Source organism: Zootoca vivipara, chromosome 16 (genome assembly GCF_965207765.1).
Source record: "Zootoca vivipara chromosome 16, rZooViv2.hap1.1, whole genome shotgun sequence".
Taxonomy (NCBI): domain Eukaryota; kingdom Metazoa; phylum Chordata; class Lepidosauria; order Squamata; family Lacertidae; genus Zootoca; species Zootoca vivipara.
Window position 1 is genome coordinate 29,012,742 of NC_142599.1, and position 140,763 is coordinate 29,153,504.

At 48.4% G+C, this 140,763-nt stretch overlaps 5 protein-coding genes across 9 annotated transcripts; all 5 read right to left on the minus strand.

Annotated features, from left to right (window-relative positions):
* Window positions 1-9,626: 9,626 nt before the first annotated feature.
* GAL3ST3 (galactose-3-O-sulfotransferase 3) lies at window positions 9,627-36,738 on the minus strand. Of its 3 annotated transcripts, none has more exons than XM_088659591.1 (3): window positions 14,966-15,142; window positions 12,715-12,946; window positions 9,627-11,661 (listed from the first exon to the last, which is right to left on the minus strand). In XM_088659591.1, exons 2-3 carry the CDS (start codon window positions 12,798-12,800, stop codon window positions 10,506-10,508), a joined length of 1,242 nt encoding a protein of 413 aa, XP_088515717.1. In that variant the 5' UTR covers window positions 12,801-12,946; window positions 14,966-15,142; the 3' UTR covers window positions 9,627-10,505. The 3 variants fall into 3 exon arrangements, with proteins under 3 accessions (XP_088515717.1, XP_088515716.1, XP_034955009.1); XM_088659590.1 differs by lacking the exon at window positions 14,966-15,142 and adding an exon at window positions 36,246-36,738 and having other exon boundaries at window positions 9,633-11,661; XM_035099118.3 differs by lacking the exon at window positions 14,966-15,142 and adding an exon at window positions 35,467-35,588 and having other exon boundaries at window positions 9,633-11,661.
* Window positions 36,739-47,204: 10,466 nt separating this feature from the next.
* Window positions 47,205-70,044, minus strand: SF3B2 (splicing factor 3b subunit 2). The gene is made up of 21 exons (XM_035098731.3): window positions 69,807-70,044; window positions 67,672-67,718; window positions 67,268-67,345; window positions 65,702-65,947; window positions 64,803-64,911; window positions 63,097-63,182; window positions 61,785-61,890; window positions 60,885-60,973; window positions 59,485-59,694; window positions 58,730-58,864; window positions 58,332-58,412; window positions 56,894-57,121; window positions 55,737-55,886; window positions 55,243-55,332; window positions 53,875-53,982; window positions 52,198-52,305; window positions 51,922-52,064; window positions 51,291-51,392; window positions 50,895-50,994; window positions 48,499-48,684; window positions 47,205-47,460 (listed from the first exon to the last, which is right to left on the minus strand). Exons 1-21 carry the CDS (start codon window positions 69,925-69,927, stop codon window positions 47,389-47,391), a joined length of 2,595 nt encoding a protein of 864 aa, XP_034954622.1. The 5' UTR covers window positions 69,928-70,044; the 3' UTR covers window positions 47,205-47,388.
* A 1,321-nt stretch (window positions 70,045-71,365) lies between these two features.
* Window positions 71,366-89,929, minus strand: LOC118076228 (cation channel sperm-associated protein 1). The gene is made up of 12 exons (XM_088659918.1): window positions 89,644-89,929; window positions 82,736-82,960; window positions 81,472-81,585; window positions 80,820-80,979; window positions 78,901-78,992; window positions 78,346-78,489; window positions 77,914-77,977; window positions 75,196-75,268; window positions 74,180-74,237; window positions 73,488-73,575; window positions 72,639-72,753; window positions 71,366-71,532 (listed from the first exon to the last, which is right to left on the minus strand). The coding sequence occupies exons 1-12, from the start codon at window positions 89,927-89,929 to the stop codon at window positions 71,503-71,505; spliced, it is 1,449 nt and encodes a 482-aa protein (XP_088516044.1). The 3' UTR covers window positions 71,366-71,502.
* A 6,819-nt stretch (window positions 89,930-96,748) lies between these two features.
* LOC132591334 (cation channel sperm-associated protein 1) lies at window positions 96,749-116,015 on the minus strand. Its single transcript, XM_060269587.2, has 12 exons — window positions 115,677-116,015; window positions 105,536-105,760; window positions 104,257-104,370; window positions 103,605-103,764; window positions 103,204-103,295; window positions 102,639-102,782; window positions 102,230-102,293; window positions 100,036-100,108; window positions 99,159-99,216; window positions 98,468-98,555; window positions 97,628-97,742; window positions 96,749-96,918 (listed from the first exon to the last, which is right to left on the minus strand). Exons 1-12 carry the CDS (start codon window positions 115,960-115,962, stop codon window positions 96,889-96,891), a joined length of 1,449 nt encoding a protein of 482 aa, XP_060125570.2. The 5' UTR covers window positions 115,963-116,015; the 3' UTR covers window positions 96,749-96,888.
* A 1,794-nt stretch (window positions 116,016-117,809) lies between these two features.
* On the minus strand, window positions 117,810-140,199 carry LOC132591379 (cation channel sperm-associated protein 1). 3 transcript variants are annotated; one of them, XM_088659335.1, is made up of 12 exons: window positions 140,066-140,199; window positions 131,235-131,459; window positions 130,590-130,703; window positions 129,938-130,097; window positions 129,538-129,629; window positions 128,949-129,092; window positions 128,515-128,578; window positions 126,856-126,928; window positions 120,141-120,198; window positions 119,432-119,519; window positions 118,592-118,706; window positions 117,810-117,979 (listed from the first exon to the last, which is right to left on the minus strand). In XM_088659335.1, the coding sequence occupies exons 2-12, from the start codon at window positions 131,416-131,418 to the stop codon at window positions 117,950-117,952; spliced, it is 1,122 nt and encodes a 373-aa protein (XP_088515461.1). In that variant the 5' UTR covers window positions 131,419-131,459; window positions 140,066-140,199; the 3' UTR covers window positions 117,810-117,949. The 3 variants fall into 3 exon arrangements, with proteins under 3 accessions (XP_088515461.1, XP_088515460.1, XP_088515459.1); XM_088659334.1 differs by lacking the exon at window positions 140,066-140,199 and adding an exon at window positions 138,502-138,601; XM_088659333.1 differs by lacking the exon at window positions 140,066-140,199 and adding an exon at window positions 134,547-134,963.
* Between the last annotated feature and the right edge of the window lie 564 nt (window positions 140,200-140,763).

Below are 140,763 nucleotides of genomic sequence, written 5' to 3' on the forward strand. Positions count from 1 at the left end.
CTCGGAGCGTGTCCCCACGACTCCCAAGCCGAGCGGTGGTGCTCCAGCACCATGCGGGGATGATGCCGAGGTCCTGTGCTTGCAGCTGCCGCCGCCGCAACCAGACGGTCCCGGCGCCACTTGGCCGCGGGGGGGGGGGGGCGTTGTGCCAAGTGTCTCAGCGCCGGCACGGTTTGCCTGTGGCAAGCTGCTCCAGCACCATGCGGGATGGTGCCGAGGTCCTGTGTTCGCGGCTGCTGCCGCAACCGGAAGGTCCTGGTGCTGTCCCCGCGCAGTGCTGGAGCGGTTTACCGGCGGCGCTGCTGGGCAGCGCACATGTGCATAGCACACATGTGTCCATGGTGATGTCACGTCACACATGCATGCTGCATGGCGACGCCCCGCTCCCAGGTGCCGCTCCGGGTGCCAGAGCGGCTTCCTCCGCCCATTCTGAGCAAGTGCAAATTGGTACCTTCCCTGAGGGGCAGAAGGTTCTGTTCCCCAGAATTTCCTGGGAGTTGTCAAGAGATAGAAGAAACCTGATGTCAGCATCCTTACCTGTTGTGTCTCTAAAAAGCATCACAGCCTGTGACCTTCCTTGTGGGCTGTAGGCCAGCCTGCGACCATTCCACCTCACCAACATGTCGTTCAGCTCCTCTCTGGCACATCCACTGCTGCTGCTTTCTTCCCTCGGGACCTCCCTTGTGATGGTGATGCTGGCAGCAGAACTTTCAGTAGGATGGCCCTCTGGCCCCTGGGCTACGCTACTCCTCTGCCATTCCTGGGAAATGGCCTCTCTAGGGATTGTCCGAGGTTGGGAGGACAGAGAAAAGGATCCACCTTGGTCAGGAGACATCAAGACTTCCTCATCCTTCTGGGGTCGCCATGGAGACCGAGAGGAAGACCAGGCCTGATTGCGATGTTCTCTGGAAGTTTGGGACCTGAGTGTTATGGAGGGGAAAGGGTGGGCCATGGAATGGCCCCAGCTCTTCCTGTGATCCCCGAATCCTGACCAGGGTCTCCCATAAGTTTCCGGGGCCCAGGATGGCACCGTTTCAAAGGGGTGAAATGGCAACTGTTCTCTCTGGCGTCCGATTTCAAAAGGGAGCTGCCCATTCCAGTTAGCAGAGTGGGGTCTTGCCAGCAGTTCCTGGGATGCAAAGAGCGAAAGAAAGGCACATGGGAGGCAGAATGGGAAATATTTCAAATATTTACTCTTCAAATGGTTATTTCCTTATGTTTGCTGGTGGTTTGAAAGTGTTATGTATTGGGTTTAACACATCTTTGATTGCCAGGCGTGCCTTCCAACCAATCGTATAAGTGTTGGCAGACGAACGTTCTAATGGCAAGTAAACGCAGGCACTGTCAACTGTTAGCTTCTTGTTTAATCAGATTTCCCCAGGGGCAGAATTCAAATTGATCTGCCAGGAGTTTCCATCAGTCTTTGATGGAACCCTGGGCCTGTACAATGGACCCCCGATTTCCCTACGGCTCAACCCCATGGTGCAACCCATCCAGGTCAAGGCCCATAGAGTCCCGTTTGCGCTTAAACCCAGGATCAATGAGGAGCTTAGTCGCCCAAGGGGTCTTAGAGCAGGTAGCTTCGGGGACCTGGGAAACCCCAATCGTCACACCAGTTAAGCTGGATGGCTCAGTCCGCATCTGCGGCGATTACAAATGCACCCAGAACCAGGCCTTACAGGACCACACATACCCGGTTCCTGTAGTGAGCCACGTGTTAGCGACCCTGGCTGGAGCCAAGAACTTTGGGAAGCTAGATTTAGCGCAAGCTTATCAGCAGCTAACCATTGATGAGGCCACCGCAGACGCACAGACAATCGTGACTCATAGGGGTGCTTTCAGGGTCAAACGCCTACAGTTTGGAGTTAGCGTGGCCCCAGGGTTATTTCAGAGCCTAATGGACTGTCTCCTTAAAGGCATTCCTGGAGTCATGCCGTTTTTCAACGATGTGCTGATCGCCGCATTGTGGAGAGAGGACTTTGCCGCCAGATTAGGGACAGTGCTACAAGCTTGCAGGCAGCAGGGCTTAAGAAAAAACAGGAAAAGTGCCTGTTGGGAGTGAGCAGTGTGGATTTCCTGGGGTTCCGGGTTGACGCAGATGTATTGCGCTGGTCCGTTTTCCTGGCCAGTTACCAATACTTGTTACAGCACCGACCTGGGAAAGCCATGGGTTACGCAGATGCACTCAGCCACTTACCGCTGGTTAGTGGAGTTCTTATTGGCCCAACACATCACCCCAAGCTGGAGCCCAGCAGAGTTGCTTATGGGAAGGAGGCTCACTACCCTCCTTGATCGTATGCACCCTGTCCGGGCTCTTGAAGGTTATCCCCGGGGACACTGTGTACGTCCAAAACTATGGGCCTGGACAGGGTTGGGTCCCAGGTACCATTGCCCGCTGTACAGCTCCGTTTCCTATGAGGTAGGGTTGCAGGGGGGACTGGTTTGGAAGAGACACCTCAACCAGATCAGAACCAGGCCACCTCCAAGCATGGAACTTCAAGCAGAACCAGGGGACAGAGAAATGGGTACTTCGGAATATTCTGTGCCCAGGCCAGGGTGGGAACCAGATGGGGTGCCAGTGACTGGGTTACTCCAGCAGGGCGACTTTAGGACGGAGTCCTCAGTGGCTCCATCGGCAGTGACCCCTTTGGACCCGGCCTCGCTGACCACCCCACTCAGACCGCAGGTACCAGAGGAACCTCCTGGGTCACCCACTCGGGTGCGGAAAAGGCCGGCACACTTTGGTGACTATGTTTGTTCCTTTTGTTAGGAAGTTGGGGGAGGAGTGTTATGTGTTGGGTTTAACACATCATTGGTTGCCAGGCATGCGTTCCAACAAATTGTTCCACTACATCCTGCAACACCTGGATTCCTTGCGGACCTATGTGCGAGTTCTGTTTGTGGACTTTAGCTCAGCTTTTAATATTATTGCCCCATGTTTTCTAAATTACTTCATCTTAATGTACCTGCCCCTGTTTGCCGATGGATATACAGCTTTTTAACGGACAGGAGACAGCAGGTGAGGTTGGGGGAAATTATATCGAGCAACAATACCATCAATACAGGTGCTCCCCAGGGGTGTGTCCTTTCCCCACTGCTTTTCTCTCTATACACAAATGACTGTACCTCAACTGATCCATCAGTTAAGATCTTGAAATTTGCTGATGACACAACACTTTTTGGGCTTATCCAGGAGGAGGATGAATCTGCGTATAGGCGAGAAGTAGACCATCTTGTTTAGTGGTGCACAAGAAATAATTTGATACTAAATGCCCAAAAGAACAGTTGAAATGGTAATTGATTTCAGAAGGCACTCTTCTGTCCTGCCGCCAATTTCCATCCTTGGTAACATGGTTGTTGTAGTAGTAGAGTCCTTTAAGTTTCTGGGCTCTATAATTTCTCAAAAGTTAAATTGGTCAAGCAACATCAATAGTATTATTTAAAAGGTCCACCAGAGGTTGTATTTCCTGCGTCAACTAAGGAAATTTAAATTGCTCCAGGAAGTGTTGATCCAATTTTACAGAAGCATCATTGAAACTGTTCTCTGTAATTCTATTACTGCTTGGTATGGTACAGCCTCCAAGACAGACAAGAAACGGCTCCAACGAGCTGTAAGAATTGCAGAAAGGGTAATTTGTGCTAGCTTGCCTACAATAGAGACAATCTATGCCACCAGAGTTAAGAAGAGAGCAGAGAGAATTGCAGCAGATCCTTTACATCCCGGTCATCATCTGCTAGATTTACTCCCATCTGGACGTCGCTATAGGTCTTCATATACAAAATCGGCCAGGCACAGGAACAGTTTTTCCCCATGTGCCATTAAATTGTTAAATTTGTAGATGTGTAGCTGAAGGGGAGGTCAATTATGGGTGGGTTTCTTTGCTTATTTGTATTGCGAGTGGAACAGTGTGTTTGCAATGTAGCCGAAACAAATTCCAAGTATGTTGGAAAATGTACTTGTCCAATAATAAATTATTCTTATTCTTAAGCGTTGGCAGACGAACGTTCTAATGGCAAGTAAACGTAGGCACTGTCAACTTCTTGCTGGGGTTTGTAGTGTGTGCGTCCTGTGAGCTCTGTTCTTGTTTGTCTATGAGTGAACTGTTGTCACTGACAAATATTTAATAAGCGTAGTTGATGAACTTATACTGCCTTGGGCCTCTGACTTTTCTGAACATTTAACAGAAATAAAACAAGGTTTAATTGTTTCTAAATGTATTTTAAAGAGCCCACAGTGAAAGCATCAGAAGGTGGATACTATACCTCAAACTTCAGAACTAGAATCTGGATGACAAATATTTATTCCTGAATTTATAAACTGCTCTACATTTAGAGAATTCCCCAGTGGTGAACAAAAATGAAACATAAATAAACATTCTTTTTCGGCTTTTAATGCAGAAATTATTTCAGAAATTTAAAAAGTCGGCAAAATTTCAGATTTGAATGGGACCCCCTTCAGATGCAAGGAAATAGGCCTGAAACTTATTTGGGGGGGGCAGTGCTGGGGCACAATTTGCCCGTTCCTAAGTGTATATGAAATTTCACTTCAAAAGAATATTATTCATTGGGTTTTGGCACAGCGGATGATATAGTTCACAACAGCCACCTGAGTTAGTATACCTGTCTCGCATCAGACCCATGTGGCTTCCGAAGGCCTCTGCTCAGATGCGGAAGGGATTCTTCATAGTTGCTCTGAAATAAAAAGTAGCTTTGGATCATCTGGGGGTGCTGATTTCTCCACCCCCAATTTCATCCATCAGCACTCCTGAGTTTAACTCTTGGCAGGTGAGGAGAGATTAGAACTTCAGACCAGCCAGTTGTTTTCTCCATCGTGGGAGCATGAATCTAGCTTGGAAGGTTAATAGTGACCCAGGTGGGTCCTTCAAAAGGATGTTTCTGGCCACCTGTTTCACTCAGGTCCTGCTTGCGGGTTTCCTGTGATGGGCACCTGACTGGCCACTGTAAGAACAAGATGCCGGATTAGATGGGCCTTTGGCCTGATCCAGCAGGCAGGCTCTTCTCATGTTCTTATGATGGCAAAAGTCCTCTTTGTCTAGGATCAAACAGCGACAGCTTACTATCCCCTCGCAGAGAGGATGAGGTGCATCAGCCCAAGCCGATGGCAAATAGTCAGCAACATCTGCAGGGCAACAGGTTACTCTTCCCTGCGCTGCATGGAGGTTTCATTTTGGCTGTTGACATACTGCACCTTGATCCAATTTCTTTTTAAAAGCTACCTTAGATTACCAGCCATCCCTACCGTCTTATGAATATCACCTGTTAGTTATATGTGGCACCCTATAATTCCAAAACCTAAGAATTCAACAGGCAGATCTCTACCCGCCACTGCATCTGTAGGGTTGCCAGACTCAAAAGAGGACAGGACTTCTGTGCCTTTAATTGCCCTGCTCTCTTTTGAGTCTGGAAACCTTAAAGAGAAACCAGCAGACCCTTTGTTTAATTTCCAAGCAAAGGGTCTGCTGGTTTCTCTTTAAGGTTTCCAGACTCAAAAGAGAGCAGGGCAATTAAAGGCACAGAAGTCCTGTCCTCTTTTGAGTCTGGCAACCCTATGCATCTGCATGCTGCGGGGAAATTGGGCCTACGAAACACCTCTGCCTCTCAAGATGTTGAATGCATGAGAATTGCTAATCCTGCCCTTGCAAAATAGCAACACAACACAGAGGAAACCCATCACTAGCCATTGATGGAATTCCTCTCCTGTGAACCTGATTTTAAACAATCCCCTTGCCCATTTTTCTTGGCTACCTTGGCTAAATCACTTCTCTTCCTCCTCTTCCTCAATGCATCTATCTTGGCCGACAGATCCGCCAACTGGGCCTCCACTTCAGCAAAGTCCTGCAACAGCTGTTTGTTCCGGATCCGTGCTTGGTTCTCATGCATACATAGCTCGGTCCATAACCTGCATAGTGCAGCCACCTGCGTCTTTGGGCTAGGGAAGAAAAAGGAAATGACTCTGGTACTGCATAAAGTGGAGCAGGGTAGCAAAAATAACTTGTGGGGGGGGGGGTATTATAAGAGGTTGGACAGGGTGGGGGAAGGTAAGCAACTTGCCATCTGATGATAAAGAGTGGCATGTATGGAGGGGCTTAAGGCTTCATGGGAAGCCCTCAAAAGCACCATGCTGATGACCAGGCTTTGCATTACTTGTGAGCTACATTGAGGCAAGTGTTGTTCTGCATAAGCTGGGCAGTCATGTTTTTTTATTACGATGCAGCTGCAATTGCTCGTCATCTTCCTTATCTCATTGCTGTGCTGCTCAGCACGTAGTGCTGTCTATGAATGAGGGAGAAAAGAAGAGAAAGATGTGGAGACGCAGCAGGAGAGACTGAGTAAAAGAACTGAAGAACTGTAACGTTGCAGGAATGGGTTACTTCAAGGGAAGAGGTTCGTAAAGAAAATAAGTAATAATGTAGCTTTAACCCACAGTCTGGCAAGCAGAGAGAACTGAAAATTGAAAGAACAAAAATAGGAACAAAGGAAGCTACCTTTCACGATCAGACAAGAAGTCCTACCTGGAGACCCTGGGGATTAAACCTGCGACCTTCTGCATGCAAAACAGAGGCTCTGCCAACTGAGCTACCGCCCTGCTGGATCACAGGTGTTTCTTAACACAAATAAAAAAGCTGAAAGATGCTTTAAGTGCTCCATCCCCATCTCTGCAAGCTGTAGCAAGAAGCTTCTTTAGATTGTAGCAAAAAAGGTCACTTCAGCCTAGTCCCTGTTTAGAAGGGCTTTCTGCATCAAATTTCCGATTTTGTGTAGACTGCTAACTATGCTCTTTGCAAATTACCTTACAGCGCTTTGCAAATTAAGAAAAGGCACAATGGAAGTGGTATGCAGTTGGGTGCTGGTTAAAAAAAGTTACTAGCTTGCACTAGTAGCTCATCCTGGGCCAGACAAAGCCATGTGCCATCAGCCAATTATTGGGGATGGGAAGCAAATTGATCATGGTTTGCTTGAAACAGGGCAGAGAGAAGGGGAGGGGACTCAACTGACCTCTGCAGGCTATTTGGAGGGCAGATCCCTACCTTTTTCTCTCGCTCTCGGTTTGTGGGGTATGATCCAGTTTGGCATTGAGAGCCCCAGGCCCACAAATTTCTTGTGACCAGTTTCTCATCCTGATGGGGGAATCTTTTGCAGATTGTTCAACTGATAATAATGTGCTCTCCTCCCCTGAGCTTCTTCACCCATCTCACTTCCCCACACGATGTTTCTAACTGGGCCAATCTGCAAGGATGATCTCTGGAGGATTAGCAAGTAAATCGTCTTGTTAAGAAGCTGTAGCCTCTCGCCAGCCAAGTCACCCTGAGTTTCTCTCTTTCTCTTTCTCCTGGCAAGGACCAGCTAAAAGCCAGAAAGAGAGAGACCTGTTTATTATTCGCCCAAATTTTCTTGCACAAAGCCTATGTGGAGATTAAAATATGGAAGCTTCCAGGCTACCTGTCTATTGAACACTCATCCTGATTTGTTTGCAGATATATTAGACAACATTTCCTATTTAAGGAGCATTCGTTCTGATGTGCTAGTGGAATGTTGCATCAAAACAAGTATTCTCCCACACTCTCCGGTCTCTTTCCTTGTTGCAAGAAGTCTGACCTTTCCGGGAAGCAGGTTTGTTGCAGAAGACCTCCCAATCAACTATAATTGTACAGCCTGAATTTACAGGTACGCAGTTGGATCCCACCCCAAAAAGAACGCCTTATGTCTGATCTTTATTGAGCATTTATTCTGGTTTGTTTGCAAGGTGGTTATCTTGATTTGCTAGTGAAGAGTTTATACGCCTTCCTGTTAAATCATTTGCTCCTCCCACACTTCTCAGTCCATTTCCTCAGTCCATTTCCTAAACGCAAAAAGTCCTGTTTTTAAAAAGTGGGTTTATTGTGCCAGAGCAACAGAGCCCTTTAGTAACGCTTTAATTGCAGAAAATACTGACAGTCTAGGGGGGGAAACAGAAGCTACCAAATCATCTTGGTGAGATGGCCCTCGAATGTGGTCTCAAGTTATCCCAGGGAAATCGAGGTCACTTCAAGATGACCTGTTCGTTGAGCATTCATTCTGATTTGATTCATGCGGAGGTTATACAACATGGTGCCAAGCAAGTGTTAAGTTAGCCCACTCTTTCCAGAGCACCCCCCTCCATTTTCTTTCTTATTACAGAGAGCCCCAAATCAACTTTTAACTGCACCACCTCAATGTGCTGCAATGTGACCGAATCTGACCTGACAATAGTGATGATTTAGAAGTGCTCATGGTCTCAAGTTGCTGTAGGGAAATGGGAGAGTGGAAGCTGGAAGGACTTTGTGACCAAACCAACAGACACTTTCTTTAAAAAGTAGCGCACAAGAACAGCCATCCAGGAGAGAAATTGTTCAACCAACTCTATCTGGGCTAGTGAAGACCCAACTTTGCTCTTCCTGCAAGCAGTATGGAGGTTATCTTGTACTTTTTTATCTTGTGAACTACCCTGAGAACTTCAGATGAAGAGTGGTATATAAATTTGTGTGTGTGTGTGTGTGTGTGTGTGTGTGTGTGTGTGTGTGTGTGTGTGTAATATAAACCTCCTTCCAGCAGCTCTCTGCAGAGAAAGAGCCTCCTGCAGATACCATCTCATCAAGAGCTCCATTGCACATGGTATTGGAGTCGGGCCTTTAAGGTGGTGGCACCTCCCCTCTAGCGCTCCCTCCCATGAGTAAACAGGTAGGCACCATCTCTACTGACATTTTGGTGCCTGTTAAAGAATTTCCTATTTCAACAAGCCTTCTAATGTGGATATTTTTTTATATCCTAGACAACATCCATGTTGGCTGTGAAATCATTCCATGCGGAGTTTACTGTGCATGTTTTTAACCGCAAAATTGCTCAGAGGTGCTTCATAGGAAGTGAGTCATGAATGAGATAAATAAATCTATGGGGACGCCTGCTGACAGTCGCCAACACCCCCCACAATGAAATTCACGCAGCGGGAGGTAGAATCGTGGAGGCCCATCAGGTACAACCCCCTGCAATGCAGGAATCTTTTGCCCAACATGGGGCTTGAACCCATGACCCTGAGTTGAAGAGTCTCGTGCTCTACCAACTGAGCTATCCAGCATCCTAAGGAGGCATTGATTTCCATTTCGATATATGCTCATCACATGCAGCTTGTTTCCCTTCTACTGTTCACCTCCTGACGAAAGTCATGTTATTTGTTGTACTTGCTGTGTGAAAATTAATGAAACACGTTTGTTTGTTTTTTTAAAAAAAAACCTCAGTTATTTACCTCGCAGTCCTCTGTGGCAGAATTTTACATAATTATGTTGTCATGACGTTATTTCACCCCATTCATTTCAATGCAAAGGAAATGCAATGCAATTTTGGGGCAGGGGGAAGGAATCCGTTACGTATCATTTGTAAACTGAAAGCAACAACAACGAATACCAATCATATTCATTGGACTGATTTCCATTCCAGACTTGGGGACGATGAAGCAGGCATTAGCAATTTCAACTCCTCTTTCCCTGGGAATTCTCTGATATCCCCGACATGAGGAACCCACCCACTCTATTTTTTTAAAAAATACAATATCTCTAAACACACACACTCTTAATTCTAACAGCAAAAACAGGTTTTGTTTGTTTGTTTGTTTTATTGGCCTCCAGCTCCTCCTTCAAGAAAAACACAGCGAGATCTTCTGTATGACAATGTCACAAGGTCTAGGACATTAAAAATAAAATGAGATAAAAAAACAAGTTACTGGAGATGAATCCTGGCAAGCCCCAGGAAAAGGGTGGGGGTGGGGTGTAGAGAGAGACTGATAAAGGTATAAAATTAATTTTGGGCAGGGGAGGGAGAAGATGTCAGGTTGGAGCTCCCCGTGGATGGATGTGAAAGTGGGGTGCAGGCATGCACTATGGATTTGGGGGAGCAGAATCGGAAGTGGTCGAATTCAGCACTCGGATGTACAAAGTGGGGAGGACGAAGAAAATGGTTGTCAGAAGCGTGGAGGGAGACCACCCTCACTGCTTTCTAATAGCAAGGGATGGGGCCCGGATGTGCTCAGCTTCCCCTGGGGTCCAGTTGTAGCATTTCCTCTGGAGCGAGGGAGAAACAGAGCACCCAGTTGGGTTTAAGAAACAAAAATCGGGCTGGTTGCCGAGCGATGGGAATCCACTTGGCTCACGCACACATGGCCTCAGGGCGCCTGGAGGAAAGTCCCGCTCACCCAGATCCCAAGGCCCTGACTTTTAATAGGACTAAGCACAGCCCTAAGTCCTGGAAAAGAGAAACTGAGGGGGAGTCATCGCCAAATCGGACTATGCGATCACCAGGCCCCTTCCACCCTGGCTCTGAAGAAGGCTGAGGCCTAGGCCTAATCTAGTATTGCAAGGGCCCATCACAGGATGCTGAGGTGTTGCCAGGGCGACAGTGGGAAGCTTCTCTCCGAGGCTCTTGCCAACAGGGCCTCCACCTCCTGGGCCTTTCCAGCTGCCGTGGTGGTGGGGAGCTCATGCCACCTTGGGGACAGGGTGCCGGGGTGGCCGCAGGAGCCCCCGAGGCGGCAGCGGCCGGTGGAGGGCCGCCCTCCTCCGGTTCCTCAGGCTCTGCTTCCGCAGCAGGTAGCGGGAGTACTGCACCTCGGGCATAGCCAGCTTGAGGCACTGTTCGTCCAAGGGGGCGCCCGAGCCCGGCAGGTCGTAGCCCACGATGCCCACTTTGGCGCTGGGCTGCCAGGGCCGCAGCTCCTTGTTCTTGATCTGCATGGCCGGGCGAAGCTGGGGCTGGCCCCCGAAGCAGCGGCGCGCCAGGTGTTCGCAGGCCCGGCGGAGGGCGCGCACCTCCTTCTGGACGCAGTCCTGGCCCACGCGCCTCAGCTTCCGCCAGAAGGTGGCGTTGAAGTGGTCGTAGAGGCGGGCGTCTAGGGCGTTCCAGGCGTGGACCTGGGCTGCCACGCGGGCCGAGGTGATGTTGAGCTTGGACTCAGGGCTGCGCATGTTCAGCTTGACGTAGAGGATGTCCTCCAGGTCCCAGGCCAGGAGGCGCCGCAAGAGGACCAGGGACTCATCAAAGTACTCGGCCAGCATCACCAGCGAGAAGATGCCCTCCACTTGGCGGATGAACTCCGGCAAGTAGGTGGGATCGTCGGGGCTGTGCTCGGGGTCCCCGCCCAGGTCGTACACCAGCGTGTTGTGCGCGTACATGGCGTATTTCTCGTGGGGGCGGTAGTAACGTCGAGGGTCGTCGAGGAAGGCCTCCATGGAGCCGTTAGGCACCCTCTTGTAGGCCGGGCAGTACTGGTTGTAGTAGCTGAAGAGAGACTCGAACATGGCCACCGGCTCGCGCAGGATGGTGACGTAGATGGTGTCGTTGGGCATGAGGCGGTGCAGCTCCTCGCGGTTGAAGCGCAGGTGGCTGGCAATGAGCCGGGGCGGCAGCGTGTAAGGGTGCACGAAGCGGGCCGAGAAGTTGCGCGGGTAGCAGAACTGGTGGTCGCAGGTGTGGTGAGGCAGCGCCACCGTCAGGTTGTGGCGCTCGGCGAAGCGGAAGAGTAGGTTCTGCACGGTGGTGCTGGCCGTCTTGTGGGTCTTCAGGAAGGCCACGGCGGTGTGTTTGGGGCGGGGCGACGACGGGGGCGCGCAGCTGAAGGGCATCGACTTTGGGAACCTGGGCGGCGGGGGGGCAGAAGGGGTCTGGTTAGCGGCAGGGGGGTCGAGAGAAACGACAACAAGCCCGGAGATGCTTCCTAGTCTCACCCCCCCCAAGCCCTCACGGACCCTCCGCCCTCTTTCCCCACTTATTTTCAGCCCTCCCTTCATTTTAATTCTGCTCCACCACTTTTTAAAAGCTCTGCTCCTTTCCCCTTTTCATTACCCAACCCAAATCTCATCCGCAGGGCCGGCCCAATTATGAGGCGTGGTGAAGCAGGTGCCTCAGGTGGCAGGCTGGGGACAGCTGGGTGGAGCGGCCGATTCGCATCCTGAGGAGCATGCCATTTGCCACCTCCTGTGCTTGTTTGCCCATCTCCTAGACTGCCACCCCAACCTCCCTGAGCTGCCTCCGGTCACCTCAGGCAGGGGAGGTGGTGCCAACATTTTCTCATTTGCCTCAACCAGTAAGACATCATAGGCCATCTCAAAAGTGCCCACTGCCCATTCCCATACCCACCCACCCACCCCTCCCTTCTTTTCTTTCTCGTTACTCTTAGTCTGGAATGGTGCCAGGGGTCAGCGTCACTGGGCACCTGCAAATGCCCATGCTCTAATAGGGGCCCCACTCCCAATCTCTTGGGCCTCTTCCTCCTTGCTGCTGGTGCGAGTGAGAAGTAAGAGCAGAGTAGAAGAAGCCTCTCCATACTTTGCTCTCGTTCTCTGGGAGGAGGTCTGGATTGGACCCAGAGGGCAGTGGCGGCGGCGGCAGCAGCAGCAGCAAAGAGGTGGTGCACTCAACCCCAGATGTTTTTGGACTACAACTCCCATCATCCATAGCTAGCAAGGGATGATGGGAATTGTAGTCCAAAAACAGCTAGAGATCCAAGTTTGGGAAGTATGGGCTTAGCAAATGGACAGGGATGATGGGAGTTGTAGCCCAGCAATGTCTGAAGAACAGTGGGCTAGGGCATACCCAAGGAGGACAGGGGGAAGAGCGTGTTGCCCAAAGGCTGCCCCCCAACCTAGAACTGGCACCAACCCCCGCCGTTTCAAGGTCTCCCACGCCTACCAGCCGAGGTGGGCACTTTGGTGCAGGAGCAAAGTGCCTGTGCTGAATGCCAGGAGGAGGAGGATGGCCTTCTTGCGCGACATCATCTCAATGTTGGAGTGCAGCGGTACAAAGGGCACAGGCTATGTTGGGGACCCTTATCCAGGCACAGCGCAGGGGCAAGTCCACCCCGGCATGGAGGCTCAGGGCAGGCAGCAGGCAGCGGCCTCCGGCCTTGTGCAAAAAGGGATACCTGCAAGGTGAAGCAAGCAGTCAGCAACAAGTCCTGTCTCTCTCTCTGTGTGTGTATATATATATATATATATATATATATATATATAAAGGAGTCGTAGCAGATCCAACTCAAACAGAGGCACTATGGTTTCACAGGTGAACTGCTATAAAATGCAAGGACAAGAGGTTGTAGCCAATGCTAATCCTCCTTAGAGCAGATACATTGATGAGAAGGAGGAGGAGGAGAAGGAGGAGGAGGAGATGGCTAGACTAACTGTGAGAATAAAAGAACAGAATGAAGAAAAGTTTCTTGAAGAATGGAAATATTTCGTGTAATATTTGAATATTTGAAAAAGTATCACGGTTATGTCAAAGTGTATGCAGGATTTGAAGTATAGCATCAGATGAGAACTGCAGTTCAATCATTTATAATTAACGTATATAATGGGTAAAGTATAAGTAATATAAGGTAAGAAAAAAACACCATGGAAGGGTGGGTGGGAAGTCAACAGTCATGAGAGATTTGTTCTGGTGGTTGTTTAAAATAATTTGTAAAAATGGAAAAGTTCATTAAAAACTTATTACTAATACTAATATTAGTATATTACTAATACTAACAACAACAACAACAACAACTATAACAACATAGCTGCCAAGTTATCCCTTTTTTAAGGGAAATTCCATTATGCTGAATAGGCTTCCTTGCGAGAAAAGGGAAAACTTGGCAGCTATTAATAACAACAAGAAAATTGTTGTTGTTGTTGTTGTTACTACTACTATTATTATGCTGCACATATGACTGCTGGGAGACTTCCAGCAAAATTTAAAAACACCAGAAAACATCAAACATTCAAAACTTCCCTCTACAGGGCTGCCTTCAGATCTCTTTGAAGTTCAGAAGGATGACTAATGTAGGTTTATTCATTTCAATGGGTCTCCTCTGAGTAGAATTTCATGGGAAACACTGGGAGTCATGTGTCTACAGAGTGGGGGAGGGGCAGGCTGGCATTTGCCAGAGGCAAGGGGAGAAAACACATTCTGCATATACTGCATAGACTCACCCACTGAGAACAAACATAAAACAAATGCTTCACCCACCCGTAAATATCAGGCGCTCCAAGTGTCCCTATTTTCCAGGGACAGTCCCGGATTTACAGATGATGTCAAAGTTTTTGATTTGATCCTGGAATGTCCCGCTTTTCCTTAGGACGTCCCTATTTTCATCAGAGAAATGTTGGAGGGTATGGAATTATCCGACCCCCCAAGCCAAGGAGATAAGTAACTATGCAGCCTTTAGAAGACATCTGAAGGCAGCCCTGCATAGGGAAGATTTTTTTTTAATGTTTAATGTATCATTATGTTTTTATATATGTTGGAAGCCACCCAGAGTGGCTGGGGCAACCCAGTCAGATGGATGAGGCATAAAATAATAAACAAACAAACAAACAAACAAACAGGACACCCCTGTTTTCATTGGAGAAATGTTGGAGGGTATGAAATATGTACTCCGGCATCAAATACAACATTTGGTTCTGAACATTATGTGGTAGCTGAATATCTACAAATGAAGTTAAAAAAAAAAAAAGAATGCCACGAAACTCTCTTCCCGCTCCAAGTCCTGCCTTCTCTTCTCAAAAGCCTAATTTTGCCTCTCGTCCTCATTCCCCCCCCCAATCCAAACTGTGCTCCCCCTTACACAGTTATTCCTCTTCCCTAGCCGGTATATTCCTCCCCATTTTCACCTGTCCCCTCTGCACTAAAGGCAGCGGCGGGGGGGGGGGGGAATTAAGCTCCTGAACAAACCCTTAAAAACAAACAAAGCAACAATCTCAGAGGTGGTCATTTGAGCATGCCCTGAGTGCCCCCCCCCCAATATATCATAAATAGAGGACAAGGGTTTCAAGGTCAGAGAACATGGCACACAGGCAGAGCTGAGCCCCCAAACATCTTTATTGAGAAATATCCTGCTAGCTAGCACAATCCTAGGAGGAGAGTGGGCAGAGAGAGGAAATTGCCACCAGCTGATCCTTTGACTTACCCGGGTTCAGCGGCTCCAAAAGAGATGTCCATACAAAGCAACCCCCATTCCCTTCCCACCCAAAGCAAAGCACCTGTCCTCTCAATTTCACTTTATTTCCTGCTCCCGGCCAATCTCACCCCCACCAGCACCGAGGAAACCAGAGAAAGCCACCAAGTTCACCTTTCTTTGCGGAACAGGAGATTAAGTGTCCCAGGACTGGGATCGTTCCCCTCCCCTCCCCACCCGCCTCGCTGCTCTTTTCTGGACGGACTCCAACAGCTCCTGGCCATGTCCTGTGGAAAGAGGGCAACACAACTGCTCCTGGGACGTGGGCCTGGAATTGCCAAGCACATGAACAGAAACTGCCGGTGCCCCCACCCCACGCCACCCTCTGGCTTTCGGGCCTTGGCAGAGAAGCCACCTCACAGCTGAATAAAGGCTTGAGGGTCTCTGTAAGCAGCCTTGAGACCTCCAGGTATTTCAGACCACAATGGGTGATGTAGTTGTAGGGCTCCAGGTTAGCAAAGGCTGGCCTGTAGCATGAATGAATGGTTTATTTACTTATACTTAAACGGCCTCGGTCCTGTATACCTGAAGGAGCGTCTCCATCCCCATCGTTCAGCCTGGACACTGAGATCCAGCGCCGAGGGCCTTCTGGCAGTTCCCTCACTGCGAGAAGCAAAGCTACAGGGAACCAGGCAGAGGGCCTTCTCGGTAGTGGCACCCACCCTGTGGAACACCCTCCCATCAGAGGTCAGAGAGATAAACAACTACCTGACATTTAAAAAATACCTAAAGGCAGCCCTGTTTAGGGAAGTTTTTAGTCTGTGATATTTTAATATATTTTGATGTGTGTTGTAAGCTGCCCAGAGTGGCAGGGGAGTCCCGGCCAGATGGGCAGGGTATAAATAATAAATTATTATTATTATTATTACCGGTATTATTATTATTATTATTATTATTATTATTATTTAAACATATCTGTATTCCCGCACTGCAGGTTTGTTGGGCTAAATGACTCTTGGAGCCCTTCCAACCCTGTGAATCTATGATTTGTTAATCGCTTTTTACCCAAAGGTCTTCAAGCTCCTTACAACACGTTTAAAAATGTATGCCTTAAGTACATTATGCCGCTGAAATAATTCATACCAACACTTAGAAAGGCTCAGTATGAAGGCAGATCCTGAGGGCTTCCAGTGCTCCTGAGCATGTGCAGAGTGCAGTCCCTTCAGCGCAGAACAGCCACAAACAGCCTCCCCTCTCCAGCACACATTTGGAAGGAGAGCCACTACAGCAGGTGGCAAGTCGTTCTACAGAGGCTCAGGCCTCTGCGCTGCTCATTTTCAAAATGCACACAGCTCTCAGAGTCCCCCCTTGCTGGCTCAACATGGAATTGAATTTTGTAGTCTGTTCTGTTGACATATGCAAAATCTTAGACTTCTTTTTAAAAGGAAGGAAGGAAGGAAGGAAGGAAGGAAGGAAGGAAGGAAGGAAGGAAGGAAGGAAGGAAGGGGGCATAGTTCTAGCCCTCATGAAAGTTTGCAATGTTCTCTCTGCCATCATTTAGAAGGCAGAGAATTTAGAAATAAAATATGTATTAGACTTATACTTATTTCCTAGAAGAAATGGGAGGCGTTTTGCTGAGACTCTTCATTAGTAACCTTAAAGGTAAAGGTAAAGGGACCCCTGACCATTAGGTCCAGTTGTGACTGACCTGGCAAACTTATCTGCAGGGGCTAGAAATAATTTTTGCAGTAGGGTTTGCCCAGGAGAAATAATATGGACATTTCCCCAGAAATGCTGGACCTGGTGAAGAACACCTGCCCTGCATGCAGAAGGCCCCAAGGTCACTTGGATAGCTCAGCTGGTAGAGCATGAGACTCTTAATCTCGGGGTTGTGGGTTCAAGCCCCACATTGGGCAAAAGATTCCTGCGTAGCAGGGGGTTGGACTAGATGACCCCCGTGGTACCTTCTAACTACAATTCTATGATTCTATTCCAGTGGCATCTCCAGGCGTGGGCTTGGAAAGACCCCTGTCTGAAACATGGAGAGCTGCTGCCAGTCAGTGTAGGCACTACTGAACTAGATAGGGGGAAAATAGGTCTGGTTCAGTATAAGGCAGCTTCTACTGTAAATGCTGTGTGGTTGTGTCCATCCTTATTGACTTTCAGGAGGAACTTAAAAAAGCATTCCTGTTCACTCAGGCATTCGATGATTGAAAGATACTGTTCCTGGCAACTCTGAAGTCATTGGCTGAGATAATGGGGGTTTGAAACTGTTTTTAGAATGTTTTTTTTTAATGATGCTCTTTTAATTATGTGTTTGCTGCCCTGGACTCCTTTGGAAGGGAGTTTTAAATAGAAATGAGAAGACGACGACGACGACAAGCGCTGTGGCTTGTTTAAAATCACGATGAACTCGCTGACCTCCAATGAGGCTGAATGACAATTCAGGACAGACAAAAGGAAGTCCTTCACACAGCACATACCGTAGTTAAACTACAGAACTGGCTCTCATAAGATGGAGAGATAGTTGACTTTGAAAGAGAATTAGGCTCATTCATGGAGAATAAGGCTATCTGTGGCTACTCGTCATGATGGCTACATACAATTTTCCCAGGATCAAGGGCAATGGAAGCTATTCATTACCAAATGGCATAATGGCTAAAAAAATTACCAGGGTCAAAAGCTACCAAAAAGAACTGCTTTGTGTAATCACTCCAAATGATAATGGCCACCCCATTTTTAGAATTGTGACTCATGAACTCCAATAATAATAATAATAATAATAATAATAATAATAATAATAATACCCCAGCCTCTCTAGCTAAAGGTGTTGGTTTCATGACACAATGAAACTGAAATCCAGTTCAAAGGAGGAATTACGGCAGGAGGAAGACCTGATTCTAGGAAAGAGCACATGAGACACCCCAAGTTCAAATGAAAATTGTGCAGAGAAGTGCATGAGGGTGGCAGGCGTGGAGCAACTCACAGACAGGCAGGTTGCTATTAACAAGACAGCTATGCCCAGTCCTGGATAGCTTAACCAGAGTTGTCCATGCATTGGTAACCTCAAGGCTGGACTACTGCTCTGTGTGGGGTGGCCCTTGAGGAGACTGCAGAATGAGACAGCTGGGCTAATTGTTGGGGAAACTACTGCCAGGATATAGTACCTCATCTGCATCGGCTGCTGGGCTACGTTCAAAGTTCTGGTACTAACCTGTAAGGCCCTCGACAGCTCAGGACCAGGTCACTTAAGAGACTGCCTTAATCTTTATATGCCTAGTAGGTCACTGCAGTCTGCAGAAGCTCTTTGAAGCTCTAAAATACCAGAAGCCTCTCCCAGTAGCCTGGAGCAGGGCTTTCACCGTGGCTGCCCCTGTTCTGTGGAACAACATTTCCGTCAAGGTATGACAGGTGTCTGCCTCTTGTCCTTTCCGGAAGCGACTGAAGACATTTTAGTTTCAACAAGCATTTCCAGCTGGATGGAAGGGTGTTCTCAAACCTATTTTCAGTTTCATTTTTGTACTGTTGTTTAAAAAACCATTGTAGCTGGTTTCTGTGGTGTGTTTGCAAATCATCTTCATAAATTAATGACGAAACCAATAAACTTAAGCAATAATAGTTAACAATGAAAAGTTTATAATGGGCCTTGCTGGAAAACTATTCCTGGCAAAGAGAGCGCGAGGAGGAGGATTTGAAAGGTATTGGTGGGCAGAACGCCCAGCAGAAGGAAAGGTTTGCCACAACTGTTTAAAAAAGAGAATCCATTTTGTACAAGCAGGCACTGTGAAGAATTAAAAGTCTGGAAAATAAATAAATGAGATACTGGGAGAAGCAGTCTGTCCTGGCATCCATTGCAAGGGCAGACCAGGGACAAAAAAAGAAAAGAAGTCAATGCGGATATAAAAATAGGCATAAGAAAATTATTCCATTGAAGTTAGACGTAGGAGCTGAAGTCAACGGCAAACCAGCACAAATGAACCATAAAATGTTGGCGGGGGATGTTTTCAGTGTTTTATAGTGTTCCTTACACTCTGCTCCTCAGGGCTAAAGACATTTTGCTGCCTGAGGCGAAGGACAAGATGGATCCCTCCCCCAGGGCACACACAGGAGCCAACTGGAGTGGCAGTGGAAACTTACTCCATTATCTTTCCCTGCACTTGAGGGCAGCAGGCTGGCATAGAGGATACAGGGCAGGCCATGTGGCACCGACAGCTCTGGCTACTCCCCATACACAGCATCTGCTGCCTGAAGCAGCTGCATCACTGTAGGACCAGCCCTGGTGTTCCTGCCACCCCAAATGGGACATCCTGATGACACCATCGTCCTTTCACAGCCATTGTTCTGTGCCTTGCCTTTTCCTGCTAATGCGGAAGGCCCAAAGATCCGGAACAGCAGTGCAAAAAAGACCATCTTAGGTGTGGGCGTTCCTTTCGGCTTTTACTCCCCAGGTTTAAGTGTGTGTGGTTTTGACAACACCGGAGGAGGCTCTCCTCCAACCACACCTCTTTCCCTTCTGGTTGCTCCTCACCCGAGGCCGTTTCGTTCTGGTTCCGCCACCATTGCTGCTGGACCTGCTTTTACCTGCATTTCTTCTCCTGCTGCGTTTATTTCTGAAGAAGAGCTCGTTGCTCAGAACCTCCATGCAGGGGAAGTGGGCAAGTTCCCACTTGTCTTCTCCTCCCCCCCCCAAAAAAAACACAGCATCAAAAATCAGCAGGGTTCACACATTCCCCTAAGCCCAACTATGATGGGTTCAATGATTTGGCTTAGCAGGTTTCCCTAACCCAGGCTCATGGGGGCAGGGTGGTTTTGTTTTCTGCAAGCCGTGAGCTGCAACCAAGGTTTGCTCTACGGCTGGAAAAGAGGCGACTGAGAGGAGATCTTCAAATATCTCAAGGGTTGTCACATGGAAGATGGAGCAAGCTTGTTTTCTCTTGTTCTGGAGGGTAGGACTTGAACCAATGGATTTAAGTTACAAGAAAGGAGATTCTGACTAATCAGGAAGAACTTTCTGACAGTAAGAACTGTTTGGCAGTGGAAATGGACTCTCCTTCCTTGGAGGGTGGATGGCCACCTGTCATGGATGCTTTAGCTGAGATTCCTGTATTGCAGGGGGTTGGACTGGATGACCCTTGGGGGTCCCTTCCAACTCTAGAATTCTATGATTCTACAATCTTTTCATTTCAAGCAGCTTTCAGTTCATGTGCACTGCATTCTGGACTGCTTCTAGGTGCTGCTTTTTCAAAGCATTTTCTAGTTAAGAGCTCCAGAAGGGTTGTGATTTACTAGGGAAGGGTACCCCCCCCCCAAAAAAAGCTGGCTGTAATAAATAAAAAGGGATGGTTAGAAGGCTTTCTCCATGGGTCTCGGAGATTGCAACAGGCTATACGTGAAGCAATAGAGAGTCCAGAGGCTGGCAGGGCCAGACCCATGGCTGCAAAGAGAAAATTTAGATCACACCCATCACCTTGAACTCGGAGCCCAGAAGGCATTGCAGCTAACAAGGGCAGACGCCTCTGCAAGGTCCTCCTCGTGCAGGGCAGACGGCCTATTTCATCAGCCACCGATGCCTCCATGAGAGAGTCTGATCGAAAGGTGGGTGAACCGAATTGACTTCCTTTCTCAATCAAAGTTGTCAGCGGGGTGGGGGGTGGGAGGCTCCTCCTGTTGTTTTCCACCCTAACCAACTTCCATTTCAACAGCCTGAAAATCCAGAACTAAGGAGTGAATGAAAAACTTGACAATTAAAAATGTGGAACCTGCCCCCATCTCCTCGAACCCACTACCCACTCGCCCTTTCAGAGCCAAGAGATTCAGCACCTGCTTCCCAGTGCACCAGCCACTAAACCTCTCTGCCCTTCACTGGAATCTAGGCCACAGACTTCATCCAATCGATGAGCACAAGCCTCAGGGGTGAGGTGGAAACTTGACAGCTCCCTGTCCCTCGATAAATCCATGTACAGCTAGAGAGAGCGCCAGGGAGGGGGAGTTGGGCAATCAGAGCAGGGGCACGGGAAAGCTAGTTTGCAAAATGCACCCACAGCCCTTTCCTCTCTGAGCCAACCTTTCCTCCTCTCTGAGCCCCAATTCTAAGGGCCCTCCCAGACTGGTGGGTTTCTTGCAGGCATTTTCCCACAATGTGCTGCTGGTGGAATAATAGCACGTTAGTGGCGGATTTAGACCGGACCGTCCACACAGCGTTCAGCTTTGTAAAAGGTACAGGTAGGTAGCCATGTTGGTCTGACGTAGTCGAAACAAAATTTTTATAAAATTCCTTCCAGTAGCACCTTAGAGACCAACTAAGTTTGTCATTGGTATGAGCTTTCGTGTGCATGCACGACACTTAGTTGGTCTCTAAGGTGCTACTGGAAGGATTTTTTTTTTGTTTTGTTTCAGCTTTGTAAAATTATGCACCAATCGCAAACGAAACCACCCTGAACCTTTTGCACAGAGGCAAACAGTATCGAAAGGGGGGATTGCTTATAACTACCATCCTAATACCACCCTGAGCACAAACAGTTGTGAATGCACAATTTTTTTAAAAAAAAAAAGGTGTCTGGAGGGGGCTTAGGGTTCTGCCAATTTACTATCCTGAATTTCCAGTAGAGAAACCTAAAAATTCAAACGCAATCCTCGAGGAAAAAAGGCAGGATGGCAGGGAGGCAGCAGCAAAGATGAAAGCTGATTAATTCACACATCAGAATTAAGGGGCAGGAAAGGCGTTGTGGGGAGGGGGAGAGAAGAGAGACTGGACTGGGGAAAGAAATCTTTCAAATTCCTGAATGCCGGTTGCCACATTTCAGAGCACCCAGGCAGAAGGAGCTTAGAATTTTTTGTTTTTCAGATCTTTGGATGCAGGGTCCAGGCACAGCTGCTTGGGAGTACACTCTCCGTCAACCTCAGCCAGGCTCGTTTCTTTGAGACAACGGAGTGCGTTATGGTTCTTGCTTCACAGACCACTCATTATCTACAGTGGGTCCGAAAGACCTGCGGGGCCCGGGTTCAAACCCTGCCTCTGCCAGGGCCTTTGTGCAAGTCACCCACCCTCTCTCAGCCTCAACTCCTGGAAAATGGGGAAACAGTGTCCTTGCGAGTCCCAAATAAATCACGAGCTTTTAAAAAGCAGCTAGCGAGTTTGAAAAAAAATCATTATTGCTAGCATTATTAATAGCCACTGCTGCAACCATCCAGCTAGTCTGCCTTTTAGGCGGCAGTGGACTTGCCCATTCAGGTGGAAACAAGGAGGACTGGCTACCTGCCTAGTCCCAAGAAGTATCCATTACCTGCCGTCCACCGGCTCCTCGGTGCCAGGTTACCTGGGCTCAGATTACTGCCAATGATTAAACAGGACAAGGTTCCAGCAAAGGTGACCTGGTTTTAGAATGCGCTGCAAGAGCCTGTTCACAGTCGCCGCCCCGGGCCTCTCAGAGAGGCTGGAGGAAGGTGACGGGAAATCAGGAGGGGGCCAATGCCCACAGATCACCTCTAACCACTGCATACCACTCCCCTTCTACACTGGAACATAAAGGCTACAGTAAGAGTGGGGGACCCTGATTATCGGCTGTGCTGACTGGGGCTGATGGGAGACTGAGTCCAGCCAAGTTTGTAGAGCTACAGGTTCCCCCGCCCCTGAACTACAGGAATGCTTCTGAACCTCAGTTAATAGCTATTACTCCACTCCCCCCTTCCAGATAGTGGAGTCCGTCACCACCTGCCGGAGATGGATTGCAAAACGAGACACGTATCCCACCCCACTGCTTTAAGAAACTTCTCAGAACTCATTTTTCTCCTACGGCCTCAAAGAGACCCAGGCGTCCTGGCCCTCAAGCCCATAGCCTTGCCAAAAACGTACCGGACCCTCATTCTCCTCCCAAGGCCTTGTGGAACCCAGATATCTGACTTGGTAGAGCTACATGAAAAGTCCCACCATCTCCCCCTGTAGGGATCAGACATTTGCTTATATGGAAATCTCTAACCGGTTTGCATACATCCTAACAAAAAAGGAATCGATATGAGAACTGCGATGCACATTACTCATTCAAAACCGAAGAATACTACTGAAAATTTAATTATAATAACTCCGCATTTTAAGTGAGATGACCAAGCAACGGTAAATATCTTTCAACAATGTACGTATGTAGAAATAGGAACTACAAAAGCAAATGATATGCAACACTTCAAAATATATCCTTAAAAAAAACAGGCTTTTAATTGTGCATTTATGGTTATTTGTGCTCATGGTGGGATCAGGGCACTTTCAGTGCAGTTTTGCACTTGCCAAAGTTTGGGGTAAACATACTTGCTTGATTTCCACTTGGTTCATGCATGTCCAATTGCCTCCTGCTGAAATCCTGTAACATTTTATATTACAGACGTTCCTGTTTATTTTTTTGTCCCCCTCTATTTGCGCTATAGGGCAAGGGGGGCCCCTCCAGGAGGCAATGGTGTAATAGCCTTGAGTAAGCACCACAGAGGGACGCGGTTGGCGCTGTGGTCTAAACCACAGAGCCTAGGGCTTGCTGATTGGAAGGTCGGCGGTTCAAATCCCCGCGACGGGGTGAGCTCCCGTTGCTCGGTCCCAGCTCCTGCCAACCTAGCAGTTCGAAAGCACATCAAGTGCAAGTAGATAAATAGGTACCGCTCTGGTGGGAAGGTAAACGGCGTTTCCGTGTGCTGCTCTGGTTCGCCAGAAGTGGCTTTGTCATGCTAGCCACATGACCTGGAAAAACTGCCTGCAGATAAACGTTGGCTCCCTCGGCCAGTAAAGCGAGATGAGCGCCGCAACCCCAGAGTTGTTCGCGACTGGACTTAACGGTCAGGAGTCCTTTACCTTTTTTAAGCATCACAGAACCACTAACGCGATGGAATTGCGTGTGGGTGGTCCGGTTAGAAATCCACCAATTATGTGCTATTCCAGGGGTCAGCAAACTTTTTCAGCAGGGGGCCAGTCCACTGTCCCTCAGACCTTGTGGGGGGGCCGGACTATATTTTGGGGGGCGGATGAACAAATTCCTATGTCCCACAAATAACCCAGAGATGCATTTTAAATAAAAGGACACATTTTACTCATGTAAAAACACGCTGATTCCCGGACTCTCCATGGGCCTGACTTAGAAGGCGATTGGGCCAGATCCATCCCCCGGGCCTTAGTTTGCCTACCCATTCACTATTACTTCATCAGTGACATGTTGCAGAAGACACCCCTCCAAAAATGACAAACCCCAGTCTGGAGGGCCCTCAAAACAAAGCATCAAATTACAGCAGGGTTTGCCCCTTAAGCCAAAACTATGACAGGTTCGATGATTTGGCTAAGCAGGTTTCCCTAACCCAGGCTTTGTTTTCTGCTCCAGACAAACCATGAGCTGCAACCAAGGTTTGCTGTACGTCTGGAAAAGAGGAGACTGAGAGGAGATATGATAGCCTTCTTCAAATATCTCAAGGGCTGTCACATGGAAGCTGGAGCAAGCTTGTTTTCTCTTGTTCTGGAGGGTAGGACTTGAACCAATGGCTTCAAGTTACAAGAAAGGAGATTCTGAGTAAGAGCTGTTCAATAGTCAATACTTCTACCACTTGGCTGTGAGTCCGGACTTGCTCCCTGCCGTGACTGAGCTACAGAAACAGAGGTTGCTGAAGAGGTCAGAGACCCAGGTCATTGAGTCTGGGCCTCCACAGGCACCAGCTACCATGAACTTCCATTGGCAGGACTGGCATCAACAGCAGCAGATATGTTCTATGCCAGGCATCCCCAAACTGCAGCCCTCCAGATGTTTTGGCCTACAACTCCCATGATCCCTAGCTAACAGGACCAATGGTCAGGGATGATGGGAATTGTAGTCCAAAACATCTGGAGGGCCGAAGTTTGGGGATGCCTGTTCTATGCTTATGATAATGTTTGATTATCTTGCTAATTATGCTGTTTTAAATGTGCATGTTATATTTGTTTTCTCTTCAAAGGTTTAAGGGCTCCCCCCCCCCGTTAATTTTGCTGCGATACATGTGCGTTCTGTAGTTGACCTCCATTACAACGCTGTTTTTAGCTTCCTGTTAATTATGTTGCTTTGAATGTTGACTTCATATTTGACTTTCTTCAGTTTTGTTTCATTCTGGATTGTTTCATTTGATGTTTTAATGTCGGCTGTAAATTGCTTTGAGCTCTCCCTCCCCCTTAAAAATTATAAAATGTAGGGCAGGCAGAAATCCCACAGGTATAGCTTTGCCTGTCAGATCTTCTTCCTGCCAGCAAAATGCTGCAGCCCTTCCAGTTGCTGTGTGTTCTGCAACTGTTAAAACAATACTGACCCCTGCCAAAGAAACAGGACCTATCCTACGTGATTTTGAGTCTGTAGCATTGCAATTTCCCAAAATGAAGACAATCCCCCTCTCTAACTCCCTGGGAACAGAGAGGATTTGGGATGTCGACAGAGTACTGAGATTTTGCTTTACCCTTTCCTTCTTCTGCATGCTCCCAGCTCTTGGGAACAAGAATGAATTATCTATCTTTAGAACCCGCTTTGCCCCCTTGAACCGCTTCCCACAGGAAATGTGTGTGTGTGTGTGTGTGTGTGTGTGTGTGTGTGTGTGTATATATATATATATATATATATATATATATATATATATATATGAGATGCAACATTCTTATTGTTTCCAGCATGGGTAAGACATCTTCCCCAATGGCTGGCCACGGGGAGGCATAATTGCCATCATTCTATAGTGACTGTTTTTTTTGCTTACTTCATTCAAACAACATGCATGGATCCCCACAAGTCACAGTTAAGAGCGCGGCAATGAAGACCTGACCTTCTCGTAGTGGGGAAAGGAAAGGTTTCAGAGCTCAGGGTGACTTGGGAGGCCTTTCTCCAGCAAGAAGGCAAAAAAGCACTCTTGGCATGGTCAGGGGCACTCCTTTAACCAGAACTTAGACGGAAGCACTGGGCCGAGGGGAGGGGGACAGATTCCAGAGCCACTCTCTGGGGCACATAATAATTCTATCTCTTTAGGCTCATCCAGGCTTTGCATGGCTGTTGCGTTTGCTTCAGGAACACCATAAAAAGTGGGATCCCAGAGGGCTGCAGTCAGGTACAGCTCTCTCTCCCTCTCCCCCCCAACACATGTGCCATCCTGCCCCCCTGCACGTTGGTCCTTCGTTCTCACTCCACCCCTCTCAATCCGTTCTCCCATAGCAAATGCCAGGTTAAAGGTAAAGGTAAAGGTACCCCTGACCGTTAGGTCCAGTTGCGGATGACTCTGGGGTTGTGGCGCTCATCTCACTCTATAGGCTGAGGGAGCCGGCGTTTGCAGACAGCTTCCAGGTCATGACTAAGCCGCTTCTGGCGAACCAGAACAGCGCACTGAAACATTGTTTACCTTCCCGCCGGAGCAGTACCTATTTATCTACTTATACTTTGAGGTGCTTTCAAACTGCTAGGTTGGCAGGAGCAGGGACTGAACAACGGGAGCTCACCCCGTCGCGGGGATTTGAACCGCCGACCTTCTGACCCACGTCCCTTTTTGTCAGGTTAGCTGGGGCTAAACCCAGCGGAAGATGTGAAATCTTGCTATGTTTTCCATCGGTGGCAAGGAAACCTCTGGCCCAGCTGAGTTGGGCTCCCCTCCACCTTAAATGCCACCTTACGGCTCACTGAGGACCAATCTTGTCCTGAGGGGAGGAGAGAACTACGGTAGCTTTCAGAAAGCTGGACTTAGGAAAGCTGACTTAGGAAGGGCGAGAGGGAGAGAGCGGTCCAAAGAAGGCCATGGGGAGAACCTAAGAAGATTAAGGAGAGCGCAGCTGCTGGATGGCCCATCACAGTCTTCTCGCAGTGGCCATCAGGATGCCCCATGGCAGGCCCTGAATGCAAGAGACCTTTCCTCCCCACTTGCGATTCCCAGCAACCAATATAAAGAAACCAGAGAGCATATAAAGAAGGAACAGGTGTCCCTGTTCACTTCAGGATCTGGCCATTCCCACCACCAGCATGCGACCCCCCCCAAGACATTATTACACTCAAGGCAATGCCAACTTGGTGCCCTCCAGCTGCTTTGGACTAAAACTCTGGAGGGGCAACAGGTTGGTGATGGCTGCTCAATGGGACACAGAAACAGACCCCTGATCAGTGTTCCAAACTCAGGTATCTAAGATAGGCACCATATGACTCCTTAAACCAAGGTTGCAGTCACCAAAACGGAATGTCTAGTTGCCATTTTGGGGCAAGGGGGCTCTAAAGTCTTATTTTTCAAATGATGGACTGACTGTGATTGATTTTCAGTTAAACATCTGGCTAGTTCAAATCATAGCTGCCAAGTTTTCCCTTTTCTCGTGAGGAAGCCTATTCAGCATAAGGGAATTTCCCTTTAAAAAAGGGAGAACTTGGCAGCTATGGTTCAAATGACAAGCTTCAGCTAGGTCAGGCAAAGGCAACCTTGGCTCTCCAGATGTTTCGGAACTACAACTCCCATGATCCCTAGCTAACAGGGCCAGTGGTCAGGGATCATGGGAGTTGTAGTTCCAAAACATCGGGAGAGCCAAGGTTGCCTACGCCTGAGCTAGGTTAAGGGTTTTGAGAACTTAAAGCAGAAAAGTCCCTTGAAACAAGGATAATCCACATATCTATTGGCCTCTTCCGACCTCTTTTTCTTAATGGCGACTGCTCCTGCTCTGGCTGCACAGAAAAAGCATTTGAGTTCCCAAAATTCATTCTGATTGTGCAGATAAAATATAACTGATAGAATACTACAGGATGGGTGTATGATAACAGTCTAGATCCAATAATCCCCAGATGGTGGAGACGTCGGGTGCCATCCTGGCGCCCAGGCATCATCACTTGCTTGCGAGTGGCCGAAAGCCAGGTGCAAAATGTGCCTGGCTTATTTTGAAGACTGCCCCTGATCCATCCCGTTCCTCGGCTAATGGTAGGTGATCCAAAGCTAAAGCGGCTTGAAGACCTCCACGGAAGAGGAGCCCACCTGCCCTCCTAGCTCTCTAGGCCATCGGTTCCACTGGCAAACTATCAGCCAGGACATTTCTCCTGGAACACAAGACGCAGACCTACCCTCTGGACCGACATCGAGGAACATGCCTTTGTCGTCATTGATGGGGCAGCCCTTTGGGTATCTGAGGAGGGCTATCCTCCTGTCCCCCTCTCTGCTTTCTGTTCAGCATGCTGAACACACCCAGCTCCTTCACACCTCCCTCAAGGGACGGACTTTCCATGCCCATCTCCACATTCCCTGCCCTCCGCTGAACCTGGTCCAATTTGTCTACGTTCTTTGGAAAGTGCAGCACCACAACCTGACACAGTTTGGTCCTTTGTTCCCTTTCTGTTTTCCTTCCTTTGGTTCCGCTGCGGCTTCCTTTGTTTTGCCCTTCTCCAAAAAAGACAATAATTATTATTTCTAAAAGAAAAAAATAAGACTTGATCCCCCCCCCTCCCCACAGTCAGAGACGCAAAAGAGAGAAGGGTTGAACAACTGAGGAGGTGGATACCCAGGGAGAGCTCTGCCAAAATTCGCAGGCTGGGAAGAAGGGAGGGAGGGGGCCAAAGAGGTATTTTGCATGCAAAGGAGTCAGCAGCAGTGCTCTTGGCTCCAGCTCAACCCAAAATCTGAAGATGACTTCCTGACTAGGCCTTTAAATATACCTGTCATTGTGTTTCTGGCATTTTGAAGTGCTAATTAAAGGTGCTGGACTCCTGCAGAACATCCATTAAGCTGAAGGAATCGGTTGTCTTTAAAAAAAAAAAAAGGAAAGAAAAAAGTTTGATAGCAGGGATGAAAATAAACTGCAAAAAATAAAAAGTGGTCGCCTCTTAAAAGACACCCCCAGGAAAGTTGTTGTTGTTGTTGTTGTTGTTGTTGTTGTTGTTGTTGTTATCATCATTATTTATTTATACCCCACCCATCTGGCTGGGTTTCCCCAGCCACTCTGGGCGGCTTACAACAGAATATTAAAATACAATAATCAATTAAACATTAAAAGCTTCCCTAAACAGGGCTGCCTTCAGATGTCTTCTAAAAGTCTGGTAGTGGTTTTTCTCTTTGACATCTGGTGAGAGGGCGTTCCACAGGGCGGGTGCCACTGCCGAGAAGGCCCTCTGCCCATAGCTGTCAACTTTCGGATTTGAAAATAAGGGATCAGCAGCCTCACCTGTCACGGTCTACGGTATGTCTAACAATCCAGGATAGCAGCGGGAAACGGCGCTGGAATAAGGGAATTTCCAGGAAAAAAAGGGGGAAGTTGACAGCTATGCCTCTGCCTGGTTCCCTGTAACTTGGCTTCTTGCAATGAAGGAAGTGCGAAAAGGCCCTCGGCGCAAGACCTCAATGTCCGGGCAGAATGATGGGGGTGGAGATGCTCCTTCAGGTATACTGGACCGAGGCCATTTAGGGCTTTAAAGGTCAGCACCAACACTTTGAATTGTGCTCGGAAACGTATGAGGAGCCAATGTTGGGTCACAGCGCGGGGTCATCTTGAGGTTGGGGCCTTAATCATTTAACTAACAATGCCATGTACACCCACCTCAAGCACACTAAAGCCTGACTCCACTGCCAAGGTGTTATTTATATCTCAGCCATGGAATGGAAGGAAAGGAAGGAAAAATCACAAAGGAAGAGTATACACAAGTAGCCAACCGTTGCAGGAAGGTCAGGCGGGCCAAAACTCAGAATAAGCTCCGGCTTGCCAGAGAGGTTAAAAATGATAATAAAGGTTTCTTCGGCTATGTTCGAATCAAGAAGAACAAGCAAGTCCCTTGCATGGAGAAATGCTATTGGGTGACAGAGAGAATGCGGAACTGCTCAACACCTACTATGCCTCTGTCTTTACTCAAAAGGAAAGCAATCCCCAACCTGGAGATAACAGAATAAATAATGCAAAGCAGGAACTGCAACACAAGATGGGAAAATAAGTGGCAAGGGAACTTTAAATGAATTCAAATCTCCAGGGCCTGATGAGCTGTACCCCAGGGTACTAAAGGAGCTTGTGGGTGTAATCTCACAGCCTCTGTCTCTAATCTTTGAGAATTCTTGGAGAACAGGTGAGGTCCCTGCAGACTGAAGGCGGGCAAATGTTGTTCCCATCTTCAAAAAGGGGGGAGTTGATCCAGGTAATTAGCAACAGGTGAGCTTGACATTGATACCAGAGAGGTCCTAGAACAGATCATTCAACAGTCGATCTGTGAGCACTTAAAAAGGGATGCTGTGATTACTGAGACCCAGCATGGGTTTCTCAAAAACAACACTGCCCTACCTTTGTAACCCACAAAAATCCTTAATAAAAATAATTATAAAAAAAACACAAGTCATGCCAGACAAATCTCATTTCTTTTTTTGATAGAGTTACAAGCTTGGTGGATCGGGGGAATGCTGCTGTAGACATAGTGCATCGTGATTTCAGTAAGGCTTTTGACAAAGTCCCCCGTTTTATTATTTCAGAGAAGCTAGTAAAATGTGGGCTGCATGAGGTGACTGTTAGGTGGATTTGTAGCTGGCTGACTGACCAAGCCCAAAAATTGCTCACTAACAGTTCCTCGCTGTCCTGGAAAAAAGGGACAACTAGAGTGCCAAAGGATTCTGTCCTGAGCCTGTTATTGTTCCACATCTTTGTAAATGACCTTAGAGGAAGGTATTGAAGGAATGCTAATCAAATTTGCAAATGACAACAAACGGAGAGGGGTAGCCAATGCCACTGAAGACAGAATTGGGATTCAAGATGACCTGAACAGATTGGAGAACTGGGCCAAAACATTTCAATAGGGACAAATGTAAGGTTCTGCACTTAGGCAGGAATAACCAGATGCACAAATATAAGATGGGGACACCTGGCTTGCCAGTAGTACATGTGGAAAGGATCTGGGAATCTTAGTAGGTCACATGATTAACATGAGTCAACAGTGTGATACAGCAGCAAAAACAGCTAATGCTATCCTAGGCTGCATCAAAAGAAATATAATGTCCCAGTCAAGGGAAGTAATAGTCTTGCTCTGTTCTGCCTTGGTCAAACCACACCTGGAATACTGTGTCCACTTTTGGGCACCACAATTTAAGAAGGATGTTGACAAGCTGGAATGTGTGCAGAGGACGACGATCAAGATGATCAAGGGTCTGGAAACTAAGCCTTATGAGGAACAGTTGAAGGAATTGGGTATGCTTAGCCAGGTAAAGAGGAGACTGAGAGGAGATATGATAGACTATTGCCATTTTCAGATTCAACCACATACCAGCAAATTCAGGTTGCATAATTATAGCTACCTGGGTGGTCCTGCACAACAAACCCACTTCCCCCGAAGACCAGGCTTTTCGTGATAAGGAAAGCAACAGAACACACACGCCAAAAAGTGTGGGTTAATATTTGCTTTGATGCAATGTCACCTAACCTCTTTGCAAACAAATCAGGACGAATGCTCAACAAATACATCACTTGGAAGTGCCCAATGTTAAACCTTTTTAGAGCATTTGCACTGATTTCTTTGCAGAGGTTAAATGGCAATAAACATCCATCCTGAATGAATTCTAAATGGCTTGTGGAGTGTTTATATGTCTTCCTATTAAGCTATTGTTCATCCTGCGCTTTTCCTATCTGCAAAAAGTCTGCTCATGACTTTGAAGTGGATTTGTTGATCTAGGGCAAGCCTAAATTTCTACTACACACCTGATCCCTCCTGCAAAATACAGAGTCTGGAGGCGCCCTGAGAGTCTTGTGTGGGGAAAAAACTGCAGGTTGTATCCAATGTTAATCCTGCTCAGAGTAGACACATTGAAATCTATGAGCGTTATTAAGTTAGGTCCATTATTTTCAATAGGTCTGCTCTGAGTAGAATTAAGCTGATTTCAGCGCAAGAGCTCTTTCACACTAGAGGATGTGTGTTGTACCGAGAAGGCACTAGGTTCAATCTGCAGCATCTCCAGTTAAGGGGATCAGGTAGCAGATGATGGGAAGGACTTTTCTCTGTCTGAGATCCCAAAGAGCCGCTGGGAGCAGACAACTTCTCTCCTATGTGCCTACGAATCCAAAGCTGAGTTTGGCAGCTGAAGTAAACCCACAAGAACGCAGGGTTGCCAATCATTTTTTCCTGTCAAGACCCCCATGAATTTCACATCTGTATGACAGGCAGAAACTCGTAGGTATAGCTTTCACCTGTCTTATGCCCATGCCAGCGAGATGTGGCAGCACCCATTGAATTATTGCCTGCTCTGCGGTTGTTAAAGGATACAGGGCCACAGCAAAGAAAGAGGCACCTGTCCTGTATGATTTCAAGTCTGTACGGCTGCCTGTCCTAAAGAAAAGTATAATCACTGGTCAGAGAAGACAAAGCTTGGCAGATCATGGACGCACACAGAGCGTAGAAGATGCTTTGTGCTTTCCTAGGTTGAAACACAAATCAAAAACTAAGAATGCTGTGAAGGCCACTGGGGAAATCAAAGCATCCTTTTTTAACAGCAAACAGGGTGATCTGAAGGCTAGTGCTGTTAATTGGATTACTAGCCAGATAAGCCTAGTTGAAGGCATTAAATTCTGCCTCCCCCAAAGGACATAAATCCTATCATTCGTCTGGCCATTCCAGAAGCTACCACAGGCTGCATCTGGGCTTGACACAACAGGACAGTCTTTGCCAGCCCTTGTTTTGGACCACAACTCCCATCAGCCCCAACCATTGCACTGAATGGCCACAACTGACCGCACTCCACTGATTTCAAGGAGTCTGCTCTCTGAGTAGGGCTTAAGTTGACCACAACCCAATCTCTTTCAAGGGTCCCTTCCTCCAGATAAGCCTCGGGCAGGCTGCTCACCTGCAGTGTCAATTTATACTCCCCAAGGCAGATGGAGGAGGCGGGAAGGGTGTTAAAAACCCTAAAATTTCAGTAAAGAACGGGCTAAGTGCAGATGTGGCCTGCAGGGGATAGTTTGCAGCTCGATGAAAGAGCCCTGGCTCTGCATGCAAAAGGTCCCAAATTCAATAGTATATGCCCTGCTGCTTGAAACATTGGAGAGCTGCTGCCAGTCACTGTAGACAAGACTGAGATAGGTGGTTGGTCTGACTCAGCAGAAGGCAGCTTCCTATGTCCCAGTATAAGGCAAGTCCAAGCCACATCAGACAAACCTGCCCACAACATAGTAAAGTTAGAATCCAACCATCCAAGGGGAATCAGTAGCTACGCAAGCCAGGTGGGAAAACTTTTATGGAAAAGTGGTTGGGCGGACACTCCCCTGGCTTCTCCCTTGTATCTCTGGGGCTCCTCGGTGGCAGGGGGGCTTTGGGATGGGGGAGAGGGGGGGAGGACAAACCCAATCCTAAAATGAACCATCATCGGCTGTTCACCTTCATGGGATCCGCTCGTGGCAGGAGGGGGCTTGTGGAGGGGGGGGCGGAAGTTGGTGGAATCAAATTATGTTATGTATATTTTTTTCTTGTTGTTGCTTTTTTCTTGTTTTTTCTAAAATTTAATAAAAATATTTTTTTAAAAAAGAATCAGTAGCTACGCAAGCCAGGTGGGGAAACTTGGAAGAATTCAGGTCACAGGGGCACCACCTGAGCGTCATCACAGCCTGAAATAATAATCCAGCCACTAGAAATATTAATCCGGCTGCAGGGAAATATTAATCTGCCTCTGGCAAAGAGGAGCAACTGACCCAAATGAAGGCCCTTTTGCCTGTGAGATTATGTGGTGCAATTGGGGTGGGGAGGGGGGGGGATAAAGGATAAAGCTTGTGAATGTGAAGACACAGGAAGCTCCTGCCTTATACTGATGCGTATAATGATAGGGGCACAGGAAGCTACCCTAGATAGAGTCAGATGCTTGGTCCATCTAGGTCAGGACTGTCTCTAGTCTACACCAACTGGCAGTAGGTCTCCAGGTTTTCAGGCAGGGGTCTCTCCCAGCCCAACTCAAAGATGCTAGGGATTGAATTGGGCGCTCCAACAAGCAAATCATGCACACTCCTTTTCCTAAAAGCAAATTGAAGATTCCAGTCCTCATTGTTCTTCATAAAGGGCTAATTTAGGTAACTAGGAACATAGGAGGCTGCCATATACTGAGCCAGATATAAATACTGTAGTAGTAAGGCAAGAACTCAGGCCGCCGTGGTAATTTATCCCTGATAATGGTTCAAATGATACAATAGTTTCAAATACTGTAGTCTCTTCTGTGGTTGGATTTATTTATAAAAGTTTATACGTCAGATGAAGGGTATATAGGTACCAGGACAGGGCCCTGTTTCAGAGATTCTTCATCAGCAAGTCTTATAGTCAACGTGTACATGTAGATCAAAATTAGATAACCAAAGTGTGTTTGATATATTACAAACACACTTTGGTTATCTAATTTTGATCTACATGTACACGTTGACTATAAGACTTGCTGATGAAGAACCTCCGAAACAGGGCCCTGCCCTGGTACATACACTTCATCTGACATATAAACTTTTATAAGTAAATCCAACCACAAAAGAGACTATTTGAAACTATTGTATCATTTGAACCACTATCAGCGACACATTACCACGGCGGCCTGAGTTCTTGCCTTACTACTATTTATATGTGACCTTCAGTCAAGAACTCCAACTTCTTTACATATACTGAGCCAGGCCACTGCATTTCCCCATCACCTTCCTTACTGCAAAAAGTCCTATGGGAGGTGGACTAACAGCACCAAATCCACTTCAATTGCAGAACCTGAACTGAGCAGAATCTCCAAAAGAGCGACTGTATGAACACAGCCTGGGATTCAGTGACATAGTGCCCCTGGGCATGCGCGCACACACATGGCACTTTAGAAAGCATTTCTCATATATATATACATATGACCATCAGCAATTAACAAATGGAACAATTGTAGTGTTATAGACAAGTATACGAAAGGAAAGAAGTAAGTTAGAGCTAGCACAGCAAGAGGAAATCTCTCATCCATCAGGAAATGCAGCTGAGACCAGAGAGCCACTCCAAAACTGGGCAGCAGGTGGACCTTGTGTTTATCCCTTGTGTTAACAAGAGTAACACACTAAAACCAAAGGCCTGGGAATCTCTAAGGCTGAGTTTCTCCCCTAGGTTCCCCTCCCCTCCCCATTGCTGGGTTGGATTTCTCTCGAGAAGCCCCTGCATACTCAAGATTCGACACAGAGGTTTCTCAGATTTATCCAGTGTGGTCCAGCCACTTCCATTCTGGCAGCTACAACAAGCAATTTATGTCTCAGATCGTTCTGTGCCCAAAGAGTTATTAACTCCAACTCTGAAACGCCCACCCTTTTAAATAAAAAAGTAAATGCAATGGCATTCAGTGTCCTGACTCCTACAGCAAATTTAAGACGAGGACGTTTGTGAGGATGTATGGAATGGGGGTATTGGCTAACACTCCCTCCCTCCCCCACCCCGCCTCGACCAGCCTCACTGCAGCTCCCGTCCAGTTCAATGAGGCACATGCGGGAAGCTCGTTCCCCGGTGGATCGGGCCCTACAGAGCAGGCTCTCCACCCCCCCTCTCCGCCATCCTTCATGGTCCACCCCAAATCCACCAACTCACCTCTGCCTCTCGGGGCGACAGGGAAGCCTCTGCGCAGGTTTGTGCGTTGAGAAACAGAATCCTAAAAATTTGTCCCCTCCCCCGAACCGCCTCTCAATCCCAGGGAATCCGATTCACAAATCTCTCGCTCCTAACTTATTTTGCAACCGTTGTTGCCCTTTCAAACAGCTTTACAGCTAGGAAGCAATCAGGCTAAAATAGTTTTGTTTTGTTTTTTAAAATTTAAAAACCAAATCAAGCAAATGAAATCCACAGCGCCCATCTCAAGCATGCTTACTCGAGAGCAAGTCGCCTTCCTCGCCAAAGGACCAGATGGCATTTGAAGTGTTTGGCTATTTTTTCTAGAGAGAGGAAGGAGAGGTCCTCCTTTCTGTCCCCTTCTCCCACCCCCCAACTCCCTGGAGCTTTCCTCCTCCTCCGCGGTCTCTTTCCTCTCGGAGGGAAAGATTCTCACACCACCTTGGCTTTCTGCCCGGGTCACCCTGTTCTCACGTTGAGCCACGCCAATGGAAACGCATTGGGATGCGTGCAGAAAGAAAGAAGGGGAGCGCCATGCCCCCGACCCCCCCACCCCCACATAGGAACAATGCCAAAAAGGGAGGGGGGGAGGAAAAAAAGGAAAATCCTTGCACCAAGAAAAGACCCTATGCAATGGCTGGCTGGAGGAGAAAAAGGGTTCCGGGAAGGCGGGGGCCGGATATAGTGCCCCCTCCCTCCCCACTGAAAAGCCAGCTTCTCCACCCACCCCCGACTGGAGGACACCCCCGTTCCCGACGCACCTGTCCCCCTCCCGGCGCCCGCGTCGCCGCGGCTCCCGCTCCGGCGCTCCGCCTTGGGGAATGCCTCGGGGGGGCTCGTCCCCCAGCGCCGCATCGCCCGGCCCAGAGCAGCGGCCAAGCCAGCAGCAGCAGCAGCAGCGGCAACAGCCCTTCCTGGGAACCGAGCAGAGGGCGCGTTGAGCGCAGCCTACGAGCCGGCGGCGTCCCGGCGCAGCGCCATGATGCGTCTTGGGGAGGCGGAGGACGGGCGCTCACTTCCCCCGACGGCGGCGGCGGCGGAGGCGCGGGGAGAGGAGGACGTGGCGGCGACCGCAGATCAGCCAGAGGGCGCGTGCGGGCGATGCGGCTCTATACACACGCACACGGAGAGAGAGAGAGAGAGAGAGAGACCCAGGCACGTGTCGCCGGGTGGAGTGTGTGGAGGGGGGGGGTCGGTTTCCCTAGGCGAAGATCCTGCACGTGCGCGCGCTCCGCGAAGGCGCGTGTTGCGCTTGGCACGCGTGGACGTGCCTGCTGCTGCGCCGCAGGTTGTATCCAACCGAGTTGTGCTCGCAGCAGAGCCGTTAGGATGGCTGGACCGAGGTGAGTCCGATGGGTGTCTAGTCGGGAGTTTGGCTAACGTGGGCTACAACCCAGGGTTACGTCTTACGAGTGAATGCCCCCCCTCCCCCGCAGTCGCTTGGCCTTTGCTGGGCGTTATGTTCAGCGCGCGCGCGCTTCTGCGCCTTTTCCTCTTTGTGTGGACACGTGAGGGCGCGCATGATTCCCCATCTTCAGAGGACGAGCTCGGCTCACCGTTGCCCAGGTGGGTCTCCTCCTTTCCATTTCGTCCGGTGCCGAAATGGGAGAAGGCAAGGGCCAAGGCAAGAGGGCTTCACTGAGAACACGCTGCCCAGAGGCTGTTTCCAATGTTGGGGGAAAGCGCAGCACCGCAAGGCGTCGTGTGCTAAGCAAAGAGGGGCAACCTCGGAGCATGTGCAGACCGAGGGGCTTCCTTGGAGGCAGACAGCCTTTTTCAAATTCTCAGTGTGTGTGCAGAGCACTCTAGCGCCTGTTTTGGAAATAAATCTTTATAACCCGAGCAAGTATGTAGCCACATTAAAGAAATATTGACTGTTAAATTGTATGCTTTCTACCGTAGCTGGTTGGTGTGGGGTAGTGTTTAGAGCAGGCATCCCCAAACTTCGGCCCTCCAGATGTTTTGAACTACAGTTCCCATCTTCCCCGACCACTGGTCCTGTTAACTAGGGATCATGGGAGTTGTAGGCCAAAACATCTGGAGGGCCGCAGTTTGGGGATGCCTGGTTTAGAGTGTGTCCCAACTCCTTTGACCTTTCCTCATAAGGCTTGGTTTTCAGACCCTTGATCATCTTGGTCACCCTCCTCTGCACACGTTCCAGCTTGTCAATACACTATCCTGCTTAAATATTGGCACCCAGAACTTGGCACAGTATTCCAGCTGTGGTCTAACAGAGGCAGAACAGGGCAAGACTATTACTTCCCTTGAACCGGACACTCTACTTCTGTTGATGCATCCTAAAATAGCATTAGCTTTTTTTGCTGCTGCATCACACTGTTGACTCATGTCAAGCTTGTGGGCTACAACATCCCTGGCGTCCCCACTTAAAAGGATCCAGAAGGCAGGCAATGGGGAAAGGCCTTTCTCTGCCTGGGACATGCTGGGTATAGGGCTGGGGCAGAGGCCACCAGTCCCACCTTGGTTTGATGTAGCAGGACTCTTCGTGACCCCATGGACCATAGCATGCCAGGCACTCCTGTCTTCCACTGCCTCCTGCAGTTTGGTCAAACTCATGTTGGTGGCTTCGAGAACACTGTCCAACCATCTCGTCCTCTGTCGCCCCCTTCTCCTAGTGCCCTCCATCTTTCCCAACATCAGGGTCCTTTCCAGGGAGTCTTCTCTTCTCATGAGGTGGCCAAAGTATTGGAGCCTCAGCTTCAGGATCTGTCCTTCCAGTGAGCACTCAGGGCTGATTTCCTTCAGAATTGATAGGTTTGATCTTCTTGCAGTCCATGGGACTCTCAAGAGTCTCCTCCAGCACCATAATTCAAAAGCATCAATTCTTCGGCGATCAGCCTTCTTTATGGTCCAGTTCCATACATAGGTACCTTCCCACTGTAGCAGTACCTATTTACCCTGTTTCTCATATTTTAAGACATACCCATAAAATAAGCCATAGCAGGATTTTTAAGCATTCAAGGAATATAAGCCATACCCCGAAAATAAGACATAGTGATAGGCGCAGCAGCAATGCCGGCCGCGGCAGGAGGAGGAGGAAAAAAATAAGACATCCCTTGAAAATAAGCCATAGTGGGTTTTTTTGAGGAAAAAATAAATATAAGACATGTCTTATAATATGAGAAACACGGTATCTACTTGCACTCTGACGTGCTTTCGAACTGCTAGGTTGGCAGGAGCTGGAACCGAGCAACGGGAGCTCACCCCGTCGCGGGGATTCGAACTGCCGACCTTCCGATCGGCTAGCCCTAGGCTCTGTGGTTTAAGTTCAGCTTACAAGCCTATACAGTACATACAACTTGAGAGCTAAACAGCAGCATTTACCAGAGCTCTGGTGCCCTTTCAACATGGCATGAGCATCTTCAGGAGAGACACTCTTGGCCAGATGCTCCCAAGGTTCATCTTACAACCCATTAAACCAGGGCCTTTGGAATGCACCCCCAACACACATCCGGGGGGCACCTACAACCATTGGGGCAACCCTGCTAGTCCCAGCCGATGGGCACCATCCACTCCTGGTCTTGGCGTTTAACAGCCTGTGGAAAACTCACCTGATCTCACAGCAGGCTTTCCCAGAAGAATGATCTAACTGTGTTGATGTATTTGTTTCAAGTATGTGACTGAACGCACAGGTGTGCTCAGCACTCATGTGTAAACTCATATTCCTAACGGACAAACCTCATCACTCTTAGCAAAATATACTTGCAGTGTATGAATATACACACACTTAACATTCTGCCCACAAAAAGTTCTTACACCAGAGGAATAAAGAAAACTTGGTTTATTACATGTAATGAAGGTGAGAGAATATACAGGCAACTCCACATTTTGTGCAAGCATTATGTTCCAGTTAAGGCTGGGTGATATATCAACATATCGTCCAAAACCAGTTTAAAGTCCATATTGCGATGTCGGTTTCATAGTTTCTTATCTGGCAATATGTGGCGAATGATGATGTGTGCAGAAATCACAATGTGGGGGGAAACCGTGAAGCCGGCCAATGCCTCTACATAGCTCCATCCTTGTTTCAGACATGGTGATATATTGCGCTGTTTAGCTGGTGATATATCATGATTGAAAAGTAGTTCCAGTTCCAGGCACAGTTCCAGGTTATCGCTCACATTGGCAGAGTGTGCATAAGCCTGCACTGTTTTGCCCCTGTCTCATGTCCTGTTCTGGATCCGTGCATGGTCACACATTCATGAGTTGCCCATATAAATGCTGCTTCATGCAGCAAAATTACAATTTGAGCAAGCAACGGATCCTTCAATACAGGCACACTTTGATCCCTGATTATTCTCAAAATCCTACAGAGAATGAAAATTTTGCCACAGAACTCAAGTTAAGAAATGGAGGTGAGGCGGGGGGAGGAAGTGCATACCGTACCTGTCATGAAGGAGAAGCAGGTATAGATTCCTTGATGGCACCAAGTAGAATTCTCGGAGTTTTGAGAGCCAACTAACCTTTGAAAATCTAGGACTTTTGTATCATTTTTGCCAATGCATTCAAATAGAGAAGAGAGGGGGGCTTTGAGATGACCAATTCCTATAATTCCAATAGTCCCGTGGTTCTGGTTTTTTAAAAAAAAAATATTGAGGATTTTTAAAATAAAAAAATAGTCCCATGGTTCTGTTGAATTTATCCCAGTTTCCTGCCCATTCTCCACTTTCCCCATAATTCACAGTGAGTGATGACTAAACTAGCCGCCTTGTCTGCCTCCTGCCTCAAAAGGTATCCCACCATTATCTTGATGGCCTGCATTCAAGTGTTAAGTCAATTTTAATGGTAGCTAGGTTAGCATGTGCTGATCCTTATACAAGCAAGGATGTCTCCTGAATGCCTTTCAGGAAGTGTTCTTGAGATTAGACTCCTACCAGCGTCAAGACAGTTAATAATGGAGTGTCTCCTGTCATATGAAGTTATGTCAAACTTTTTTCTCATGCGGTGATCTACAGTAATAAACCAAAGTTCAGACTGACACACTGCCTATTCACATATTTGATTTGTATATCTTTTTTATGGGTCTTGTACAGTGGTACCTCGGGTTACAGGCGCTTCAGGTTACAGACGCTTCAGGTTACAGACTCCGCTAACCCAGAAATAGTACCTCGGGTTAAGAACTTTGCTTCAGGATGAGAACAGAAATCGCACGGCGGCAGCAGGAGGCCCCCTTAGCTAAAGTGGTGTTTCAGGTTAAGAACGGACCTCCGGAATGAATTAAGTTCTTAACCCAAGGTACCACTGTATTTCATTTATGAATGTAATTGGACAGCTGGTTTTCTACTGTCCACTGCCATTATTATTACCGTATTTTTCTTAACGTTGCGGGTATAGAAATTATTGGATGTGAAGCAAGCAGATAAGTTTCCTACGGTGCTGCAGCTCTTGCCACCGCAAGATTCTGCGCCTACACGATAGGGAGGAGGGTGGGCTTTCCTGCCCCCAGCTGCCCTTCCTGTCATCTTCTTTCAGCTTAAACCTGTCTGCAGCTGCTCCGCTCCTCAAATCTCACATTTCCCTCCTCACCCCCTTCCCTTTCCCTTCCCAGAGTGGCTAAGTGGAAATGCTTCTTAAAATGTTTGGAATTTGATATTTTTTTTAGGAATTCGTTACCGAAAGCCCAAGCCGTAAATGCACCGTGAAGAACACAGTGGCCAAAAGGCAGAGTAAAATAATACAAACCACCAAGCTCTTCCTATGTCCCCGAGCAGAGGCTGGGGACAGCTTCTCCTCTGAGCCACGGCCAATGGAACAAGGGATATAAATTTCATCTATCTACTGTAGGCTGGTTTCTTCATCTACTCAGGGTCCCCTCTCCACCCTCCAACCAGACAAGCAACAGGCATGATCAGAGAAACACTTGGAGTGCAAATCAGGACTGGTGAGGGTCTGGGAAGAGTTCTGAGGGCCAGGTGGAAAGACTTGGAGGGCCACATTTAGCCTCCAGCAGTGGATTAACATGGGGTGGGACACAGGGGTGGTTGACCCAGGTGCAAAATGTTTCCCCTCACATCCCGCCCCACTCTCTCCTGCCTCTGAAACTTTGCTAAGAGTTCCGTGCTGGCTCCTCCCACCCAGGTGCCAAATGGATGGCCCTGCCTTTAAGGCTGGCGCACCCAAGCAGATTTGCCTAGGACTGATCTGGCTCACTGGCGGCCAGAGCCAAGAAAGACCCAGCGGGATGCCCCCTCCCCAAGCCAGGCTGGGCAAGGCCAGGCAGGGGGATGGGCGGGTTGGACACTCCTAGGCCTGGATCCAGTGGGCAGCAGGGCGGGGAAGAAGAGAGGAGCTTCGGTGCTCAAGGCTAGATAAGGATGCTGTGCCCGTTCCTACCTTTCCACTCTGTCCCTTCAAGGGGTGGAGGCAATTGTGCGCGAAGTGGCCAAAGGCAAGGGGGCAGGAAGGAGAGGAGATCCAGTGGGGGTGGGCTGCGCTTGCCTGTTCTGCTCAGGGGGCGGGGTGACCTTCTCAGGAGCTCTCGGCTAAGGGGCCTTGGCAGGTCCCTAGAAGGAGGTGCATGGCAAACCCAGGAGACGCCTTCGGGGCTGACGGGTGACCGAAGCAGCCACTACCACCACTTTTTAGGGGGTGCAGTACTTGACTTGTCCTAGGCACTTGCAACCCATGCTATGCCACTGGCCTTCAAACCTAAGGTTTCCCACCGCTGATCTAGATGGTAGACAGTTTGGCAGCTGGTTCTGTTTTCTTTCTCCTCCTCCCTTCAGGTTGAATACCCCTATGCTGGCATTTGTGCATTCACATAAAATAGTTACATCTGGCAACATAAGATGGGAGGGGATCCAATGCCCCAGGACAGTTTGATTTGTCCCTACCTCTTCTGCTTGCAATGTTTAAACAGAATTCGTTACAGCAGGTGTCCCGTTTGCAGACAACCTTGTTGTTCCTTCCTTCTTCCTCTTTCGCTGAATACTTTTTCGTTGTTAAAGGTAAAGGGACCCCTGGCCATTAGGTCCAGTCGTGGAAGACTCTGGGGTTGTGGCGCTCATCTCGTGTTATTGGCCAAGGGAGCCAGCGTACAGCTTCCAGGTCATGTGGCCAGCATGACAAAGCCGCTTCTGGAGAACCAGAGCAACACATGGAAACGCTGTTTACCTTCCCGCTGTAGCGGTACCTATTTATCTACTTGCACTTTGATGTGGTTTTGAACTGCTAGGTTGGCAGAAGCAGGGACCGAGCAACGGGAGCTCACCCCGTTGTGGGGATTCGAATTGCCGACCTTCTGATCGGCAAGCCCTAGGCTCAGTGGTTTAACCCACAGTACCACCCACATCGTTGTTTAAAGCTTTTCGTTGTTAAAAGGTGTTTATTATTTGACAGAGGAGGTGGAGGGAACACAAAGGTTTATATTGAGATAAGCGTGGGTGGCGCTGTGGGTTAAACCACAGAGCCAAGGGCTTGCCGATCAGAAGGTCGGCGGTTCAAATCCCCATGACGGGGTGAGCTCCCATTGCTTGGTCCCTGCTCCTGCCAATCTAGCAGTTCAAAACCACGTCAAAGTGCAAGTAGATAAATAGGTACCGCTACAGTGGGAAGGTAAACAGTGTTGTTTAAAGCTTTTTGTTGTTAAAAGGTGTTTATTCTTTGACAGAGAGGAGGTAGAGGGGACACAAAGGTTTATATTGACATAAGCCAAGCGCAGGTGGCGCTGTGGGTTAAACCACCGGCTCCCTTGGCCAATAATGCGAGATGAGTGCCACAACCCCAGAGTCGGTCACGACTGGACCTAATGGCCGGGTCCCATTACCTTTACCTTTAAGCTCTGCTCAGAGTGCACCCAGTGAAACCAATTGCCACAGATCAACCCTGCCAGTTATGGGGTGAGTCTGTGAGCTTGTTGGGATCCTGGGTAAGAGATGGACACATTGGACAGAGTCCCGGATGAGATGCAGGAAGGGTCAGAAAATGAAGAGGTTACCAATTATGGCATTGATATATGTGTTTTTATTAGTCGTTAGTACCATGCTTTATCACACTTTTTTTCCTGTATTAAGCGGTATAGATCCAGCTAGATAGCTGTGTTGGTCTGACGCAGTCGAAATACATGGAAAAATTGTCCAGTAGCACCTTAGAGACCAAATAAGTTTGTTCTAAGCTTTCGTGTGCATGCAGAACAAATTTAGTTGGTCTCTAAGGTGCTACTGGACAAATTTTTTTTAATTAAGCGGTATAGAAATGGTCCTTTAAGAATAAACCCTTCATTTCAATGGGTCTACTTTGAGTTGGACTTAGCTGGCTGCATCCCAAAGTGTATAGGGTTGCCCTAATCCAGATGTACAGCCTGCAATTTCTCTCCCTCCCTCCTGGGAATCAGACACCCCTTCTCTCAATAAGGACTTTCTCCCCCCTCCCCCCACCAAGATGGGGAAAGTCTTGGAGAATTGGAGCAGAAAATGCCACTTCCCTTCCCCTCCCCATCTCTGCCAGCCTCTCCTTTGTCCCAGCAGCCGGACACCCATTGTGCGCAGGGGGGTGAGGGGCAGGGGGCTGACCTGTCTACAAGGGGACAATAGCATGCATGCTGGAACTTGAGAGGCCCCCTTTGTTCCTCCCAACCTCCCATCCCCAAGCCCTAGCCCTTCCTCCCATCTCCCCTTCCCCTCCCAGGGCGAAGGGCAGAAGCTTGAGCCACAAAGCAGCTATTGTGGCTGCGTCCCATGAGAGCGAGAGCAGAGGAGACAGGCGGATGCTGGCCTTAAAAGCAGCCTGGGACAAGTCCGCCGCTGGCGGAAAACACCCACACAGCAGCTGGCATGCAGTGTCATAAAATCAGACAGAAAGAGGTGCAACCACAGCTGGGGCGCTGGCCCCGTCTTAGCCCAGCCAGCGCACACATTTTTTTGCTTCCAGCTTTGTGCGTTGATTTTGTTTTTGAAAAGCAGGTTCCAGCCAGCGTGCCCAATGGTCAGGGATGACGGGCATTGAGATCCATCGACAGCTGGAGGGCATTGCATGGGGCTGGACTACCTGCCTCTCGGAGTCTCTTCTACGATTACGATTCTAGTCACCCCCTTTCTATACATTATTTCTCTTCTACACAGCTGCTGGAAGTATGGCAGCTGTCCTCTTTCTTTACCTGTTTTGAGAGTGTTCAAAAGCACTGGTAATTTCCATAGGACCGGTCTTACAACAATATCAGAAGCTACATCAGTCCCCTTCCATGCCGATGGCTGAGAGAATAAAAGCATTTTTGGACTCAAGACCGCTCAATGCAGGGCTGCTGAGCCCCCCCCCCCCCAGCCAGAAGTTGCTTTAGTTGCGATTCCTGCATTGCAAGGGGTTGGACTAGATGGCTCTCAGGGTCCCTTCCAACTCTACGATTCTGTGAGCCAGGAAATGGGGTGCAGGTACTGAGGGCCACAGCAGTAGCAGAGCACTTGTTTTGCAGCCAAAGCTGCCAGGTTCCAGACACAGCCTGGAGAGTCTTGTCTGAAACCCAGGAGATATTTTACAATTTGGTGCAGCCAATGCTGGATCAATACGGACCATTTGTCTTGAGTTGGCATGTATTTGCAAACCCCCAGGTTTCCTAAGTATTTGCAAACCCATAGACCTCTTTAGCTCCATTAAAGGGTGAAGCTGCCTGATCCAGCTTCAAACACACACACACACACACACCCGCGCGCCCCACCAAGAGATTTCCTGTGGCAAAAGCTTATGGCAGGTTTTTACCTGAGCAATGTGAATTTGCTGCCCCCCAGTGGTCACAGTCCAAACTCCCTTCACTGAGAGATCCAGGACTTCTTGACAACTGCAGGTACCAGCATCTGCTAGCAGGTGCCCGACAATTCATGGTTTCTATCGCACACTTTAAATTTCAAAACACTTTAGCAGCATGTTTGCATTCACAACAAACCTGAAGGTGTTTGTCATGAGGAGTGGCAGCTGCCTGGAGCTATGGCAAAGGTGGAACTTGAAGCAGAGATCAGAGCGCCTATTTGCTGCACAACACTGAGAGCATTGCAAAGCTTGGACAACAGACCAGTAGAGAAAGGGCAATATCGTTGTCACGACCTACCTCACAGGGTTGTTGTGTGGATAAATGGAGCAAGGAAGAATCACGCAGGCCACCTTGAACTCCTTGGAGGAAAGGTGGGGTGTAAAGGTAAAGGTAAAGGGACCCCTGACCATTAGGTCCAGTTGCAGACGACTCTGGGGTTGCGGCGCTCATCCCGCGTTATTGGCCGAGGGAGCCAGCGTACAGCTTCTGGGTCACGTGGCCAGCATGACAAAGCCGCTTCTGGCGAACCAGAGCAGCACACGGAGCTGCCGTTTACCTTCCCGCTGTAGCTGTACCTATTTATCTACTTGCACTTTGACGTGCTTTCGAACTGCTAGGTTGGCAGGAGCTGGGACCGAGCAACGGGAGCTCACCCCGTCGCGGGGATTCAAACCGCCAACCTTCTGATCGGGAAGCTCTAGGCTCTGTGGTTTAACCCACAGCGCCACCTGCGTCCCGGGGTATAAATGTACGATTGATAAAAGAAATAAAATTCTGCTTTGTTTTCAAACAGCTCTGAGTTAAGCTCACCTTCCCTCTCCTACAATCACAAAAAAGAAAGGAGTGTTCCTGGCACTGAGCATTATCTCACATCCCCTAACATGCACCCGAACACTTAAGAGACTCACCTTATATGGGATGGGAATGTGTCTGGGATGGGAAAATAGGGAAATGACAGCAAAGGGTCTTGATAAAAGGTATTAAACCAGGGCCCCCCAATGTGGTGCCTGTGAGCACCCCAGCAACTGACACCCCCAGCCCTTGGCACATGCCAAGGGCCCCCACCCCCTTTATTTTATTTCATAAAATAAATACACAGCTTGGTTTTTTTTAAAAAAAACCCTCAAAAGTGGTTTACAAAAAAGCCTGTTTAAAATTCTTGTTTCTCATTTCTACTTTTGGGGGCTAAGCAGCTGCCTGTTTTTTGTGGCGGTGGGGAGGCTGCCAGATTTTTCAGTCCATTTTCTTTGTTGTTGGGGTTTTTTAGGGTGGGGGTGCATTTGCCTGCTCTTGGAGAGGTCTCTGAGTATCAGCAGTGAGGTGGGTATTTTGTGTCCAAGGCAGTTTTAAGATTACCAAATGAGATCCCCTGAAATCAAGCAGCTCACAAGCAGCCAGGCAGATAATTGGGCTGTGTACACACACACACACACACACACACACACACACACACACACACACACTTCAGAGCAGGAGAAGGGACTACTGTGAGCAGGAATGCACAAATCCAGTTATGGAAGCAGGTCGACACAGCATTAGCCTAAGAGAAGCAGTACAAGAGCTCACCCATACCCGTGCATTTTACCTTCCATGCTTTAACTGAGTGGAGGGGCAGGGGGAGGTTGGTGACAACCCTGGAAAGAGACAGCTTAAAGCTGGCAGGGTAACTGAGTGCAAGGAATAAAGTGGCAGAGAGATAATGACTCAGTGTGCCTCACCTGAATGCTGAGTCCGGAACAGGAGACTGGGGGCAAGGGATTACCTTTTGCAAACAACTGGCCTCCTGTTTCAAAGCACTGAGGGGCGGGGGACCACAGACATGAAGCATACACATAACACGCCCTGCAAATTTCATGCTGAAGTTTACTTTCCTACCCACGGGACCTGCAAAGGAAGACCCCCCAAATCGCCATGGAGAGTAGAAATCATTTCACCCTCCTCCACCTAAGTAAACAAAGACCTCCAGAGAGCAACTCTGACTTTATTTACAAAATATTCCACATCTTTATCCAGACCGAAGACACGAGAACAACATGAGAGCCACTGGGTGCAAAGGAGAAATGGAAGTGGGAGGGAGGGAGGGAGGGAGGGAGGGAGGGAGGGGATTAAAAATGAACGAGGAACAGGAACAGGAGTTCAGAGCTGGGCTAGAACTTGAATTCTTTGTACTTCTTGGCTCCTGCCCTGGTGTCCTGGGGCTGTGCTTTCCGCTTCTTTTGCTGGAGGAGCAAAGAGGGCGGTCACAACATGCTGATAATGCCGGAGAATTTGATTCCACCCCACCCCCCACAAAAAAACCCCAATGTGAAAAGGCACATATGCATGCCTGCACACACCCCTCCCCAGCCGCTATGCAACTGCATCACCTCTCCCAAACTGCTGTGTGAACTCCACCCCACCCCTTCCCTTAGGGCCCTGTACTCTTTCCCCCTCTGCCTTTCCTCGGCTACAGGTTTCGGACGGGGCCTGCTGCTTTTGCTGTCCCCCTTCCACGTGGACAGGCTCTCTTGGCCTCCACCTCCCTGCCAGCAACCCAGCCTTTGTCCCATCCCTGAACCCCATTTGAATTCCTCTCCCCAAAGCAACCCACAGCCCTTGCACTTCCCTCACAGCAGCTGCGTTTTGTCATTCTGGGACAGGGTTCCTCAAACTTGGGTTTTCTGCTGTTTCAGGAATGAGAGCCAGCGTGGTGTGGTGGTTAAGAGTGGTGGACTTGTAATCTGGTGAACCTGGTTCGATTCCCCACTCCTCCACATGCAGCTGCTGGGTGACCTTGGGCTAGTCACACTTCTCTGAAGTCTCTCAGCTCACAGAGTGTTTGTTGTGGGGGAGGAAGGGAAAGGAGATTGTTAGCCGCTTTGAGACTCCTTAGGGTAATGATAAAGCGGGATATCAAATCCAAACTCTTCTTCTTGTTCTTCTACAACTCCCATCATCTCCAGTGGTCATGGATGATGGGAACCGTAGTCCAAAACCAGCTGGAGACCCAAGTTTGGGAAACCCTGTTCTAGGACATCCCATGAGAGGGATAATAGAGAACCTGCTTGGCATGCAGAAGGGCCTGGGGTCAATCCCCAGCATCTCCAGCTTAAGATCAGATAGCGGGTGCTGGAAAAGGCCCTTCTCTCCCATAGGGCCACTTCCCGAGTACACAGTGCTGGAGAGAGGCAGACAAAGAGCCTGTCCTGGCGGAGCTCTCCATGGCTTGGCCAACTGGCCAGACTGGCGAGTCCCCTCCATTCCACAGGTCCGCTCACCTTCTGCTTGGCAGCATGCTCCGCCACCATGTCGCTGAAGTCCTCCTTTTCCACCTGGGCTTGCTGCTCCCGCACGTGCTCCTCATACTTCTGCGTCATGGCCATGGGGTCCAGCTCCAGCTCCTCGGGGGCCAAGGCCACCTCCACGCCCTGGATCTCTGGCCCGGGTCCTTTGCGGCTCATCACCTGCAAGCAAACGCAGGGGGAGGGAGGAGGCAGCCAGCCAACAGCGGATACTGGTGTAAGGTATTTGCAGGGTGGGTGGGTCACTATCCCTCGCCTCCCAAACCACACACAAACACAGAGGGGTGTTGCAGGCAGCCTACCTCTCAGTCGTGGAAGCAGAGCATTGCCTGCAAAAGCCTTGCTTTGGAATAAGTCCATCCGCAGAGCTACATCTGCAGGAAGGCAGGCAAGCCCACACAGGGGACTCCCCAACTGAGGGTATCACTCAGGAACAACTGCCCAACTCCTGTTCACACGTGCTTTATGGACAAGCACTCGCTTGTCTCTCTTCACACGCACGCCATGTTGCGTGTGTGCATCCATACGTCTCTCTCCCTGAAGTCCCACTTTTCCACCTGCAGCTCTGGTATCCGAGTAATTTCTGCTTCACAGGAGACCCGCTGAAATGAATGGACCTAAGTTGCCATTCATGTCGATGGTTCTACTCTGAAAGTAAGTGTGTGTGTCTTATGTGCAGATAACGAGGCTCCACCAATGCAAAGTTGTCCCTATGAACAAGTCTTGAGGAGGTGGTCTGATCTCCCACTTCCTTTGATTTAACTCTCTTTTCAAGCAACAGGGAACAGGAACTAAAACATTTGAAGCAAAGGGTTCTTTAAGCTTAAAGTGGCACATGTCTGTAAGGACCTACAGGGCAGTAATTTTAATTTATTATTATTATTGTTCTCTTGCCCCTGCAAAGTGACACAGTGCTCAAACTTTGCTCCAGGACAGTTGTTAACTTTCCTCCTCTCCGTCCCCAGTCTAGTATATCTGAAGCAGAAGCCAGGTGGCTGCCCTTCCAAGCCTGCTCTGCTCACCTATGCCTAAAGCTGAATTTGCTTGCTTTAAGAACACATACCTTGTTCCAAAAATAGGTTTCAGGGCAGCGTACGTACAAAATGAAAACCCACAAGGCAGCATTTGAAAGCATAAATCAGTGGAACAAAAAATAAAAAATTAAGGGGGGGGATGCAGCAGCCCAAGATGCCTGGGCAAATTTTTAAAAAAGTTTTTAACCTGGTGCCACGACAGTCTACAGCAGGGGTCCCCAAACTACGGCCCCCGGGCCGGATGCGGCCCAATCGGCCTTCCAATCCGGCCCGCGACGACCCCCGCCGCCCGCTGCCGCCGCCCGCTCTCACGGCGCGCGGCACAGCGACGATCTAAAAAATCGGCAAAAAATCGCCGAAAATCCTTTGTGCGCATGCGTATGGGCCTCTCCCGACCCGGAAGAGGTCATTTCTGGTGCACTTCCGGGTCGGGGGAGGCCCATACGCATGCGCACAAGTGATTTTCGGCGATTTTTTTCCCGCCCGTGTGCGTGTGCGCATGCACACGGGCGCGCACTCCCCCGCCCTCCGGCCCGCCGCGCGGTAAGTCTGGGGACCCCTGGTCTACAGTGCTAGCTCCAGGTGTCCCTCAACTAAGAGAGCACTGCAGGGTTGAGGGGCCACCACAGAGTAGGCACTCTCTTTTGAACATTCAAAGGGTTCCTCTCCTAAAGGGAGAATGCACAGAAGGGTCTTGATCAGGCATCGGCAACCTCCGGCCCATGGAGGCCGTTTATCTGGCCCATGGGCTGCCCTTAAACCGAGCCGCCCGCTTGGCAAGTCCCCGTGCGCTGCGGTAAACCGGCGCAGCGCGGCACAGGAAATCGCATCTACGCAGCCACAGAAGCCATTTCTGGCGCTGCGGACATTTTGGAAATGGGCGGCTAGCACCGGAAATCGCTTCTGTGCAGCCGCAGACATGTGCAGAAGCCATTTCTGGTGTTCCGGACATGGGCAGCGCGGCACCAGAAATCGCTTCTGCGTCTGTGCGGCCCATGTTCGTGGGAATCCTCCGGCCCACGGGCAGAAAACATTACGGACGCCTGGTCTTGATGATCAACCTCTGATGTTTGAGGTAGTGTGCCTCCAGATACTGGGAATCACAATGGAGGGAGACTGTTGCTGCATTCAGGTCCTGTTTTTAGGCTTGCAGGAAGCATCTTGCTGGCTACTGCAAGCACAGGACGGAGGACTAGATGAGCCTTTGGCCAGGTCCTGCTGCCAAGCCCTTCCTACATTCTTAAAACACATGAGGTTGATATGGGAGGTGCTCCTTCAGCTATTTGGGCCCTAAACATCCTTCAGCAGAAGGCAGAACTAAAGCCAGCCTCTTCTTACCGTCGCCATGTCATAGATGTGAGTGGAGCCCATCATGGCCCCGCCAACTGTCGCCGTCCTCTTCTCTGGCAGAACAGTGAAGAGCTGGGGCGTCTCGCTGCTATTGAGGAGAACATGAGGGAGAGAAGAAACGCTCAGCATCATGGGAAAGGGCAGAGAGAGGTTGGATGGGCGCAGATTAGCCAGGAAGAATCTTGCCCCACGTGGCTGAGACAGAGCTCTGGGCCAGTGCTAACAGGTTCTTCCACAAGGGAGGGGAACCTTTGGCCTGTGGGCCAATTGTGGCCTTCCAGGATCCCCTGTTTGACCGATGATTTGAGCAAACACGCCCACCTGCCCCCAAAGCATGCAACAACTCATGGGCAGCGGCTGAGGAGAGAAGAAGCCAACACTTACCCATCCATGGCCTCCTCAATCTTCTTCTTACGCAGTTCAATGAGTTCAGGGGTCTCCATGCCAGCGGGGACCGAGGAGAAGCCCCCAGGCGTGATCAGACCACTGGAGAAAGATCAGAAGGGGTCAAAGGCCAAGCCAAATTCAACCAGCCGCCCCCCTCCCATGAATGAACAAGCAACGGTCTCAAAACAACTCTAGTCCCAGAGATCCACCCTGTCTCTGCAGGGGTGACTGCGTGTCCTGGGCAAGACGGGCCCAGCTCCTCCTCTACTAATGCCCATTTGCTTGCCCTTGGCCTCTGCCCGAGTCAGCCTTCCATAAATAACCCTGGTGGCCTCCATAAGCTTTGGACTACAGCTCCCAACAGCCCCATCCAGCATGGCTCAGAGAAAAATGCAAGCTAAGAGGGGGAATGTTGCGCCACTTCCTCATCACCAGCGACAGAACCAGGGGGCGCTGGGCTGGGTGGGGGAGCAGTGGTCCCTCTCTGCAGGGACAAGAGTGCCAGGCAGGTGCCCAGCAACAGCAGACACTGATACTTGCTCAGCCAAGGCATGGCAAGAGAGAGCGTCAGGTACTTAAAATCAGAGAACTGTAGAGCTGGAAGGGACCCATAATCACAGCTACTTGCCTGTCTGCTGGAGTGATGAAACCCGTCTCGTCTGGTTTCTCTTCATCACTCTCCTCGTCTTCCTCTTCCTCAGAGGATTCTTCATCAGAGGGTTCCAGTTCTCCCCACGGTGTCCGGTCGATCTCTTCCTCCTCTGTCTTGGTCTAATGGCAGGGGAGAGAAAACGTGATCCCGTCACCTCCCAGGCCAGCAGATCCAAACGCAGCACAGAGCATGGGCTCTGGACAAGCGGTCAAACCCCATGGCTGCCAAGCAAGTGAGGCTCCCGATGCCTACCTGGAATTCAGCCGCGTTGGTCCCAAAGACATCTCCGTAGAGGGGCTTCCCAGTCTCATCCACTGGAGGCTTGCCCCAGCCCCCAGCATGGTACCCGAATGAGCATCCCTGGGGGGAAAGGGGGTAGAGGGGAGTCAGTCATTCAGCAGTGGACAGGAGGAGCTGGGAAGCGTTCTCTGCGCTCCCCCCCCCCAAAAAAATCCCAAGGCTCCTGAGAGTGCGGTGTTACTTTGTGGTATGAGGGACTTCCAAGCTCCAGCTTGGATAGCTCAGTTGGTTAGAGCGTGGTGCTGAAAACGCCAAGGTTGCAGGTTTGATCCCCGTAAGGGACAGCTGAATATTTCTGCATTGGAGGGGGTTGGACTAGGCCAGGGTTTCCAGCTGTTTTTGGACTACAACTCCCATCATCCTTAGCTAGCAGGACGACAGACTAGGTGATCCTCAGGACCCCTTCCAACTATGATTCTATGATCCCTCTTCAATACTCGCATACCCATTTAGTGCTAGATGTGATCTACAAGTACAGTAATACCTCGGTTTAAGTACGCTTCAGTCTGAGTACTTTCAGTTTAAGTACTCCGCGGACCTGTCTGGAACGGATTAATCCACTTTCTATTACTTTCAATGGGAAAGTTTGCTTCAGGTTGAGTATGTTTCAGCTTAAGTACGGACTCCCAGAACCAATTACACTCATGCTTCGGGTTAAGTACGCTTCAGGTTGAGTACTCCGTGGACCCACCTAGAACGGATTAATCCACTTTCCATTACTTTCAATGGGAAAGTTCGCTTCAGGTTAAGTACGCTTCAGTTTAAGTACTCCACGGACCGTCTGGAACGGATTAATCCATTACTTTCAATGGGAAAGTTTGCTTCAGGTTAAGTACGCTTCAGGTTAAGTACAGACTTCCGGAACCAATTGTGTATTCAAACCGAGGTACCACTGTACTGAAATTGGTACGAGGGGGGGGGGAATGCAGCACCTTGAGACTCCCAACTTTCCAGCCTTCAAGGCTTTAGAGAGGGACCCAGAAGTGTGTGGACCACAGCTAAGGGGCCTCAGCAGGGCTTTCAGCAAGGCAAAGCCTCAGTTGCCTTTCCTAGCTGACTCCATGGGGGGAGGGCAAGCAAATCACTGGAGATCTGTGCAGGCCGGACTCCAGCTCTTCCTTGGGAAGCTGCCATGCACCAAATCAGAGCTTTGGTCCGTCTCGCTCAGTACTGTCTACAGTGACATACCAGCAGCTCTCTGTGATTTCAAAGGGGATTTCTCCCAGCCCTGCCTGGAGATGCCAATAGGGATTGAGCTTGGGGCTTCCAGCACGCATGAGACACAGCTCCCCCTGCTACAGGTCCTGCCCACCAATCCTTGATGGGTAGTCCGCACTGGGACTGGTGGGGTGGAGGACGGAGGAGCCAACTCATTCCAGTTTCACCCACACCCCGTTCTCCTCTTGCCCGCTGAGTTCTACAAAGGCAACACCGAGACTGAGCTGCCACCCCTTGGAGTGGTTGTAAGAAGGCAGGGAGGCAGGGGCTGGCTGAGGGCAGACGGAGGTTGGTGGGGCAATGCCCCATTTAGAGCCACTAATATTAATAATACAGGTTGCCAACTGGCCACCTGTTTTCTAGCAAGGGAGAAAAAGCGAAGATGGCAACGAAGGGAATGACTCTGCTCACCTCTGGGATTGGGGAATTCAAGCCTGGAATCTTCAGGTTGGGATAGGAGGGGGGCGGGCCATAGCGCTGCATGGCAATCAGCCAGGGAGGAGGGACTTTGTGTGCATTCTTGTTGGCGGTGGGGAAGAAAAAAGACATTCATCAGTTATTGAAGCCTCCCCGCTTGCGTTACCCCAATCCCCCAGCTCCCCTTCCCCGCTATCTCATGCCGTACGTGCCACACTCTGCTTTCCATTCTCACAGCCCTGCCCCTCCTCCCGCGGGGTTGCATTCAATGGTAGTCCTACTCTGAGAAGACCCCGGCTTCATCAATTTCAACCGACCTATTCCGGGAAGGAAACAATCCACAATCTCCTACCGAAATATGCTGCCCCAAATTTTATTACCTGCCAACAAAACAAAACCAGGAGATAAGCTCCTGTGGGGGTGGGGTGTCTGAAATTAAATAGTTAGGAAGTAAATAACACAGTTCTAAGTGTTAGTTCTACGCAGAGGAGACCCACTGAAATTAATGTGCATGATTAACTTATTGGGTCTATTAGTGCTAGTAGGTCTACCGTGTTTCTCATATTATAAGACATGTCTTATATTTATTTTTTCCTCAAAAAAACACACTATGGCTTATTTTCAAGGGATGTCTTTTTTTTCCCTCCTCCTCCTGCCACGGACGGCATTGTTGCTGTGCCTATCACTCTGTCTTATTTTCGGGGTATGGCTTATATTCCTTGAATGCTTAAAAATCCTGCTATGGCTTATTTTATGGGTATGTCTTAAAATATGAGAAACAGGGTAGCATTATTATTATTATTATTATTATTATTATTATTATTATTATTATTATTATTATCCTGTTCACTCTGGGTGGCTTACAGAATATATAAAACATAACAAAGCACCAAACATTTAAAAACATGGCTGCCTTCAGATATACAACTTCAGAAAGTTGTATATTTCTTTATCTCCTTGACATCTGAAGGGAGGGTGTTCCACAGGGCGGGTGCCACTACCGAGAAGGCCCTCTTCCTGGTTCCCTGTAACTTCCCTTCTTGCAGTGAGGGAACCAACAAAAGACCCTCGGAGCTGGACCTCAGTGTCTGGGCTAAGTGATGGGGGTGTTGATGCTGTTTAGGGTTTTAAAGTTGGGTGCAACCAACTTTAATTTACACTTCCTGAAAATCGCTTCACTCCTGAATTTAAAACACATTTGCTAAAATGGGGATTTGGAGGATGTAGGTGCCTCAGAAACCTGGTGAGGCGGCAGCCCGCATTCTGCCCGCCTTGCCTCCAATTCTGCCTTCCATGAGAGCCCATCCTCCCGTCAGCCCTGGTGGCTAGGAGGGCCACTGGGCTTAGCCTTCTGCCACTCACCGGCCCAACAGGCATCCCCAGCGCAATGCGCAATTCGTCTGACAGGTCCCCAGGCTTCTTCTCTTTCAGCCGCGTCTCGAACTCCTTACCCTGGAATGGAAGGGGAGATGAAATCAGAAATGGGGGCTCCTCCACAATGGCTTCCCTCCCTCCCTCCTACCCACCCAACCTTTTCCAGAGGGACACCATGGCGCCCCAGGGGGACTGGTGTTTGTCGGGGCTGGAGGAGTGGAAAACAGGGAAGCCAGGAGGGGGTGGTGTCGGAGCAATGACAGGCAGAGCCAACCAACTCGAGCCTTGTCCTTAACCCCCATCCCTGCAGAGTTCTACCAGGGCAGCGCTGTGATGCAGGAACAGGGCAAGGCTGACAGCTGGTACCACCCCCTGAGCTGGCTCTAACTAAGGAGGCAAGCAGGTGGAGGCTGGCAGAGGTCGGAGGGGCAGTGTCCCATTCGCCCTCATGGGCGAGCCTCCACTGAGGGCTCCTCTGCTACCTCGTAATACAGGTCGCCGTGGATGGTAAGCTTGGGCTTGGTCTGCCACTTGAAGAAGGCGTCGTGCAGTTTCTGGTAATCGATATCAATTTTGCCCATCTTGGGACGAACTTTCTCCCTCATCTTGGACTTCATGGTCTTCTGCTCCTCCTAGGAGGGGGTAGAACAGGAAAGAAGGCGGTTACAAAACGGAGACCTACACGTACGCAGTCTTTGCCAGGATGCATGAAATTTGTCCAAGGGTCACAGGTCGCCCAAAGGCTACAGGGTAATGCCAGGTTTAACCATCTCCCTGAAACTGCTGGGAAATCTGGTTAGCAACAAGTTCAAAGTGTGCAGGCCACAATTCCAGGGAGGTGCAGACTTCAGCTTCCTGAGGATCTCACAGTGAGGATCTCAAAGCAGACTCACTGAAAGCAACCAACACGACCAACGGAGGTTGATTAATCTCAGTGGCTCTGCTTTAAGTAGAATTTCATTGGATACAACCCTCAGCTGCCACCCGATGGCAGGGGGATCTAAAAGGGGGAGACAAGGATCCAGTTCACTGGCCAGATCTGGTTCCCCACTGTTGCGAGTACAGTGGCACCTTGGTTTACAAACTTAATCCGCTCCAGAAGTCCATTCTTAAAACAAGGCGTGCTGCTTTCCCATAGCAGCGGGGGACTCAATTTACAAATGGAACATACTCAACAGGAAGCGAAACATTATTCCAAGGCAAAGTTCACAAACCAAAACACGTACTTCCAGGTTTGCAGCATTCTGAATCCAAGCTGTTTATAAACCAAACTGTTCTTAAACCAAGGTACCACTGTACTGGGATCATGGGTTCTCCCCCCCCCCCCCATTTTGCTGCCCAATGTCAAAGAAAGGCTCCTTGTGCAAAAGCAGACCAGGCGGGCAACAGGACGGCTTCCTCTCTGCCCCTGATGGCAGCTGGCTAGGTCAGGAGAGCAGCTCATGTGGGGCCCAGAGAGCTCTGCTCTGCAACTCCATGCTCGAGGCAGCTACCCCCTCTGCCTAACAGCTGGGCTGGCCCTGCGCACACACAGATGGTGCAAAAGCGTAAACAACTCCCCCCACCGCAAGCACTTGACACTCCTGTGAATTTCAGGGCCCTGCCCGTGTTTTTGGAGGGGAGGGGGGCACAGACTGACCTTTTCCTGCAGAGCCTCTCTCATCTCCTGGATGCCCGTCCGCTTGATGAACTCGGGGAGCTCAAAGGGCGGCTTCTCGATGCCCCTCTTGCCTTGCAGATATTTGCGCTTGAAGCACCAGTGCCGGGGGACGGGGACAGAGTTGCGTGTGGCCTTCAGGTGGACGAGCAGCTTGGGGTCCTGGGCTGTCACGTCATGCATCTCCACCACGTCAGGACGGGCCACGAGCTGCGGGGAGGACAGGGCTGAAATGGGGCCAACTCTTCCTGCCCTTTGGGTCAGAGCGAACCCTTCCCAACTCGCCATGGAAGTTGCTCTTCTCACTCCCACCCGCCGGGCTTTTTAGAAATTAGCTTCCCTTACCACCCTGGATCTAGAGAGCCACAGCAGCGTCTCTAGATCCACAAATCACAGACAGTTAGGAGTAGTGATGTTAAATTCTTGAGAATAATCTTTTGGAGAATATTCTCGATTAATGAGAATATTAGAGAATTTTCATTTAAAATAGGAGAATATAATTAGTTAATATACATGTTTATTCATGGGTAAACTTAAAGTCTCCAATACTTTGGCCACCTCATGAGAAGAGAAGACTCCCTGGAAAACACTCTGATGTTGGGAAAGATTGAGGGCACTAGGAGAAGGGGACGACAGAGGACAAGATGGTTGGACAGTGTTCTCGAAGCTACGAACATGAGTTTGACCAAACTGCGGAAGGCAGTGCAAGACAGGAGTGCCTGGCGTGCTATGGTCCATGGGGTCATGAAGAGTCGGACACGACTAAACGACTAAACAACAACAAAACTTATTAAGATGGCAACAAAAAAACTGTACAGATACAGATTCAACGGTGCAATGCAGTGAATTCACATTCTTTGATTTTTTGCACCAAACTTGAAATTGAAAATTCAACGTGAATGACTCACGTTAATCACTAAGCCTGCCACTAACCATATATTTACCCTCAACTTTGAATTCTAATTATGTTGTGTATGTATGAAATGTAGCTTTTAAAGTAAAAAAAATATTTAAAAAAACCTCAGGTCCGTTATGAGTGCGTTCTTTAAATATGGGTTGTAAAACTGGTTCTTACATTAGAATTTACAGTTTGTGGAGAAGATTCTCCGGATAATTTTCTAGCAGAGAATTTTCTCGAGACTATACTCCGGAGAATATTCTCACCTCACACCACTAGTTAGGAGACCATTCATGTGTAACACATCATAGCTCCCGGAAGAGTAACATCTCTGTTTTGGGCCAGCTCTCAAATGCATCAGCAATAGGCAGAAACTGGGGGACGGGTGGGAGGAAGGTGGAAGAACCAATGAGGGGGCAGCCAAATCTTTTTAAATCCTTTTAAATCAACTGTACCAGTGTCCCTCTCCCTGTTACGCTCCAAACAGACATGCACGTGCACACCACACACCAGCAATCATACCTGTTTGAGCTCAGCCACCGTAAAGCGATTCATCCGCCGAAGCTTCTTCTTGGACAGTTTGGGAACCTCTGGCTTCTTCTCCTGCACACAGTAGGGAGGGGCAGGCCGTCATTTCCTCTTATTGTTAACTTGCACTTTATTTCAAGTACTGTGACTTCCACAGCACTCCCCCCACCCCACCCCACCAAGACTTCAAAAGGAAGGAGGAGTTGCGTGAAGGAAGGATTCCACCCCGGGAGCCTGACAGTCGGAGGCAGACTGCCTCTGAACTTGGAGGTTCCACTCTTCAGGCGTTAGGAGGGACCTGTCCATTTGCACCTGGCAAGCAGTTCTTCGGAACCGAGGGTCCGGGGCAGGTGGAGTGAGAGCATTTCTGCCCACCCCTGAGATGCACTCACCTGCTCGTCATCCGAGCTGTCGTCACTGTCTTTCCTCTCCTCCTCAAAGCCCTTCTTCTTGGGGAGAGCTGAACTGGCCACCTTGTCTGCTTTCTCCGGTTCCTTCTCCTTGTCCTTTTTAACATCATCGGTCAGCTGTGGCAAGGGAAGAGCAAAAGGTGAGGCAGGGACTCCCCATTCCTCCTTCTTAGAACTAAGCACACACACAGGGAAGCAGTGGTCTCTCTCTCTCTCTCTATAATGTAAACTAGGTCCAACACCTTCCATAGAAAGGTAAGGAGAACTTGCCATGTTTATCAATCCCTTTAGAGGGGCAATAATGCTCACTCCTGACTCCCATCAGTCCCACCATTAATGGTTAGGGATAGTGGGACTTTAATACATTTAATACCTTTTCAGCAAAAGTTCACATGCACTTGTTTGACAGGCATTTCTAACGATCTGAGGTTCTTCCCCATAAAAAAGTAATTTCTATTTGTTACATTCATATCCCATATACAGTGGTACCTCCGGTTGTGAACGGAATCTGTTCCGGAGGTCCGGCCGGATCCCGAGGTTTTCGCCACCGGAGAGACCACTTCTGTGCACACGCACACGGCAGTAGAGCGCTTCTGCGCATGCGGCAAAACCCCAAAAATACTTCCAGATTTGCCGCTTACGCATTCCAAAGTTTTCATAACCGGAGGGATACATAAGCGGAGGTACCACTGTAAATGCAGGGGACGAGATCAGGAAATCCCAGGCCCTCCTCATACCTTGAATGCCTCAAAGATCCTCTTGAAGAAAATGAAGTTGGGGTCATAGATCTCTGGCTCCTCTGTGACATACTCAATTTCCACTGGGCCATCGCCCCCAGACTCCTCCCCACGCCCCTTGGCGTCCTGGGAAGGTGGGCTCTCTTTCGGGGACGTGCTCTGCTGCTGCTGTTTCTTCTTCTTCTTCCGGTTTCGCCGCTTGCGGTTTTTCTGTCAAGCGGACCAAATGCGCTTACTTAGATTTAACAAGATTTACATACTGCTAAGCTGCTTAAAATAAGATACTACGTAGTAAGAAACCACAAATAAAATAATTAGACTTAAAACAACCCAAATATACATAATAAAATTGTACGTCTGGGTGGGCTTGTATGAACAAAAATGATTTTAGCAGGCGTCAATAATGGTACAACACTAATATCAATAAGCAGGGAGTTCCAGAGAGTAAGTGCTGCTATACTATATTGGCATACTGCAGCAACTTTAATGTTTTGTTTTTAACTTTCAGGATCAATTAGCCTCCTGAGGCCATTTGGAAGAAGTCAAACAAAAGTAAGATCACAAATTATTAATACTCAAGAAAGCATTAAAGCAGCAGCAGATAAAACAGGGATCAACACACAGCACCATAATGGAATAAAAAAGGTCTGTGAGGCTCTCCTAAAGGCCAACAAGGAGGGTGTCAAATGCATCTCCCCTGGGGGGGACATCCCAAAGATGCGGGGCCGACACAGGACACATTTCCTCTGATAGGGCAACATTACTGCCTCCAAGGCAGCCCAGTTCTTAGGAACCGGCTCTTTCTACCACCTGGGGGGGGGGGACATCCTCTGCTCATGCTCTAAAGTCTCACTTGACTGAGTCCCTTTCCCCACCCCCTTTTTATACAGCTGCCTGTGGGTATATACCCATGGGTAAGCTTCTGCTCGCCTTCATAGGCCAGGACAGGACAGCTTTGCAGAGGGGCCGACAGCTTACAGAAAACGGAGGCTGCCACTGGCTGCAGTTCAGGGGTGGCCAACTTGCCCTGACCACTGGCCGTGTTAGCCAGAGCTAGCGGGAGTAGTTCAGAGGTGGCGAATCTGTGGCTCTCTACATTAGTGGTTCTTTAGCCTTTTGGGGGAGTCTCCTTTGAGAATCTGATGGAAGCTATGGATCTCTTCCCCCCCCCCCGAATAATGCACATAAACAGAAACACACAGAAGTTTGCATATAACATATTGCATTGGGGAGGGGGTTGTGCACGTGTGTGCCGCATTCACAGGCCCCCCAGTTTTAAGACCCCTGCTCTAGAGGCTGTTGGACTACATTGTTGTCCTCAACCGCTGGACTGGGAGTCCCAATGCCATCTGGAGGGCCAACAGTTCCCCCCACCCCTTCCGTAGTTCCTGCCTCCTCACCTCTTTCTTAGACAGAGCCAGAGCATCCTCTTCAGCGTCTGAAGCGGAGATACCAGCCAACACCCTCAGGTCAGTCTCCATGTCATCATCTATGGGGAAAGCACAAGTGTGAGGGAATGAGTAGCAGAGTGGATACAGGAAGCCTGGCCTAGCCATCTCTGCAGAAAGCTTGCATGCTGGCAATTCCACCCCTCAGTCAGTCATGATCTGCCACAATCTGCTCTTCGGTTGCCTTTACTGCCGTTCCGCAAAGTGCAGAAGGAAGGCACAGAATGTGATGTGGGTCTCAGAACCCAGCTTGAGAGGGCCCAGAGTGTGCAAGTCACAAGTTCAGTGGTTGGCTCCTCCGGAGCGTTCGGCCTCCTCCAGGTGATGCGACATCACACACGCACGACGCGCATCAGGGAACCCTGACACCTCTGGTTAGAACTAAAATTTCAACTCCCATATTGGTCATGTGACCGCACGGAACACACACAAGTTCACCTAGAGCAGGGATAGAAAACCTCAGACCCAGGGGTTAAATGCGGGCCTCCAGGCCTCTCTGCTCCAGGCTCTCCACGGGCCCCGCCCACAACTGGCGTTGCTCCACACCCTCCCTGAGTGTTTCTGCCTGGCTGGAATGTGTCCTTGAACTCGGATAATGCTTCACGCTTGCCTAAATGGAGGACCATAGAGCGGGATTTGTGAGTGCCTGCAGAAACCTACTGCAGGAAGCGAAAATTCACATTAGTTGTTCCGCCCCTTTTTGGCCTCTGGCCCTGCCCACCACTGGCATGTGCCCCCCCCCCAGAAGGTTACCCAGGAGAGTATGCAACCCTTGGGCTGAAAAAGGGTTCCACAGCCCTAACTGCGTGTCTCAATTTCAACTTTTAACCTTTGCCTCAGACAACCCAGTACCTGTGGCGGTGGGCACAGCCGTGAGCTCCTCCTGGCGAATCTCCTTCAGCTGGAGGATCTTCTCCAGGGCTTGAGGGATTTTGGGACCCACGCCGGACTCATCAACCTGGAAGACGAAACAAAGTTTATTGACAAGAGTGGCCTCCTTCTGCTTCCAAATGCAGATCTTTCAGCTTTTGTCTAATCCTGCGTTTGTTTTCATCCAAGCCGTGTCTCTCAAGAACACAGGCTGCACCAGAGACCACACTCCCAGCACCGCCCATGTCTGACTGCTTGAACCTCCCTCCCATCTGAAGCCAACCCAGGGGAAGAATGCCTATTCCCCCACTCACAACCTCTCACAAAAGGCATTGATGGCTATCGCTTGGATAATAATAATAATTTATTATTTGTACCCTGTCCATCTCACTGAGTCTCCCCAGCCACTCTGGACGGCTCCCAATCGAGTATTAAAATACAGCATTAAATATTAAAAACTTCCCTAAACAGGGCTGCCTTCAGATGTCTTTTAAAAATAGGATAACTGCTTATTTCCTTGACACCTGATGGAAGGGAGTTCCACAGGGCGGGTGCCACTACCGAGAAGGCCCTCTGCCTGGTTCCCTGTAACCTCACTTCTCGCAATGAGGGAACTGCCAGAAGGCCCTCGGCGCTGGATGTCAGTGTCTGGGCTGAACAATGAGGGTGGAGATGCTCCTCCAGGTATACAAGACCGAGGCCGTTTAGGGCTTTGAAGGTCAACACCAACACTTTGAATTGTGCTTGGAAATGTCCTGGGAGCCAATGTAGATCTCTCAGGACCGGTGTTATGTGGTCCCGGTGGCCGCTCCCAGTCACCAGTCTAGCTGCCGCATTCTGGATTAACTGCAGTTTCCGGGTCACCTTCAAAGGTAGCCCCACGTAGAGCGCATTGCAGTAATCCAAGTGGGAGATAACCAGAGCATGCACCACTCTGGCGAGACAGTGGCTTTAAAAGAGGATTAGGCAAATTCAGGGAGGAGAGGGCTATCCAAGGCTACTGGTCACAATAGCTAGGCCCTGCGCTCCATTCTAGGAGGCAGCCATGTTTCTGAATACCAGTTCCTGGAAACCACAGGAGAGGAAAGGGCTCTTGTGCTTGGATCATGCTTGCTGGTTTCCCACAGGTATCTGGCTGGCTGCTGGGAGGACAGGGAGCCGGACTAAATGGGCCACTGTCCTGATCCAGCGGGCTCATCTTCACTCGTGCAATTTATCCCATTCCCCAAAGCAGTTTCCCTGTCACCTTGCCAAGCCTACCCCCCCCCCCCACATCTGCAACAACCAGTCTTACCTCACGGCTGTCCTCTCCAGGAGGAGGTGGGGGGCCACGGGGTCTTGGGCCAGGTGGTCCAATGGGCGAGCCCACAGGGGGATTCCCTAGGAAAAGATTGGCGAATGAACTCCCAACGGGAAAGCAAAGCAGCGACAGCCACCGTCAGTGTGCCACTTCCCTACTTGTCAGAAGAAACTGCGTACTTTGACATCACTTGAAAAGCTTTCACGCCCATCCCAAGACCGAGGGTGGGGGGGTCTGTAGCCCTGCAGATGTTGCTGGACTCCAACTCCCATCAGCCCCTGCCAGCATTACCAACGTCATGGATGGTAAGAGTTGTAGTCCAACAATATCTGGAAGGCCACAGGTTCCCGGTGGGGCTTAAATCTCTGATTTAAGCAAGTTCCTAGCCCCTTTGGTTCTCAAGGGCTTCAAAGAGGGAGAGCAACACTGAGTAGCATCTGAGCAACCTCTTTAGCTCTTAACTCCCCTCTATAAGTGTCAGTTTGCATTTCTTGGTGCAGAAAGTATTGATCTGATGTGTAGAGATCTTTCCTATTCTAATTAATTCAAGAGGCTTCTGGAAGCTTTTGTGTGAAAGAAACAAGCAGAAGGTTCGTGATGTTTGGGTTATTCCTTCAGAGGAACAGCTGGTTTAAACTGGTTCTCTTATCTCTTCTGTCAAGGTCATGCCCACTACAAAAGGAAGGCCAGAGGGAGCCTGGGTTTCACTTTCTCTTTCTTTCTCTCTTCCTTCTGGTGTGGCGTTCTGTATGTAGTGTTAAGGTTTAGGCTTATGATAAGTTATTGTAAGTTTAAGTTAAGTCTGCTGCAACTGGATTTCTTATGGACAGGGCCAATCCTGAATGTACTGGATTTGTGACCATTATGCTCGGTTGTCTTTAGTAGCAGTAAAGCTCTGCTGGATGAAATATTAACTGCCTCTGGTCTATTTTTTGGGAATCCTGCAACGTGTTTAAGTTTTTGCTCTGCTTACTATACGTTGAAATCTACTCTGCATCAATACTGAGTAGAATTCCATGACAATAAGTATCAAAATATGCAGATATATTTGCTCAATTTAAACACAAGCCACCAAACTCAGCTTTAAGCATAGCTGCCAAGTTTTCCCTTTTCTCACGAGGAAGCCTATTCAGCATACTGGAATTTCCCTTTAAAAAAGGGATAACTTGGCAGCTATGTTTAAGTGCAATTTTAGTTCTGCACATACAACCAAGGCAGCAGTCCCACCTTCCATAAATTTATCCAGCTCTTCACTAAAATCAGGATGGGGGTGTAACAACCCTTGGCACAGAACCCCAGAGTTAACATTTTCAACGATCTGCCATTCCTTCAGTTCAACAAGTTACTCCGCAAGCCAATTTGGGGCCTGCTTTTCACTGAGAGGAGTACAGACTCAGAGGGATAACCCTTGCCAACAAACCTCTTTTTAAAGTGGGCATAAATACTTTTCTTCTTCTTCTTCTTTTTTTAAGGATTTTGGGTTCCCCTCCCATGACACCATGTACTGTACCGGTAATATACTGTTCCTTGAAATAAAAATAAGTGGGAATGGATTCCTAGCCAATGAGTATGTGAATGACACAGAGTGAGTGAGGTCTGACACTCCACCTTCCTGAATGATTCTGAAAAGACTGCCTGACGCTGCTTGCCCTCTTTGCATAAATGGGCCAGAGTTCCTTCTCTGATGCAAAGGGACTTACCTCTTGGAAGCCCCTGAGGTCTTGGCCCCAGGTCTGGAGCAGCCCGAGGTACAGAGGGGGCCAGCTTAGACATCTCTTGCTGGCGCTCCTGTTCCATAAGGACAGCAGCCTGAGACGGGAAGAGAAACAACACAGATTCTAACATAGGAATCTTTTTTATAACAAATCGCACAATTGATTCATCATGCTCAGGCATGTCTACATCGACTGATGTCTCCAGGATTTCAAACAGAATATAACTATAAATTAGCCTCTTGCATATGTACCATAAGTATGTATACAAACTCAATGAGTGGAGTTTGCTTTTGCCATGTTACCTCATTTATATTAGGTCTAATTTGAGACAAGCAAACTCTCATCTCCTCATCAACACAAAAAAGCCTTTCTCTTTTCTGATCTTTCATAATCTGTTGGGAGTTGAAAAATCCCTGTTCACAACAGTATGTCATGGAGAACTGCGGAAGAATAGCCAATGCTTTTTGCTCTCATTTTGAAAATATATCTATCCATATTCTGCAAATAATTAAAACTATTTTGATGTTATACTATACTACACTTGTTTCTTTGATTGTCCTTGAAGCTTCCCACTGCACATGCTATCCTCTCCTGCCACACCCTTTGAGAACCACAGATCTAAAGGGAGAGGTGAGTAGGAACATTCAGTTCACAGTATAAAACAGGGATGGGACCCTCCAGCTGTTGTAGGACTACAGATCCCAACATCCATGACCACTGACCACAAGGGACCACAGGCTCCCCATCTCTGATCTCACTCTTGCGCTCCCTCTCTCACTCACACACACAAGCTACAAATATGTTCTGCAACACAGCAGAATTCATGTTGTTGGGAGCCGTTGCATTATCAGACACGAACACAGAGGAACAGAGCAAGCCGTTACCTGCTTGACCCTCTCCTCCTGCTGGATCAACATGGCTGCTTGCTGCTGAGCCAGCTTCAGCCGCTCTTCCTCAGGTAACACAGAGGGATCCACCGCCTGCATACGGAGAGGTGGGCCCATGCCAGGGGGCGGAGGAGGTGGCCCCACCCCCATGGGGAAGTTGAGGCCCATGCCAGGGGGCGGAGGAGGAGGCGGCTGCATTGGCGGCATCCCCATGGGAGGGGGCGGCAGAGGCATCCCGGGATGCTGCAAGACAAGAGAGAAGAAGGCAGCTGTGGGAGATGTTGGAAGCACGCTTGGCTTAGGTTTTTAAGGATTCCTGCATGACACAACCACCCATGAACAGAATGACAAGAGGAGGTAAAGATCCAGATGTATGGGATGGCCGAGACCTCGCTTGGAAGCAGTACGTATGAAAAGATGTAAATGTCTTTGTGGCTCTCAAGCTGGACGTGAGCCAGGAAGGTGATGCAACAAATACATTTTATGGCTACATGAACTCAAGCATAGCATTGCAGCAGGTTCCATGCTATTCCGCATTGGTCAGGCTGCATCAAGAGCAGGTGGGGCGGAACCCTCTGCCCCTCCAGATGTTCCTAAACTACAACTCATCCCTGACCATTGGTGGGGCTGATGGCAGTTGTAATTCAGCAATATCTGGCAGAAAAAGGGCTCCACATGTATGATCTATAAAGGTAAAGGGACCCCTGACCATTAGGTCCAGTTGTGACCGACTCTGGGGTTGCGGCACTCATCTCGCTTTACTGGCCGAGGGAGCCAGCGTACAGCTCCCAGGTCATGTGGCCAGCATGACAAAGCCGCTTCTGGCGAACCAGAGCAGCACACGGAAATGCTGTTTACATTCCCGCTGTAGGGGTACCTATTTATCTACTTGCACTTCATGCTTTCAAACTGCTAGGTTGGCACGAGCTGGGACTGAGCAACAACAGCTCACCCCGTCGCAGGGATTCGAACCACCAACCTTCTGATCTGCAAACCCTAGACTCTGTGGTTTAACCCACAGCGCCACCCGCATCCCACCAGAGAGTCCTATAGATGTCCATAATTTTGGATGCAACATTTTATGAGGTAATCTAACAAACTGGAGTGCAATCAGAAGAGGGTGATCTGAAGGGGGGCACCTGGGATATAATAATGTGTTTGTGGGAGGAGGATTATTGCTTTGTTTTTGTTTTATTATGCACTTTGTGTTCTCATTTTGTATTTTTATGTTGTGAATCACCCTGTGATCTTCAGAACTCAGATGAAGGGTAGTATATAAATATAAATATAATAATAATTTGTATAAGTTTTAATTTTTATGTATAATTCCTTCTCATATGTTTCTGTTTGGCTACAACCAGTATTCAGTTGCCTTATTAAACGTGGGTCTTTCACAGCCCTGCTACCTGACATTTTTCAAACAAACATATTGGAGATGAACCTGAGAGTGAACCCAAGACCTTTTTCATTCAAAGTGCATGGGCTGCCGCTGAGCTTATGGCTCTCTTGAAGCTGCTCAAGTCTCATAACAGTGGCCAGAGGTTTCCTGGATATATCACTCACCTGGCCTGGCATGGGGGGCAAACCCGGCTTATCTCCATCATCTCCTCGCAGAACTGGCCTGTTGAGCACTATCCCAGTCTGTAAAGAAGGAGATGGAACAGTAGTAGAGGCAACCATAAACATCATCATAAAATTTATTGCCTTCCCCTCACCACAAGGTCCCAGGGCAGGTTACAAAGGAAACCAATCTTCCCTGTGAGAGAAAGAAGAGGGCATGGGAAGCAAGCATAGACAACAACCGGGCCTTCTTCAGTCTGACTGCCCACCCCATCCCCTGGCCAACTTTAAATGTTTGGGGGATGTTGGAGAGATGGTACAAGCCAGTCCTTCAGGCAGCTTAATGCATTCTTATCCTCAAGTGTTCTGGGTGGTCACATTTGTAGCCGCAAGAAATACGGTCTCACCTGAAGTGTGTAAGTCTGCAAGCGTTCCACCAGCTCCTCGCGGCCACCTGGAAGGACAGAGAGACGTTGAGGTCATTCTGGGGTTACTCTATGTCACATGGGATAAGATGACAGGATTGGAGTTTAGGGCCAACAGTCCTGCACCAACTCTCCTCAAGCTCATCTCTGACACACACATGCACCCCATTCCCAACATCCTGACCATATTGTACCAACAAAACAACTTTCTCATCACCTCCCATTCACCTTCAATAGGGAAAATCCCCAGACTCTCACACATACCCTTCTTTCTGCAGGTCAAGAGCAGGGCCTTGACATTTTTAATTATACTGTTTGTTAAGTTAACTGCTCAAGGCCAAATAGATTATGTCAATACAGGCAGCAGCCATTTTGCATGGAAGTTTCATTCCTGGCCCCTGTGCGCATAAGCCCGTCCCGCTACCTTCTGGGACCAAAAGGATCCACATGTTGGTGGTCACACATCAACTGGATGCGCCTGTAATTATTCTTTTTTCTTCTGTGGCAATCACTTGTAGCTGAGTTAAGATTGTCTTCCATAAACATGGTTTTAACAATGAGTCCGTAAGTGACTGTGGAGGCCAATTCTGGATCCACACGTCCTTCCACAGTGCGGAAATAAGTTTCCTGGTGGGAGTTAATCATGGTGTGGATTTGCCAAGCTTGCCTTCCTCTTAGCACGTTGCTCCCTTGCGTGCTGAGTTCGAGTTTCTTCAAAGCCCATGACACCTTTGATAGAGGCTGTTCTCCAACTGGAGCGCTCACAGGCCAAGCACCCCAGGCATCCATTTCAATAGACAACACTGGGCTACATGGACCATAAACCATTATACAGTCGTACCTTGGAAGTAGAATGGAATCCGTAAAATCTACAACCTGAACCTCCCTCCTCTAACTACCCCACAAAGCAGAGTTGAGGAACTCAGACCCATGGGCCAAATGTGACCCTCCAGGCCTCTCTATCTGGCCCTTGGTCACTACCACACTCCTTGGCCCTGCTCTAACCCTTCCTTCAGTTATTCTGCCTGGTTAATCTATGTTATTGAATGTCTCCATTGCCTGGAGTGAAGTACATATAGTGTAGTGGTTCGAGTGTAGGACAAGGGTCTGGGAAACCAGGTTTCAAATCACCATTCACCCTCCAAAGACACTTCCTGTTGCTCTCTGGCGCCAAGGATTCACTGCCAGCTTCATAACCCCTCCCATTTCCCCAACTTAATCCACTAAAATCCCTTATTCTTCTCCCTCTCTCCAACATTCCCCTCTTCCCGCTCTGTTACATTTCTGCTCCTACGCATTGATCTTGGAAGCCAAACTAACCAGCTCTAAAGTCTCGAATCCAACTATGGATATATTAAAGGAATTTTCAGAACAGGTAAACATCATCATGCCAAATTAAATTTGGAAATAACAACTCAGGCCTCACCTACATTACTGAACCCATAAAAAGTGTTTCCCCCCTTTAAAAGTGCAATCCATGAATTCTTGGTCAGAGGTACAGTACATTCAAAGATGAACCACAGCTCTATGGCAGAGCCCATGCTTTAAATGCAAAAATCTGAGACTCAGCTCTATTCCCCAACTGCCACCAAAGCTCCTAAGGGCCCTTTCACATCCTCCTCCCATGACCCCCTTCCTCGTAGAAAGAGTGTAGGTCAGCACTTCGCATGCGGAAGACTCCAGGTTCAAATCCCCGGTGGCATCTGCACATGGGGATGGGAATGCACCCTGACTAAAATCCTGGACAGCTGCTGCCAGTCAGAGCAGTTCAATACTGGGCCAATTGAGTGAACCAGCCTCTCAGCCTCACAGGGTTGTTATGAGGATGAAATGGGGGGGGGGAGAGAGAAGAGAACCATGTACGCCGCCTTGAGCTCCTTGGGGGGAAAGATGGGGTGTAAATAAATGTGACAAAGCTGAAATAAATATAAGGCAACTGCCCGTGCTCCCTGCCCCCCCACCCCGTTCGCCCGCCCACAGAACCTTCCCCGCTCTCCTCCAGCTGCTTCCACACTAAGAGAGTCCTTCCAGATCACGGGAAAGGCCTGCAGGTTCCTGTTCCCCGTACCGGCAGGCTGTAAGCGCCCCCTGACCCACCACAAACAGGGCCTGCTCACCTTGCGTGGGCGCCCCGATCTCGGCCAGCTTGGCCTGCAGCTCGTTGGGAGACCAGGCCGCGTATGCTGGCAACGGCATCTCCCCTGCCTTGGGGGGCTCCGAATGCACCTCGGACGCCATCTTGCCTTGTCCCCGCCGCGCTCAAGCGAACTCCGCCGAGCGCACACAACGCAGAGTTCCCAACGGAGACCGCGCGGCCACCGTACGCGCTGCGGCGGCGGCGCCTCGCGCCCAATCAGCGGCAGCTACGACAGAACGGTGCGTGCCCAATGAGGAAGCTTTGAGAGGACGCAAGCCGCGGCGAGTATAGAGGAGCGGCCAATCAGAGGACAGGGATGCCTCGTTCTATTCAGGAGCGGGAGGGTTAAGTCGCGTTGAGTTCTGGGCTATGTAGTTTAGCTGAGCTTCGATGAGTTGCGGCCTTTTTTATGTGTGTATGTTTCTGACCCACCACTCAAAGCACAGCCTTTGATAATTTGCTCGCTGGCCATATTTATTAAGTATCACACAGAGATTTCTGCCTTTTGTCCAAGGGTCTCAAGGCTGTAGAACACAACACACTGTTTTGAACGCATGACAGTATCCAAATGAAAGGGAGTTTGTACACTCAGCACACATTTCTCCAACACTGTGGGAAGCACTGTGTATAAGATGCCCTCTAATTTTTGACATTATTTTTTAGGGAAAAACCTAGTCTTGTACACGTAGCTGCAGAGGTGCAGATGAACATTTGTGTGCATGCACACGAAAGCTCATACCAAAATAAAAACTTAGTTGGTCTTTAAGGTGCTTCTGAAGGAATTTTTTTATTTGTCGGTCTGTCACTTTGTTGTTAAATTTGTGTCACACCTTTTCCACAAAGTGGTACTCAAGGAAGCTGACAGTGAAATCAAGTAAAATATAAAATAACAAAAACAAGCAGGTTAAGCAAATCAATACGCACAAAGTGCTGGCAAATTGCAGCATGCACAATGGACATAACAGCCAGCTTGTGAAGCTAAAGACCTGTCTGAATAAAAATGTTTTTGTCCGTTGGTGAAAATTCATCATTTCACACCTACACCATACATTTAGAACATCCCCAGCCCTCCAATAATCCTATGAACTGTAATATGCTAAGGGTGCTGAGAACTATAATTCTGTGAGGAGTAAACTTCACTTCCCATTACCCTCCCTTTTATGGGGAAAAGGCACAACTGTTAAAGTGGTACAAAATATGATTTAAATATACGGTTACAGGTAGGTAGCCGTGTTGGTCTGGGTCGAAGTAAAATAAAAAAATTCCTTCAGTAGCACCTTAAAGACCAAGTTTTTATTTGCACACGAAAGCTCATACCAAAATAAAAACTTTGTTGGTCTTTAAGGTGCTACTGAAGGAATTTTTTTATTTTAAATATACGGTGTAAGTCTAACCTTAAAACATGCCTTCCTTGCTAAGGAAGCTCCCTTGCTTGAGGAGCTTCCTACAGTCCTCTGAGGGGCAAAGTCAAGCATTCAAAACAGATTCTGCAACTTATTTAGGTCAAACCCAGCAAATATAGTTGTGCTCAACAGAGAGATGTAAATTCATTTAATAAACATAACATAATGTATAAAACAAGTGAGAAATCAATAAAATGTCAAGCTAGGTTGACCCTTTAACTGAAGCCTCCAGGAGCAGGTGAAGTCTAGCTTGGGAACACCATGCAAACATCTTCATTTGGAAATGTACTCATGTTCAGCTGTCTGTAAATGGAGGTTAAAGAAAGGATTATTTATTACACTTTACCCCACTCATTCCAGCAAGGTATAATGGTTAGGGTGTTGGACTAAGGTTTGAGAAACCAGGATTAAAATCCTCATTCATTTGAGCAAGGGCACTTGCTGAAAATTCATAATGTACCCACTGGTGCAAAAAAGATTGGCAACCTTTGGTCTATGCTCTCAGTGCAAAGGTGGGAAGTTGTTGCCCTTCAGATGTTAGACCAGGCACCCCCAAACTACAGCCCAGGGGCTGGATATGGCCCGAAGGGCTCATTTATCCAGCCTGCTGCCTGCTGCCACCGTGTGCTGCTGCAGCCCGCTCTTACTGGTGCAGCGCGGAGCGGCTACCCACTTCCGGGTCGCAGAGCACCAGAAATAGCCTGCGTGAATGCGCAAGCGTCTTTTCTGGAGCACGTCCGGGTGGGAGGAGGCCCATGCGCATGCGCACAAGCTATTTCCGGTGCTCCTGCGATCCCGACGTGCGCCAGAAATAGCATGTATGCTTGCTTATGGGCGTGCGCTCCCACGCACTCTCCCGCCCTCCGCGGCATCGGTGCTGCAGGCACCGGCCCGAAGTGCCGTAAGTTTGGGGACCCCTGTGTTAGATTAACTCCCATCATTCCCAATTCATTGGCCATGCTGGCTGCGGCTAATGGGAGCTGGAGTCCGGTAACATCTGGATGGCCCGCAAATATCTCCCATCCCTGCCTTAAGAAATGGATATATTTCATCCTCTCCAGCCCCACTGAACAATGAAGACACAAAGAGGTCAAGCTTGATCTCATTGAGCTCCTTTGAGGAAAGAAAGAGCATCTCTTCATTGAAGGCAAGCCTGAGAAAATGTCTTACAACTGATTAATTTCAGTGGACTCTCTTCTCCGGTGCTTTTTGTCCTGGTGGCATGTGCCGGTGTGCAGTATTGTCACCTTCTTCCTTTTTCAAATCCGAGCCTCGCACCTCCTTCCCAAAGCCTAGAAAGCTTCTGCCCAGTTTAGGGAGGGAGGGACGATACTCTGGCAGGGCCCAATATTGCATGGGGAATACCGGCACCTTTTATTCTATTGGGGGGGGGGAAGCACTGTTCCTACCTCAAAGAAAGTGTCTAAGATCTTGTCAGTGGTGTACGCCTGAGACTGGAACTGCTGCTGGTTTGTCTCAATTGCTGTCATTAGTCGGAAGTAGAAGTAGAGATATTCCCACTCTCTAGATAAAGAAGAAAATATCATTGGGGGTACCAAACAGCTTGGGACATCAGTACTGATTAGAGCATCTCCCCAGTACAGTATTAATTATTTCAGGCCCTAATCAGTGGAGGAGGCCCTGTTGGAGCAAGTGCTACCTAGCTGGTGGTCACTTGTGGCAGCGCCTTCTCAGAGGTGATTCCCTACTTGTGGAATGCCGTTCCTGGTGAGAGGCATCTGTCCACCTCATAATTAACATTTAGGAGAGATGTTAAACTGTTACATAAATAATAATAATAATAATAATAATAATAATAATAATGTTTATTCTACTGCTAAATTATTTTGTTCCGCTGCTTTTGGTTGCCTGAGGGGAAGGTCTTCCTTATTACTACAGTGGTACCTCTACTTACAAACTTAATTCATTCTGGAGGTCTGTTCTTAACCTGAAACTGTTCTTAACTAGAGGCGTGCTTTCGCTAATGGGGCCTCTTGCTGCCGCTGTGCCGCTGGCACACGATTTCCGTTCTCATCCTGGGGCAAAGTTCTCAACTCGAGGTTAACTCTTCCAGGTTAGCGGAGTTTGTAACCTGAAGCGTTTGTAACCTGAGGGGTTTGTAACATGGGGCACCACTGTACTGATATTTGTAAGCCTCTGTGGAACCCCGTTTTCTTCTCTTCCACTGAACAGCAAGCTAAAAAATGTTGCAAGTACTGTAGATACGTTTTCATCTATTGGCTGCTGCGCCTCCTTACCTGTCCATCAACTCGAGGCTGCCATATTTTCCCATGACTGTCCGTCTGAATAATTCCTCCTCCTTTTCCTCTTTTGCTTGGGGCTTATCTGCAGAAGGGCAGAAGGAGACTTGCCAGCATGCATAGCTTGGCTTCAATGTTAAGAACCATCTTCCTCCCTCTGAACTTGAGGTTGTAATCAGTGTTTGTCCTACTCAGAGTATATCCATTGAAATGAATGGACATAACTAACTTAGGCTCATTCATTTCAGGTTCAGTTGATGAGTGGGGGACACAAAAAAGCCTGCATTTTGCAAGCATTGGCTGCTTGAAGGAAAAGTCCCTTTTGCAGATGATGCCTTCAAAAAAAAAAAAAAAAGACCAGCTGCTTGCTTTGGTTATGCATGCCTGCTCACTCAGCCAAACTGAGCCAAAGCCCGCCCTGGTTCACCAGCATGGAAAGGACACCTAATGTGATGTCAGCTGATTGGCAAACAGGTATGGTTTGTGGGTGGGGAATGGCCTTGTGGGTCGAACTGGAGCACCTGGTGGGCCAAAACACTCAAGGAGCAGGTGTGGCCTGCAGGGAAAGTCCGAGGGGCTGATAGAAATATTTGGAGGGCCACATTCGGGCCTGAGGTTCCTCACCCCTGCATTAAAGCTTGAGCCCAGTCTCAAAGCCTGCTGCCCATCTCCCCAAAGACTCTTCTTACCTGCTACTTTGGCAAAAGCATCCTCTGCCACACTGCTCTCCTTCAGTTCGACCGACTTCTGTCAATTGGAGAAAGAAATACAACTCAGTGATTGGCACACTCATCCTGGCAGTCCCAGCCACAGCTATTCCCTGCCAACCCCCAGTTTGCATGGGCATAACCAGGGGGAGGTTGCGGTGCTGCCCCCTCCCAAATCAAGTAAATCTATCTATATATAAAAAAAATGTAAATAGGGCATGGGGGTGGATGTCCACTTTTCACTGAAATCGCTTGACCGATTGAGGTGAAATTTTGACACATCACATGCCAATGTCCGAAGGACCTTAGAAAGTTACCTAAGACAGATGTCACACCTGGGCGAAGTAAAAACCACAAAAAACCCTGTTCCAGAACACACAACTCACCCAAAAGTGCATGCTGGGGAAAAGAACGGATAAGCAGCGTCTCCATTGGCTGCAGACAATCGGTGACATCACAAAATTCCACAACAACCAACTGAATTCCACAACAACCAACTGGGCCCAGCATTGCCCAGCAGACTGAATAGGCCGCAGCATTGCCCAGCCCGGAGAACTGACTAGGCCGCAGCCAACAACAAACTAAATATGGGCCTTTTACAGGACCATGCCTTTGGGTAGGATAAATGTGTCAGGGCGGGGTGGGGGGATTTTACAGAACATGCATGGGTAGGGGAGTCTGGGTTGGGACAGGGCAAAATTTTACAGAACACGCGTATTGGGGGGAATGATTGTATGCCAAATGAAGGAGGACTCTGAATGTCCATTTAACAGAAATAGGTCCATTTAACACAAAAACCACAGCAACGCGTGTCAGGGCCACCTAGTAAATAAATAAATACTTAACTAAAATTATAAAGTGTAGAAAGATTTTGAGAAATTTTTCTGAGCACTTGAGGTCAAAAGAAATAGACAGAGCCAGACAGAGGATGATAACAGGTTGGGTGTCCTGCCCCACCCATCAGAAATCCTGGGTACACCAATGGGAGCTGTGCTGACCTTTTGCCTCTTGAGCTCTTGACGCTTCACCAAAGCCATCTGGAAGTTGTCGACCAGGACCGCAATCACCAAGCTGCAAGAGAAAGGGAGAGAGGGTACCAACGGGGCTGTGACTGTTCTCTATTCCACAATTTACTAATTGCTTCCTCAAAGAGCGATGGAAATGTACATAAAACCATCGCTTTCATAAAAGTTAAAACAATCAGATATACAAAGTCAGTTAAAAATACATTGCATATATAGGAACGATTACAAATCCAATACAGAGCCCTTATGCATCTCAAGGCTTTAATAGCAATCGTTGCTATGCAGAGCCGGCCCACCCATGAGACTGGGTGAGGCAGTTGCCTCAGTTGGGACAGGCAGCAGAACCAGCACACCGCTTGCCTCCTCCTCTTCTGCAGTCCCGTGCTGCCACTGCCACTGCCTCCTCTTCCTTTTCCTCTACTGCCACTTGCTCCTCTCTGGCCTCCTTTTACTCCTCCACTGCGTTCGGGGCAGCAGGACTTCCCTGGGTGGGCTGCTTCCAGTCGCCTCAGGCAGTAGAGGAAGCGGTGGCAGGGGAGCAACATTTTCTGCTGTGCCTCAAGCAGCAAAAATGTCCTGGGCTGGCCCTGCTGTTATTTAGTCTTTTCTTGGGTGTCTCGGGGTTTTAAGAGAGCTTACCGCTGCGTTTAGTTTATCTAAAACTTTTTACTTTCGCCTTAAGCTTTTACAGTACCTTGCTGTGCTTTTTGGAATCCACCCCACACGGTCCCCATTCTGGCGTGATCAGTCAGAGCTCAAAGTATTTAGTAAACAGCTAATCGCATTAAGAGTGTCTGGCTAAGACCAAAGAATCCCAAGTTCAAATGTGCTCAGTTGTGAAGCTCGCAAGGAGTATGGCAGATTTCCCTGCCCAGTTTGGTAAACTTTTCAGCCCAATGGTCTCAAAGCAGGGGTCAGGAGGACAGCTAAGGCACCCAAATCCCATTCCCCCGAAACCAGATGCAAGGTCGTATCCAAGCAGATCCTCCTCCACTGTCTCAGGCAGGACTAAATCTGCCACAACAGGGCGAAGCACGGAGCAGTGTGGTGAGGCTAGAGTGGCTTGCATGCACAGAATTGCCCCCTCTGTGCCAGAGAGAACCTCGGGCCAGTCCTTCCACATATCTATATCTATATCTATATCTATCTATATCTATATCTATATACAGTATCTCTATCTCTATATCTCTATATCTATATCTTTTTTTTAAAAGTGTGTATCTGAAGAAGTGTGCATGCACACGAAATCTCATACCAAAATAATAACTTGATTGGTCTTTAAGGTGCTGCTGGAATGATTTTTTTTAAAAAAATAATCTTTATTAAGAATTATATCAACACAAATAAAGAATAACACAAATAAATAGATAAGACAATACATCAATACTGTAAGAGGTTCTTGCGGCTGCTCTTGAGTAACGATTCTCCACATCTGCTTGTCTTTAAGATGTTTTTTATTGTGCATTCTATTTACAGTGCAAAGTGCCTGGAAAGCATGTCTGCTTAGTCTGAGTCAGAACCTCGCAATGGCTTCTTTCTATTTCGCACCCAACATAACAGCTTGGGAACTCCAAAGCACCTCCCCCTTGTCCTACGGGATGCTGTACACCTCAATTCAGGCGTCGGGGGGGGGGGAAGGGCCGTCCCTCTCACTGCTCTCGGGTCCCTTCCTCCCCAGCTTCCTCCCTCTCTACTCAGTGTGGAGGCTATTTGACACTGCTATAGCATTGTCTCTCCCTGACTCCTGTAATCTGATCTGCTGCTGGACTTGGGAACTGCTCTAAGAGGAACTCAACCTGATGGGGGGGGGTTTGTTCCCTATAAGCCTTCCCCCTTACAAATACAATAAAAGAAGAAATCACATAATTAACAACCTCCATCACCTTGATCTTTAATATTTAATACCCCTTCAATCACTACTTATAATTCCCCCCATCCCTCCGCTCCTCCCTCCCCCCCCTGCATCCCTACTTCCCTCACCTCTGTGCGATATTATTGGTATTTACCTATTTTATTCTGCTATGTTGTTTATTTTTATTCTTGATATACACAATCTTTTTATTATCCAATTACCTTGCGATTCAAAATCTACTCTATTTCCTATTGCCTACTTTCCCTTTCCCTATTTCTTAATCTATCTTTCTTCACTTTCCTATTCTTTATTAACTTTCTTTCATATATAATTCTACGCTTTCCCATTCTTTATTAGCTTTCTGGATAGAGCCTCCTCTTACTAATACTGTTAATTTTGCCATTATCATGAACTCACAAATTTTTGATCTCCATTCTGACAATACTGGTACAGTATTGTTGATGTTTTTCAATTCTTAGTGATTAATATTCTTGTCACTGCTGTCCCGTAATGAAATATATTCCTTTTGGGATGTCATCTGTTAGTAAGCCCAGTAAGTATGCCTCTGTTTTTTTGTGAATTGTCGTTTTAAATATATATTTTTTAATTCTTCATGAATCTTAACCCAGAACTGCTAACAGGGATATTGTGAGGATAAAATTCCGGGGTGGTGGTGGTGTGGGCGGGCGGGCGGGCGGGTGGGCAGTGAACAATGTATGCTACCTTGAGCGCCTTGGAGGAGAAGCATGATATAAATGTGATAAATCAACAAACCTTCCCTTGACCTCCCATCCAAGGTCCTCTCCAGTAAGTCAAAAGCCTGAGGAGACTAGACTTACTTGAGAAGCAAGAAGTACTCCACAAGGATGTAGATGATCAGGAAGATGATGATGTACCAGGAACCTGGAAAGAAATACATATGGGGTCTGTGGGTGATGCTGCTGCCTACGGGTGGGTTTTTCAGGAAATCTCCACGTTTAACATATTGGCATGGATCCCCCCCCCAATTCCCATCTTGCTCTTCAATCTTGACACGAGGCTGGGTCGGTTGTATTTTTTTAAACTGATTGTGCTTAAAACTGTGCTACGTTCTATGCCAGGCCTCCCCAAACTTCGGGCCTCCAGATGTTTTGGACTACAATTCCCATCTTCCCCGACCACTGGTCCTGTTAGCTAGGGATCATGGGAGTTGTAGGCCCAAACATCTGGAGGGCCACAGTTTGGGGATGCCTGTTCTATGCACCCCCCTGACAAGCATCCTCTTCCCTCACCTGCTTCTTGACATTTAAGGTAGATGAGGGACCAGTCATCCAAAGTGAAGAGCTGGAAAAGTGTGAAGATGGTGTTGAAGAGGTCTCCGAAGTGTTTTTCGTCAGCTTCATTGAACATGTCACGCAGCACCACGGAAGACATGACTGACGGGTGGAAGGCGGGGGCTAAGGAACGAAATAATCAGCCTTGGAAATGCAGGATTTTGGGAGAACACCATCCCTTTGCCTCTTCCAAGGTTTTGTAATTAACCTGCGGAATTCCATCATCATAGGATGACATGACAGAAATCAGTGACAGTAAAATTTTGTGGAGCGGAAGAAGGCAGATCTCAGTGTTGCCCTTGTTAGAGCTCAGCAGGGAGGAGGAGGAGGAGGAGGAGGAGGAGGAGGAGGAGGAGGAGGAGGAGGAGGAAACTAGAATTAATGGCCTCTGTCTCTCATTGGCTCTGGCGCCACCTACTGCTGGCCTCCCTGCCTTCTGCCCTACCAGTCCCAATTGGCACCAGCTGCACCTGGAATCTTCCCTCTCCATTCTGCTCTTTCCTGGGAGGATACAGAGGAAAGAGAACATGAGCAGAATAATGGCTCCGATGGCCTGGGAGGAAAGCATAAAAGTGCTTGCGACGTCCTGGAGGTTCTCCATCACTCTACATGGAAAAACAAACAAAGAAATAGAGAGTTAGGTAGGGTTGTAAGGTCAGTTGCTGTCAACCCTTCTGCCCCACACCCCACCTTCTAAAACCTGGGAAGTTGCTATGGGTTCCTCTAGATTAGTGCTACCCAACCTTTTTATCATTGCAGACCAGTCAACGTTTGATAATTTTACCGCGGCCCGCTGAGGAGGGGACGTTGATTGTTTATATTTTATTTAGATTGTTTTGATTTAATAATGTTAATTGTATTTAAACATGCCTTCAAAATAAAATACAGTTACACCAAAAAATTAATATAAAGTGATTTAACATTTTAACTCACTAGAACACTAAATCAATGAGAACCCTGAGCTTGTTTCTTTGCAACAAGACAAATAAGGAGACAATGTAATAAGGAGACAATGACACCTGAAGTGTGTTGCTTATGTCCAGTTAATTCTGTTGTTTTGTTTTGGTTGCTGTCAATGCAGAAAACCCCGCTTCACACAGATAGGTTGTCGGAAATGGCAATAGGGATTTAAGTGCTGTGGTGGCAATCTCAGGGTATTCCGCCATGACTTTAATCCAGAACACCGGCAGAGTTGTTGTCTCGAACGTAGTTTTAAGGCCGCCGTCATTTGCAATCTCTAGCAGTTGATCTTCTTCTTGCACAGACATGCAGCCACTTACACGCTCTTACTTACACGCTGTGGGCAGCTCTCTCCTCCCGCCGCTGCCTCTCGCTGGGATAGAGCAAGAGGCGGGTGGGAGGAGGCTGCGGCTCTCCTCCAGGGTTAAGGTCTGAGTGTACGCCTGTCTTGCCTACTTGCCTGCCTTCCTTCCTTCTGTGAGCTCCTCCAGTTAAAAGCAAGCAAAGCGAGAGCCCAGCTCAGCCCCGGAGAAGCTGTCGCTTTTGCCCCCATCCCACCCAGCTCTGTCCACCATAGAAACTGCCCACCCTGAAACTACCCACCCCTGAAACCTTCCCAGAATCTGCCCCCTTCCCCCCTTAATTCCTCCCTGAATATGCCCCCTCCCCTGAGCCCTCCCTGTAAGAGACTCGAGTATATACGGTACAGTGGAACCTCGGTTTACGAACGCGATCCGTTCCACAGAGGCGTTCGTAAACGGAGGCGTTCGTTCCCCGAAGGCATGTTCTGCGCGTGCGCAAAGCGCCCATAGAGCACTTTTGCAAACGTGTGCGCTGCGCAGATCGCTTCTGCACATGTGCGAGCTGCGCAGATCGCGTCTGCGCATCCAACGCCGCGGAACCCGGATGTCCTTCCGCTGCAGCATTCATAAACGGGACTGTTTGTAAAAGGAGGTACCACTGTAATTTTATTTAATGTTCCTTGGGTGGCCTGGTACCATTTGATCCACAGACCAGTACCGGACCACTGCTCTAGGTGACCCATTTATTGAGCAAATTACAGTTCCAAATATTCTTTGTGGACAGTGATAGAAGAATGCTTTCAAGGTACAGGACGGGAGGGTCCTGGTATATGCTGGAAGCCCTCTTGCGAAATATTGACTACAGTGGTACCTCTACTTACGAATAACTCTACTTATGAATTTTTCTACTTACGAATGGAGCTTCGCCCGCTATCTTGGATGCGCTTTAGATAGGATTTTTTCTACTTACGAATTTTTAGATAGGGTTGCTTCTACACGAATTTTTTCTCCCAATGCATTCCTATGGGATTCGACTTACAAATTTTTCGACTTACGAATGTGCATTCGGAATGCATTGAATTTGTAAGTAGAGGTACCACTGTATATGGAGGCGCCAAGGAGCTCTTCTATTCCCCTCCCCCACCCCCACCTCGAAATGTTGGCACTAACCGGAAGGTGAGCAGGAAGCGAATGGCACGGATAGCACGGACGGCCTTGCAGATTTTGAGGACCCGGAAGATGTTGAGTGAGTTGCCGCCTTTGGTCATTCTGGTGGTGAGGAGCAAGGGAAGTATAAAATCCACCACCGTGATGCACATAATGAAGAAATCTGGTGAGGGGAAGAAGAGGAAACATAGGAATTAAGGCAGACCCACATGAAACGGTGCTTCAGGCTGTCAGCTGAGCTGGCAAGTGTAGCATGGAAGCAGCGTTAAGCTTATACAACTAGTATAACATTACAGGCATTCCAGAGAAAACAACAACACATAGCTGATTTCTACCCCTGAATCTTGTGTTCGCTTGGTACCAACCTCCTCATCATTTGAGAAGGGTCTGCTGTTAGTTCTGCACATGTTGCTATTCTCAGGCAGTCTGCTAATTAAATTGTTTGCCCTGGAATCCCTTGGTATCAGCCAGGGCTTTTTCTCTCAGCTTCAACCTGCCAAAACTCAGTTCCTGCACCTCTCAGGTGGGCGCCATTGCCATGATAAGAGAACAAGAGAGGCGTCCATGGTGGGTTCCGGCACCTCTTTTTCTAGAAACATAGCACTGGCCTCAGCGCCTGTCTATACCCCCTTGACCACCCTGCAAAAAGACCCACCAATGTCATTCCACGGGTCGCGGAAATAGTCGAAGCCCAACGCAATGAGCTTGAGGACGGCCTCGAACACGTAGATAGAAAGGAAGGCAGGATCCATGGCAGCAAAGAACCATTCTGGTGCAAGAGAGGAGAGAAAGAGAGAACCATTGATTGTGAGAAAGCCACTCTCCTCCATGATGAAAGCTGCTGTGATCTGTGGAGATAAGAGGGTGGGTAGCCTAAGCGGGGAGTGGGGGCAGTAGTCCCTGGTTGAATCTCCACAGGAGATAAAGGTGTGGGTGCAGGACCACAGATAATGCCCCTAAAGGCAAGGCCAAACTCTGAAGTGGTCTCAGCAAGGTTCTGAAGCAATTGGCTGGTTTCTATCGGGGATAGGTAATCACTGACTAGCGTTGCTTCCTGAAAGGGCCAGTGCCTTATTCTGCAGATACAAGGCCCTCGGGTCAATATGGCTTCCAACTGTGGGGATCTCTCCTGAGGGCCAGCTGTCAGAGTCTGGGAGGAGAGAAGTTCTCCTTGGGGCAGGACTAAAGCCCCTGGCCTAATTGAAACCAAAGCATGCTCTGGTCAATACCCAGCATTCATGCGCTCTTTGTGGGGCTACCTTTGAAGGTGATCCGCAGGGCCGTCTTAAGCATATTTGGCGCCCCCCCGGCATCCGGTGCCACCCAGCCTTGCCATAGGGCCAGCCCTGGTGATCCGGAAACTACAACTAATCCAGAATGTGGCAGCTAGACTGGTGACTGGGAGCGGCCGCCGAGACCACATAACACCAGTCTTGAAAGATCTACATTGGCTCCCAGTACGTTTCCGAGCACAATTCAAAGTGTTGGTGCTGACCTTTAAAGCCCTAAATGGCCTCGGCCCAGTATACCTGAAGGAGCGTCTCCACCCCCATCGTTCTGCCTGGACAATGAGGTCCTTCTGGCGGGTTCCCTCGTTGCGAGAAGCCAAGTTGCAAGGAACTAGGCAGAGGGCCTTCTTGGTAGTGGCGCCCGCCCTGTGGAACGCCCTCCCATCAGATGTCAAAGAGAAAAAGAGGTACTAGATTTTTAGAAGACATCTGAAGGCAGCCCTGTTTAGGCAGGCTTTTAATGTTTAATCGATTATTTTATTTTTCTGTTGGAAGCCGCCCAGAGTGGCTGGGGAAACCCAGCCAGATGGGCGGGGTATAAATAATAAATTATTATATTATTATTATTCAGAAGAAGTCTACGGAGCAGGATTATTTATGAGGAAAGAAATGCCTCTCCTGTGGACTGACCTCCCCGAATTTCAACCACCGCAAACGTTTGAGCCACTAGCAATATGGTATTGATAGCAACCACAGAGCAGATTAGGAAGTCAAAGATGAAAGACTGAGTCAAGTCGTAGATGATCTTATGCAGCAAGACGAGTTTTGGGTGGATCTTCTGCCAGGCATACGCCACCATCTCTCTCAGCGTCATTCGTCTGTGCTTCCTCTTGTGACGATGGCGGCCCTGCTTTGCTAGAGTTAGAGAGGGAGGAAGAATCGTTTGAGGGTGAGGGCAGCGGAGGCAGCTATTCCCCTCACCCAGTTTCTCAGACCGCATGAGGTTGTCCCCTGCAACAAGGGCCTGAGTAGCTCAGTTGGATAGAGCGTGGTGCTGACAATGCCAAGGTTGCAGGTTTGATTATTGTATGCAACAGCGGCATATTCCTGCATTGCAGAGGGTTGGACTAGATCGGGGTCCCCAAACTTACGGCGCTTCGGGCCGGTGCCTGCAGTGCTGATGCTGCGGTGGGCCGGAGTGCAGGAGAGTGTGCGGGAGCGCACGCCCATACACATGCATGAACGCTATTTCCAGCGCACTTCCAGGTCGCAGGAGCACCAGAAATAGCTCAAGTGTATGTGCACGGGCATCCTCCCACCCGGGTAAACCTTGCCGACCTCTGATCAAGAGTTTCATGCTGTACGCATGAAAGCACCCGAGACCTGGAGAGAAGCTTTTGTAACTCTGATTCTAAAACCAGAGGCAGATAGAACTCAGATGAAGAATTACCACCAAATCTCCCTTTTAAATGTGGGTTATAAAATTTTTGCAAGTATTCTGGCCTCAAGGTTTAAAAGGGTGTTAAACGATCAAATACACCAAGATCAGGCGGGTTTTTTGCCCGCAAGACATATGAAAGATAACATAAGAAATGTGGTTGATGTGTTGGAAAGGCTGGAGGTAAAAATAAATACCAAAGCAGTATTAATTTTTATTGATGCAGAGAAAGCTTTTGATAATGTTTCTTGGAGTTTTATGATAATTTTTTTGGAAAAGATGGAGGTGGGGGAGGGGTTTATTAGTGGTATAAAGGCGATTTATTCTGAAGAGAAAGTGAAAATTATTGTGAACAATGTGGTACCAGAGGAAATTAGAATAGAAAAGGGAACCAGGCAAGGGTGCCCACTTTCCCCTCTACTTTGCATAACAGTCCTGGAGGTTTTGCTGAACATGATTAGGAATGAGGAGGAGGTGAAAGGGATAGGAGTGGGATCAAAACAGTACAAATTAAAAGCCTTTGCAGATGACCTAGTATTGACATTACAAGACCCGGAGACCAGTGCAGTGAAAGCACTGGAAATAATTCAGGAGTTCGGACAGCTTGCAGGGTTTAAGCTAACCAAAGTTTTCGCAAAAAAATTAACACCAGAAGAAAAAGAGTTTACAGAATACCACAGGTTTGACATTTGTTAAAAAGGTGAAATATCTGGGAGTGAATATGACTGAGAAAAATATAAATTTATTTAAAAACAATTATCAAAAATTGTGGAGTGAAATTAAGAGAGATTTGGAAACGTGGTCAAATTTGAAATTATCCTTATTGGGCCAAATAGCTGTGATAAAAAAGAATGTATTGCCAAATATGTTGTTTCTATTTCAGGTATTACCTATTGTTGATAATTTAGGCTGTTTTAAAGAATGACAAAGGGTGTTATCAAAATTTATATGGCAGGGGGGGAAAGAATTAAATATAAATAGTTAACGGATGCTAAGGAGAGAGGAGGTTTTTCCCTGCCGGATTTAAAGTTATATTTTGAAGCCGCAGCACTTTGCTGGATGAAAGAATGGTTTTTACTTGAGAATGTAGATGTATTGAATTTGGAAGGTCATGATAACGCATTTGGTTGGCATGCATATTTGTGGTATGATAAAATCAAGGTTCATAAAGGATTCAAATGTCATATTATCAGAAAGTCATTGTATAATGTATGGATTAGATACAAGGATTTATTAGAAAGGAAAACACCCAGGTGGATTTCACCTTTTGAGGCCAAGGCACAGAAAAAATTGAATATGGAAACCAAGTGGTTAAAGTACAAAGATATATTGATGGAAGAACTTTTAACTTTAACTTTAAAGTTAAAAACTTATGAACAGTTAAAAAGCAATGTAAATGATTGGTTACAGTATTATCAAATAAATGAAATGTATAAATTTGATTAAAAAAGTAGTTTTTCAAATAAAAAAGTCAAAATTGGAAACGGAGTTGTTAGAATCTAAAACTAAGAATCTTTCAAAGATGTATAATTTATTGTTGGAATGGCATATGAAAGACGAACAAAAGAAATCTGTAATGATCAAATGGGCAAATGATGTGGGTCGCAATATTATGATAGAGGATTGGGAAAGGTTGTGGAAGAAGAATATGAAGTTTACCGCGTGTAACACTTTAAGAGAAAATATGGTGAAAATGATGTATAGATGGTATCTTACACCGGTAAAATTAGCTAAGATTTACCACAAGAATGATAACAAATGTTAGAAATGTAAGAAGCAAGAAGGAACCTTTTTCCATATGTGGTAAAAGGTAAAAGTAAAGATTTTCTGGGAAAAGATTTATAATGAAATGAAAAAAGTGTTGAAAAACACTTTTGGTAAGAAACCAGAAGCTTTTTTACTTTGGGATAGTTAGAGAGGAAATACGTAAGAAAGATGTTACGTTTTTTCTGTATGCCACAACAGCAGCGAGAATATTATTGGCTAGGAATTGGAAGAATGAAGATCTACCTACAGTGGATGAGTGGCAGTCGAAGATGATCGAATTTATGGAACTAGCTGAATTGACTGGGAGACTCCGTGACCAGAGGTAGAAGAAGATTGGAAGAAATTTAAAATTTATTTGAAAAATAATTGCAATATTGAAAATGTTTAAGATTTGGAAGTACATAGAGGTTGTAGAAAAGAATTTGTTGATATTTTTTATTTTTTAATATAGTAAAATTTAGATATAAGTGTTAATCAAGACTTGAACGGATTATGAAATGTGAAATAAAAGTTAAAATAGGTTATGTATGTAAAAACAAGATTTAGAAATTACTAAAGATGACATATAATGAAACGCAGCTAGGAAGTCAACAATGTCAGAGATTTAGATATATAAACAGGATTATATTTTTTGTTTCTTTTTATTGTTTTTATTTTTGAATGTTATTCTTTTTGTATGCCTGTATTCTGTGCATTTATTTATTTTTGTACCCCATGTGGGGTGTTTCCCATGTGGTTTGTTTTTATGTGCTTTTGTTTTTCATATATATATGTGTGTGTGTGTGTGTGTGTGTGTGTGTGTGTGTGTGTGTGTAAAAGAGTTTCATGCTGTACCACATGACGGCCTCGGTCCAGTATACCTGAAGGAGCGTCTCCACCTCCATCGTTCTGCCCGGACACTGAGGTCCAGTGCCGAGGGCCTTCTGGTGGTTCCCTCACTGCGAGAAGCCAAGTTGCAGGGAACCAGGCAGAGGGCCTTCTCAGTAGTGGCACCCACCCTGTGGAACGCCCTCCCATCAGATGTCAAAGAGAAAAATAACTCCCAGACTTTTAGAAGACATCTGAAGGCAGCCCTGTTTAAGGAAGCTTTTAATATCTGAAAGACTATCGTATTTTAATATTACCGGTATGTTGGAAGCCTCACAGAGTGCCTGGGGAAACCCAGCAAGATGGGCGGGGTATAAATAATAATAATAATAATAATAATAATAATAATAATAATAATAATAATAATTTGTTGTTTTTGTTGTTGTTGTTGTTGTTGTTGTTATACCTGCTGAATGTGACGAATTGTGGGTGGGACAGAAATAAATCCCTTCTTACATACCTCCCTACAGCACCCATGTTGGAGACTAAGTCCCACAGTTCCAAGTAATCATTCCCGGAGTTAGGCTGAGCTCCTCCTCCTCCAGAGGAGACCGTATTAAGTACAGTGATTTATTTTACTGAAATTGGGAATGCTTAAATGCATGAATGTGTGTTTAATTCTGGAATGTTTCCCAGTAACTCTCATGTGATTGGTTAATTCTGTTCACATGGGAGGCATCTTATTACATTCTCCATTTTGTTTTGGCTGCATCTCCATGAACACTGAAGAAAAGAGAGAACTCTCTAAATGCAATACACCCTCCAACATTTCTCCGACAAAAATAGGGACATCCTATTATTATTATACCCCACCCATCTGCCTGGGTTGCCCCAACCACTCTAGGCAGCTTCCAACATATATAAAAAAACATAATGAAACATTGAGCATTAAAAATCTTCCCTATACAGGGTTGCCTTCAGATGTCTTCTAAAGGCTGCATATTTACTTATCTCCTTGGCATGGGGGTTGCATAACTCCATACCCGCCAACATTTCTCCAATGAATATAGGGACGTCCGAAGGAATAGAATATCAAATTTGAACCTGGAACAGCTTCTGTAAATCCGAGGCTGTCCCTGGAAAATAGGGACACCTGCAGGGTCTGATATTCAATAGAGGAGAAGAGTGCTAATGTTTGTCTGTGAATGAATGTGACAAAAACAAGTACAGAATCTGGTGTTCTCCCAAAGAGGCTGTAAGGAGAAGTGGAAACCTCTTGGAAGGAGCTGCATGGGTTAGCTGGGTAATGTACAGAAGGCTGAGTGCCAGGATTGGAAAGACAGACAGACCGAGTTAGTTTGAATATTTACGGAAGACTCTTCAACTACCGTATTTACTTGAATCTAATGTTCACCTTCTTTGGCCAAATTACATTGCAAATACTAAGGTGTGCATTAGATTCAATGGCACATTTACATTCACCAGCAAATAGATACAGTAGATAGATAGACAGATAGACAGATAGATAGATGATAGATAGATAGATAGATAGATAGATAGATAGATAGATAGATAGATAGATAGATAGATACAAACACATACACACACACACACACACACACACACACGGAGGAGAAGTGGAAACCTCTTGGAAGGAGCTGCATGGGTTAGCTGGGTAATGTACAGAAGGCTGAGTGCCAGGATTGGAAAGACAGACAGACCGAGTTAGTTTGAATATTTACGGAAGAGTCTTCAACTACCGTATTTACTTGAATCTAATGTTCATCTTCTTTGGCCAAGTTATGTTGCGAATACTAAGGTGTGCATTAGATTCAATGCAACATTTACATTCACCAGCAAATAGATAGATAGATGATAGATAGATAGATAGATAGATAGATAGATAGATAGATAGATGATAGATAGATAGATAGATAGACACACACACACACACACACACGGTTTCAAAGTTCTGAAAACTGAGGTGCACGTGAGATTCGACAGTGTGTTAGACTCAAATAAACGTTATGGGGGGGGGAGCAATTCCCATGCTTGGATAAGTATGTGAATGTAAATATATTCTTCCTTAGCTACGGTGTTCTGCAAGTGAAAGCTTTGAATATTTTAACCTTGTTTTAATTTCAATAAAAGAGTCAGATCTGGCTTCCTAGCGGCAATTTAGCTACTCTGCCAACAGATCAATCCCCATGTAAACTTCCCCTCCAACCGTCCTGCCAGGGTTTTTGGGAGCTAAGGAGGTCTCTTGTGAAAACTGGGGCTTTAAAGCAGAGGCGCCACCAACTCCTAGGGGCCCAGGTCCCCCACCTAATAAAAGCCACATTTGGACTTCATTTTGCAAGGAATTTGTAACAGGGTTGTTGGAGGGCAAGAGAGCTGGGATTGGGCACAAACCTCCAACGTTGTTTCTTACAGCCCTTGAGATTGGAGTAAGTCCTAGAGCTCTGCTAGGACAAGAGAGGAAGTGGCTCCTGGCTACTTACCATTTTTTTAGAATTAAACCAGGAGTGCTTAATTCAGATTATTGTTGTTGTCATCATCAGTGTTTGATTTTTTTAAGGGAGGGATAGGTGTCAGTACACACAATGAAGTTGTTACAGAAAGTGCCACACTTTTAACATTTTGGGGGGGGGGGAATAAGGTGCCGGTAGTGCGTACCATTGAGTACCCTCAGGGGAAAAAAGTTGTTGTTGTTGTTGTTGTTGTTGTTGTTGTTGTTGTTGTTGTTGTTGTTGTTAATGCACCCTTTACCCCAAGGTTCCAGGGCAGGTTATAATTAAAACACAATATTTAAAAGCAATTTAAAGCAACTTAGGTTGATCTCTTCTGTGAACTGCCCTGAGACCTCCAGGTATAGGGCGGTATATTAATAATAATAGTAATAATAATAATAATGTCGCAGAAATTAGGCAGGCCCTAAAAATATGCTCAAGCAGGCAAATGCATAATTTTGCAACCGGTAGCTGTTGCTTTGGTGCGAGCTGGAAGGCACCCATATGCCTACAAACTTGGGCTTGGGGAGAGTTGGGTTCATGTCCCTTTTTAGCTTTAAGAATTCAGAGCAGCCCTGGCCAAGTCGCAGTTTCTGAGACCAGTCAACCTCACAGAGCTGTTTTGGGGATAAAAAGTGGGGTGGGGTGGGGTGGGGGAATAACCCTTCATCAGTACCAAGTACGTCTATTGCTAAGATTGGGCGCAGGGTTTATCTACCCCCAAATACGTTATTCAAGTTGGCACCGCTGCTTCAAAGCATGACATCGCCTGTCATCGTAGGGATGCCAGGTGACTGACAGGTGGCTCCTGCAGCTGGCCTGCCAGGGTTTGGGGAGCTAAGGATCGGGGCCCTGACTAGAAAAGGCTCCCCACTCTTGATGCAGACAACCCTGGGCTCCATGTCCGGTGGTCCGATTCGGTATAAAGCAGATCCTAGAAAAAGCAGCGATGCTGGCTCACCCCATTTTGAAGGAAGTTAAGTAATAATACACATGGCCATCTAAAAATGGGTCTGGTGGGGAGGCCCACAGCACTAATGTTAAGTCTAAATGCACCCCTGGAATCGCCCCCTCACTTTTGGCTCTCGGTCCTGTGTTTACGGCTTTGGATCCTTGCCTTGACCTCTTGCTGCCTCTGCTGCTCCTGCTGCTGTATCTCCTGGACCCTTTCATGAAGGGCGACATGGGGCTGACGGCCAGGACCGTGGAATACTGTGGGTGGGGTGAGGGTAACTGCCCAGGCCCAAAGCTGGAAGTCCCAGGCACTCCGGCGCCTGGACCCTGGGCTTGGCCCTGCTCCTGGGTCAGCATTTTCTCCATCTGAGGCACAGAGGACATGGCGGGCACGGTGAGGTAATTCATGGTGGCGAATTGAAGGAGCCCTCGCAGCTCAAACGCGCCTGCCTAGAAGTGTCCTCCCAGTCTGCTTCTCCAGGCTGCGCTGTGGCGAACCTGGAACACGGAAGGCCCCAGGCTTCCGAATGAGGAGCCTTGGCAGCTCTTTGTGATGCCATCGTGAGGCAAAGAAAGGATGCAAAGGCAGTCAGAAGCAGCGGTGTTAGCAGACAGCCTATGGAGCCTAAGGCCCAGGTCTGTGGGGCAGGCCGCAGATCCCCTGCCCCTCTCCACATTTTATTTTTACATCCCCCCCCCAAACTGACCATGTAAGGAATCATAACCAATAACAGAAAAGCAAACCAATCCCACTACAAGAAGGTGGGGAAAGTTTCAGAAACAGGTTGGCAACACATTACTGTACTCATGCCCTCCAACGTCATGGGGACCAAAATCGGGGTGCTCCTTTTTTGGTCCCAAGCACTTGCGCCTGCATGCGAGCACGAAACTAAATGATGCTTGTTTTGTGATCTTGTGGGACAAAACACAAGCAGCTTTCATTCTGGCACTCTGGCATGAGTGCTCCATCCACTTTTGCCCTTGGCTCTACTTACCTGTGTATGTGGCCCCTGGAATGTTACCTAGAAGGGAAACTGAAATGTACTCGGAGTCGAGAGTGAATTTCATGCTCTTTATTCAGCTCATAGTCATCAAGGAGAAGAGGAGAAGAAGAATGGCTCTTTTCCCAAAACCATCTACTTATATACATTATTTACACAATGGGCCTTGCGTGATTGGCTACTTCAGGGCTACACCTGTGGGCCAATTATATTGTGGATTGACTTCTGCCTGCAGCCTGATTGGCTGCTCCTACAGGCCAATCAGGTAGCAGATGCACTTCTGCCAGCCGCCTGATTGGCTGCTCCAGCAGGCCAATCAGGTTGCGGATTCACTTCCACCTGGAGTTGGATTGGGTAGCTCCCGCTGATTCTGAATCCTATTGTTCTAGGATTCAGCTCAGTACATAACACCCCTCCCCTCTAAGTTCCAGTCCTGCCCGGGAAGTTGCATTCGTAGTCCCCAAGGTCTGCTGGCCGCCTCCGTGTGCGTTGTGGCCTGGGGTGTTCCTTGGTCAGGGGTTCTGGTTCTGGCTCGTGTTCCGAGGCTGCTGGCTGTGCCGGGGCTGTCTGGTCTGGCGCCACTGAACCACTAGGTTGTGGCTCTGGTTCCGGTGTCCTTCCAGCCTCGGGGCGCCCCTCTGTGCCTACTGCTTCTGCTTCCCCTGCCCACCCCTCTCGCTCTACAGGCCTCACTGCCCTGCTGTCCCCTTGGGACCCCTCTGTCCCGCTCTCCTCCCGGGTTCCTCCTGGGAATCGTCGCCGTAGCTGGTCGCAGTGGCGGCGCCAACATTGCCCCCCTTCCGTTAGTACCTCGTACGACACGGGACCGGTCACCTTGGTGACTGTGGCGGGTACCCATGCTGGGCCTGCCCCAAAATTCTTTGCGTACACTGCGTCCTGGGCCACAAATGTCCGGGGGTTCCTGCCTTTCCCCACCACTACCTCATCCTGAGCTCTGTCGGGGTGAAGTCGGTCCAGTCTAGTTGCAAGGCGCCGGCCCATTAGTAGTTCAGCTGGGCTCCGGCCCGTCGTTGTGCTTGGGGTGCTGTGCTGTGCTAGAAGAAATGCGGCAAGGCGGTATTCCCAGTCCCCTCGTGTCATGCGGCGGAGGCTGTCCTTGGTGGTCCGCACCATGCGCTCCGCTTGGCCATTGGTGGAATGGTGCTGAGCGGATGTGGCGGATGGCGTTCTGCGCTGTGAAGGTCTGGAACTCCTCTGACGTGAATGCGGTTCCATTGTCCGAGACAAGGGTGTCAGGGAGCCCGTGGGTTGCAAAAAGCTTACGTAGTACCCGGATGGCTGCCGCCGTAGAAGTGGACGGTACCAGTGCGACCTCCAGCCATTTGGTGTAGGAATCCACCACTATGAAGAATGTTTTTCCCTGGAAGGGGCCAGCGAAGTCCACGTGCAAGCGTGACCATGGATGTCGGGCGGACTCCCAGGGCTGGACTGGGGCCCTTGGGGGATCCGGGCGGGATTCTTGGCAGGTCTGGCAGTGTTGTACCCAGGCCTCTATCTCTCTGTCAATCCCTGGCCACCACACATAACTCCTGGCAAGGGCCTTCATCCTCACTACCCCTGGGTGTGTCTCGTGTAGGGCTGTGAGGACCCTTTTGCGGAGGGGCTGGGGAACAACAACCCTGCTTCCCCATAACAGGCACCCCTTGTGGGCCGACAGTTCATGTTTGCGGTTTGTGTAGCCAGCGAATTCTGGCCCGGGGCTGCTGCTGGGCCATCCTCGCCACACCCAGTCCAGGACCCGGGAGATGACCCTATCTTTTGTGGAATGGTGCGCAACTTCTTGTGCCTGAATGGGTCGGTCGGGAAGCAGCTCCAGGGTCATAACCTCTTGCGCAGGCGCTGGGTCGGGGCCTGTTTCTGGTAGTGGTAGCCTGCTGAGGGCGTCTGCGTGGCCCATCGCCTTCCCAGGGCGGTGGATTAGTGCATACTGGTAGCCGGCAAGGAAAATTGACCACCTGAGGACACGTGGAGACAACACTTGGGGGGTCTGCTTCTCGGGGGCAAACAGGCCAAGCAACGGCTTGTGGTCAGTCACTATGGTAAAGGGCCGCCCGTACAAGAAATCATGGAATTTTTTTACGCCCTTCACGATTGCCAGACCCTCCTTGTCAATCTGTGAGTAGTTTCGTTCGGCTGCAGCAAGCGTCTGGGAGAAGTATGCCACCGGCACCTCTCTTCCATCCGGGAGTTGGTGTCCCAGGACAGCGCCGATGCCATAGGGAGAGGCGTCGCATGCCAGCACCACTGGCAGCCTCTCGTCGAAGTGTGCCAAGACCGAGTTCGAGACGAGCAAGTCCTTGACTGCCTGGAATGCGGCCCTTTGTCGCTGGCCCCACACCCAAGGGGCCCTTTTATCTAGGAGTCTGTGTAGGGGCTCCGCTACCGCTGCCTTATGGGGAAGGAAGGTATGGTAAAAGTTCAATAGTCCCAAGAATGACTGAAGTTCGGGCTTGCTCTTGGGCGCTGGGGCCTCACAAATGGCCCGTACCTTGTCACCGGTTGGATGGACCCCTTCTGCGTCCACCTTAAATCCCAGAAAGTCCACCTGCGGCACTCCCAGTAAACACTTTTCCCGCTTCACCTTGAGGCCCGCCATCTGGAAACGGTGCAGGACGGAGCGGAGGCGGTCCTCAAATTCCTCTGGTGTGGGCCCGGCGATCAGTACATCATCGAAGAAGGGGGTGACGCCAGGAATCCCTTTAAGGAGAGAGTCCATTAGATTCTGGAATATGCCTGGTGCCACGCTAACGCCAAATTGCAGCCGCTTTACTCTGAATGCCCCTCTGTGCGTCACAATCGTCTGAGCCTCTGCTGTGGCTTCGTCCACAGGCAACTGTTGATACGCTTGGGCCAAGTCCAGTTTGCCAAAGATTTTTGACCCAGCCAGGGTGGCGAGGACATGGCTGACCACTGGCACTGGGTATGCATGGGCCGTGAGAGCCTTGTTTATGGTGCATTTGTAGTCTGCACAGATGCGGACCGAACCGTTAGGCTTGACGGGTGTGACAATTGGAGTTTCCCAGGGGGCGTTGGGCACCGGCTCCAGCACTCCTTGCTCCACGAGCCGGTCCAATTCCTCGTCTATGCGGGGTTTCAGGGCGAACGGGACCCGGCGGGCCTTGTGCCTGATGGGTCGTACAGCGGGGTCTAGCTGTAGGGCAATGGGGGGTCCTGTATATCGTCCCAATGCCCCATCGAAAACCCCTGGAAACTCTTTGCATATGGCGTCCACGTCCACTTGTAAGCTAGTGCGGTTCACCCCGGTAACGGCTAGCCCCAGAGGTCCAAACCATGCCAGTCCCAGTAAGCTAACGTAGGGGCCCTTAACTACCAGCAAGTCCAATTGTTGCTTTCGCCCTCGATATTGCACCCTGAAGGTCCCCACCCCCATTGTAGGGACCTTATGTTTCTGGAAGTCCCGGAGGGTGAATGGGGCCGGCCTTAGTTTGGGACCCCCATTAGGGCACAGTTCCCTTAATGTTCGGGCCGAGATTATGGATAGAGTTGAACCCGTGTCCAGCTCCATGCGGCATGGGGCTCCCTCTATCTGTACCTCTATATAAATTTTCTCTGTGCTGGGATGGGGCAACTGGAATACCTGGTAGTCCGTGATCTCCGTCGAGTTGCCTTGGTGCATGGTGCCGTGTGACCTGGGGCTCCTGGGTCGGTCATCTGATGCTTGTCGACGGGTGAGTCGAGCCCGACACACCCGGGTGATGTGTCCCAATTTTCTGCACTGCCTGCACTCTGCGTTGCGGAAACGACAGGTCCTCCTCTCGTGGTTCTCCCCGCAGCTTGCACAGTTCCCTCCTTCTCGTCGAGGCTGCTGTGGTGTGTGTGCTGCTTGAGTGCGCCGCTGTACTCGGTGTACTTCCTCCCTGTCAGATTCGGATTCGTCGGTGAGGTCTTCGTGGTAGACCCTCGGTTGGGATGGCTGGGCCGGTCGTGCCTCTTGCGTTGACCTCTCGGCGGCTTCGGTTGCCAGGGCTTCCTCCAGAGCAATCTGGAACGTGAGGTCTTTTTTGGCGTAGAGGCGTCGTTGCAACATCTCGTCCCTCAGGCCACCAACGAGGCGGTCACGAAGCATGTTCTCCAACTCTGAGAAGTTGCATAGCCGGGCGGCTTGGCGGAGGGAGGTCACAAACCCAGTTATGGTTTCCCCCGGGGCTTGCCGCTTTGCGTAGAAGGCATTTCGGCAAGCTACCACCGAGGGCTGTGGTGAGAAGTGCTCCTTCAGCCGTTCCATTATTGTTTTGTAAGAGACGGTAGCGACATCTCTAGGTGCAAGGAGAGCCCGGGCGATTTCAAACGTCTCCTCTCCACAGACGCTGAAGAATGTCGCCCTCTTCATGGCATCGTTGGTGACTTCTTTCGCTTGCAGGAGGAAGTTGAAACGGGCGGCGTACCCTTCCCAGTCTCCTGATGCTGGTTTGAATGGCGAGAAGCTGCTGTCGGTTGCCATTCTGGGTTCCTTGGGTCCTGGAGCTGAAGCCTGGATGAACGGTGCGATGCAGCGGTGCAGCAGGTGGCGGTGCTGCGGTGCAGTGCGTGGTGGCGGTCAGCTCAGCAGGATCCCACCTTCGTCGCCAGTGAAATGTACTCGGAGTCGAGAGTGAATTTCATGCTCTTTATTCAGCTCATAATCAAGGAGAAAAGGAGAAGAAGAATGGCTCTTTTCCCAAAACCATCTACTTATATACATTATTTACACAATGGGCCTTGCGTGATTGGCTACTTCAGGGCTACACCTGTGGGCCAATTATATTGTGGATTGACTTCTGCCTGCAGCCTGATTGGCTGCTCCTACAGGCCAATCAGGTAGCAGATTCACTTCTGCCAGCCGCCTGATTGGCTGCTCCAGCAGGCCAATCAGGTTGCGGATTCACTTCCACCTGGAGTTGGATTGGGTAGCTCCCGCTGATTCTGAATCCTATTGTTCTAGGATTCAGCTCAGTACATAACAGAAACATACGCAATACAGCAGTGGAGCCTCCCGCCCAATCAGCGGCAGCTACGACAGAACGCCGTGTGCCCAATGAGGAAGCTTTGAGAGGATGAAAGCCGCGGCGAGTATAGAGTGGCGGCCAATCATATGTGTGTATGTTTCTGGCACACTCAAAGCACAGCCTTTGATAATTTGTTCACTAGCCATATTTATTAAGTACTGTATCGCACAGAGATTACTGCCTTTCGTCCAAGGGTTTTAAGGCTGCGGTACACAACACACTGTTTTGAAAGCATGACAGTATCCAAATGAAAGGGAGTTTGCACACTCAGCACACATTTCTCCAGCACTGTGGGAAGCACAAGTTAAATACAGTAGAAGCTTCATCTTCACAAGGAACAATCAACATGTGAAATTAATAATAGGAGGCAATGTCTTTTTGGAACACCAAGTGATCACAGTGAAAGTTACAGTATTTATCCATCTATAAGACACCCCCATGTATAAGACACCCCCTTCTTTGGGGACTCAGATTTAAGAAAATGGGAAGGAGGAGATTTATCCGTGTATAAGATGCCCTCTAATTTTTGACATTATTTTTTAGGGAAAAACCTAGTCTTGTACATGGAAAAATACGGTAGCTGCAGAGGTGCAGATGAACATTTGTCTGTCTGTCTGTCTGTCCGTCTGTTTGTCACTTTGTTGTTAAATTTGTGTCGCACCTTTTCCACGAAGTGGTGCTCAAGGAAGCTGACAGTGAAATCAAGTAAAATACAAAATAACAAAAACAAGCAGGTTAAGCAAATCAATAAGCACAAAGTGGTAGCTAAATTGCAGCATGCACAATGGACATAAGAGCCAGCTTGTGAAGCTAAAGACCTGTCTGAATAAAAATGTTTTTGTCCGTTGGTGAAAATTCATCATTTCACACCCACACCATACATTTAGAACATCCCCAGCCCTCCAATAATCCTATGAACTGTAATATGCTAAGGGTGCTGAGAACTATAATTCTGTGAGGAGTAAACTTCACTTCCCATTACCCTCCCTTTTATGGGGAAAAGCCACAACTGTTAAAGTGGTACAAAATATGATTTAAATATATGGTGTAAGTCTAACCTTAAAACATGCCTCCCTTGCTAAGGAGTTCCAGAGCTTGAGGAGCTTCCTACAGTCCTCTGAAGGGCAAAGTCAAGCATTCAAAACAGATTCTGCAACTTATTTAGGTCAAACCCAGCAAATATAGTTGTGCTCAACAGAGAGATGTAAATTCATTTAATAAACATAACATAATGTATAAAACAAGTGAGAAATCAATAAAATGTCAAGCTAGGTTGACCCTTTAACTGAAGCCTCCAGGAGCAGGTGAAGTCTAGTTTGGGAACACCATGCAAACATCTTCATTTGGAAATGAAATCATGTTCAGCTGTCTGTAAATGGAAGTTAAAGAAAGGAGTCAGATCCTATGATTATTTATTACACTTTATCCCACTCATTCCAGCATGATATAATGGTTAGGGTGTTGGACTAAGGTTTGAGAAACCAGGATTAAAATCCTTATCAAAATATTACCACTGGTGCAAAAAAGATTGGCAACTTTGGTCTATGTTCTCAGTGCCAAGGTAGGAAGTTGTTGCCCTTCATTCCCAATTCATTCATAACTCCCATCATTCCCAATTCATTGGCCATGCTGGCTGGGGCTGATGGGAGCTGGAGTCCAGTAACAGCTGGAGGGCCCACACATATCTCCCATCCCTGCTTTAAGAAATGGATATATTTCATTCTCTCCAGCCCGACGGAACAATGAAAAGACCAAGAGGTTAAGCTTGATCTCATTGAGCTCCTTTGAGGAAAGAAAGAGCATCTCTTCATTGGAGGCAAGCCTGAGAAAATGTCTTAAGAGTGATTAATTTCAGTGGACTCTCTTCTCCAGTCCTTTTTGTCCTGGTGGCATGTGCTGGTGTGCAGTATTGTCACCTTCTTCCTTTTTCAAATCCGAGCCTCGCATTTCCTTCCGAAGCCTAGAAAGCTTCTGCCCAGCTTAGGGAGGGAGGGACGATACTCTGGCAGGGCCCAATATTGCATGGGGAATACCGGCACCTTTTATTCTATTGGGGGGGGGGGAAGCACTGTTCCTACCTCAAAGAAAGTGTCTAAGATCTTGTCAGTGGTGTACGCCTGAGACTGGAACTGCTGCTGGTTTGTCTCAATTGCTGTCATTAGTCGGAAGTAGAAGTAGAGATATTCCCACTCTCTAGACAAAGAAGAAAATATCATTGGGGGTACCAAACAGCTTGGGACATCAGTACTGATTAGAGCATCTCCCCCAGTACAGTATTAATTATTTCAGGCCCTAATCAGTGGAGGAGGCCCTGTTGGAGCAAGTGCTACCTAGCTGGTGGTCACTTGTGGCAGCGCCTTCTCAGAGGTGATTCCCTACTTGTGGAATGCCGTTCCTGGTTGAGAGGCATCTGTCCACCTCATAATTAACATTTAGGAGAGATGTTAAACTGTTACATAAATAATAATAAATAATAATAATAATGTTTATTCTACTGCTAAATTATTTTGTTCTGCTGCTTTTGGTTGTCTGAGGGGAAGGTCTTCCTTATTACTACAGTGGTACCTCTAGTTACGAACTTACAGTAATTCGTTCCGGAGGACCCTTCTTAACCTGAAACTGTTCTTAACTAGAGGCGTGCTTTCGCTAATGGGGCCTCTTGCTGCCGCTGTGCCGCTGGCACACAATTTCCGTTCTCATCCTGGGGCAAAGTTCTCAACTCGAGGTTAACTCTTCCAGGTTAGCGGAGTTTGTAACCCGAAGCGTTTGTAACCTGAGGGGTTTGTAACTTGAGGTACCACTGTACTGATATTTTTAAGCTTCTGTGGAACCCCGTTTTCTTCTCTTCCACTGAAGAGCAAGCTAAAAAATGTTGCAAGTAGATACGTTTTCATCTATTGGCTGCTGCGCCTCCTCACCTGTCCATCAACTCGAGGCTGCCATATTTTCCCATGACCGTCCGTCTGAATAATTCCTCCTCCTTTTCCTCTTTTGCTTGGGGCTTATCTGCAGAAGGGCAGAAGGAGACTTGACAGCATGCATAGCTTGGCTTCAATGTTAAGAACCATCTTCCTCCCTCTGAACAATCAGTGTTTGTCCTACTCAGAGTACTGTATATCCATTGAAATGAATGGACATAACTAACTTAGGCTCATTCATTTCAGGTTCAGTTGATGAGTGGGGGACACAAAAAAAGCCTTCATTTTGCAAGCATTGGCTGCTTGAACAAAAAGTCCCCTTTGCAGATGATGCCTTCAAAAAAAAAAAGACCAGCTGCTTGCTTTAGTTATGCATGCCTGCTCACTCAGCCAAACTGAGCCAAAGCCCGCCCTGGTTCACCAGCATGGCAAGGACAGTTAATGTGATGTCAGCTGATTGGCAAATAGGTATGGTTTGTGGGTGGGGAATGGCCTTGTGGGTCAAACTGGACCACCTGCTGGGCCAAAACACTCAAGGAGCAGGTGTGGCCTGCAGGGAAAGTCCGAGGGGCTGATAGAAATATTTGGAGGGCCACATTCGGGCCTGAGGTTCCTCACCCCTGCATTAAAGGTTCTAAGCTTGAGCCCAGTCTCAAAGCCTGCTACCCATCTCCCCAAAGACTCTTCTTACCTGCTACTTTGGCAAAAGCATCCTCTGCCACACTGCTCTCCTTCAGTTCGACCCACTTCTGTCAATTGGAGAAAGAAATACAACTCAGTGATTGGCACACTCATTCTGGCAGTCCCAGCCACAGCTATTCCCTGCCTACCCCCAGTTTGCATGGGCATAACCAGGGGGAGGTGGCGGAGCTGCCCCCTCCCAAATCAAGTAAATCTCTCTATATATAAAAATGTAAATAGGGCATGTGGGTGGGTGTCCACTTTTCACTGAAATCGCTTGACCGATTGAGGTGAAATTTTGACACAACGTCACATGCCAATGTCTGAAGGACCTTAGAAAGTTACCTACGGTAAGACAGATGTCACACCTGGGCGAAGTAAAAACCACATAAAAACCCTGTTCCAGAACACACAACTCACCCAAAAGTGCATGCTGGGGAAAAGAACAGAGAAGCAGCGTCTCCATTGGCTGCAGACAATTGGTGACATCACAAAATTCCACAACAACCAACTGAATTCCACAACAACCAACTGGGCCCAGCATTGCCCAGCAGACTGAATAGGTCGCAGCATTGCCCAGACCGGAGAACTGCACCATTGCCCAGACCGGAGAACTGACTAGGCCGCAGCCAACAACAAACTAAATATGGGCCTTTTACAGGGCCATGCCTTTGGGTAGGATAAATGTGTTGGGGCGGGGTGGGGGATTTTACAGAACACGCGTGGGTAGGGGAGTCTGGGTTGGGACAGGGCAAAATTTTACAGAACACACGTACAGTATTGTCAAAAGAAATCTGCTAGACAGAGCCAGACAGAGGATGATAACAGGTGGGTGTCCTGCCCCACCCACCAGAAATCCTGGGTACACCAATGGGAGCTGTGCTGACCTTTTGCCTCTTGAGCTCTAGACGCTTCACCAAAGCCATCTGGAAGTTGTCGACCAGGACCGCAATCACCAGGCTGCAAGAGAAAGGGAGAGAGGGCAGCAACGGGGCTGTGACTGTTCTATATTCCACAATTTACTAATTGCTTCCTCAAAGAGCAATGGAAATGTACATAAAACCATCGCTTTCATAAAAGTTAAAACAATCAGATATACAAAATCAGTTAAAAATACATTGCATATATAGGAACAATTACAAATCCAATACAGAGCCCAACTGCGTCTCAAGGCTTTAACAGCAATCGTTGCTATTCAGAGCCGGCCACCCATGAGACTGGGTGAGGCAGTTGCCTCAGTTGGGACAGGCAGCAGATCCAGCACACCGCTTGCCTCCTCCTCTTCTGCAGTCCCGTGCTGCCACTGCCACTGCCACTACCTCCTCTTCCTTTTCCTCTACTGCCACCTGCTCCTCTCTGGCCTCCTTTTACTTTTCCACTGCCTTCAGGGCAGCAGGACTTCCCTGGGCGGGCTGCTTCTAGTCGCCTCAGGCGGTAGAGGAGGCGGTGGCAGGGGAGCAACATTTTCTGCTGTGCCTCAAGCAGCAAAAATGTCCTGGGCTGGCCCTGCTGCTATTTAGTCTTTTCTTGGGTGTCTCGGGGTTTAGTTTATCTAAAACTTTTTACTTTCGCTTTAAGCTTTTACCTTGCTGTGCGTTTTGGAATCCACCCCACACGGTCCCCGTTCTGGTGTGATCAGTCAGAGCTCAATGTATTTAGGAAACAGCTAATCCCATTAAGAGTGTCTGGCTAAGACCAAGGAATCCCAAGTTCAAATGTGCTCAGTTGTGAAGCTCGCCAGGAGTATGGCAGATTTCCCTGCCCAGTTTGGTAAACTTTTCAGCCCAATGGTCTCAAAGCAGGGGTCAGGAGGACAGCTAAGGCACCCAAATCCCATTCCCCCGAAACCAGACGCAAGGTCGTATCCAAGCAGATCCTCCTCCACTGTCTCAGGCAGGACTAAATCTGCCACAACAGGGGCACCAGCTCCTGCGGCGCGTGCCCCTTTGGGGATCCCCCCGCAATATTTTTGGGGTGGGGACCGGGCCTCCCCCAGTGTCCAAGAAATGAAGAGGCGAAGCACGGAGTAGTGTGGTGAGGCTAGAGTGGCTCACATGCAGAGAATTGCCCCGTCGCAGCCTGACATCTCTGTGCCAGAGAGAACCTCGGGCCAGTCCTTCCCTATATCTATATCTATATAGATATCTCTATACATTTTTTTAAAAAAATAATCTTTATTAAGAATTATATCAACACAAATAAAGAATAACACAAATAAATAGATAAGACAATACTGTACATCAATACAATAAAAGAAGAAATCACATAATTAACAACCTCCATCACCTTGATCTTTAATATTTAATACCCCTTCAATTACTACTTATAATTCCCCCCATCCCTCCGCTCCTCCCTCCCCCCCCTGCATCCCTACTTCCCTCACCTATGTGCGATATTATTGGTATTTACCTATTTTATTCTGCTATGTTGTTTATTTTTATTCTTGATATACACAATCTTTTTATTATCCAATTACCTTGCGATTCAAAATCTACTCTATTTCCTATTGCCTACTTTCCCTTTCCCTATTTCTTAATCTATCTTTCTTCACTTTCCTATTCTTTATTAACTTTCTTTCATATATAATTCTACGCTTTCCCATTCTTTATTAGCTTTCTGGATAGAGCCTCCTCTTACTAATACTGTTAATTTTGCCATTGTCATGAACTCACAAATTTTTGATCTCCATTCCGACAATACAGGTACAGTATTGTTGATGTTTTTCAATTCTTAGTGATTAATATTCTTGCCACTGCTGTCCCGTAACGAAATAAATTCCTTTTGGGATGTCATCCGTTAGTAAGCCCATTAAGTATGCCTCTGGTTTTTGTGAATTGTCGTTTTAAATATATATTTTTAAATTCTTCATGAATCTTAACCCAGAACTGCTAACAGGGATATTGTGAGGATAAAATTCCGGGGTGGTGGTGGTGTGGGCGGGCAGGCAGTGAACAATGTATGCTACCTTGAGCACCTTGGAGGAAAAGCATGATATAAATGTGATAAATCAACAAACCTTCCCTTGACCTCCCATCCAAGGTCCTCTCCAGTAAGTCAAAAGCCTGAGGAGCCTAGACTTACTTGAGAAGCAAGAAGTACTCCACAAGGATGTAGATGATCAGGAAGATGATGATGTACCAGGAACCTGGAAAGAAATACATATGGGGTCTGTGGGTGATGCTGCTGCCTACGGGTGGGTTTTTCAGGAAATCTCCACGTTTAACAAATTCCCATCTTGCTCTTCAATCTTGACACGAGGCTGGGTGGGTTGTATTTTTTAAACTGATTGTGCTTAAAACTGTGCTACGTTCTATGCCAGGCCTCCCCAAACTTCGGCCCTCCAGATGTTTTGGACTACAATTCCCATCTTCCCCGACCACTGGTCCTGTTAGCTAGGGATCATGGGAGTTGTAGGCCAAAACATCTGGAGGGCCGCAGTTTGGGGGTGCCTGTTCTATGCACCCCCCTGACAAGCATCCTCTTCCCTCACCTGCTTCTTGACATTTAAGGTAGATGAGGGACCAGTCATCCAAAGTGAAGAGCTGGAAAAGTGTGAAGATGGTGTTGAAGAGGTCTCCGAAGTGTTTTTCGTCAGCTTCATTGAACATGTCACGCAGCACCACGGAAGACATGACTGACGGGTGGAAGGCGGAGGCTAAGGAACGAAATAATCAGCCTTGGAAATGCAGGATTTTTGGGAGAACACCATCCCTTTGCCTCTTCCAAGGTTTCGTAATTAACCTGCGGAATTCCCTCATCATAGGATGACATGACAGAAATCAGTGACAGTAAAATTTTGGGGAGCGGAAGAAGGCAGATCTCAGTGTTGCCCTTGTTAGAGCTCAGCAGGGAGGAGGAGGAGGAGGAGGAGGAGGAGGAGGAGGAGGAGGAGGAGGAGGAGGAGGAGGACAAAACTAGAATTAATGGCCTCTGTCTCTCATTGGCTCTGGCGCCACCTACTGCTGGCCTCCCTGCCTTCTGTCCTACCAGTCCCAATTGGCCCCAGCTGCACCTGGAATCTTCCCTCTCCATTCTGCTCTTTCCCGGGAGGATACAAAGGAAAGAGAACATGAGCAGAATAATGGCTCCGATGGCCTGGGAGGACAACACAAAAGTGCTTGCGACGTCCTGGAGGTTCTCCATCATTCTACATATAAAAGCAAACAAAGAAATAGAGAGATAGGTAGGGTTGTAAGGTCAGTTGCTGCCAACCCTTCTGCCCCACACCCCACCTTCTAAAACCTGGGAAGTTGCTTTGGGTTCCAGATGACCCATTTTACTGAGCAAATTACAGTTCCAAATATTCTTTGTGGACAGTGATAGAAGAATGATTTCAAGGTACCGGACAGGAGGGTCCTAGTATGTGCTGGAAGCCCTCTTGTGCAATATTGACTATGGAGGCGCCAAGGAGCTCTTCTATTCCCCTCCACCCCCAGCTCGAAATGTTGGCACTAACCGGAAGGTGAGCAGGAAGCGGATGGCGCGGATAGCACGGACGGCCTTGCAGATTTTGAGGACCCGGAAGATACTGAGTGAGTTGCCGCTTCTGCCTATTCTGTTGGTGAGGAGCAAGGGAAGTATAAAATCCACCACCGTGATGCACATAATGAAGAAATCTGGTGAGGGGAAGAAGAGGAAACATAGGAATTAAGGCAGACCCACATGAAACGGTGCTTCAGGCTGTCCGCTGAGCTGGCAAATGTAGCATGGAAGCAGCGTTAAGCTTATACAACTAGTATAACATTACAGGCATTCCAGAGAAAACAACAACACATAGCTGATTTCTACCCCTGAATCTTGTGTTCGCTTGGTACCAACCTCCTCATCATTTGAGAAGGGTCTGCTGTTAGTTCTGCACATGTTGCTATTCTCAGGCAGTCTGCTAATTAAATTGTTTGCCCTGGAATCCCTTGGTATCAGCCAGGGCTTTTTCTCTCAGCTTCAACCTGCCAAAACTCAGTTCCGGCACCTCTCAGGTGGGCGCCATTGCCATGCTAAGAGAACAAGGGAGGCGTCCATGGTGGGTCCCGGCACCTCTTTTTCTAGAAACATAGCACTGGCCTCAGCGCCTGTCTATACCCCCTTGACCACACTGCAAAAAGACCCACCAATGTCATTCCACGGATCGCGGAAATAGTCGAAGCCCAATGCAATGAGCTTGAGGACAGCCTCGAACACGTAGATAGAAAGGAAGGCAGGATCCATGGCAGCAAAGAACCATTCTGGTGCAAGAGAGGAGAGAAAGAGAGAACCATTGATTGTGAGAAAGCCACTCTCCTCCATGATGAAAGCTGCTGTGATCTGTGGAGATAAGAGGGTGGGTAGCCTAAGCGGGGAGTGGGGGCAGTAGTCCCTGGTTGAATCTCCACAGGAGATAAAGGTGTGGGTGCAGGACCACAGATAATGCCCCTAAAGGCAAGGCCAAACTCTGAAGTGGTCTCAGCAAGGTTCTGAAGCAATTGGCTGGTTTCTATCGGGGATAGGTAATCACTGACTAGCGTTGCTTCCTGAAAGGGCCAGTGCCTTATTCTGCAGATACAAGGCCCTCGGGTCAATATGGCTTCCAACTGTGGGGATCTCTCCTGAGGGCCAGCTGTCAGAGTCTGGGAGGAGAAGTTCTACCCAGCATTCATGCGCTCTACGTGGGGCTACCTTTGAAGGTGATCTGCAGGGCTGTCTTAAGCATATCTGGCGCCCTGGCGCCGTGGTACAAAGATCCCTCCGGCACCCCTCGCCCCATTTCCCAGCGCGGCTGTCTGGCGGCCTGCCCCACCAAGCCTTGCCGTAGGGCAGGCCCTGGTGATCCGGAAACTACAACTAATCCAGAATGTGGCAGCTAAACTGGTGACTGGGAGCGGCCGCCAAGACCACATAACAGCGGTCTTTAAAGATCTACATTGGCTCCCAGTACGTTTCCAAGCACAATTCAAAGTGTTGGTGCTGACCTTTAAAGCCCTAAATGGCCTCGGTCCAGTATACCTGAAGGAGCGTCTCCACCCCCATCGTTCTGCCCGGACACTGAGGTCCAGCACCGAGGGCCTTCTGGCGGCTCCCTGATTGCGAGAAGCCAAGTTGCAGGGAACCAGGCAGAGGGCCTTCTCGGTAGTGGCGCCCGCCCTGTGGAACGCCCTCCCATCAGATGTCAAAGGGAAAAACAGCTACCGGATTTTTAGAAGACATCTGAAGGCAGCCCTGTTTAGGCAGGCTTTTAATGTTTAATCGATTGTTTTATTTTTCTGTTGGGAGCTGCCCAGAGTGGCTGGGGAAGCCCAGCCAGATGGGCGGGGTATAAATAATAATTTATTATTATATTATTATTATTATTCAGAAGAAGTCTACGGAGCAGGATTATTTATGAGGAAAGAAATGCTTCTCCTGCGGGCTGACCTCCCCGAATTTCGACCACCGCAAACGTTTGAGCCACCAGCAATATGGTATTGATAGCAACCACAGAGCAGATTAGGAAGTCAAAGATGGAAGACTGAGTCAAGTCGTAGATGATCTTATGCAGCAAGACGAGTTTTGGGTGGATCTTCTGCCAAGCATACGCCACCATCTCTCTCAGCGTCATTCGTCTGTGCTTCCTCTTGTGATGATGGCGGCCCTGCTTTGCTAGAGTTAGAGAGGGAGGAAGAATCGTTTGAGGGTGAGGGCAGCGGAGGCAGCTATTCCCCTCACCCAGTTTCTCAGACCGCATGAGGTTGTCCCCTGCAACAAGGGCCTGAGTAGCTCAGTTGGATAGAGCGTGGTGCTGACAATGCCAAGGTTGCAGGTTTGATCCTTGTATGCAACAGCGGCATATTCCTGCATTGCAGAGGGTTGGACTAGATCAGGGTCCCCAAACTTACGGCGCTTCGGGCCGGTCCCTGCAGTGCTGATGCTGCGGTGGGCCGGAGTGCAGGAGAGTGTGCGGGAGCGCACGCCCATACACGTGCATAAACGCTATTTCCAGCGCACTTCCAGGTCGCAGGAGCACCAGAAATAGCTGAAGTGTATGTGCACGGGCATCCTCCCACCCGGGTAAACCTTGCCGACCTCTGATCAAGAGTTTCATGCTGTACGCATGAAAGCACCCGAGACCTGGAGAGAAGCTTTTGTAACTCTGATTCTAAAACCAGAGGCAGATAGAACTCAGATGAAGAATTACCACCCAATCTCCCTTTTAAATGTGGATTATAAAATTTTTGCAAGTATTCTGGCCTCAAGGTTTAAAAGGGTGTTAAACGATTAAATACACCAAGATCAGGCGGGTTTTTTGCCCGCAAAACATATGAAAGATAACATAAGAAATGTGGTTGATGTGCTGGAAAGGCTGGAGGTAAAAATAAATACCAAAGCAGTATTAATTTTTATTGATGCAGAGAAAGCTTTTGATAATGTTTCTTGGAGTTTTATGATATATTTTTTTTGGGGAAAGATGGGGGTGGGGGAGGGGTTTATTAGTGGTATAAAGGCGATTTATTCTGAACAGAAAGTGAAAATTATTGTGAACAATGTGGTACCAGAGGAAATTAGAATAGAAAAGGGAATCAGGCAAGGGTGCCCACTTTCCCCTCTACTTTGCATAACAGTCCTGGAGGCAGGGGCGTACCCAGCACCCGGCAGGTTAGGGCTCCTGCCCCCCTCTAGAAGCAATAAAATTAAAATAAAATAAACACCCGACACGGCAGCTTGCCGACCAGCTCCCTGAAAAGCAGCTCCTGCCCCTCCCTCCCCGCCTGACTGTCAGGCAATGCAGCGGCTTGAGTCGGGAGAAGCAGCCTCCAGGGGCGTAGCCAGGATCAAAACTAGGGGGGGGCAAGCCATGGTCGTTCAGGGGCGGGGCCAAGGCACGGAAGGGGAGGGGCCACGAAGTGGGCGGGGCTAAAGGGCCAGCGGGCCTGATGACATCGTGGCAGCGGCAGCAGCGGCCACCTTGTGCTTCTGGGGCTGGTAGCGTTGGCGGCTACCCTGCTTGGCTGGAGAGGACAGGAGGGTCGGGCAGGCGAGAGGGGGTGGCAGGGCGGGCGAGGGCGAGGCAAGACACGGCCGCAGCCACGACGGCTCCGAGGTGTTGCTGCATATCAGCATAATATTTCAACCATGGTTCAAGCCCCACCTTAGGAAAAAAATCCTGCATTGCAGGGGGTTGGACTAGATGACCCTTGTGGTCCCTTCCGACTACAATTCTACGATTCTATTGATATATTACCATACCATATGCATCGTTCTGCTTTCTTGAATTGTCCTACTCCTAGGCATAGCAGCCAACTCCTAGAGGCCTAGGTGCCTCCCCCCCCCCCAATTACTGGTAAATACCGTATTTGAAAGAGTCATCCCCCCATGTTGATGGGCTTTCTATTTGGGGCTTATCTGCCTCCCCCCGTATTTTATTAAGGATGGAAGAGGGAGGGAAGGAAGGAAGGAAGAAATAGAGAGAGAGATAACTCATATTTGTGGGTGTCTCTGGATGACGCTGTGATGCTTGAACTCTGCATGTACAGGAGCCTTGTAAGCATCTTTCTCTCTGCTTGATTTACAGCAGGCACGTCCAACAGGTAGATTGTGATCTACCAGTAGATCACTGGATGTCTGTGGTAGATCACTGGTAGGTCACTGGCACCCCTAAAAAAAGCTCACCCAAAATTTTCCTCCTCCCTCAAAAAAGTTGAACTATGACCTGAAGCCCTAAACAAAAATGGGCCTCCCTCCCTCCTAAAAGAAGCTCAACAAGTTTGACCTAAACCCCAAAAAACAGGGCTTCCCTTCCTTTAAAAAAAACTCAGCAGCTTTGACCTGAACCCCCCAAAAGGGGGTAGATCACCCCCAGTTTTAAACTCTGAGTAGATCAGAGTCTCTTGGGAGGTGGCCACCCCTGATTTACAGTATACAGATGCAGGAGGAGGGGCAGACTGGAACACCAATGCTTTTTATAAACATCACTGTGTCTGTCAAAGCTACAGCCTCCCCCCTTTCTTATTCACTTCTTTTTAGCCTTGCAGAGCCACCTTAGTCAAATTGAATCCTCTGAGTCTGCACCCTCATTAAATCGCCAATAGAACTCTTAATGCTCCTGAATGCTCATTAACAACTCCCATTTAAGAACAATAGGGTGAAATGGTCAGCTATCGAATCTTGCCTGGGGATATATGCTCCATTGTCTTAACTGCTTAACTACTGGTAGCCACTTTGCTTTATTTATTTGATGTGTTTTTGTTACTGCTGTGTCCCCCCCCCCCCAGCAAGCGGAGACTTAGCTGCTCTTGCTAAAGCAAAGCCCTTTCCACTTCAGTTTTTGGAGGGGAAAAGTGCTGGTTATGGTCTGTAAAATACATTAATTTTTTTGCTTCTAGGGGGGGGGGCAGCTGCCCCCTCCTGCCCCCCCTGCCTACACCCATGGCAGCCTCGGCAAAGCTGCTGTTCTCCCTTCGGCTCCTTCCCTATCTCGCAGCCCCAGCGGGGCTCCTTCCCTCCCAGCAAAGTGGCTTCCCCTCCCCCTCCCCACCCGGCAAGGCAGCGGCTGGAGTTGTGAGCAGCAGCCTCAGCAAAGCTGTTCCTCTCCCTCCCTGACTCGCTGTCAAACTGAAGGAGGTTTTCCTGCAAGCTCTTCCTTCCTTCTTCTTCTTCCTCCTTTTTAGTTCACTTTGGTCTGGCAAATTGTGAAAATTATTACTGTATGATAAATGGCCTCAAAAGTTTTGCTTTTTAAAATATCTTTTTTGCAGCAGCTCCTCCTGTGCCCAGCCCATTGTTGTTCCTTTGAGCTCAACAGCCACATAAAGAAGGAGCTGTGAGCTCAAATCCAATTCACACCCCAAGTAGATTTGCCTGGGGGCGGGGATTTAATTTGCATCTTGCAAATCCCTGACATTCTTTTGTTTCAAAGGAAGAACCTGTGTATTTCAGTTCTTCACCTCAAAGAAATGCAAGCCCCTCTCTTGAGCTGGTTTAGGTATCCAAAGCTTGCCAAATTATAGCAAACTGTTATTGTCCTTTCTTAAGTGCTCCGCTGGTTCCTGGTTTATGCCTTCTGGGCTGTAGCTCAGTATAGATCAACTGCCTTGCATTGCCCTAGGACGGTTCAGTTGCAGGCATGTCCAGGTAGAGTCAGAAACTCTGGAAAGCTGCTGCCAGTCAGTGTAGACAATACTAAACAAGATTGACCAATTGACTTAGTATAAAGCAACTATAAACAAGCAGCTAAGCAGTTTACATCAAATAATAGGATGAATGGTTGACTCCGTGGATCATGTACCTGTGAGTACCATATTTGCAGTTTTTGTTGTTGTCGTTTAGTCGTGTCCGACTCTTCGTGACCCCATGGACCATAGCACGCCAGGCACTCCTGTCTTGCACTGCCTCCCGCAATTTGGTCAAACTCATGTTCGTAGCTTCGAGAACACTGTCCAACCATCTTGTCCTCTGTCGTCCCCTTCTCCTAGTGCCCTCAATCTTTCCCAACATCAGGGTCTTTTCCAAGGATTCTTCTCTTCTCATGAGGTGGCCAAAGTATTGGAGCCTGAGCTTCATGATCTGTCCTTCCAGGGAGCACTCAGGGCTGATTTCCTTAAGAATGGATAGGTTTGATCTTCTTGCAGTCCATGGGACTCTCAAGAGTCTCCTCCAGCACCATAATTCAAAAGCATCAATTCTTCGGCGATCAGCCTTCTTTATGGTCCAGCTCTCACTTCCATACATCACTACTGGGAAAACCATAGCTTTAACTATACGGACCTTTGTCGGCAAGGTGATGTCTCTGCTTTTTAAGATGCTGTCTAGGTTTGTCATTGCTTTTCTCCCAAGAAGCAGGCGTCTTTTAATTTCGTGACTGCTGTCACCATCTGCAGTGATCAAGGAGCCCAAGAAAGTAAAATCTCTCACTGCCTCCATTTCTTCCCCTTCTATTTGCCAGGAGGTGATGGGACCAGTGGCCATGATCTTGGTTTTTTTGATGTTGAGCTTCAGACCATATTTTGCGCTCTCCTCTTTCACCCTCATTAAAAGGTTCTTTAATTCCTCCTCGCTTTCTGCCATCAAGGTTGTGTCATCAGTTTATCAGGTAGTAATTGACAGCATGTACATGGAACAAAACTGAAAGGCTATGTTGCTGAAGGTTGGGTCTATGAGAGCATACTTATTGCTATGGCAGCAAAGCACATTATTGGCGGGGCGGGGGAGTGACCAATATGATCCAGGGGTTGGAGCAATTCCCCTATGAGGAAATGTTACAAAACCTGGGGCATTATAACTTTTAGAAAAAAGGCAAGTAATTGGGGGTGGGAATGAGAGATTTTTATCCTTCTCATAATACTAGAACCAGGGAATATCCAATTAAGTGGATGTGAAATTCAATCTATTTCAGCATTTTAACTTTTTGTATGTTTTAAAGTGGGGGGGGATCAAGTTTTGTAAGAACAGAAGGCACCCCACCTATCAAGTCTTTGCTGGAGAGAAAATATGTCTGAAGATCTGCATATGACCTTCTCCACCTGCCCCCCCTTCTTATTTCTCTTCTTCCCAGGAGGGGTGAGGGGTTAAAATTAGGAGCTGGGTTTGATTTGATCACTGGCAGTTTATTAATCTTTAAATCCTACCTAAGATAAAATGAATCAGCCCTATAGATAGGCATAGATAGATCCCCAGCCAAGCTCTCCTGGGCAGCCCCATTGCCACTGCAGAGCACTCCTTCAGCTCACCAGGTCTCACCTGGTGAATGGGGCTTGGGCTAGAGGGTGGTTTGGCAGGGCACATACCAAACTTTCTGTGGGATGGCCGCCCCTGGAGCCCTTTCCAGTGACTGCCACAGAGAAGCCTGTTTGTATATTTCTTGGAGTATTTTAATCATAGGATCACAGAACTAGATGGTTGGAAGGGACCCCCGAGGGTCCTCTAGACCAACCCCCTCCAGTGCAGGAATCACAGCACAAGCATCTCTCCCAAAACAAGTTTGCTCTATCTTTCCTGTGAACAGCCCTTCAGATACAACAGAATCATTCACATAGTTGGAAGGGAACCACCAGGATCATCTAGTCCAACCCCCTGCAATGCAGGAATATTTTGCCCAACATGGGGCTTGAAACCACAACATTAAGAGTCTCATGCTTTACTGACTGAGGTTTGTTTATGTTTCCTGTTTTATTTTCCCAAGCAGAGATTATGTGTAAGCGTGGTGTCAGCTCCCTAAAAAAATGTCAGTTTCACCTGGGCTCCGTAGCCCCGCCCACATTCCCACTTTGTGGCCCCTCCCCTCCCCTGTCTTGGCCCCGCCCCTGAATGACCATGGCTTGCCCCCCCCTAGTTTTGATCCTGGGTACGCCCCTGCCTGGAGGTCTTGCTGAACATGATTAGGAATGAGGAGGAGGTGAAAGGGATAGGAGTGGGATCAAAACAGTACAAATTAAAAGCCTTTGCAGATGACCTAGTATTGACATTACAAGACCCGGAGACCAGTGCAGTGAAAGCACTGGAAATAATTCAGGAGTTCGGACAGCTTGCAGGGTTTAAGCGTACAGCATGAAACTCTTGATCAGGGGTCAGCAAGGTTTACCCGGGTGGGAGAATGCCCGTGCGCATGCACATAAGCTATTTCTGGTGCTCCTGTGACCTGGAAGTGCGCCGGAAATAGCGTTTATGCGCGCGTATGGGCATGCGCTCCCACAGCATCGGCGCTGCAGGCACCGAACCAAAGTTTTGGCAAAAAAATTAACACCAGAAGAAATAAAGAGTTTACAGAATACCACAGGTTTGACATTTGTTAAAAAGGTGAAATATCTGGGAGTGAATATGACTGAGAAAAATATAAATGTATTTAAAAACAATTATCAAAAATTGTGGAGTGAAATTAAGAGAGATTTGGAAACATGGTCAAATTTGAAATTATCCTTATTGGGCCAAATAGCTGTGATAAAAATGAATGTATTGCCAAATATGTTGTTTCTATTTCAGGTATTACCTATTGTTGATAATTTAGGCTGTTTTAAAGAATGGCAAAGGGCGTTATCAAAATTTATATGGCAGGGGAAAAAACAAAGAATTAAATATAAATTGTTAACGGATGCTAAGGAGAGAGGAGGTTTTTCCCTGCCGGATTTAAAGTTATATTTTGAAGCCGCAGCATTTGCTGGATGAAAGAATTGTTTTTACTTGAGAATGTCGATGTATTGGATTTGGAAGGTCAAGATAACGCATTTGGTTGGCATGCATATTTGTGGTATGATAAAGTCAAGGTTCATAAAGGATTCAAATGTCATATTATCAGAAAGTCATTGTATAATGTATGGATTAGATACAAGGATTTATTAGAAAGGAAAACACCCAGGTGGATTTCACCTTTTGAGGCCAAGGCACAGAAAAAATTGAATATGGAAACCAAGTGGTTAAAGTACAAAGATATATTGATGGAAGAACTTTTAACTTTAACTTTAAAGTTAAAAACTTATGAACAGTTAAAAAGCAATGTAAATGATTGGTTACAGTATTATCAAATAAATGAAATGTATAAATTTGATTTAAAAAGTAGTTTTTCAAATAAAAAAGTCAAAATTGGAAACGGAGTTGTTAGAATCTAAAACTAAGAATCTTTCAAAGATGTATAATTTATTGTTGGAATGGCATACGAAAGACGAACAAAAGAAATCTGTAATGATCAAATGGGCAAATGATGTGGGTCGCAATATTATGATAGAGGATTGGGAAAGGTTGTGGAAGAAGAATATGAAGTTTACCGCGTGTAACACTTTAAGAGAAAATATGATGAAAATGATGTATAGATGGTATCTTACACCCGTAAAATTAGCTAAGATTTACCACAAGAATGATAACAAATGTTAGAAATGTAAGAAGCAAGAAGGAACCTTTTTCCATATGTGATAAAAGTAAAGATCTTCTGGGAAAAGATTTATAATGAAATGAAAAAAGTGTTGAAAAACACTTTTGGTAAGAAACCAGAAGCTTTTTTACTTGGGATAGTTAGAGAGGAAATACGTAAGAAAGATGTTACGTTTTTTCTGTATGCCACAACAGCAGCGAGAATATTATTGGTTAGGAATTGGAAGAATGAAGATCTACCTACAGTGGATGAGTGGCAGTCGAAGATGATCGAATTTATGGAACTAGCTGAACTGAGCAGGAGACTCCGTGACCAGAGGTGGAAGAAGATTGGAAGAAATTTAAAATTTATTTGAAAAATAATTGCAATATTGAAAATGTTTAAGATTTGGAAGTACATAGAGGTTGTAGAAAAGAATTTGTTGATATTTTTTATTTTTTAATATAGTAAGATTCAGATATAAGTGTTAATCAAGACTTGAACGGATTATGAAATGTGAAATAAAAGTAAAAATAGGTTATGTATGTAAAAACAAGATTTAGAAATTACTAAAGATGATATATAATGAAACGCAGCTAGGAGGGACATGAGGAAGTCAACAATGTCAGAGATTTAGATATATAAACAGGATTATATTTTTTTGTTTCTTTTTTTGTTGTTTTTTATTGTTTTTAATTTTGAATGTTATTCTTTTTGTATGCCTGTATTCTGTGCATTTTTTTTGTACCCCATATGGGGTATTTCCCATGTGGTTTGTTTTTATGTGCTTTTGTTTTTCTGTTATATATATATATTCATGCTGTACCAGCATGACGGCCTCGGTCCAGTATACCTGAAGGAGTGTCTCCACCTCCATCGTTCTTCCCGGACACTGAGGTCCAGCTCTGAGGGCCTTCTGGCGGTTCCCTCGATGCGAGAAGCCAAGTTGCAGGGAATCAGACAGAGGGCCTTCTCGGTAGTGGCACCCGCCCTGTGGAATGCCCTCCCATCAGATGTCAAAGAGAAAAACAACTCCCAGACTTTTAGAAGACATCTGGAGGCAGCCCTGTTTAAGGAAGCTTTTAATATCTGAAAGACTATCGTATTTTAATATTACCGGTATGTTGGAAGCCTCACAGAGTGCCTGGGGAAACCCAGCCTCGGCCACAGATCTCCTGCCCCTCTCCACATTTTATTTTCACCTTTTTTTCCAACTGACCTTTTCTACATCCGGACAGATACCATGTAAGAATCCAAAACCAATAACAGAAAAGCAAGCCAATCCCTCTGCAAAAAGTGTTTGATCTTCCTCCAGAAACTGGTTGGCAACACAGTACCATACTCCTAATCCTCCAAATCGGACGCTCCTTTTTTTTGGTCCCAAATTCTCACACGTGCGTGTGAACACAAGACCGAAAGATGCTCGTCTTTTGGTCTTGTGAAAACTGGGGCTTTAAAGCAGAGGCGCCACCAACTCCTAGGGGCCCAGGTCCCCCACCTAATAAAAGCCACATTTGGACTTCATTTTGCAAGGAATTTGTAACAGGGTTGTTGGAGGGCAAGAGAGCTGGGATTGGGCACAAACCTCCAACGTTGTTTCTTACAGCCCTTGAGATTGGAGTAAGTCCTAGAGCTCTGCTAGGACAAGAGAGGAAGTGGCTCCTGGCTACTTACCATTTTTTTAGAATTAAACCAGGAGTGCTTAATTCAGATTATTGTTGTTGTCATCATCAGTGTTTGATTTTTTTAAGGGAGGGATAGGTGTCAGTACACAAAATGAAGTTGTTACAGAAAGTGACACATTTTAACCTTGGGGGGGGAATAAGGTGCCGGTAGTGCGTACCATTGAGTACCCTCAGGGGAAAAAAGTTGTTGTTGTTGTTGTTGTTGTTGTTGTTGTTGTTGTTGTTGTTGTTGTTGTTAATGCACCCTTTACCCCAAGGTTCCAGGGCAGGTTATAATTAAAACATAATATTTAAAAGCAATTTAAAGTAACTTAGGTTGATCTCTTCTGTGAACTGCCCTGAGACCTCCAGGTATAGGGCGGTATATAAATAATAATAATAGTAATAATAATAATAATGTCACAGAAATTAGGCAGGCCCTAAAAATTTGCTCAAGCAGGCAAATGCATAATTTTGCAACCGGTAGCTGTTGCTTTGGTGCGAGCTGGAAGGCACCCATATGCCTACAAACTTGGGCTTGGGGAGAGTTGGGTTCATGTCCCTTTTTAGCTTTAAGAATTCAGAGCAGCCCTGGCCAAGTCGCAGTTTCTGAGACCAGTCAACCTCACAGAGCTGTTTTGGGGATAAAAAGTGGGTTGGGTTGGGGGGGGGGGATAACCCTTCATCAGTACCAGGGACGTCTATTGCTAAGATTGGGCGCAGGGTTTATCTGCCCCCAAATATGTTATTCAAGTTGGCACCGCTGCTTCAAAGCGTGACATCGCCTGTCATCGTAGGGATGCCAGGTGACTGACAGGTGGCTCCTGCAGCTGGCCTGCCAAGGTTTGGGGAGCTAAGGATCGGGGCCCTGACTAGAAAAGGCTCCCCACTCTTGATGCAGACAACCCTGGGCTCCATGTCCGGTGGTCCGATTCGGTAGAAAAAGCAGCGATGCTGGCTCACCCCATTTTGAAGGAAGTTAAGTAATAATACACATGGCCATCTAAAAATGGGTCTGGTGGGGAGGCCCACAGCACTAATGTTAAGTCTAAATGCACCCCTGGAATCGCCCCCTCACTTTTGGCTCTCGGTCCTGTGTTTACGGCTTTGGATCCTTGCCTTGACCTCTTGCTGCCTCTGCTGCTCCTGCTGCTGTATCTCCTGGACCCTTTCATGAAGGGCGACATGGGGCTGACGGCCAGGACCGTGGAATACTGTGGGTGGGGTGAGGGTAACTGCCCAGGCCCAAAGCTGGAAGTCCCAGGCACTCCAGTGCCCGGACCCTGGGCTTGGCCCTGCTCCTGGGTCAGCATTTTCTCCATCTGAGGCACAGAGGACATGGCGGGCACGGTGAGGTAATTCATGGTGGCGAATTGAAGGAGCCCTCGCGGCTCAGACGCGCCTGCCTAGAAGTGTCCTCCCAGTCTGCTTCTCCAGGCTGCGCTGTGGTGAACCTGGAACATGGAAGGCCCCAGGCTTCCGAATGAGGAGCCTTGGCAGCTCTTTGTGATGCCATCGTGAGGCAAAGAAGGGATGCAAAGGCAGTCAGAAGCAGCGGTGTTAGCAGACAGCCTATGGAGCCTAAGGCCCAGGTCTGTGGGGCAGGCCGCAGATCCCCTGCCCCTCTCCACATTTTATTTTTACATCCCCCCCCCCCAAACTGACCATGTAAGGAATCATAACCAATAACAGAAAAGCAAACCAATCCCACTACAAGAAGGTGGGGAAAGTTTCAGAAACTGGTTGGCAACACAGTACTGTACTCATGCCCTCCAACGTCATGGGGACCAAAATCGGGGTGCTCCTTTTTTGGTCCCAAGCTCTTGCGCCTGCATGCGAGCACGAAACTAAATGATGCTTGTTTTGTGATCTTGTGGGACAAAACACAAGCAGCTTTCATTCTGGCATGAGTGCTCCATCCACTTTTGCCCTTGGCTCTACTTACCTGTGTATGTGGCCCCTGGAATGTTACCTAGAAGGGAAACATACGCAATACAGCAGTGGAGCCTCCCGCCCAATCAGCGGCAGCTACGACAGAACGCCGTGTGCCCAATGAGGAAGCTTTGAGAGGATGCAAGCCGCGGCGAGTATAGAGTGGCGGCCAATCATATGTGTGTATGTTTCTGGCGCACTCAAAGCACAGCCTTTGATAATTTGCTCACTGGCCATATTTATTAAGTACTGTATCACACAGAGATTTCTGCCTTTTGTCCAAGGGTCTCAAGGCTGTAGTACACAACACACTGTTTTGAACGCATGACAGTATCCAAATGAAAGGGAGTTTGCACACTCGGCACACATTTCTCCAGCACACTGGGAAGGACAAGTTAAATACAGTAGAAGCTTCATCTTCACAAGGAACAATCAACATGTGAAATTAATAATAGGAGGCAATGTCTTTTTGGAACACCAAGAGATCACAGTGAAAGTTACCGTATTTATCCATCTATAAGACACCCCCATCTATAAGACACCCCCTTCTTTGGGGACTCAGATTTAAGAAAATGGGAAGGAGGAGATTTATCCGTGTATAAGATGCCCTCTAATTTTTGACATTATTTTTTAGGGAAAAGCCTAGTCTTGTACACGGAAAAATACGGTAGCTGCAGAGGGGCAGATGAACATTTGTCGGTCTGTCGGTCTGTTTGTCACTTTGTTGTTAAATTTGTGTTGCACATTTTCCACGAAGTGGTGCTCAAGGAAGCTGACAGTGAAATCAAGTAAAATACAAAATAACAAAAACAAGCAGGTTAAGCAAATCAATAAGCACAAAGTGCTGGCAAATTGCAGCATGCACAATGGACATAAGAGCCAGCTTGTGAAGCTAAAGACCTGTCTGAATAAAAATGTTTTTGTCCATTGGTGAAAATTCATCATTTCACACCCACACCATACATTTAGAACATCCCTAGCCCTCCAATAATCCTATGAACTGTAATATGCTAAGGGTGCTGAAAACTATTCTGTGAGGAGTAAACTTCACTTCCCATTACCCTCCCTTTTATGGGGGAAAGGCACAACTGTTAAAGTGGTACAAAATATGATTTAAATATATGGTGTAAGTCTAACCTTAAAATATGCCTCCCTTGCTAAGGAAGCTCCCTTGCTTGAGGAGCTTCCTACAGTCCTCTGAGGGGCAAAGTCAAGCATTCTAAACAGATTCTGCAACTTATTTAGGTCAAACCCAGCAAATATAGTTGTACTCAACAGAGAGGTGGAAATTCATTTAATAAACATAACATAATGTATAAAACAAGTGAGAAATCAATAAAATGTCAAGCTAGGTTGACCCTTTAACTGAAGCCTCCAGGAGCAGGTGAAGTCTAGTTTGGGAACACCATGCAAACATCTTCATTTGGAAATGAAATCATGTTCAGCTGTCTGTAAATGGAAGTTAAAGAAAGGAGTCAGATCCTATGATTATTTATTACACTTTATCCCACTCATTCCAGCATGATATAATGGTTAGGGTGTTGGACTAAGGTTTGAGAAACCAGGATTAAAATCCTCATCAAAATATTACCACTGGTGCAAAAAAGATTGGCAACTTTGGTCTATGTTCTCACTGCGAAGGTAGGAAGTTGTTGCCCTTCATTCCCAATTCATTCATAACTCCCATCATTCCCAATTCATTGGCCATGCTGGCTGGGGCTGATGGGAGCTGGAGTCCAGTAACAGCTGGAGGGCCCACACATATCTCCCATCCCTGCTTTAAGAAATGGATATATTTCATTCTCTCCAGCCCCACGGAACAATGAAAAGACCAAGAGGTTAAGCTTGATCTCATTGAGCTCCTTTGAGGAAAGAAAGAGCATCTCTTCATTGGAGGCAAGCCTGAGAAAATGTCTTAAGAGTGATTAATTTCAGTGGACTCTCTTCTCCAGTCCTTTTTGTCCAGCTTAGGGAGGGAGGGACGATACTCTGGCAGGGCCCTCTATTGCATGGGGAATACCAGCACCTTTTATTCTATTGGGGGGATAGCACTGTTCCTACCTCAAAGAAAGTGTCTAAGATCTTGTCAGTGGTGTATGCCTGAGACTGGAACTGCTGCTGGTTTGTCTCAATTGCTGTCATTAGTCGAAAGTAGAAGTAGAGATATTCCCACTCTCTAGACAAAGAAGAAAATATCATTGGGGGTACCAAACAGCTTGGGACATCAGTACTGATTAGAGCATCTCCCCAGTACAGTATTAACTATTTCAGGCCCTAATCAGTGGAGGAGGCCCTGTTGGAGCAAGTGCTACCTAGCTGGTGCTCACTTGTGGCAGCGCCTTCTCAGAGGTGATTCCCTACTTGTGGAATGCTGTTCCTGGTTGAGAGGCATCTGTCCACCTCATAATTAACATTTAGGAGAGATGTTAAACTGTTACATAAATAATAATAATGATAATAATAATAATGTTTATTCTACTGCTAAATTATTTTGTTCTGCTGCTTTTGGTTGTCTGAGGGGAAGGTCTTCCTTATTACTACAGTGGTACCTCTAGTTACGAACTTACAGTAATTCGTTCCAGAGGACCCTTCTTAACCTGAAACTGTTCTTAACTAGAGGCGTGCTTTCGCTAATGGGGCCTCTTGCTGCCTCTGCACCGCCGGCACACGATTTCCGTTCTCATCCTGGGGCAAAGTTCTCAACTCGAGGTTAACTCTTCCAGGTTAGTGGAGTTTGTAACCTGAAGCGTTTGTAACCTGAGGGGTTTGTAACTTGAGGTACCACTGTACTGATATTTTTAAGCCTCTGTGGAACCCCGTTTTCTTTTCTTCCACTGAAGAGCAAGCTAAAAAATGTTGCAAATAGAACATTTTCATCTATTGGCTGCTGCGCCTCCTCACCTGTCCATCAACTCGAGGCTGCCATATTTTCCCATGACCGTCCGTCTGAATAATTCCTCCTCCTTTTCCTCTTTTGCTTGGGGCTTATCTGCAGAAGGGCATAAGGAGACTTGCCAGCATGCATAGCTTGGCTTCAATGTTAAGAACCATCTTCCTCCCTCTGAACAATCAGTGTTTGTCCTACTCAGAGTACTGTATATCCATTGAAATGAATGGACATAACTAACTTAGGCTCATTCATTTCAGGTTCAGTTGATGGTTCAGTTGATGAGTGGGGGACACAAAAAAGCCTGCATTTTGCAAGCATTGGCTGCTTGAAGGAAAAGTCCCTTTTGCAGATGATGCCTTCAAAAAAAAAAAAAAAAAAGACCAGCTGCTTGCTTTGGTTATGCATGCCTGCTCACTCAGCCAAACTGAGCCAAAGCCCACCCTGGTTCACCAGCATGGAAAGGACACCTAATGTGATTTCAGCTGATTGGCAAACAGGTATGGTTTGTGGGTGGGGAATGGCCTTGTGGGTCAAACTGGACCACCTGGTGGGCCAAAACACTCAAGGAGCAGGTGTGGCCTGCAGGGAAAGTCCGAGGGGCTGATAGAAATATTTGGAGGGCCACATTCGGCCCTGAGGTTCCTCAACCCTGCATTAAAGGTTCTAAGCTTGAGCCCAGTCTCAAAGCCTGCTGCCAATCTCCCCAAAGACTCTTCTTACCTGCTACTTTGGCAAAAGCATCCTCTGCCACACTGCTCTCCTTCAGTTCGACCCACTTCTGTCAATTGGAGAAAGAAATACAACTCAGTGATTGGCACACTCATTCTGGCAGTCCCAGCCACAGCTATTCCCTGCCAACCCCGAGTTTGCATGGGCATAACCAGGGGGAGGTTGCGGAGCTGCCCCCTCCCAAATCAAGTAAATCTCTCTCTATATAAAAATGTAAATAGGGCATGGGGGTGGGTGTCCACTTTTCACTGAAATCACTTGACCGATTGAGGAGAAATTTTGACACAACATCTGTCACGGTGGCCGGAGAAGGCTACTTCAGAGTAACGACTCTACACAGCTCTGCATTTTGTCTTTTATTGGTGCTGAGTATTTACAGTGCTAATGGCAGTGCTATTTACAAAGACACATCTGTTCAGCTTGAATCAGAACCTCCAAGTGGCTTTTGGCGCGTCTTGCGCCAGCATAACAACTTGGGGAGACCCATCCTCTTCCCCCGACGCTTTCTGCGAAGTTCCGGAGTTGGGGGGACTGGCCTGCCCCCCTTCCTTCCCCCTTCCTGTCCCACCTGGGACGATGGCTCTTCTACCCTGCCAGAGCCTTGGACACCACTTCCTGTTTCCCCACTTGAGCTGGAGCTTTCCCTCTTTTCAGCCTCGCTCGGGGCTGGGCTGGAACTCAGGAGGGGAGGGGCTTCGCGATATCCCTTGCCCCTCACATCCACCCCCCTCCCAGGCCCCCCTTCTCCCCTCCCTAGAGGCTGCACGGGTGTCGGTGGTGACTGAAAGCCTAAAAACTCCGTGCTGTCCGAGCCGGTTGGTGTGAACACCTCCCCCCAGTCCCGTTGGCCCCCTCCTTCCTCCTGGGAAGAGGGAAAGCCCAAAAAGTCCGTGGCCTCAGAGCTGGTGGGGGTGAAAATCTGCTGCCAGTCCACCTCTTCTCCTGACTGAATGGACCTCGGAGATGCCCATATCTCCTCCTCCGTGTCCTCAAACTCTGCTTCCCATCTCCATGGTGAACTGCTTTCCCCCTCCTGTGCTTCCTCCTCCTCCCACTCCCATTCCATGTGCCAGGGCTTGGGCCTGTGTGGGAAGAGGGCGTGGAATTCTTCCACTAAGAATTCCTCTTGTATCTGGGTGGCTGGGACCCATTCATTTTGGGATGGTGGGGCGTCCTCCCATGCCATGAGGTACTCCAGGCCCCCCACCCCCCTTCGTGAATCAAGGATGGCCGTTGCTTCATTGAGTGGCTCCCTGCCTCCACTCTCCCCCCCTCCCTCGGGGGTCTGTGCGCTGCCTCGGAACCTGCTACTTTCCCTGTACGGAGACAGCAGCAATCTATGAAACACTGGGTGCACCCTCATGTCCTCTGGCAGTGCCAGCCTGTATGCCACCGGGTTTACCTGCTGCGTGACCGTGAAGGGGCCCAACCTTCTGGGTGCCAGCTTCTTGCACCTCCCTCTGGTGGGAAGGCCCTCCGAGGACAACCAAACCTTGTCCCCCACCCTGATGGCCTCCCCCGGTCGCCTGTGGCGATCTGCCCCCTTCTTGTACGCTTCTTTGGCCCTCTCCAAGTGTTCTCTGAGCTGCTGGTGCACCGTCTCCAGTTCCTCTGCCCAATCCTCTGCCTGTGGGCCCTCCTCCTCCTCCTCCCCCTCCCTCTCCGGGAAGGATCTGAGGTCGCGTCCGTAGTTGGCCTTAAAGGGCGACACCCCTGTGGAGATGTGCACCGCATTGTTGTAGGCAAATTCTGCCAGTGGCAGGCGATCCACCCAGTCCGTTTGCCGCTGGCTGACGTAGCATCTCAGGTACTGCTGCAGAATTGCGTTGACCCTCTCCGCCTGTCCATTGGTCTGCGGGTGCCGAGCCGTCGACAAGCTGACCTCCACCTGCAGGAGGTTCATGAGCCGCCTCCAGAACCTGGAAACAAATTGGCGGCCTCGATCTGAGATAACTCTTAAAGGTAATCCATGCAGTCTGAATACGTGGTCAACAAACAGTTTGGCTGTCTCTTCTGCAGAGACCGCCCTGGCACACGGTATAAAATGGCACATTTTGGACATGAGGTCCACCACCACCAACACTGCGGTCTTGCCCCTGGACGACGGCAGGTCTGTGATGAAGTCCATGGACACTACTTCCCACGGCCTGTGCGGTGTGGCTAATGGCTCCAGCAACCCTGCTGGTGGTGCTCTGACCACCTTTGCTCGCTGGCATATGTCACAGCCCCTTACATAGTCCCGAACATCTTCCCGCACCCCTGGCCACCAGAAGTGTCTCATGACTAGGTGAGTGGTTTTGTCCCTTCCAAAATGACCCGCCGTCGGGTTGTCGTGCATCTGCTTGAGGACCTTACCTCTGAGCTGGTTGGTGGGCAGGTACAGGGCTCCCCTGTAAAAAAGCAACCCCCTCCTTTCCTCAAAGTCTTTTGCCTGCTCCCTCCCCCCTCGCAGCTCTCTGAAGATGCGGGTGGCAAACTCATCTGCTGCCGTCAGTGCTGTGACTTCTGCCTCGCTCACCACTGCTGCTCCGCAGGACCATGCGGACGGGGGGGAAATGTGCCTGGGTGCTGGGGGCAACTCCTCCTCCATGTACTCTGGCTTGCGGGATAGGGCATCCGCCCTGACATTCTGCTCCCCCGGTATGTAGTGGATGGAGAAGTTGAAGTGCGAGAAGAACTCTGCCCACCGTATCTGCCGCTGGTTGAACACCCTGGCCGTTCGCCAGAACTCCAGCTTCTTGTGGTCCGTGCACACCTGAATGGGGTGCTTGGCGCCCACCAGGAAGTGTCTCCAGTGCTGGAACGCAGAGTGGATCGCGAGAAGCTCCTTATCAAACACCGTGTAGTTGCGCTCCGGCTGGGTCAGCTTTCTGGAGAAGAAGGCACAGGGTCTCCACTCTCTGTTGGCGTCCAGTTGCAGCAAAATGGCGCCCACAGCTCTGTCTGAAGCATCTGTCTCCACGCGTAGGGGCGCATCCTGCACCACGTGGAACAAGTTCTGGTCTGAGGCGAACACCCTCTTGAGGCTTTCGAACGCTGCTCGCGCCTCTGGTGTCCATCTGAACTTCTGCTTGCCTCTCAGGCAGTCCGTGATGGGAGCCGTAACGCGAGAGAAGTTCTTGATGAACTTCCTGTAGAAGTTGGCAAAGCCTAGTAGGCGTTGGGCATCTTTGCGCGTCCTGGGGCAAGGTGCCAGTCCAGGATGGCCTGCACCTTGTCCTTGTCCATCGCTAGCCCCTTGTCTGACAGCTTGTAGCCCAGGAACTCTACTTCCCTGGTGTGAAACTTGCACTTCTCTAGCTTCACATACAGGTGGTTCTCCTTTAGGCGCTGCAACACCTCCCTGACATCCTTCACATGCTGCTCGGGGTCATTGGAGTATATAAGGATGTCATCTAGGAAGACCAAGCAGTTCTTGAAGAGGAGGGACCCCAGGACGTGGTGCATGAAGGCCTGGAAGCATGCTGAGCCTCCTTGCAAACCGAAGGGCATCACCAGATATTCAAAAGAGCCCAGAGGCGTGAACATCGTAGTCTTCCACTCATCGCCTTCCCGGATCCTGATCAAGTTGTACGCCCCCCTCAGATCGAGCTTGGTGAAGATCTTGCCCCTGCGTGCCGCTGTCAGCAGATCGTCCACTCTGGGCATTGGGAACGCCACCGGTTCCGTCATGCTATTGAGCCGTCTAAAATCCACCACCAGGCGGGGCTGTTGCGTGTCTTTCTTGTCCACCCAGAAGACCGGGTTGCCCCCTGCTGCCTTGCTTTCTCTGATGAACCCCCTCTTGAGGTTCTTGTCGATGAACTCCCGCAGATCCTCCAGTTCCTGATCTGACATGGAGTACAGCTTGGCTGGGGGTAGCGTGGCCCCCGGCACCAGGTTGATCTGACAGTCAAAGGACCTGTGTGGGGGTAGATGGTCGGACTCCGCTTCGCTGAAGACCTCCTGCAGGTCCCAGTACGGCTTGGGTATTGCCTCCCCCCCCTTGATGTGCATGGTGGCCACCGTGGCTATGGGAGGCCCCTCCCCTGGTTGGCGCTGCATGCAATGTTCTAGACAAAAGTCCGATCCAAACGTGATGCATCTCTGGTGCCAACTGATGGAGGGGTCATGGCGCGCCAGCCAGCTCATGCCCAAGACGATGGGGGGGGTCTGAGATGGTGGTGACGTTGAATGCCAGTGTCTCTGAGTGTCGTCCCACCGTCATTCTCATGGGGGGGGGGTCTGGTGGGTGATGGCCCCTCCCAGCAACTCCCTGCCGTCAATGGTGGAGACGTGCAGGGAAAAATCCAGCTGCAGAAGTTGGATCTGGTGTGCTTCTGCAAAGGTTCTCGAGAAGAAGTTCGCCGACGCCCCCGAATCGATTAACGCGAGGACCGTCAGGGGATAGCCATTTGGGAGTGTTAGCGTCACTTCTAGAACCACCCCTGCTCTGGGGGGTGGTGGTCTGGCGCTGCTCCTCGCTGTGCGGGTGGGCGGGTTGGGGCCGGTTTGTGCTAAATGTGCCTGGCTGCTGCCCCTTGTCTCCTGCAGCCAGGCTGTCTCGTTTCCCTGCTGTGGTGCTACATCAGTGGGGGAGGGCACAACCGTTCCCGCCTTTCCTTGCCACTCCCTGCGATGTGGGCAGTCTCTGACGCGATGCTGGGGGGAGTTGCAGAGAAAGCAATTCCTGCCTCTTCCCTCCTTGCGTCTTGGCGCCGCCGGGGTTTGAAAAGCCCGCGCGCGCGCTCCACCGATCTCCATCGGTTCCGGCTCTGAGCTCGGTCTGGGCGGGACTAGGGGTGGGCCCTGGGGTGGGGTTTGGTGAAGTGGTCTGTGCTGGGAGCGTGGGAACCAAGGCTTTGCTGCGCGCGTCGTTTGTTTGTCATTCCATCTGGATTCCTGTCTCACCCCCACCGCTAGCGCCGCTTTGCTTAACTCATCCATAGTCCGCGGTTTGGGACCTCTCGCCAGCTCATCCTTAACGTCTGAGTGCAACCCCAGGTAGAAGGCTGATTTCACTAGCTCACTGTGCAGATCCCACCCCAGTTTGTGCACTAGCATGGTGAACCTCGCCCAGTAGTCCCGAACTGTCGATTTTCCTTGTGTTAAGTTATGAAGCTCTTCTTTTGTGGCTTCCATTTCAGAGTCACTCGCATACATGATTTTTAAAGCTTCTAAGAATAGTTTTGCGTTCTTCATGCAATCATTTGTTTGCACGATGAGCGGCCTGACCCATTCTCTGGCGGCCCCCGTCAAATGCTCTATGATAAAGGAGACTCTGTGCACGTCATCTGGGAATTCTGCCGCATGCAGTTCCAGCGCATAATTTATTTCTGTCTCAAAGCCTAGGTACTCTCTCGGGTCGCCGCTAAACTTGGTGACTAGGGTCTGTCCCCTCCTCACTTGGACTAGCTGGGGCTGGGGCGCCCCCCCACCTCTCACAGCTTTTTCCTCATCCAGCTTTTTCTGTAACTCCACCACCATCACCCTTAGTTGCTTCTCAGTTTCATCTTTCGCTCTCACCTGCTCTGCCAGCTTGTTCAGCTCCTCCCGCGTTCCTCGCGCTTCCTCCTGAGTGGCAAGTAATTGCTGGTGTTGCCTGCGCTGTCAGGTTCTGTAATTTCTGTAATTCCTGTGCTGCGGCTTCGGCCTCCAGCCTCCACTGCTCAGCGTCTTGCGCGCTCATCGCGGCCGCTCCAAAGTAGCCAGAAAGACTTGGAGGTTGCTGTCACGGTGGCCGGAGAAGGCTACTTCAGAGTAACGACTCTACACAGCTCTGCATTTTGTCTTTTATTGGTGCTGAGTATTTACAGTGCTAATGGCAGTGCTATTTACAAAGACACATCTGTTCAGCTTGAATCAGAACCTCCAAGTGGCTTTTGGCGCGTCTTGCGCCAGCATAACAACTTGGGGAGACCCATCCTCTTCCCCCGACGCTTTCTGCGAAGTACCGGAGTTGGGGGGACTGGCCTGCCCCCCTTCCTTCCCCCTTCCTGTCCCACCTGGGACGATGGCTCTTCTACCCTGCCAGAGCCTTGGACACCACTTCCTGTTTCCCCACTTGAGCTGGAGCTTTCCCTCTTTTCAGCCTCACTCGGGGCTGGGCTGGAACTCAGGAGGGGAGGGGCTTCGCGATATCCCTTGCCCCTCACAACATCACATGCCAATGTCCGAAGGACCTTAGAAAGTTACCTAAGACACACGTCACACCTGGGCGAAGTAAAAACCACATAAAAACCCTGTTCCAGAACACACAACTCACCCAAAAGTGCATGCTGGGGAAAAGAACGGAGAAGCAGCGTCTCCATTGGCTGCAGACAATCGGTGACATCACAAAATTCCACAACAACCAACTGAATTCCACAACAACCAACTGGGCCCAGCATTGCCCAACAGACTGAATAGGTCGCAGCATTGCCCAGACCGGAGAACTGCACCATTGCCCAGACCGGAAAACTGACTAGGCCGCAGCCAACAACAAACTAAATATGGGCCTTTTAGAGGGCCATGCCTTTGGGTAGGATAAATGTGTCGGGGCGGGGTGGGGGATTTTACAGAACACGCGTGGGTAGGGGAGTCTGGGTTGGGACAGGGCAAAATTTTACAGAACACACGTATTGTCAAAAGAAATCTGCTAGACAGAGCCAGACAGAGGATGATAACAGGTGGGTGTCCTGCCCCACCCATCAGAAATCCTGGGTACACCAATGGGAGCTGTGCTGACCTTTTGCCTCTTGAGCTCTAGACGCTTCACCAAAGCCATCTGGAAGTTGTCAACCAGGACCGCAATCACCAGGCTGCAAGAGAAAGGGAGAGAGGGCAGCAACGGGGCTGTGACTGTTCTATCTTCCTCAATTTACTAATTGCTTCCTCAAAGAGCGATGAAAATGTACATAAACCATCGCTTTCATAAAAGTTAAAACAAGCAGATATACAAAATCAGTTAAAAATACATCGCATATATAGGAACGATTACAAATCCAATACAGAGCCCAACAGCGTCTCAAGGCTTTAACAGCAATCGTTGCTATTCAGAGCCGGCCCACCCATGAGACTGGGTGAGGCAGTTGCCCATAGCTGCCAAGTTATCCCTTTTTTAAAGGGAAATTCCATTATGCTGAATAGGCTTCCTCGCGAGAAAAGGGAAAACTTGGCAGCTATGCAGTTGCCTCAGTTGGGACAGGCAGCAGATCCAGCACACCGCTTGCCTCCTCCTCTTCTGCAGTCCCGTGCTGCCACTACCTCCTCTTCCTTTTCCTCTACTGCCACCTGCTCCTCTCTGGCCTCCTTTTACTTTTCCACTGCCTTCAGGGCAGCAGGACTTCCCTGGGCGGGCTGCTTCTAGTCGCCTCAGGTGGTAGAGGAAGCGGTGGCAGGGGAGCATCATTTTCTGCTGTGCCTCAAGCAGCAAAAATGTCCTGGGCTGGCCCTGCAGTTATTTAGTCTTTTCTTGGGTGTCTCGGGGTTTAGTTTATCTAAAACTTTTTACTTTCGCTTTAAGCTTTTACCTTTGTGCATTTTGGAATCCACCCCACACGGTCCCCGTTCTGGTGTGATCAGTCAGAGCTCAATGTATTTAGGAAACAGCTAATCCCATTAAGAGTGTCTGGCTAAGACCCAAGTTCAAATGTGCTCAGTTGTGAAGCTCGCCAGGAGTATGGCAGATTTATTGGTATTTACCTTATTGGTATTTACCTATTTTATTCTGCTATGTTGTTTATTTTTATTCTTGATATACACAATCTTTTTATTATCCAATTACCTTGCGATTCAAAATCTACTCTATTTCCTATTGCCTACTTTCCCTTTCCCTATTTCTTAATCTATCTTTCTTCACTTTCCTATTCTTTATTAACTTTCTTTCATATATAATTCTACGCTTTCCTATTCTTTATTAGCTTTCTGGATAGAGCCTCCTCTTACTAATACTGTTAATTTTGCCATTGTCATGAACTCACAAATTTTTGATCTCCATTCCGACAATACAGGTACAGTATTGTTGATGTTTTTCAATTATTAGTGATTAATATTATTGCCACTGCTGTCCCATAACGAAATAAATTCCTTTTGGGATGTCATCCGTTAGTAAGCCCAGTAAGTATGCCTCTGGTTTTTGTGAATTGTCGTTTTAAATATATATATTTTAATTCTTCATGAATCTTAACCCAGAACTGCTAACAGGGATATTGTGAGGATAAAATTCCGGGGTGGTGGTGGTGTGGGCGGGCGGGCGGGCAGGCGGGTGGGCAGTGAACAATGTATGCTACCTTGAGCACCTTGGAGGAAAAGCATGATATAAATGTGATAAATCAACAAACCTTCCCTTGACCTCCCATCCAAGGTCCTCTCCAGTAAGTCAAAAGCCTGAGGAGCCTAGACTTACTTGAGAAGCAAGAAGTACTCCACAAGGATGTAGATGATCAGGAAGATGATGATGTACCAGGAACCTGGAAAGAAATACATATGGGGTCTGTGGGTGATGCTGCTGCCTACGGGTGGGGTTTTCAGGAAATCTCCAAGTTTAACATATTGGCATGGATCCCCCCCCCCAAATTCCCATCTTGCTCTTCAATCTTGACACGAGGCTGGGTGGGTTGTATTTTTTTAAACTGATTGTGCTTAAAACTGTGCTACGTTCTATGCCAGGCCTCCCCAAACTTCGGCCCTCCAGATGTTTTGGACTACAATTCCCATCTTCCCCGACCACTGGTCCTGTTAGCTAGGGATCATGGGAGTTGTAGGCCAAAACATCTGGAGGGCCGCAGTTTGGGGGTGCCTGTTCTATGCACCCCCCTGACAAGCATCCTCTTCCCTCACCTGCTTCTTGACATTTAAGGTAGATGAGGGACCAGTCATCCAAAGTGAAGAGCTGGAAAAGTGTGAAGATGGTGTTGAAGAGGTCTCCGAAGTGTTTTTCGTCAGCTTCATTGAACATGTCACGCAGCACCACGGAAGACATGACTGACGGGTGGAAGGCAGGGGCTAAGGAACGAAATAATCAGCCTTGGAAATGCAGGATTTTTGGGAGAACACCATCCCTTTGCCTCTTCCAAGGTTTCGTAATTAACCTGCGGAATTCACTCATCATAGGATGACATGACAGAAATCAGTGACAGTAAAATTTTGGGGAGTGGAAGAAGGCAGATCTCAGTGTTGCCCTTGTTAGAGCTCAGCAGGGAGGAGGAGGAGGAGGAGGAGGAGGAGGAGGAGGAGGAGGAGGAGGAGGAGGAGGAGGAGGAGGAGGAGGAGGAGGAGGAGGACAAAACTAGAATTAATGGCCTCTGTCTCTCATTGGCTCTGGCGCCACCTACTGCTGGCCTCCCTGCCTTCTGTCCTACCAGTCCCAATTGGCCCCAGCTGCACCTGGAATCTTCCCTCTCCATTCTGCTCTTTCCCGGGAGGATACAAAGGAAAGAGAACATGAGCAGAATAATGGCTCCGATGGCCTGGGAGGACAACACAAAAGTGCTTGCGACGTCCTGGAGGTTCTCCATCATTCTACATGGAAAAGCAAACAAAGAAATAGAGAGTTAGGTAGGGTTGTAAGGTCAGTTGCTGCCAACCCTTCTGCCCCACACCCCACCTTCTAAAACCTGGGAAGTTGCTTTGGGTTCCAGATGACCCATTTTACTGAGCAAATTACAGTTCCAAATATTCTTTGTGGACAGTGATAGAAGAATGATTTCAAGGTACCGGACAGGAGGGTCCTAGTATGTGCTGGAAGCCCTCTTGTGCAATATTGACTATGGAGGCGCCAAGGAGCTCTTCTATTCCCCTCCCCCCCAACTCGAACTGTTGGCGCTTACCGGAAGGTGAGCAGGAAGCGAATGGCGCGGATAGCACGGACGGCCTTGCAGATTTTGAGGACCCGGAAGATACTGAGTGAGTTGCCGCTTCTGCCTATTCTGTTGGTGAGGAGCAAGGGAAGCAGAAAATCCACCACCGTGATGCACATAATGAAGAAATCTGGTGAGGGGAAGAAGAGGAAACATAGGAATTAAGGCAGACCCACATGAAACGGTGCTTCAGGCTGTCAGCTGAGCTGGCAAATGTATCATGGAAGCAGCGTTAAGCTTATACAACTAGTATAACATTACGGGCATTCCAGAGAAAACAACAACACATAGCTGATTTCTACCCCTGAATCTTGTGTTCGCTTGGTACCAACCTCCTCATCATTTGAGAAGGGTCTGCTGTTAGTTCTGCACATGTTGCTATTCTCAGGCAGTCTGCTAATTAAATTGTTTGCCCTGGAATCCCTTGGTATCAGCCAGGGCTTTTTCTCTCAGCTTCAACCTGCCAAAACTCAGTTCCGGCACCTCTCAGGTGGGCGCCATTGCCATGCTAAGAGAACAAGGGAGGCGTCCATGGTGGGTCCCGGCACCTCTTTTTCTAGAAACACAGCACTGGCGTCAGCGCCTGTCTATACCCCCTTGACCACACTGCAAAAAGACCCACCAATGTCATTCCACGGGTCGCGGAAATAGTCGAAGCCCAACGCAATGAGCTTGAGGACGGCCTCGAACACGTAGATAGAAAGGAAGGCAGGATCCATGGCAGCAAAGAACCATTCTGGTGCAAGAGAGGAGAGAAAGAGAGAACCATTGATTGTGAGAAAGCCACTCTCCTCCATGATGAAAGCTGCTGTGATCTGTGGAGATAAAGAGGGTGGGTAGCCTAAGCGGGGAGTGGGGGCAGTAGTCCCTGGTTGAATCTCCACAGGAGATAAAGGTGTGGGTGCAGGACCACAGATAATGCCCCTAAAGGCAAGGCCAAACTCTGAAGTGGTCTCAGCAAGGTTCTGAAGCAATTGGCTGGTTTCTATCGGGGATAGGTAATCACTGACTAGTGTTGCTTCCTGAAAGGGCCAGTGCCTTATTCTGCAGATACAAGGCCCTCGGGTCAATATGGCTTCCAACTGTGGGGATCTCTCCTGAGGGCCAGCTGTCAGAGTCTGGGAGGAGAGAAGTTCTCCTTGGGGCAGGACTGAACCCTCTGGCCTTATTGAAACCAAAGCATGCTCTGGCCACTACCCAGCATTCAGAAGAAGTCTACGGAGCAGGATTATTTATGAAGAAAGAAATGCTTCTCCTGCGGGCTGACCTCCCCGAATTTCGACCACCGCAAACGTTTGAGCCACCAGTATTATGCAGTTGATGGCAACCACAGAGCAGATTAGGAAGTCAAAGATGGAAGACTGAGTCAAGTCGTAGATGATCTTATGCAGCAAGACGAGTTTTGGGTGGATCTTCTGCCAGGCATACGCCACCATCTCTCTCAGCGTCATTCGTCTGTGCTTCCTCTTGTGGTGATGGCGGCCCTGCTTTGCTAGAGTTAGAGAGGGAGGAAGAATCGTTTGAGGGTGAGGGCAGCGGAGGCAGCTATTCCCCTCACCCAGTTTCTCAGACCGCATGAGGTTGTCCCCTACAACAAGGGCCTGGGTAGCTCAGTTGGATAGAGCGTGGTGCTGACAATGCCAAGGTTGCAGGTTTGATTATTGTATGCAACAGCGGCATATTCCTGCATTGCAGAGGGTTGGACTAGATCGGGGTCCCCAAACTTATGGCGCTTCGGGCCGGTGCCTGCAGCGCCGATGCCACAGCAGGCGGGAGAGCACGCAGGAGCGCACGCCCATACGCCTGTGTACACGCTATATCTGGCGCATGTCCGGGTCTCAGGAGCACCGGAAATAGCTTGTGCGCATGCGCATGGGCCTCCTCCCACCCGGAAGTGCTCCAGAAATGACGCTTGCGCATTCGCGCAGGCGATTTCTGGTGCTCTGCGACCCGGAAGTGGGCAGCCGCTCCGCGCCACGCCTGTGAGAGCAGGCGGCAGAAGCGGGCGGTGGCAGCAGACAGCAGGCCAGATAAATGAGGCTTTCGGGCCATATCCGGTCCCCGGGCCGTTGTTTGGGGATGCCTGGACTAGATGATCCTCAGGGTCACTTCCAACTGTACACTTCTATGATTATATGATTCCATGATTCCAAGGAACTTTGGAGAATCCAGAAGAGAAAGGAAATGGGGGAGATATTTGCTACGTTTGCTTATTCATCCCTTGCCCAGAGCAGAAATTACCTAGTCAGCATTATCAGTAATGGAATAATATAATGGTAATGAGATTGATTTTGTAATTACATGATGTAAGTGTTCACCATAGCAAGCAGGGATACGGATAATGCAGTTTTTGTCAGGAGCCAAACTGCAGTGTAACAGAATCATAGAATTGTAGTTGGAAGGGACCACGAGAGTCATCTAGTCCAACCCCCCTGCAATGCAGGAATCTCTCTGCCCAGCATGGGGCTTGAACCCACAACCCTGAGATCAAGAGAAGGTGTAGGCAACCTAAGACCCATCATGGGCCACAAGCCGCCTACGGAGAGATCTCCCCTGGAGTGAACCGGCCCAGGCAAGGTAAACCTTACTGACCCCTGATCAAGAGTTTCATGCTGTACCAGCATGACGGCCTCGGTCCAGTATACCTGAAGGAGCGTCTCCACCCCCATCGTTCTGCCCGGACACTGAGGTCTAGCTCTGAGGGCCTTCGGGTGGTTCCCTCACTGCAAGAAGCCAAGTTACAGGGAACCAAGCAGAGGGCCTTCTCAGTAGTGGCACCCGCCCTGTGGAATGCCCTCCCACCAAATGTGAAAAACAACTACCAGACTTTTAGAAGACATCTGAAGGCAGCCCTGTTTAAGGAAGCTTTTAATATCTGAAAGAATATTGTATTTTAATATTTTGTTGGAAGCTGCCCAGAGTGGCTGGGGAAACCCAGCCAGATTGGGCGGGGTACAAATAAATTATTATTATTATTATTATTATTATTATTATTATTATTATTACTGTATTATTATTATTATTATTATTATTATTATTATTATTATTATTATTATTATTATACCAACTGAGCTTTCCCGCTGAATGTCCCACAGTTCCAAGTAATCATTCCCGGAGTTAGGCTGAGCTCCTCCTCCTCCTCCAGAGGAGACCGTATTAAGTACAGTGATTTATTTTACTGAAATTGGGAATGCTTAAATGCATGAATGTGTGTTTAATTCTGGAATGTTTCCCACATTTCCGGTGGCGCTCATTGGGAGAAAGGCTGAAGAAAAGAGAGAACTCTCTAAATGCAACACACCCTCTAACATTTCTCCGACAAAAATAGGGACATCCTATTATTATTATACCCCACCCATCTGCCTGGGTTGCCCCAACCACTGTAGGCAGCTTCCAACATATATAAAAACATAATGAAACATTGAACATTAAAAATCTTCCCTATACAGGGTTGCCTTCAGATGTCTTCTAAAGGCTGCATATTTACTTATCTCCTTGGCATGGGGGTTGCATAACTCCATACCCGCCAACATTTCTCCAATGAAAATAGGGACGTCCTAAGGAATAGAGGATCAAATTTGAACCTGGAACAGCTTCTGTAAATCCGAGGCTGTCCCTGGAAAATAGGGACACCTGCAGGGTCTGATATGCAATAGAGGAGAAGAGTGCTAATGTTTGTCTGTGAATGAATGTGACAAAAACAAGTACAGAATCTGGTGTTCTCCCAAAGAGGCCGTAAGGAGAAGTGGAAACCTCTTGGAAGGAGCTGCATGGGTTAGCTGGGTAATGTACAGAAGGCTGAGTGCAAGGATTGGAAAGACAGACAGACCGAGTTAGTTTGAATATTTACGGAAGAATCTTCAACTACGGTATTTACTTAAATCTAATGTTCACCTTCTTTGGCCAAATTACATTGCAAATACTAAGGTGTGCATTAGATTCAATGGCACATTTACATTCACCAGCAAATAGATACAGTAGATAGATAGACAGATAGATAGATAGACAGATAGACAGATAGATAGATAGATAGATAGATAGATAGATAGATAGATAGATAGATAGATAGATAGATACAAACACACACACACACACACACACACACACATGGTTTCAAAGTTCTGAAAACTGAGGTGCACATTAGATTCGACAGTGTGTTAAGACTCAAATAAACGTTATGGGGGGGGGGAACAATTCCCATGCTTGGATAAGTATGTGAATGTAAATATATTCTTCCTTAGCTACGGTGTTCTGCAAGTGAAAGCTTTGAATATTTTAACCTTGTTTTAATTTCAATAAAAGAGTCAGATCTGGCTTCCTAGCGGCAATTTAGCTACTCTGCCAATAGATCAATCCCCATGTAAACTTCCCCTCCAACCATCCTGCCAGGGTTTTTTGGAGCTAAGGAGCTGGAGCTCTGACTAGAAAAGGCTCCCCACTCCTGACAGAGAGACGGAGTTTGATGGCCAGGGGTCCGGTTCGGTATAAAGCACATGGCCATCTAAAAATGGTCCGGGGGGTGGGAAGGTCTGCTGCACCTATGTAAAGTCAAACTGCACCCCTGGAATCGCCCCCTCACTTTTGACTCTCATCCCTCCAGGTGTAGATTTGGAACTTCTCCTCGACCTGCTGCTCTGATTGCTAAATCTTCTCCGGTGGCGTTTAGACCCTCTCATGGAGTGCGACATGGAGCTGACGGCCAGGACTGTGGAAACCTCAGGGTGGGGTGAGGGTCCAAGGCCGGAAAGGTCAGTCCCAGGCACTCCGGCTTGGCCCTTCTCCTGGGTCGGAAACTGCATCACTTTCTCCATCTGAGGCACAGAGGACATGGAGGGCACAGTGAGGTATCGGTAATCCATGGTGGCGAATTGAAGGAGCCCTCACAGCTCAGATGCGCCTGCCTAGAAATGTCCTCCCAGTCTGCTTCTCCAGTCTGGGCTGTGGCGAACCTGGAACACGGAAGGCCCCAGGCTTCCGAATGAGGAGCCTTGGCAGCTCTTTGTGATGCCATTGTGAGGCAAGGCAGAGGATGCTAAGGATGTCAAGAGGCGGTAATGTTGGAAGACAACCTATGGAGCCCAAGGCCCCGGCCACAGATCTCCTGCCCCTCTCCACATTTTATTTTTAGCTTTTCTTTTTAGACCATGTAAGGAATCATAACCAATAACAGAAAACAAACCAATCCCACTACAAGAAGGTGGGGAAAGTTTCAGAAACTGGTTGTATGGTTGTACTGTATGATTACAGTAGTGTAATCATACCCTCCAACATCATGGGGACCAAAATAGGGATGCTCCTTTCTTGGTCCCAAGCTCTTGCGCCTGCATGCGAGCACAAAACTAAATGATGCTTGTTTTGTGATCTTGTGGGACAAAACACAAGCAGCTTTCATTCTGGCACTCTGGCATGAGTGCTCCATCCACTTCTGCCCTTGGCCCTACTTACCATAGGCATGTGGCCCCTGGAATGTTACCTAGAAGGGAAAGTGACCCTCGAGCTGAAAAGGATTCCCCACCTTTCATCACAACCAAGAGCCATTTTCAACTGCCCAGGACACCCCCCTCAGAGCAGGCTGAGTCTTTCTTGTCTCCAAAGCTAGTTTTATTTCTAGGTGCCTCATGACTACAGGTCCAGAAGGTGCAGATCTGGCTGCAAGGTTCCCTCTTTCTTTCTTTCTTTCTTTCTTTCTTTCTTTCTTTCTTTCTTTCTTTCTTTCTTTCTTTCTTTCTTTCTTTCTTTCTTCCTTCCTTCCTTCCTTCCTTCCTTTCTTTCTCCCTCTCTCTCTTCTCTGGCTGCCAGGCTTTGCTTTCAGGTCGATTCTGGGAGATCTTCTGGAGACTCTGTCCTCCTACGCCTGAAACATACCACAGGTCTGAGAAGGTCCTGGGCAAGGCATCAGGTGTGCATTGCCAAAAAATAATTAAAAAAACAAGATGAAAGAGGGTGCCGATGCACATAAAATTTGCATGAGCTAATTTTGCAGATAACTCGCATGCAGAAATAATTTCTATAGTGTGAACAGAAACACAATATACCTCGCCACTGGGGGGGAATAGGACAGCGAGAAGGTGATCTGTGTGCCTGCTCGTGAGAACAAAAGAAGGGTCAGCTGCTGGATCAGGCCATTGGATCATCTAACCCAACTCTCTGTTCTCACAATGGCCAACCAGATGCCCACTACAGTGGACCATCTGGATACGAATTTACGGTAATTCATTCTGGGGGTCCGTGCACACCACAAAAAATCCATATCCAGAGGTTTGCCGCTTTCGCAACCCGAAGTTTACGTTACTCAAGAGCAACGTAACCCGAGGGTTTACTGTATATAGAAAGGCCAGAACTGCTGTCCAGGTACTAATGTTTGATGGGCAACCTTTCATGGCCCCAGCTTTTTAAACCAACCTTGGCTTAAAGCATGGACTGTTTTTAATCTAGACATCGACCGTGCAACCTTTCCAACAGAGGGGAGAGGGGGCTGTCCTCTGCAAAGCAGGACCCATGGCCTCCTGAAAGAAGGGCTTTCCAGGGACCTCCATGCATGCACACACACCAATCCACTCCCCATGCCTGCACACTCCTCGCATCCCACCCAGGCAGTGATGTAGCACGGGGTGGAGGGTGGTGACACAGTGGCAGTTGCCCTGGGCGCAAAATTGTTAGGGGCGCCCACTGTCAATACCCGGTGCTGCCTCAACATAGCTGCACGCTTCTGACACTCAGCTCCATTGAAAACGGCTACTCCATGTGAACCAGGAAGTAATTTCTCCAGACAACAGAGTGACTCTTCTTATCTCTCCTGGGTGATGCAGACGCTGTTAGGCAGTTGAATGTGCATGTGCAGTACTCTGTTTCCCTCCCTCCCAACCGCACTCTGTGCGGCCCCCAGGCACTGGCAACCCTTGCTACGCCACTGTACCCAGGCCACCCAAATAAGCTTTGCAGGTGGCAGCAGGCAAGGATCCCTTTGCCTTACCACTTATTTCATTTACATGGCATGTGTGCTGGAAAGCAAAAGCTGAGGCGGCAGCCACCCCACTGCCTACTCTCCATAATGCCTCTGGGCCTTTACGGGACACAGGCCCATGTAAAATATATAAATCAATAGCTTGCAATTGACATCAGCCCCAGTGGGCACACCAGCATTTCATAGAATCAGAATTGTAGAGTTGGGTGGGACCCTAAAGATATTCTAGTCCAACCCCCTGCAATGCAGGAGTGGCAGCTAAAGAATCCCCGACAATTGAGCCTCTGTTTAAAAACCTCTGATGGAGGAGAGCCCACCACCTTCCAGGGGAGTCCATTCCGCTGTCAAACAGCTCTTCCTATCAGAAAGTTCTTCCAGAGGTTTAGTCGGAATCTCCTTTCTTGTAACTTGAAGCCATTGCTTTGAGTTCTGCTCTCTCTTGGTGCCCAATAAAAAATCTGGAGATTAAATGGAGCTCCCGATTCTTTCTTTGCAAGCGGGTTTCACGGGCGTCTGGGATGGGCTGCACTAGGGAGTCCCAGCAGGCCATCCCGGGTGCATAAGCTCCTCTTCTTTAGGGAACGGCTGCATTGCAGGGGGTTGCCCTAGATGACCCCAGGGATCCCTACCGACTCTACAATTCTATGATTCTAACAGTGCTAGAGCCCTTGCTTGGCATGCAGAAAAGACCCCATGTCCCTAATGGTTTCCAAATGGACAAGGGGGAAATATCTGTTTTCACTCAGGGGAAGAAGGCCTCCGGCCAGCCACCCTCTTCCTCTCAACCTTCCTTACATGGCTTTGCCCGAGGACTTGCGAGCAGATTGCCGCACCGCATGCTTCCACAGCATTTCTTCGTCGATCCCCAGCGCAGCCAGGACCTGGGAGAAACGGCGCTCCACAGCCTGGCGGGCGTTGGCCTGGCAGGGAGAGAGGCTTGAGTGGAGAAGCAGACAGGCCAAAGGCAGCGTAGTTTTTTAAAAACCCCATACAAATGGCCCTACTGCCACACGCCGTGCTCTCTCGCTCTCTCTGCTGTCATTCTGCTGGCTCTGCCAGAACAAAGGCAACAAGTCTTTCCCTTTACAGTTAAAGGCCAGGAGGCAACTTTGATCGCCTTGCAAGGAACTGATCTTTCGGTGTGGCCAGCACCTTCCCTCTGGAAGTCCCTGCCCATTGACATTTGTTCTGTTTATAGTCAGCTCTTCCTCCCAAAGGTGCCCATGGCAGCAAACACAGCAAAGCAGGCGAGGCCTTGTTGGCACGGATCTGTGACAGGGCCTTTTCGGTGGCAGCTCCTGTTTGCGAAATGCCCTCCGTGGCAACGTGTGCCGGTCTAAGAGCATTTCTGCTTACGTAGGGCTGAAAGATACTGTTCCCGGGAACCCTGAGATCAGTGCTTGAAATAATATTTTTAGAATTTTGCTTTAAGGTTTTCCGCATTGATAAATCAAGGCCGAGTGGACAACTCAAAGCTGTGTCTCCTCGCACTGAACCGGACATTCAAGCTGCTATGCTATATAACCCATTGCTTCCCCTCCCCTCCACCCCAGCCCCCTGCCCGTGTCACCTGCATGACTCTCTCAAACAAGAAAGGTCTGCTCTCCACGCGGTCTTGCATCTCCTGCAGCTGCAATGTGTACTCTTCCATGCGCTGCTTCTCCTGCCTCCTGCACACCAAAGTGAGAGGTTGGTAGGTCTTTGCTGTATAGTTCCTCTTCTGATCCCTCTACCCCAACCTGTAAATAACCAGGCCTGCTTCCCCTGTAAGTAAGCAGAACACCTGCTTTGTGTGAATTATAGAGTTGGAATGGACCACGTGAATCATCTAGGCCAGCCCCCTGCAATGCATGAATCTTTTGCCCAACATCGGGCTTGAACCCATGACCCTGAGATTATAAATCTGATGTTCTACCACTGAGCTATCTGGGCAACTCAGGTTCAATCCACCTCTAGATTGAAAAAGTCAGATAGTGGCAGAAAGGGGGAGGGAGCTGTTGCCAGGAAGAATATTCCAGGAATGCGGCCCTCCAGGCTTTTCTGCCTGGCCCTCGGGATCCTCCCAAGGCCACACCCCCTCAACCAAGTCACACACCCTCAGCAGCTCTGCTCTGTTGCCTTCCTTAAGTACTTTCCTCCGGCAGGAACGTGCTCTTGAACTCAATCTTCCCAGAAACCAGTGCCATTACTTTCTGAAGGTGAACTTTGAATCCCCACTACTCTATCATGCTGAAGAGCAGAATTGCTCCTTCCAGCTTTATGAAGATTGCTGTGTAATAATTTTGGCAGTCCTCGATACAACCCTAGTTGGCAGCCGAGTGCAAGCCAGAAAGCAGGCTGTGTACACCTTTAAAGCACATCCACCCGCCTCAAGAATTCTGGGCACTGTAGCTCTGCGAGGGGTAAACTACAGTTCCCAGGGTTCTTTGGGGATGGTGAAGGTGCTCCGAATGTGCTTTCTGTGGGACGTAATCCATTCGAGCAGTCAAATACAACATTCCTTGTTTCCCTAGAGTGGACACAGGCAGGGGGATGTTATGCCAGCCAGTATAACTGGTCTGGAGCATCCTCCCCCTACATGTGACCAGACAGCTTGGCGTGACCCTGGCCGACTCCATAAAATAGTCGAGTCACGCAGCCATCTTTCTCTTGATGCCATTTTCTTCTCTTAATGTATTTTGCTGTCTGCTGGCTCTCAGCCAGCAGTATATGGCCTCAATCTCCATATGGGATGAACTCACACTTTGTTCTGTAATTACAAGATAAAGCCTGCCTTCCGGGATTATACTGTGAAATGAATGTGAGTAAACTTCTTGTTACTTTTAAAACTCTTGTGTCTTGATTCTTTTAAGAGAGACCAAAGGGGATTTGCCAGGAATAATCCAATCTGGGCAAGCGAGACTAGATTGCTTAACTAAAGAGATTCAAATGAATCTGCAAACTAGTTTACTGCTGTATTGGTGGGAATCTGCTCTGCTACATGACTCACTAGCGTGAGTGAAGGATAATATTTAATCGATATATACTTTCCTACTATCCTTAACAGTCCCACACTTTCAAGGTATGGTGCATATCCAGCCCCTGTTCTGCCCCACAGCCCAGAGGGACTTTGCAGAAACCTCACGGCAGGTTACCTGAGCATCTCCCGTTTTCTCTGCAATGACACGGAGGGGTGGTCCATGGTCTGGTAGGTCGCCAAGCACTTGGCCACTTCCCGCTGCACTTGCTGCTCCTTCGCCCTGCGCAGCTCGGCTCGCCGCTTCTCCCTCCGTTCCCGCCTCTCCCACTCCAGCAAGAGCATCCTAACAAAAAGAGGCCAACCTTGGGCACGGGGAAGGCTCTAGAGGTGAGGTGAGGCAGGCTGGCATTGTGTTCAAGTGCAGGTCAGGAATTTAGGTTGGATAAAGAGGATTGAAGGGCTCTATCGCCCGAGCACAGCAAAACCACTTTTAAAAAAGAGGCTGACTTTTTTAGCAGGGGGAGGAAAGCGACGGAGAAATGGATTGCAAAGGGTGAGGGCAATGAATAATGAAGATGTGTAAATGCTCTGCAAGCAAACTGGGATGAGTGCCATGCTGGATGAATGCTGACTGTGGTATAATCCTGCCACAAACAGGAGGAATGCTCAGTAAGGACTGGATGAATGGACACTCGGTAAACACGGTGTCTCAAGGATGAGCCATTCTGTCTATTGCAGTCTCTCATTTTTCCTACCTGAAGTTCCGTTCTCCACTTTTCCACATCAGTTTGTGATTTTTGTTTTTAAAAAGGGGTCCTCGTGAAGATTCACCAGTATTTTAGTATGATTTCACCCCCTTAATATACACACACC

What these genes read in the sequence shown, in the direction of transcription:
- LOC132591379 (XM_088659333.1), bottom strand. Translation starts at nt 134,826, where the DNA reads ATGGATTACCGATACCTCACTGTGCCCTCCATGTCCTCTGTGCCTCAG. An exon ending in GCTCATGTTCTCTTTCCTTT is followed by an intron (nt 129,093 to 129,537) that starts GTATCCTCCCGG and finishes TCCACCCGTCAG; the next exon opens with TCATGTCTTCCGTGGTGCTG. An exon ending in TCTTAGACACTTTCTTTGAG is followed by an intron (nt 117,980 to 118,591) that starts GTAGGAACAGTG and finishes TTCCATTTACAG; the next exon opens with ACAGCTGAACATGATTTCAT.
- LOC118076228 (XM_088659918.1), bottom strand. Translation starts at nt 89,929, where the DNA reads ATGAATTACCTCACCGTGCCCGCCATGTCCTCTGTGCCTCAGATGGAG. An exon ending in CCTTAAATGTCAAGAAGCAG is followed by an intron (nt 77,978 to 78,345) that starts GTGAGGGAAGAG and finishes ATTTCTTTCCAG; the next exon opens with GTTCCTGGTACATCATCATC. An exon ending in AGCCTCGAGTTGATGGACAG is followed by an intron (nt 72,754 to 73,487) that starts GTAAGGAGGCGC and finishes TTCTTTATCTAG; the next exon opens with AGAGTGGGAATATCTCTACT.
- LOC132591334 (XM_060269587.2), bottom strand. Translation starts at nt 115,962, where the DNA reads ATGAATTACCTCACCGTGCCCGCCATGTCCTCTGTGCCTCAGATGGAG. An exon ending in CACAGGACCGAGAGCCAAAA is followed by an intron (nt 105,761 to 115,676) that starts GTGAGGGGGCGA and finishes CTCTAACTCTAG; the next exon opens with CAAAGCAGGGCCGCCATCAT. An exon ending in AGCCTCGAGTTGATGGACAG is followed by an intron (nt 97,743 to 98,467) that starts GTGAGGAGGCGC and finishes TTCTTTGTCTAG; the next exon opens with AGAGTGGGAATATCTCTACT.
- GAL3ST3 (XM_088659591.1), bottom strand. Translation starts at nt 12,800, where the DNA reads ATGATGTCGCGCAAGAAGGCCATCCTCCTCCTCCTGGCATTCAGCACA. An exon ending in CAAAGTGCCCACCTCGGCTG is followed by an intron (nt 11,662 to 12,714) that starts GTAGGCGTGGGA and finishes CCCGCCGCCCAG; the next exon opens with GTTCCCAAAGTCGATGCCCT.
- SF3B2 (XM_035098731.3), bottom strand. Translation starts at nt 69,927, where the DNA reads ATGGCGTCCGAGGTGCATTCGGAGCCCCCCAAGGCAGGGGAGATGCCG. An exon ending in ACGGCGACCTGTATTACGAG is followed by an intron (nt 55,333 to 55,736) that starts GTAGCAGAGGAG and finishes CTTCCATTCCAG; the next exon opens with GGTAAGGAGTTCGAGACGCG. An exon ending in TGGGGATGCCTGTTGGGCCG is followed by an intron (nt 53,983 to 55,242) that starts GTGAGTGGCAGA and finishes ACCGCCAACAAG; the next exon opens with AATGCACACAAAGTCCCTCC.